The following is a 101,306-nucleotide window of genomic DNA, read 5'->3' as shown; positions in this document are numbered from 1 at the left end:
AAAACCTAAATAGTTTTAAGGCTTTTAACCCTTTTGAGTAAAAATAATGTAATCCCCTTAAGCAGGATTACCGTTCTGCAGTCAATCTTTGTTTGCTGCTAAGTGGTAATAGTTATTGTTTGGGCTTTGTTACCCTGCTTGAGTCAACACCTGTAAGGACTGGTTAGTTTAAGTCTGGTTTAGGAATCGAATCAAGTTAACTGAATTAAAGAGACCATTTACACTAAGTTTTTATCATATTTGATTTTTTGTGTGTCCATTTTTTTTCTTTGGGTCAACAAATTATTCCTCAACTAAATTAAAATTTTGGGCAACAATTTGTTGACACTTAAGCTGTCATCTTGCAATCCATGTTCTGATCATAAATCTTGGAATTATGATTTTGTTGTACCTTAATCTGTTTGCCTAATCTTCCTCTTCTTTTTTGAAGACAGACTGACATGACATGACATCTGGAGGAGTGGAAAGATGGTTTTAAGATTTATGTAAGATGGTTAAGAGCCAGCAGCGACTGACTGATGCACTTGAGAGTGAGAGGAGACGGTGCGCGGCTGCACAATCTAAACCCCTAAATCCAGCGAGGCCAAATCGAAAAGGACGTCCTCTCTCTGACGTGCAGCACGAGCAGGGGGTCGCGCAGGGGGCGCTACTTTAAAAAGCCCCTTCTGAAGATGCTCCATAAGCACAGGGCAGGACGGATGTATCGGGTGTTCTCCATCATCCCCCAGGCTGTAATTTGAAATCTACAACTTTATCAAACACGATAAAACCCCCGCACATTCATTTGGACAGAAGTTGTTGTGATTTTTTGATTTTTTTTTACCATCTTTTTATTCTTTCTTTTTTCTTTTTTTTTTTACTTCAACGACAAATGTGGCTTCTTGGATCAACCTCCCAAGTCATGATGATGGATGAGCGCCTGTCTGCTTCCGCAGGTTCGCTCCAGAGTCACGGGAACAACCCGTCCACGGTCCACAGCATCGAGGCTATACTGGGAGTTAAAGAGGACACCATCTTCCACAAGTCAGCCTCAGCCTACAGCATGAGCGGAAAAGTTCTGCAGCTCAAAGATGCGGAGCGCAACGGGAACGTGATCACGGCTTCAGTGAAGAAAAGTCTGTACTCGGACAGTTTTGACAGTAAGTGGATCCAGCGCGTTTCTCCAAATGGCACAATCGGGAGATCCAAGTGTGCGCGTAAAAGTTTGGATCTGTTGAATTAAAAAAAAAAACCAACAACTTTATTTTACGTCGCGCGTATTCTAATATTTGTTTCTTTTTTACTCTGGGGTTGTTTATTATCATTATTATTATTATTAATATTATTATTATTATTATTATTATTATTATAAACGTCATCATTATTAGTAGTAGTAGAATTCTTGAGCTACAAGATTTAGAATAGAAAAATAATTGATCAGCATCACTGATTAAATGTACAGTTGGTTTATACAGTTGATATAAGGCTGAGCAGTAATTCAATAACAATTTATATTGCGATATTTTTTTATATCAATATAAAAATGTTCAACAGTTTTTTTCTGGACTCAAACAATCTTAAATTATATGACATTTTATTGACATCAAGTTGATCAGTGATTTTATTTATTTATTTATTTATTAATCATGACAATGCTTTGGGGCCACTTGTTTCAACCCTATATAATAGCATACAAGTAAACGTATGTAATGTATATTGTTTCATATTATGAATATTTGACTTTCACTTTCTTTCCCTCCACAGGTGAGTGTTGTGCCGGCGGCGCCGCTGACGCGTCAGTGTGCCCGGACTCGCCGGACAGAGACGACGGCAAACTGTCCGACGACGAAAACCCCAAAAAGAAACACCGACGGAACCGAACCACGTTTACCACCTTCCAACTGCACGAGCTGGAAAGAGCGTTCGAGAAGTCCCACTATCCGGACGTGTACAGCAGGGAGGAGCTGGCGATGAAAGTCAATCTACCGGAGGTCCGAGTGCAGGTAGAGTACCAGAAAATAAAAGCATAATATGTATATATTATTATAGTTATTTTCATCTCGTTTTTTGTCATTGTGCATTTTTTTTGTCTTGTTTTTGACTTTTAAAAAAATCTAATTAAGAAAATGTCATTAACTGGCATTAATTACACTTATTTTGGAGTCACAAATACATAAAGTTAATAAATTTCAGTGTGTCATCATTGATTGTATAACACAACTTAACTCATCTCTGGACTTATATTTTACTAGTTGTAAATTCTATATTATCATTTACATAATATATATTCTATTGGTTCAGGTTACATTGTTTTAAACTTGTTTTTGTGTGTTAATCTTTGATGAGCTGCAGCTTCCAGTTGCCTTTACTGGGATAAATGAAGTTGTTTTGATTTGAAGTATGTCTTACTCAATTATTCATCGATTGACAAAATTAATCATCAACTATTTTGATAATAGGTTTGAGGGTATTTTGATGATAAAACAGCTTTTCTGATTTTTCAGCTCCTTAAATGTGAATATTTTTCTGGTGTCTTTGCTCAAAAAATGAGAACATCATCACTTCCAGGTTTTTTTTTAAAAAAAGGGCATTTTATGCACCTAACAATTACTCAATTGAGAAAATAATCGTCAGACTAACCGATTTTGAAAATAATCATTAGTTGCAGCTCGAAGTTTGAAGTAAAATAAAACTGAACACCTGCCACTTTCTTCTCTTCTACCAGGTGTGGTTCCAAAACCGACGGGCCAAGTGGCGTCGGCAGGAGAAGCTGGAGGTGAGTTCCATCAAGCTCCAGGACACCTCATCCTCTCTGCTCTCGTTGAGCCGCTCTCCCACTAGCACGCTGAGCTCTGGTCTGCAGTTGGACCCCTGGCTCTCCACTCCCATCACCAGCTCCACTTCCCTGCAGTCCCTCCCGGGATTCATCAGCAGCTCTCAGGGTCTCCCGGGAGCCTACACCCCTTCCCCTCCGTCCTCCATGCCCTCATTGCCAGCCTCCTTTCTCAGCTGCCCAGCTCTGGGACAGAGTCCTCACCTGCCCCACATCAGCTCTATGTGCCCCACACCGCCTGCATACCAGTGCTCTGCTGATCCAAGGAACTCTAGTATTGCCTCACTGAGGATGAAGGCGAAGGAGCACATCCAGTCTATTGGGAAGACGTGGTGATGCTGCGGACGTCAGAAATGGACATTACTGCTTCTTTTGGAAAACTGACTTCCTCTTCCTGATGACAGGGTTTTTATGAAAAGTGAGGAGCACAGTTTCCATCTAGGATTACAGACATTGTTGACCCTCTGAAAAGTTTTGACACATAATGAAGTTACTGTACAACTTACAATTCCTAATGTGTTTTTCCTTCTCCTTTATCTTCTCTGCAACCGACACCACTGTTAACCTTTTGTGTTTATTCAGACCAGCTTTGTTCTCACCTGCTGTTTAGTTGCCAATATATGACAAATACAGAATTACAGATTCCATTTTTACCAGTGTGTATTTATTCCACTGTCGTAAAAATGGAGCACTTCTCAATCTCCACATGTTGTTTATAATCATTAACACTTTATCAGATGTGAACACTTTCTTTATATAATAAACACTTTTTATATAAAACCAAAAAAAGAGAGAGTACTATTTGAACCACGCAGATTTGTCAGTAAAGTCCTTTAATGATTAAGACTCACTAGTAAGTATATAAAAGAGTGGCACTTATGACCTGGAGTGATTTGTGGACATCATTAATTGCACTATATGTATAAGACGGAATATGTACAAACTCAACAGAGATGAATAAGGTAAATAACATTAAAAACAAATTGTAGGGAAAAAAGCCTTTTGACAAGAGTGAATATGTGGAGAAGTTTGTCGGGGGGGGTGGCTGCAGGCTTTCAAAGGCTTTTCTGCAGTTGTATGTATTTGAATTAAGGCAGCATTACTGAACACAAAGGGTGTGTTTTGAAGAAATGGCATCAACTCTCAGGCCACTAATTTCATATTCATTCACTCTTGGTATTAGGCAGATAATTATGGGGGGTGAAAGTGTATCACCGAATATGACAGAAGACTGTCATTTGGCCTAAAAGAAAGATGTCTGTCTTTAAAGAGTGTTTCTTTATTCTGGACAGAAAAATCCATTCAAATGTTGTAGTGATTTGTATTCCCTTGAATCGGTGGTAAACCCCCACCTCTTTCAAAAATGTATATTTTGTGCCATCTGGTGGTACAAGCCAGTTACTGCACTGGTAGAGTGACCAGAGCCACAGCTGCTGTGTAAAATTATCATGAAGCAATGCCAGTGCAGATATCACACACATTACATTTATACAGGCCAGTCAGCAATCCAACATGATCGTCATAATCAGAACGTTGAAATGAATGATTAAATAAACTTCATTTTCTTACAACAGAAAAAACATTTCAGTATGGATTACAGGGCAAGGGTTTAGTGGAGTAGATGTTTCTTCAAACATGATCCATCTTGCCTTCAAGTGGAGTCATTGCCTCGCAGTCTCAGAGCCAGAAGGAGCAGTTCTGACACCTATTACAGACATTGGGAAAGAGCACAATAATTTATACTGGTAAATGGATATAAGCAGGTAAGATCTAAAGACTGACCTCTTTGAGATATTTGTTCTCTTTTCTCCAGCTGCTGTCCAGGTGCAGCAGCCTGTCTGCAGGTTGTGGCTTCTGCTTTTGGTTCCTTTGTTGCATCAGAGCCTTCATCAGTGGCTCATATTGACCCAGCTCTGTGTCGGAGGGTGTGAGGTAGTCACTGTCACGGTTCATTTCCTGCAGCTCAGACAGGCTCTTCTTTCCCATTAAATGACCTGGAGCGTTGGACAGAGATGCATGAAGATTGATCAGTTACACTCTGATTAACTGCAGATAAGTTTACCACAACTATCAGTCAGAAAAACTGCAATAATAATAACAATAATAATTTCATTACGCATGTATGGATGTGCTGGGTTCAGTATATTGTTCTGAATCAAACATTATAGGGGTTAATTTGCTATTTAGCTTTAATTTGAGTATTTATGCATCTTTGTGTAATAAAACAACCATTAAAATACTTTAAATCAACAAATATTTTCGATCTGATGTGAAAGTTTCCCTTACCTACTGCCCAGTGATTGCCTCGTGGGTAGATTTTTCCAACGATAGCTGCAGCTGGACTTTGTGAACAGTTCAACACGCAGATACATGAAGCCAGCAGAATAAGAAGTGGCCACACTGGTCTGGAAGTTAATGGAAGGCGAAAGGACCCTTCGCCCATGTTATCAGGAGACGAATGTCGGATCTAAAACAGCAGGTTTATGAAATAGTCAAGTCCTAAAAGTTGCTCCAGTTGTAAACAAGCTCGATCTAACTTTAAATCTCCAACATAGTGAGCGAGTGTGAGTCGATGCTGCAGAGACGGAGAAAATAAGGACCAATCCCCGGAGCCTTTGATGCCAACGACAAAATGCTGAAAGTTAAAGTGGCCCCTCGTCCCTGACACAGCTGTGCGTCAGCGGCGCTTTTAAGTACCATGAGGAAAAAAGACGATGACAAATGATCATCTATAAAGCCTGTAATTATTAGGCCATTGCTTAATGTTTGCCCAAGGATTGTCACCGTCATTTCACGATGATGGACAGGGACTTATGAGTAATGGCTTCCGTCACAACGCGCGTGTGCGCAGAGGGGGAAACTGCAGCCACTGTGGGGGGAAAAAGTTTGAAGATGTCCACAGTAGTGGCATGCACAGTGCAAAACAGGCCTCCCCACATAATAATAAGAATAACAACAATAATGATAATAATAATAACAATAATGATAACAATAATAAGAAAAAGTTCAAATTCAAAAATTCAAATAATTTTTTTCCATTACTGTTATAAACATGTATATACAGATATATATAACATGTATATACATATATATATATATATATATATATATATATATATATATATATACATACATATACATATACATAATGTATAGAGTGTCTTCTCTCCTTTTTTTCAGCACAAGGTATAGGCACTCTGATGAAATTCACCAACTATATGAGCACACCTGAGCAAAACAGTACTCAAACTTTTAAAAATTGAAATTTGGAAATTTGGAAATGTCACAGTTCAAAGTCTGCCTGGCTACTCCTGGTTAAAAAAAATCAGCAACGCCTAAGAAGACGAAAAAAAAACACATTTGTAAAGCCTGAAGATGTGACCTGTACGCACGCCTCCAGGATGTCCATATAAGGAGTTGCATATAATTCCCACAGCAATTTACCAGCAATGACATAAAGGGCAATTTCCCTGCTTTTTTATAGAAACTGAAACTGTATTGTATTCAGCATCAGATCAGATGAGATCAGCGAGTATATACTTGTGATTGTGAGGTGTCTATGTAATGCATAGTCTATGGAGAAAACATTTCTGTGTCACTGAACACATTTGGCCAGAAATGTATGTATCAAGTTATGACATATTTATAGTTTGGTATAGCGACATTGTCACATTAACCAATGGCTCAGGAACTTATTTTTCGAAATTTTTTCAGCTAATTATTAGATATGAATTTAGAAATATGTTTCGCATGGAATGCCTATCCGTAATTCTTACACACTGGACCTTTAATAGGCCTACACGACATGTATAAAATAAAATTGGTCTCATGGAAATGACAATTCACACATTTAATTGAGAATTTATGCTATTTTATACAACAAATAAAATAAAATATAAAATTAGAGGGGAAAAAATGCCTTCAACTGATCCAAGGGCATTACATGCAGGTGCTTGAGAACCACCTGGGGTCTATCTATGTCTATCTATGTGTTGTGTAAGTTTTATTATATTGACAATTAAGCAGACATTTTAGTGTAATAGTTAATCATCTTAAACATTTTGTTTGTTTTTTGGCTGACCTCTTGCATTTAAAACCCCCTCTCTTCAGACACCGAGGGTAACTCGAGTGACATCACTGGCTCCCCTGGAGCCATAAACAACTTTTGTGGCAAGTAGTAAAACAAACTTTACACATGCAATGTAATAAAAATTGTAATGATGTAATAAAACAGTATAAATATTGTACTAAAATAAAATAAAACTCCACAAAACCTGTAACTACACTAACAGACATCTAAGAAATGTCAAAACTGCTAAATGTTAGTATGCGATTTTGGCAAAGTATATTCTCACAAAAGAAAAATCAGTGCTTGAGTGTGTGAATACATCATTACAACTAAAATAAAAATTTAAATGTTGTGTGAGTCATCATTTCAATAGATAATAACTAAGTATAGTTGACAAGTGAAGTTGACAGTGTTTCTGGTTCTTTCTAAAAAAAAAATGTTACTTTAGAAATGCACTTATATATAAATGAAAACGTGTTCACGATCACGTCAAACAGGATGATGAATATTTTCGCCGCATACAACACCTATTGTGCACTTTTTCCAAATATTTGACCACACAGCATGTGAGACCTCATGCACCATCTACATCATTTATCGGTACAGCTTATTACAGTGTACCGAACCCTCCGGAAAGGTCAACAGTATCCACCTGTGCAACTGTGTGAAATTCTCGTACTTGACTGATCCCTTTCATGACAGTATTGACATACAGATCGCCGCAGGGAAAGAATAGATGTGGACTGATTAGGTGTCTTTGTGCGTTTGCAGGTTAAGTAACATTTTGCATTGAATAGGTTGAGAGGTCCTCAGGGTATTGTCACGTCACAGCCTCACACACATCCCAGCAGGAAATTAAAGAGTATCTTTGGCTCATAATGTATCACATCCTCATACAAGATTAACCTTAACAAAACAGGATGAGTCCTATTTGATCAAACATGCATGTACATAGTGACCTGTCATAGGGCAAAAGGTGACCCTGGACAGGTCACTAGTTCAAACAACCATTCACTCTCACAATCATTTAGAGCAGAGGTCTTCAACAGGGGGTGTGTGACACCTAGGGGGTCCGCAGAGGTACTGCAGGGGGTCTGTCCTGTGTCAACAATTTGAATGGCTCCGAAGGATAACAGATATCTTTATGCACGGCAGTGGCACTCTTCGCTATCGTTCATTTTCAATTCCACATTCCTGTTTAAAATAAAAACGTCAATTTGAAAAGCTTGTATGCATGATTAACGAGGTATGTTTATAAATGGCAGTGGCACGGCCACCATACTCATTGTTCCTTCAAAAAATAAATATGAACCTGTATATTATTATTATTATTTCAATAGCTTAGTATTGAATGCACAATAATAGCGAGGTACATTTATACATGGCACTATAGGACAAGTTTAATATTAACCCTCTAACACGGAGCGCATCGCAGACGACACGTTTGCGCAAGCGCACTCTGCATTACCGCAATTACGCAACGGTTTGTGCTCTCAGAAAAAATCCAGCGGTTTCTGAACGCTGAGAAGTTGCACGTCAAAGTCAACATGTGGTTATTGTTATTTAAGTGTTTCAATATACTTTTCGTTTTTCTTAATTTTAAATTGTAAATACACCATTTTAACATGCAGTTAATTGTAACTGCCAGATATTGAAGGTTATACTGGAGAAATGGACAAAACCACTTACTCACAGGACATTTTTTGGCCCGAAATATCAGCAACAACAAATTAATAAATAAAGAAACAAACAAATAAATAAGTGTCTTATTGATCAGGCGGAGCAACATGGAATATTTACACAAGTTTCTCATCTCATCTCAATTTTATAAGAAGATTATGGGCAACGCGTCGGTACAAATCTTCAAAATCCTCTAAGTCATTTGTGGAGACTAAAGACACCAGGTGGCACTATAGGTGGACTTTAAGGAAGATGACCATGATAAACCATGAAACAATCACACGTATTACCATTAACAGATTGAATTAAGATTTTGTTAGTAAATATGGATTAGTGTAATTTATTTACCATGTGTCCTCAGGCTAAAACATCTTTCTATGAGTGAACTGTGACTGGACCTGTCGGTTTCCTGTGCACACATTTCTATTCATTCTCTCCAAATGAGAGTCTTATGATGGATACGCTGAGTGCCTTAAATGTGGTGTCATGACTCTGAAGACACGACATGAATAAATAAAAATGAGCCAATTACTTTCAGCAAGGCGATGTCAAAAAACTGTCATTTATGCTATTATAAGGTCTCTGCTTTTAGTCACATTGCTGATATCATCACCTGCTGTTCAGTCAGGCGCCTCGGATTCTCTATTTCCATGTTGTTTTATGAATAGACTTTGAGAAATCAACACAGAGCAAACACATTATAATGAAGGACAGGGTTAGCGCCTTCTTTGTCATCTCACATGCACGTGATGTCATTTTATGTTCTTGTTTAGAGGAAACTAAGTGGGCATCAGTGTGATTGACAGCTGGTATCGTCCAATGAGCCCATGAAGGGCTTTGTATACAAGGAGGAGGAGCTTAAAGTCAACTCTAAAGAGCCAGTGTAGGTGCAGCTAAGACTGGACTCATATGCTCTCTCTTCCTAGTCGTGGTTAATAAATGAGCAGCACAGTTTTGGTCTACTAAAAGACCAAGTAAATATTATGCTACAGCAGAGGCCAAAAGCATTTAATCAAGCTCTTATATTCCTGCAAATTTTCATTTCTTCATCTCTATTTCCTCCACCTCCCTCTGTCTGCGTCTCCATCTCTCCATCCCTCTCTCTCTCCTATGTCTCAGCTGCTGCTGCTGCTGCTGCTGCTGCTCCAGAGCCAGAGAGGAGAGTCCTTCCCTGCACAGACGGAGACAAAAGGCCCGATTTGCCTGCTGAACACTGCCCCCTTTCTCCAGCCATCCTTTCATGCACAGTCATGGTGGTGATGGTGGTGACGGGGGCTTCACGGCAAAGCAAGGCCCGGACTGGGACTAAAATCTAGGACTGACCTAGTGAAGGAGAGTGGGAGGAGGGGAGGAGGAGGAGGAGGAGGAGAGTGGGGGCTGGAATAATTGGGTTTGTTTGAAGGCAGGTGCTGAGGCCTCTACAGGAAGACCTTTTTTTTCCTTGAATATCCCTGAGTGGAAAAAAAAATCTACCAAGGGTATGCCATATTTACCTCTCTCTCTCTCTCTCTCTCTCTCCACATATATATATATGTATATATGTATATATATATATATATATATATATATATATATATATAAATATATATACATATATACATGTAATGTTTATGTGCGTCCCTTTGGTGGCATATATTGGAAAGCATGCATTTGAAGGAAAACCTGGGAGTGAGTGAGATGCACGAGAGGCTGGTGTGAACCCATGTGTATGTTGGGCTTTTAGATTCCTTGGGGGCAGTAGAGAACAGGCCAAGGTTGTGAACTGAGCTTCTACTCACAAAATGGTTGCCTATACTCTTTTTTTCCCCCATTCGCAGTTAATGAAGTTGCTGTCACCATTTGCCATCATTTTGCAATTAATTTAACTGCATTTTCTTTCCATTCTTACCCCGTGATTTTGTTTGTATGTGTATTTGCTCGTGTCCGAACGTACAAACATGTTTTAGGGATATATAATGAAGAAGCAGATGGAGATGCCAGCTACTACAGGGAATCTCTTCAAACCATGTATCCAATCTATGATTCACAAAATATTTCTAACAATATACAGGTAGTTTGGTAAAAAAAATTAATAATGGTGCAATCTTTCTTGGGAAATGGTAACAGTGCTTCTGCGTGTGTTTCTGAGGCCATATTGCAGCACGGCGCTTTTATATGCAGTGTGAGTGGGAAACCAGCCGAAACCAGTTTGAGGCTGAGGGTTGACAGAGGAACAATGCCATCTCTGTGCTCCACTGTGGGATAGCGATAGCCTGGGCTACTCCATGGTCGCCCTTCATATTTCAGCCACTGATGACCACGGCACAGGTACAGACCGGGCTGCTGCAGCTCACCACTGGCTCGATGTTGGCGTGCAGCACGGCTCACAGCAAGGGGAGCAGGGAGGGCCGCTTACAGCCTGCCTCTGTATGCACACGCTTGCACACACACACACACACACACACACACACACACACACAGGAGCATGATCCATCTGTTTTGTATATCTGTGTGCTGCTAGTGGTGCAGAGTGAGTGAGGAGGATCATTACCAGGACCACCACCACTCACCAGATCCATGGATATAGCATGACCCTCTGTGCTGGGCCTCATGCTAATTAGAAAGAAACAGGAACTGTGTTTTCCCTAAAGAGTGGATGGTGATTTAATTTGGGTTAGAATAGTTGTGACTGTGTATGTTGCAGGATGGAAGGAAGAAACAAAAGGTTTGGCTAGTGCCTGGAGAGCGACGGAGGCAAGAGGGTGAGGAGCGGCTGTTATTTTACATTCATTTATCTGAGTTTGTAAATTTGTAAATGTCTTTTACAGTGTTTGGAGCAGAGTGCATGTGTATTAAACTGTTGTTCTGTGTTGTGTTTTCATGTGTCTGTTTAATCCATCATGGCAGTTGCTCGCTGTTCTTTCCATGAGGCCTTTCTCTCACCCTGCTGCAGCTTCTCACAGCTCAGCAGCCATTTCGTCACCTCAATGCATTTCTCACCTCTCTGTCTCTACATAACATTTATCTCTCCTTTCCTTATTAGTGAACCTCCCTTATCATTTAGATCGAAAACCGTTGCATTTTGAAACAAAGGAAAATGCTGACCATGGAGCAGTGCAGCTCATTGATCATGCCATTTGTCCCCAACACCAAATTATTTTAAAAGCCAGGGCATTTTGCTGACTAATCCAAACACGTTCTACACTAGTTTTATTTACAAATGTATACACTGACAACATTCAATCTTTCATTACACAAAAGATTCAGTATCGTCTTATAAAAAGCCTCTTCTTCAGTCACTGCGTTCCTATTTACATTTCACACTGTCCTCCATATATCTTATGAAGAGAAACTCTCGTAATCAATTATATTTGAATTATAGCAACACATACGTGTAATGATTTAAGAGTGAATATCTTTTTCTCTTCAAGGACAAATGTGGTAGATCTGCATTAGATCTAAATGTAATATACTGTACTGCGACCACGAGCCTTGTTATTTTGTGATCTTTGGCATTTAGGTTGGAATGATGTGAGATATTCATTTTCAAAGTTTAAAAGTGTTAATCTGTACTGAGACAGTGATGTAATCCTATATCCATAACCACACAAAATAACCTCCTCACTATGACTTCTATTGCCTATTAGTAGTCTATTACAAAAATTGAATTCAGCACAGAGTTTAACTTAAAACCTGCAAGCCCAACTCTTTCATTTACAGCAGTTCTCTTCTGAAACAAAACCAGTTGCCTTTGAAAACAGTAAATAACGCAAACTAAACCCATAACCCAGTAAACCAGTTCATAGAAAGTTTGTTGGATTATTTTTCAACTGGCAACAGTGTCCTTTCCACTTGCCAAATGGTCCATGAAATACAGATTTGTTCCGTATTGAACGGATACGGAACGCACTTTGTTCCTTATTTTGAGATATTTGTGATCGAGTCAGTGCAAAACAAGAACCTCTGACGGTAATCCATCGTGGCGAGATGAGAAGGTAAACTGGCAAAAATACATGAGTGGGAAAAAATAACATTTGTGGGTGGAATGCTTGAGAGACAACAACTACAGGGCAAATTGCAGGCAGAGGGAGTCTTTTCAAAGTTGAATATAATATTAAACTTTCAAATTTCTTATGTCTTTTGTTTTTATTTTTTGTCTTGAAATTATTCCGTGTTTTGACATCATTCCTGTTTGCACTGTTATTTGTATTAAACATGTTTGCACTACTGAAAAATATGGTTTTCTTTATTTTCTTCTTGAAATGCAGTTTAAGTTACAGTAGCCAGTAGCTTAGAATAGACCTTTATTACAGCAGAGATTTTTTGATATGAATTAGGACAACCAGAGGTTTTGCCATTAACATCAGGGTCCTGCTCCTGTTCAAGTGTAAGAGTAGGCCACATTAAATACTTGAGACTTAAGTTTTTGGAACATGTTTTTGTCCTTAAGAAATGATTATTTTACGATCAAAAACATGTTCCATTATTTTCTGGATTCAGTTCAATTCAATTCAGTTGTATTTGTATAGCACCAAATAACATACTGTATATTATCTCAAGGCAGTGCACGTAGTAAGGCAGGAACCTTGCCTTAATATTGTAAAGAGAAGGAAACCCAACAGTAAACACAATAAGCAAGCACAAAAACCAAAACAAAACACCTTACAGGCTGTGTTGTATGGATTGTGTACACTGGCACACCATGTGGTGACAAATAAAACTGCAAAACACAAGATTTACCGTGTTATGTTTATGCTCTTTGTCCTGGAGCAAAAACACAACTCTTCCAGACACAGTGCAATTTCATTTGTAAATATGACAAAAAAATATCACTCACTCCTGCTCAGCATCACAGTTTATTAATTCATCAAGCAACACGTTGGTTCCTCTCGTGTGTTGCTGAAATAGAACAGAAATTGTATAATTATTAGTTTTTATTTCATAACATACAGTGCGATAACCCTGGTCAAAGCATTTTTGAAAACATGACATAAAACAGAAACAGAGACTGTGGAAAACCTGAATAGGATGCCGTTTACTGTTTGTTAGTGTTTGCTCACCTTAAGGCCCAGGGAAAGACACCATTACTGGATCTGGTGGTGCCGGTTTCAAAGGAACTGTAAGGCTTGACGTGTAGGGTTGGCGCAGTTTTCTGGAGAGCTGGCAGCAAGAGAGCACTTCCAGGGAGGGTGGAGGTAACATTTCCTGGTGTGTAGGCAAACTGATGTGGGCAAAAAAAATGAGGCTAAAAATGAAGTTGTCTTATGTCACAATTGTATTATTAAATATATAAATTGAAACAAAACCTCACAACTTAAAGTGTTCAATTAAAGACCACTTTCATGAAATCACATGAACACAATACACCATTTTTTAACGATAAAGTGAATACTGTCAGTCATAATAGAAAAATATGACTCCTCACATCATGACCATTGTTACCTTTCGCTCTTTTGCTTGTTGCATGGATAGATCATAATTACCATAATCATAGTCATCATCATTTATCGCCAATCATGTCAGTGCTGGCAGGAGAAGACCTTACATATTGAATATATTCTAGTAAGTATTGCTTGTAATGCTGCATGAATTGCACAGAAAATAGGTCTATTACTCTCTGACCAAGCTTTAAAAAAAACTGTCACAAGTACAATGACTACACATAGCATTTTGCTTCTAATATAATGTAAAAGTATACACGGCTGACTTTACAAAATATGTTGACATCGATAGCCAATAGTCTTCTGTCTATTACATTTTACCATTGATTAACACATTATTTAGCTTTAAATGATGATCTGCAGAGATGTTTGCCATGACATATAGTACATTCAACCTGACGAGAATTAATACATAGCATTTGATTATCTAATTATAAAATTGACAAGCGAAGGGGTAAAAAAAAGCTTCAACACCAAAACACAAGGAATCGTCTGTATTGTAAATTGTGTCAGTTTACTGTTACAGGAGTAATAGTACTTTACAGTGATTACATTAAATTATGTTTCCTTCTCTCTACATTATTCATTTGTATCACAATCCCTGTATGACTGAATGTATTCATTCCAAAATGTCACATTTTGGAATGATGTTACTAGTCGCTCTTTTACCCACATTCCCCAGGTGATCTCCACATCAGAACAGGAGCAGGACCATGGGAGATATGAAGACACCAGACTTTGATGACCTGCTGGCGGCCTTTGACATCCCTGACATGGTGGACCCAAAAGCTGCGATTGACTCTGAGCATCATGACATCCACGATGGACAGCTCAAGCAATCCAGTGGGGTCACTACAAATGAAGATAAGGGCCACAGCCCATCAACAGGGCATGACATTGGAATTAGTGTAATTGTCAAGAATACCAGAAACACAGACATCCCTGAGCATGGTGCAACCAAATCTGTGAGGGATGGATATATCCGATCCCATCCTCAACCCCTTTCTGTTGGAACTTGCAATGGACTTCATAATGGCCTCCTGAAAGGTACACCACCAAGTACTTCTTACAACAAGAAACGATGGAAGGCTTCCAGGGAGGAAGGACAGCCACATAACAACCAAGCATCTGCATGCAATCAGTTCAGCCTCATCTCCAGTACTGAAGAGTTTGAGAATGATAAAATTGAGATGGATGACCCTATGTATGGTCAGGTTGGTCACTCAGACTTAATGTCCACTACTAAAAGAGACCATCAGAGTCACAAATCTTCTGTATCAGTGGACAGTATGTCTAAGACCATGGAAAAAATAGACACAAATCCTGATCAAAACAATAGTAATGGAGGCACACTTGGGGGATCAAAGTCTAAAAAATCCTCTGATACAGGTTTATCCAAGGTGGAACATAAGGACTTAAAGCCTCACAGTGAGGAGTGCCACAAGGCAAAACCTTCATCTTGTATTACAGCAATTACAGCCCTCAGTGCTGAAAAGGCCAAAACTACAGCTGTGGATGTTTTGGATTCTCCTATAACACGGAAAGAATCCAACAAGGCCAATGAACATCACAAAGCTCCACAGAAACCACAGGAATGTGAGTCAGCCCTAGAATTTGCAACAAGACTGCTAACAAGACAACAACACAGCACCTTCAGTGTCACTAATGACAGCGGCAGCAAAGAGTCCCCTTCCTCAAGCACTGACACAGCTCCAGTCATCCCAAAGGTTCGGATCAAAACAATCAAGACCTCATCTGGACAGATCAAGCACACTGTCACCAGAGTCCTACCAGAGTTTGACCCTGAAGATCTGAAAAAAGGAGATAATAGTCCATCTCTCATCACAACAACCAAGGCCGTTTTCTCATCCCCCACAAGATCCTCTTTGCCTACCACAATGGTAACCACAACTGGAGGGCCTTCAATTGAAATAACCAAGCAAATGACTATTAAACCTATAGCAACAGCTTTCTTGCCTGTCTCTGCAGTGAAGACAGCAGGTTCACAAGTCATCAACCTTAAGCTGGCTAACAACACCACAGTCAAAGCAACAGTCATCCCTGCTGCATCAGTGCAAGGTGCCAGCAGTGTCATCTTGAAAGCTACTAATGTCATCCAGCAACAGACTGCCATGTTACCTGCCTCCAGCCTGACCAGTGCCAGTCTTGTGCCAAAAACAGTCCATCATCGTGAAGTCAACCTTCTGCCTCAGTCTGAATCTCCTGCTATGTGCGATCTCCAACCAGCCCTGTTTTCCTCCAAACACAGCAATCAACAACCACAATGTGTTAAGCGCCAGACAGGTCTCACTGGTCAGGGCTCAAAGAATGTCTCTAGGGTTCAAGTGTTCACTAGCTCTCAAAGTTCTGTAGTGGAAGCCTTTAATCAAGTCCTAAGTAGCTTAAACCCTGTTCCTGTGTACATCCCCAACCTCTCCCCACCAACTTCAGCCTGCATCTCTCTACCCTTGCATGGTTACAAGTGCCTGGAGTGTGGGGATTCATTCGCTCTTGAGAGGAGCCTAACGCAGCACTATGAACGTCGTAGTGTACAGATAGAAGTCACCTGCAACCACTGTGCCAAAAACCTAGTGTTTTATAACAAATGCAGACTCTTGTCTCATGCCAGGGGCCACAAGGACAAAGGGGTTGTCATGCAGTGCTCGCATCTAATTCTAAAACCCATCTCTGCAGCACAGATGAGCACATTGTCAACAAGCCCAGCCAGTGTCACTAGTACCACCTCAAATCCCCAAATGCAAGCAACCACAAGTCCAGTCATAGAGAAAGGTACCGTTAGTGTGTCCCCAACTGCAGTGATTTCAGCTTCATGTAAAGCTCCTCTTGTGGCAGCAATGCCCTTGGACAATGGCGCATCAAAGCTCTGCAAACAGAGTCTTAAGTGCTCGGAGTGTAATGAAATGTTTCATGATGACGGCTCATTGGCCATGCACTATCAACAGGTGTCCAAGAGTGGCCAGGTGTGTATATGTTTTCATGGTTTCAACTGTATCGTGAAATTGTTCAGTTCAGTTTTTAATGTCACTCGTGTTACCAGTTTTTTATTTTTGAAACGTCATATGGTTTTGAAACATTTGCTGCCACTGAACATTGTTTTATCGGGACCTTTTCTTGTGTAATGTAAAGATCTCTGGATTATTCAATATTGTGGGACACAACATGTATTTGCACAAGTAGACACAATCAGAAACACAATTGGTGCATTTACATGCATGTTGAAAGTCTGATTCTAGTCGGACTAGGACAATCATTTGGTTTTCTTAATGTCAAACGTTAAAATCGAGCTACTCTTAGTTGGACTAACATATCTGGATAAAGTGATTCACAGTCCGATTACTTGTGCATGTATACGCTTAGTCCAACTGGAGTCAGACTTGGAGTTCTGCGCATGCAGCAAAATTCGGTCTTTGACCTGGAAGTAGGAAATGAGGCACTAGCTTACAGCGCCAGGCCTTAGCTCAATTAAACTATGCATGTAAACGTAATGTTTGAGGTAAGGTAACCCTCCAGTCAATTCAAAGACATTTAAACTTTTTCTCTCTTCTGTACCTACAGAAAACATGCACCATATGCCAAATGCTTTTACCAAATCAGTGCAGTTTTCTGTCACACCAGCGAATCCATCAGCACAAATCTCCATACATCTGTCCTGAGTGTGGTGCCAGCTGCAGATCTGCCCACTTCCAGTCACATGTCACAAGGAACTGCCTACACTGCACTCGAAGAGTCGGCTACCGGTCAGTCTGACTTTAGTAAAATAATATTATGCATTTCAGTTTTGATAGTTTAAGTTTTTTGTTTTTTTAATTCCTTAACCATAATTTTCTAATCTTAAGATTAGGTTTTTAGGTTGGAGAAATTTTTAAATTCTACATATCACATATTCTATGTAAATTAGTATTTCCATAAATATATATATGTCAAGCTAAAGCAGACAACTGAAACTGCAATCGCCTTGCTTTCATGACACCATTTTTTTCTCAAGTGGGACATCATTTTTGTGGATAAATTGTGACTCAGACATTTGCATTTGTTTTGTATTACTAAAATGAGGGTAGTATTTTTGAAAAGTTGTACTTCCCAACCGCAGTTGCCCCTGAGTTGAGAAATATCTTCATTCTTTTCTTTGTTACTTGGTCCTGTAAGCGTAACTGTTAGCAAAGATGGCAGACACTGTTTACATTCTGGGAATAAGGTCCCGTCCGAGTGGGCCTAAAAAGTGCAGAATTAGCGTTGCAGTCTCAAGCCTCGGACCAAGTGTCACTGGTGGGCACTTAACAAAAAAAAGAATGAAGATATTTCTCGACTCAGGGGAAACTGAGGTTGGGAAGCACAATTTTTCAAAAATACTACCCCGATTCTAGTAACACAAAGCTAAATGCAAATCGGTGAAGTACTCCTTTAAAGTCTAATTTAGTTTGTATAAGTATTAAGTTTGTATAACCGGTCTAATTTCTCTCGCTCTGCCTCCACCATCCCCAACCCAGCTGTTTCCATTGTAGTGTGATCTTTGCCGATGATGCAACCCTCAAGTCCCACATCCAGAATACTCACTGTGAGATCTTCTACAAATGTCCTCTGTGCCCTATGGCCTTCAAGTCTGCACCTGGCACACATTCCCACGCATATACACAGCATCCAGGAGTGAAAGCAGGAGAGCCCAAGTAGGTCTGCATGCTGTATCTGCAATATGTACAGCACATACAGAACTATGCAAGTGTCAGTTTTGTTAGTGTGAACTTCGCTTACACTAAAACAACAGCACAAGCCTAATTAATGTTAGCGGTAAACCCTTTGTTTGTCCTTAATTTTTTAAAGTTTTTTTTCATGATTAAAACAAGATTTCTGGTTGTTTAAGCTTCTTAAACGTGAATATTTTCTTCATTTCTTTGCTCTGGGGAACAAAGAACATCGTCTCCAGGTTTGATTAACACCGATCAACATTTTTTAAGGTTTTCTGATATTTTATGGACCAAACGATTCATCAATTAATCGACAGATTAATCAATTATGGCAATAATCATTAGTTGCAGCTTTACGCAAAACCTTGCTTTGAAGTATTGTGATGATGGTGTTTGTTCATAAAAGAGACCTTGATGTTCTTCATAGAATGGTAATTATTTCTCCTCAAAAAATCTAAATGGCATTCAGTGCTACAGTGGTCAAAAACTGACATCCTAACATACAAGTTTACATTAAATACCTGAGAATTCCTTATTTCACAGTAACACACCACAGTACAGTTGGCTTAGCCCTGTATGCAAAGGTATCGAAAACACTAAGCTGAAGCACAGGTGAAAGTAATGAGGGCCGTATGTAATCACACTGGTGGGCGTGGAATCATGACAGGAAGTGAATTGATCTGTAATGAGAGAAGGTCAGATTTCAAAATAAAACATCTGCTGCGATATAAGAAGGAACACTTTTGGTAAATAAAAAACAAACTGAAATGCCTCACAATAGTAAGTAACTAGTGTCTTCAAAAAACAAATAAAATGAACTTGACAGTGTAAATGGTTTAACACACACAACAAACACAATTCACAATCTGCAATTTTACACTCACAAGTTTCTGATTGTGAAAATAAGAATTTAGAGGATAACAATACTAGAATATGGAGCTGTTGAGGAGTGCCAACAGTGGGCAGAGGACATTACACAGCATTGCAATGGTGAATCTGTTCCCCAAATGGCCTGAGTGAAATCTATTTACATTTACAGCTGAAACTATTGATGAATCAGTTTTAAGCTTTTTTTTCATGATTAAATTTTAAGCTTCTTAAATGTTAATATTTTCTTAATTTCTTGCTCTGGATATCAAAGAAATCATTAAAAGTTAATCATTTTGCTTTGTGGGCAAAACAAGACATTTTAGAACAACATCATCATCATCATCATTTCCAGGTTTTACAAACACCGATCCACTTTTAAGGTTTTCTTTGAGAAAACAATTGACAGATTAATCGATTATGAAAATAATCGTTAGTTGCAGCTCTATTTACATTGAAAAAGTACCAAAACATCAATCAAAAACGTCACAAATGTAGTTGGGATGAACTCAAAATGTCCAGCGCTTATTTACCTTCAAAAGTGCTGGCAATGTCCACCTGAGAACACTCCACGTGTGCAATCCCCATCGTCTCTCATGAAATCATTACCCAAAAGTCCTTGCGCCCTCAGGGGATTAACATAGCGCAAAAGTGCCCTCTAGTGGTATTAATAAAAAATGTTTTCCCACCGGCCACACAGGAATAAATAAACATTTTAGTCAAAACAATAAACATTAAGGCAAACTCATAGCTGAATGTAGATTCACATTAAAACTGAGTTATCAGTAACTCCACTACTCATTTCACTCACTTTGTTCAGTGACTGTCAGTCAACTTCTTGCAGTGCAAAGAAATGAATGATTTTGTTGTGTCGTTTTCCTTTAGGGTGATATATAAGTGTTCCATGTGTGAAACCGTGTTCACGCTGCAGTCCCTGCTCTACACACACTTCGACCAGCATGTCATCAATCACAAAGTTTCAGTCTTCAGGTGCCCTGATTGCTCCATGCACTACACACAGAAGCAACTGATGTTGGACCATATCAAGGTAGGCATTAAAAAAAAAGTGATTATCATTACCCTTCTGAAAGTATTCTCTTAGTATGAAATTTAACTTCATGCTGTATCAGACAATAATATAAATGACATACATACATACAGTATACATACAACATTTGTGTTTCATCCAGACTATTCATGGAACCCTGAAGACCACTGAGGATCCACCAAACTTGGGCATTAATCTTCCTCTCAGTGTCAAGCCAACTAATTCCAACAGTACCAACTGCCCCAGTAATAATAACAAGGATGACGTAGAAAATGTCAACAGTAAGAAGAAAGGAGAAAAAAAGGGTTTACCTTCACCACAGAAAAATAACAACAGTAGGGGATCAGCAGACCTGAAGAACTCAGGATACACATGTGGAGACTGCAGTGCTCCCTTCACTGCCCGTGAGGTCTTTGTGGCTCATGTGAGACGTGAACATGGCAAGGTGAATATCTGACCGTTTAAGTTCAGGTTCAAGATACCATATGATTGGATACACAAATGAAAGAATCCACCTCATTAATGATGTTTCATTTCTCATTCTCATGCTCACGTTGCAGATCTTGAAGAAGCATCCATGTCGACAGTGTGACAAGTCCTTCAGCTCCTCCCACAGTCTTTGCCGACATAACCGTCTTAAGCATGAAGGGTTGCAGAAGGTCAACGATTGCCTGTGAGTGCAGCGACAGTACTCATTGTTGATGTCAGAGGCACATGAGATGGACGAGTAGAAAAGGAGGACATGAGACATTCAGTATATTTCCATGCTGTTTAATTTGGCAAGCATCCAAGCACGAGAGCATAATATACAAAAGCATGAAAGCATGCAATATACAAAAAATAGACCGTTTTGAAACTTTGAACGGTGACATACTTCTAAATTTCACAAATTCAACCCAATTTGAAATATTTTAAGTACTTTTTGCTCAGGTGTGTTTATATATTTGATGTTTTTATTTTATTTATTATCAGATTGTCTAGGTTGTGCTGAAAAAAAGGATATAAGACACTCTACGTCTTATAGCCTCTGTATATGCTGCACGTTTAAACATAGTAATGGCAAAAAGCAGCCTAAATTCTCTGAGTTCTAGGGTTAAAAGTCCAGTTTTGAACGACTAGCACAATCATTTAGTTTATAGTTATTTCCAACATCACGTACAACAACAACATACTGAATTGATTTTGTTGTGCTTTGACAGGCACTGTCCAACTCTCAGTCAGCCATTCACTAAAAGAGTTCTGCTAGAGCAGCACGTTCAGCCGATGCATGGCGTCAAAGAACCAGAGGGGAAGAACGTGGAAGTTTTACATCACAAGAAAACGGTACTCTGTTTGCAGACATACTGCACAGCCATTTGGGGGAGTCCTCCTTTTGAATTCAGTTTACCTCGCAAGATTATGATTTTCCTGTCAATCCTAATCTACTCTCTCAATCACCTCTACAGTCCCCCAGCCCCAAAAGGAAGCCAGAGGAGGATGAAGGGTCTCCCAGTATAAACTCCAGGGCTTCAGACTCACAGCCACTGAAGAGACTCAAGGTAAATATCCTCAAAGTTCACAAGTGTGCACTCTGCGGTTTCACCACTGAGGATATTAGCACTTTCCAAAAACACATCCCCCTGCACAAGTCCAATGGTTCATCCGACCAGTGTCAGGAGTGTGGCCTGTGCTACACATCCCATTGCTCACTGGCCCGGCACCTCTTCATCGTCCATCGGCTGAAGGAGCCTCACGGCCTTGCCAGATACAATGGACGGGGCAAGGAGGAGGAGGAGGAGGAGTATGGTGATGAGAGTCAGAGAGAGAACCAGCTGGGCGTCATGGATGAGAAATGCAAATGCAAAGTGTGTGGAAAGACGTTTGAAACAGAGGCAAACTTGAATACTCACATGAGGACACATGGGATGGCATTCATCAAATCCAAGAGACTGATCACAGCTGAGAAGTGAAAACTCACAGCACTGGTGTTATAAATGTATATACTGTACATTATACACCTTGTATAGACATTAAAAAAGAAAGAAAGAAAGAACTATGGAATGTATTCATGCAATATGGGATTAATCCTCATACAGTAGCAGCGTTGCAAATGCTGCTAATGTCTAATGAATGTCTGGTTAAAAATAATTTTTAAATTAGATAGATTCAGGCCTTCAGTTTCAACTTATAGGTTGACCATTCATGTATTCTTTATGTTTTTGTCTTGTTTGTTTTTTATTTCATAATTACAGAAATACTTTTATCTAAGGCTTTCTTGGCTTCTACAGCTAAACTGTGACCCTGGTCTCCTTCTCATACTCTCAAGCCTACCCTAAGATGCTTCACCGTATAACCCCATGGAGTTATCATACACTTACAACAAAAAACTATATTAAAAAGAATTCAAAATAATGCTTTTGGGTTTTAAAGACAAATACATGGGCCAAATATGACTTTGTTTTGAAACTGATCTTTCACACCTGTAACATACTGGCAGCTCATTTAGATTTAAAAAAATATATATATATTTATCTGGATATTTGTTTGATATATAAAAAGAAACTATTTCTTTACCGTATAACACATTTGTCACGGTGGAATAATGAAAATGAACTTCCAATAATCCTGATTTTCATACCTATCAATAGCAAGAGGTTTTGTCTTTTTGTTACTTTTTTCTAAATTTATTTAAAAAAACAAATAAGTCATAATGAATATTCTTGACAGTAATTCTTTTGACAAAAATATAAACACATCCTATAATGTCTGTGGTCTTTTTTAACCAGTGCATGTAAACAAAATTTACCAATAAAAAACATAGCAATTGTACTTTATTGCCAAACACCGCTACACATGTGCAGGACTTCATCTTAGATAGCTCAGTATTTATTTCTCCTCAAGGTAATAATTGGCACTGTTAATTCATTTACAAATTGAGAGATTCTCTCTTTAGTTTTCACTGACTCAATTTGAACCTAAAAACTGTGGGTTGAAAGGTCTCTGATCAAATAAAGAGCTCAACAATCTAATGCTAGTATTTGTGTTATTATTATGTTTTATTTTATAATTAGACTCATAATTAGGGAAAATGAGTCTCGTCATTCATTTGCGGCGTGTTCCCTTGACACACCTGCTGCAGACTTTGAATAAGCATTCCTCAGCTTACACAAACAACACGTGGTCGTGACGCACACTTCTTTCATGCGCAGCACTATTCTCCCCCCGGTTCTGTCCCAGGACTATAAGGAGGGAGGGTAGACTGCACAACGACATGGTGTAAAAATATATCTTGCTTTGGTAAGATGATACGTCTCTCCATGACTACATGGGTCCACGGGGGGCCTCTGCAAAGCCACAACACAAAACAACATGCTCAACATGATGTAACGAATCAGACTGTAAAACATTTAGCAATGAAGGTTTTTTTTCGATGCTGTTTGAGAAGGACAAGGCCTTTCTTTTCCACATTAAACACATGTTTTGTGTGTTCCATTTGCATGCTGATAATCGCTGCAAGCTTTGACATCGATACTATAATTTCAGTGGTGTGTGACCTCAAGCGCTGCTGTTCATGACAAATGAAACCCTGTGTAGTGTGTCAGTGGGCACGTGTGTACGTCAAATGTGAAGACAAGCGAACAAATATTACCTCACACGTTGTTCTGCCAGAGCACTTGTGGGACTGTCAGTGTTCCCAGAGAAGATGTCGTGAAAATAAAGATATTCAGTGTATTTCCGTTCTATAGCGCCTCATTGTTGTATTGGAGGGTCTCTCTTTAGCTGTAAAATGTCCTATTCCTCTCACCTGATAAAATAACAACTTTCTTACTGTCTTACTTTCTCAAGAAACAATCCGACTGATAATTATGATTTTGGATCGAGGTCCGGTGAGCACGGTGTCTCCGACGCCGGCAGTACACATACTGAGGCCCCCAGTGCCTTACAGCATATGGATTCATATCCCCTCCACAAAAGCAGCGATTTCCTCCAAGTCCACCTGGTTCTTTCTGTGGAAAAGATGCATTTTCTTGCATATACTTTCTGATCCTTATACTTATGGCAATGTGCTGTTGATGTGCCAAAAGATTATTAAGTCTATTATCTTCCTGTTTGTGAAACCTATTCTAAAGTACAATTCCACAAAATGCTCCACGGCCCTCATTTTAACAACTCTCCTCTTCTAAAACAACAGGTTAGAATATTAAAACTTTATTCTCATAAGTGTAGGACTTTAATCTTGTAAATTTACAACTTTATTCTCATAAATAAAGACTTTATTCTCGAAGTCTGTAAAAAAAATGAAACATTTCTCCATGTGGCCCTAATACACCATCATAGAACTGTGACGTATTTCCAAATTTCACAAATCAATCAGATCTTAAAGATTTGTTGTACTGTTTGGCCAGGTGTGTTTATATAGTTGAATAGTGAAAATGAAAAAAAAAAACGATAATTTCATCAGATAGCCTATGGGTTGTGCTGAAACGTAGTAATGAAAAAAAGCTGCCTAAATAAATACAGTCATCTAAGGGTTAAATAAGGGGAGGAGATGCCATTGTATTTTTATACAGTATTGATTTTAAACAACAACACTGCTGTCCTACACAGCTGTGGCATTCATGCGTTCAATTCAGTGTTTTTACCATATTTATTTATTTACTTACTTGGTAAAGACTGAACATTAAAAACATTAAACATAAAAAATGTCTAACTGAAAAGCCTTATTTGAGCCATAATTATTCCTCAGAATATTCTGGTCATTCTTAACAGCCACTGGATCATTTCTGTTCCACCAAAAACATTTTCACCAAACACATTCTGTGGAGCAGGCCATCACAGAAAGAGGCTGTAAATATAGATATTGGATGGTAAATACTCAAGATCGGCACATGCCCACAATATCAGGTAACGCACTTTATACTTGTGGGGAACAACAGTTAAAAATAGAATCACACCCCGAGACTGTCGGCTCTGCTTGAGCTCACGTTGAAGTTCTACATCCTAGGTTTACAACTACAACTACTCTGCTATGGAAAAGGTACGTAAATCAAAATGAAGAAGCAGCGAAGAAGCTTGTTTTACGATGTATTTATATCTTTCTCTGAGAACACTTCATGTTGCCAGTTATGCCGATAGATTGACATGCCAGCAACATTGTACACGTCATAAACGTAAAGCTTCAGAATTTATATGCCTTCCAAATATCATTTTTGTCTCCATGCTTATTTGTAAACCTGCCATTGTCATAGCAGTTATTAGTATTATTGCTATAGTGTTATTACTTTCAAAACGGTTCACTTTTACTCAGAAGGTCCTTGATCTTTCACGTACAGACGCTTTAAAGATGCAGCAGGAACCTTTGGGAGAATGTGTGACTAACGATGCATCTATTTTGGCACATACATTCCAGATGATTTCAAATTACACGTACTTGCTGTGGGACATACAGATGCTGACAGCTTTATTGTTTTGTTTTGTTTTTAACGTCGGTACAAATGAAGGTCTATTGAGTGCACTGACTGGACAGGAGACTGGTTTAAATCCAGCTTATGATATACACATACGTTTATTTTAAAAGTCTTTTTGGTAATGACTCCATTTTGTCCAGGGTCTAGTCTTTTGAAAGTGATGTTAATATTTAACCTGTTTGTCAATAGACCAAGTCTCTGTGCTCTATTGTAAACATCTCTGGCGTGTGGGCTCAGCTTGTCCTTCAGTGCAGCAGGAATGTCACAAATGCAGGTCATGGGTGAAGAAGTACTGGTATTTTTCCGGTGTCTGTGCCACCAGCTCCCCTCCTGCAATCTTCCAAATCAGGGTGCATGTTTTGGAGCCTCACTCTTCAACACATCATCTCAGGCATCGGTACGTACAGTACTGTATGTCAGTTTGTCCGGGGAGGACAAGACAAATAACAACAATAACAATAGCAAAAACTGTCACGCTATGTTGTTAAGTTCGCAGGTGTGTAGAATACACATCTCCACTGTTGTTGTAAATGTTTGGCTGATATTAAGCATTTAGGCTGCTTCTTTCCATTACTATGTTTAAGAAGAATGTGCAATAAAGAGTGTCTTATATCCTTTTTCTTAGCACAACAATCTGATTAAAAAATTATAATTTTCACCAATTATATAAACACTTCTGAGCAAAAAAGTACTCAAAATGTTTAAAATTGGATTGAATATGTGAAATTTGGAAATCTGCACAGTTATTGCTACTAAAAATTTGATATAAAATGAATAACTTTGACTTAACGACACACAAGAAGACAAAAACACACACACCCCCAGAATGTCGGTGTTGTGTATTATTTCCCATGGGTTAAAGTGTAAGTGGCGACTCTTTGATTTCAGGTTTGAAGGAATAACAGATTCTGAAGAACAATACAAAAAATATTTCTCAGGCTGGGTTACAGATTTGTTTACATTTTAATATATAGCTAAAAGTAGGCACCAGTGTATGGACAATGTAAACAATGCATATGTATTTGCCTTTCAGCTGTGAAGAGAGTTGAGAGTGGAGCCTGTTACTTGGATGATCACACACACCAGACTTTCTTTTATCAGTTAAGTAAAGTAAAAACAGAAGACATTGACACTTTCATGGGCGTCTCCGGAGGATAAGATAATAACGTCACCCAAAGTAACAGCTAGAAGGAGATAGTGGGTCTCACTTAGGAGTTAAATATACTTAGGTTGCTTGCTCAGGTTTGAGGCTGCTTGATTATTTGGCTTTGTTTGCGGTTTATTAGTCACATGTACATTATATGACTGTTTTTATTTTGCAGGTAAAAACACCAGCATTCAGCTGCACCTAAGCAAATGAAATGAAACCTGAAAAGCAAGATACACTGTGTCGCAATCTCCAGCACCCCTGTTGACTATTGGCTTAAGCAATTTCAGTCCCAATGGACCGGTCATTCTCTAGCACAGCTGACCAAAAACAGTCACCAGCATCTCTCACAGAGAGTCAGACAGAGAATCTAGACACTAAGAGTCCTGCAGAAACCATACCATCTGCACTCAATGCAGATGCAGGGACTGTGCCAGATTACTCAGACCCCATTGACAAATCCACTAATAGAAATGGTTCCACATGCCTCTCTGCTGAGAAAAGCACCAACTCGGACTGCTTAAAGCAGTCACCATCCAGTCATAGTGCGTCATATTATTTGTCACTTAGCTCAGATTCTGTGTCAGTGGATAATAATCTCAGTTGTTATTCCTGTTCTGGCACAGCAGAATCTGCATTGCCTCTTTTACCTCATCAGCCTCATGACCTTATCTTGCCACCAGCTGACACTTCGTCAGAGTTTTACATTAACAAAAAGCCCCCCCTGTCCTTTCCTCTCAATCAAGATAATACTTCACTTGAGCCTTTTGGGGCTGTGTCGTCTATTACTGCAGATTTAATGGCACGTCCAGCATCACCTCACTCAGATAGTTCAGAGAGTGATACAGCTCTAGCACCTGTGTCACACCTTTACATCTTTGAAAGTGAAACACAGGACTTCATCCCAAACGTCGATGAAGCCCCCCATGAGATTCAATGTCCAAATTTCCGGTCACAGACACGTCATGAGAGTGATGAACATGTCCCGATGCGTGATTCAGCAGACGTGCTGACAAAGAGTCATCACAGCTTTCCTGAGGAACAGGACTACGAGTCAGACATGAGACGACGTACAGAGCTGGGACTACCTGTTGCAAATGCCAGTGGTGAAAGCTCGATGTCAGTAAATGGTGAGAGAGGAGGGAAAACAGAGGTCAGAGCTGTCTCCCCCCAAGTACGACAAAGTGACAGCCCTGACGAGCTTTGGCTGGATGCGTGTCAGGATCTGGCAGGTGAGGATCCAGAAGATGTGGATGTTTTGGACAGGACAAGCCATTATGTGATGCAAGGAGAACTCTCAGTCCCCAGTGACTTGTCTTTTCTTTGTGGAGAGACACAAGAGTCAGGTTGCAAAGCTGAAGGTTGTGAGGGGATTGGCTGGTCCTGTGAAGACACTAGAGCCTGTGGGCCACTGGTTGAGAGGCAGCCGTCAGTGGACAGCTGGGCAAGTGCATTGTCAGACTGGACTGGAATCATTGTGGCTCCATCAGAAGACATCACACCTGCTTTTGCAGAGCTTGGCACTGAGATTGATGTGTTGACGCAGGCGCTAGCAGAGGTTATCACTGATACAGAGAAAGAGACATCTAAAGAAGGACAAAGTCAGAAAACAGCCAAGCGGTCGCTGTCACAGTCAACCATGGGCATTCTGGATCAGCCTCCAGACGCACAATATGTCACTGAGAGCTCCATCCTCGCAGAACAGGACTGTTTCGCTTCACTCCTCAAAGCTACGGGACCTGAGCTTCAAGACAGAGCGAGCTCCCACAGCACAGATGCTTTCTGTGACCACACACAAGAAGAAAAGAGGGCAGAAGAAATCCAACACAGCCAGTCTGGATCCTTGACATATCCCATTCACCCACTCTCTGCCTTGGGTTCATCTAGTGCTACCGTGGTCTCTCCTGGAGGATACAGTACACATGTGACTGCAGATAGTCTGGTCTCTGGATCTAAATTCTCCACTGACTTAGATCTCCTTCACTTTGATGGATACGTTGACTTGGACACAGACATGTTCATGAGTGAAGAAGAGCCAGTCATACTAAATATAATAGAGGATTCAGATTTGGAGGAACAAAGCACACCTGTATGGCTCATGATAGGAGAGGTAAGATCATCCATATGACCTCTTTGGCAGATGCTTGTGATCTGCTTGGTGAGGGAAAGCATGGGAATGGCAGGATATTGCACAACTAATCTTGGGAATGTTTTTTAAAGATTTTGAAAAAAACATTTGCATGTGCCTCCCCACACACAGTGGGAAGATTCACCCTTTATCAGTGATGCTGGTCAACAGATGAATGAGCCAAGCTCTTTGAAAACACAGCCAGGATGTTATGAGGCATTCCTACTCCTCCCCTTGCCAATGTTGTGATGCCTACAGCCAGTCAGGCGGTCCATGGAATACATTGCACATTGACGTACAAGGATGTCAGTTACAACACGACACTCACGAGCATTGTCGCCTTGCGTTGGATTGGAGCCAGTCAGTTTGCGCCCAAGGACTTCCACTCAGGCTTGATTCTGTATTACTGGATAAGTCCCTTGGCTCTCATCTCAAAGTCTGACAGCTGTGAGCTGGAGAAAACAGGGGTGCATGAGAGGAAAACTTTAGATGGACAGAAATGGCATCTAAGTATAGCTGAGAGTTCAATGATAATAGCATGCATCTGTGGCATGTCATGGGTGGTGGGGTGAGAGGACAGCACAGCTGAGGACTGAAACATGACCTCTCTCTCTCTCTCTTTTTTGTACACCCATTTAAAACACCCATCCCCACTGCATCTCCTTTAAAAACCCCACACCAGGATCCTGACAGGTCGACAGGCCAAGAGAGATGGCTTTTGATAGGCGTTGGTGCACGCAATAAAGCAGGAGATCCTGTCTATTACTGAGGCACTGTAAGGTCCATTTGCATGCAGGACATATGGACTGTGGGATTGGATACAGAGGCATGGTGTTTATTAGGCATCTGATTCGTGGCTGTATAGAAAGGTATGTGTTGACCAGACAGATTAAAAAGATCTGAAAGTGCATGGGATTGTAACTGTAAAGTATTATGTTTCTGTGTTGATTATATTAGTATTGTAAGTATGGTAGGCCAATGCCCAAGCATCCAAAGTTCTTGTTCGTGAATTGTCTCTGAAGTCTAATTATTATTATTATTATTATTATTATTAACTGTCTCTTTCATTATCAGACCTCTGCGGATGGACTGTGTGAAGTGACAAACAAACACGGTCCAGGTTCAGTGGACAAGCAGAAGGCTAAGAGGAGCTGTGGATCAAACAGGGTTGATGGTGAAACAACCATACCTTCAGCAGACCCTCGTTTCCTTAGCAAACACGCTCTGACACACGTGCAAGGTGCAGACACACAACCTGGCTTGCGTGTCGATGTCCACACACGCGTGTTGCCTGACACTTTACCAGACGTTGATGGAAGTTGCCAGGTGGAGTCACAGTGGGGGAGTCCTAAGTTTATTATGCCCCTAACTCCCCTTAGTACCAGCTCCTCCCTTGGATGTCGGAAAGGCAGCAGTTTGGAAAGAGATCAAATTTGTGCCAAAAGGTCTCTCAATGACAACAGAGGCCCAACTTGTGATCACATACAACCCTGCCTTCTCTGGCCAACCTCAGATGGAATTATTGATAAACCATCCTCGGAAGGTTACAAGGAGCCGATTCAAAACAAAGAAAATACAATAGACTCTACTGAGAAATACCAAGGGAACCTGGACTTGCACCGATGCAACAGCAGCAAGTGTCTCCTGACTGAGAAAAAAACAATAATTGAGGAGATTAATGCTCTCAGTAGAGGAATCTCAAACTTGGCTGTTGCTGCTGCTGATCATTCCATCATCTTGGAGAAAAGCCGTGTTGCAATTATCACATTAGACATAAATGATCCATTTGTATCCAGGCCTGCAAAGCCTGTTACAGCTGTGCCATTTAAGGAGCCTCAACCAAATCAGACAATAGCGGAAAAGATGCCTCACAAAAGTCACAAGCACAGCGTGGACAACAAGACACGCTCCAAGAAGGACAAATCAGCAGGTCATCACCATAATGCACAGGCATCCAAGAAACAGGAGAATGTATGTAATGTTTCGGGTAAGCAGACCTGCAAACAGCAAGAAGTTCTTCCTATTACTGGTGAAAATTGTGCCATTGAGAATGCACGTGCTGAATTTGAAGACAATTCAGCTATTCTTGGGATTGAGACCAGTAAGGCAGCAGAGAAAGCTCCAAGCAAAACTCATGGCAAAAAGAAAAAGAAGCATGTGCACGATGCAACAGCCCAAAAGAATGTAGGGGAGCCACTAGTTGATGAAGAGAATGGAGCAAAACCAAAGAATGCAAAAGGAAGAATTGATATGTTTGAGGCTAAACTGGGTGCTAAGGCTGAGAAAACTCAAAAAGACAGAAGTCTGTTAGATGTTGCTGGGGGGAAAAACAGGCAACTCGAAGCTAAAGCTCCCCAGGCAGAAAAACCCATGCATCACACCGATCATAAAGACCAACAGCCAAAAAACTCCACCAGTCCTCTTAAAGATGACATTATTAAAAGACGACGAATGTCAGAGGATAAGTTTGGGAAGATTCTTAATGTTTTGGAGTCTAAACTACCAAAGCCAGATGTTCCAATTAAGGGGAAGGCAGAGGAGTCCAAGGTGGATGAAGCAACTCGGAAAAAGGCATACAGTGAAGTAGTAAAGCAGAAAATACCACCTAAGGAAGGTAAGGGGCATGCCCTGAGCAAGTTATCTTCTCTATGCTTATTTGGCACCTAGTCAACACTATAGTATGAACGCACAAATACTTCAGTGCACATGATAATGTCTGCAGACCCTAAGGTGGTTCAGCTTATCCAGGCAGTGTCGGTGAATGGAGACCCCCAGAGTCTATGCCTGTGGTGTCAGTTTGCTGCTGTCTTCTCTGACTACACTGTCACCTGGAGCAGAGAGGGCACTGTCCTCGCTGAAATCAAGAGAAGGTATTGACTTTTGTGCTGTATGAAAGTGTGACTGAATGGGTGAATGGCAAAACAGTAGTGTAAAACAGCTTTGTGTGCTCACCTAGACCTTTTGCTATCTACATTAGTACATTTGTATAACATTTCCTCTGGCAAGAAGCGATGAAAATAGGACGTACCAAATTTTGGCATGCAGATTTATATGAATAATTGTATATCATTGTATATAATGATGTAAATAATTAAATGACATTGAAAAGACACATGTTGGTGCATTATTCATTTTGTGACACTGTCTTTTTATGAAGTGCAGGGGATGAGAGCAGAGTGTCACTCACCATTTCCAACGCTTCTCACAAAGACTTGGGCAAGTATCAGTGTTGCCTCAGCAGCTTACATGGATCAGTCACCCTAGACTACCTGCTAACATATGAAGGTAAAAAAAAAATAATGAGTGTTCAACTCAGTTTACTGAGTATCATCAAATAACAAACCTTCATCTTTTCACAGTGCTCAGTGAGATCGTCATTCCTCCATCTCCAAAGGCAATCCCATGTGAGTCGTAATCTTAGACTAAAGTTTATCACCTTTGTTTTTTTGGATTTATTCTGCCAGCCACGCACTTGGTATAGTGGTTTGAGACCCATGTTCTCGTGGGTTTTCTCCGGGTTTTCCGGTTTCCTCCCACAGTCCAAAATAAATGTGCAGATTTAGGGATCAGAGAGTGAACGGTTGTTTGTCTCCATTCACTTAGCCCTGTGATGTGTCCCTACTAGTGTCACTACTCCCCCAGACTCACACCATAATTAAATATTGTCTATTTCCCAGCTGCCCCTGTGGAGATGGGATGTGAGGAAGAGGATGCCCTCTGTTCCAGGCTGATGTTCAAAGAGGATTTCCTATCTGACCAGTACTTTGGAGATAACCATCCTGTCAGCATCCTCACTGAAAAGGTCCACTTTGGGGAAGGAATGCACCGACGGGCTTTCCGGACAAAGCTGCAGGCGGGTCAGACACCTCTTTTACTGGGAGGACACTCCGGTGTACTCAAAGTTCACACTGCTATCAGCTATGGGACCAAGAACAACGAGGAGCTTGTTGAAAAGAACTTCTCCTTAGCGGTGGAGGTAAGAACGTTACATTAGATTTATGCATTTAGCAGACGCTTTCATCCAAAGCAACTTACAAGAGAGGAATAAGCTACTCAGAAGAAGTCTTGGAAAGAACTACACTCGATAAGAACAGGAACTCTTACAGACTCTGGAACTATAGGCTTGCGTTTTGAGAGCAAAGTGATCTGTAGGGATGATAAGATACAACGTGCTCAAGTTATGATGCGGCCTGATCGCTTTGTATGAGTAGAGGAGGATTTAAATGGAATTCTAACCTGTACTGGGAGCCAGTGTAGAGAAGCTAACACTAAAGTGATCTATCACTCCTGGAGTGATTCTAGATCCTGTCAGAACTCATGCTGCAGCATTATGGCTCAACAGGAAGGTTTTAACAGATTATTGGAACGTCCTGATAGTAAAGATAGAACAAATGGAAGAACTTGTTTTTTTGGCATCTTTTAGGGACAGAGTGTTTCTAATTTTCAACAACAAACTTGCAGGTTCCTTGCAGTGGAACTGGAATGCCATCCAAAATAACACTATGTTCAGTTTTGTCTGAGTTTAAAAGTAAAATGTGTCAGGTCATACAGATCTCGAAGTCTTCGAGACATTACTAGAGTGGTATTGTCTTGGTTTCATTCATCTAAATTGATCAATACAGCTGTTTGTCATCTACATAACAATGGAAGCCTCTGTTGTGCTTTCTAATAATGTTGCCTAAAGGAAGCATGTATAGGGGGAAGAGTATAGGGCCAAGCATTGAGCCTTGTGGAACTCTTTAATTTACTATGCAAATTAAAATATGTGAGAAATCTCCTTAATCCCAATAGTCTGTTCCAGACACTGCAATTATCAGTAGTGTCAAATGCAGCACTGGGGGCAACAGTGGATGAGTGGGGGGAGGTGTCATGTTACAACTGGCAGTTCAAGTATTTGATTTACAACTATGAGAGTGGGTGTAAAGTCATAACAGCTAACTTCAGTTGTATTGACATATAACACTGAGTTATTATTAAAATAACATCTTATAGCATTTTTTATCTACAGTATTATCATACTGTAACAACCCCTGGATAATTATTTTTGGACTTTCTCTCTTTCATTCTGTTTTCTTTGGCCTTGGGTTTTTAGATTTGTGTATCTGTTTCCGTTCTTGTTTCTGGTTTTATTTTATAGTTGGGTTTTTTTATTGTGTACCCTGTCAAGTTTTACTTTCCATGTCATGTCTTCCTTTTTTGATTTTCTGGCCTCACTTGTGTCTTATCCCTGCCTCCCTAGTTTTTATGTCTATTTCTATGTTATTTAATTTACTATTTCATATACTCGTATATACACAGAAAACATCATGAGAAAAATGTTTCATCAAAGCTTTATTAGAGAAAAAAAAACACATTTTGATGCACAGAATAATTGTAATTTTTCTGTACTTTTTGCTTTCAAGGAGTGTCAAGTCCAGAATACAGCAAGAGAATACATCAAGGTGTACACTGCTGCAGCTCAGTCTGTTGAAGCCTTTGGAGAAGTGCCAGAGTGAGTGATATTTAATAAACTGTGCGCTTAATGCAAAACACAGCTTCCCAAAAACATGACGCTGTTATCGTGCCTCTACCAGGATCATTCCCATCTACTTGGTTCACCGTCCATCCAATGACATCCCCTATGCTACACTGGAGGAGGAGCTGATTGGTAACTTTGTCAAGTATTCTGTGAAGGATGGCAAAGAGATCAACCTGCTGAGAAAGGACTCTGTAGCCGGACAGAAATGTTGTGCCTTCCAGCACTGGGTCTATCAAAACACAGAGGGCAACCTGCTGGTTACAGACATGCAAGGTTTGGGAAATTAAAATCAAAATTAATATTTGAATATAAATGCAAACGTGCAAGTTTGAAAAACAATCTATCTGCAAATTGTCTGAACTTTATTATCATTTACGATCCTAAATATTAACCCAATTTTTGTGTTCTCAGGAGTGGGAATGAGGCTCACTGATGTGGGAATAGCCACCTGTAAGAAAGGGTGAGTGTTTTGTTTGAGAAACCAACAGCACTGATGGATAAGGTTGTTGGATCATGGAAATTGATGATTTTTTTTTCTTTATGTGTAGATATAAGGGCTTCAAGGGAAATTGTTCCACCTCCTTCATTGATCAGTTCAAAGCGTTGCATCAGTGCAACATGTACTGTGAGATTCTGGGCCTTGCTTCCCTTCAGCCTAAAGCCAAAAAGTCCATGTCTGCTCCTAAAAACAAAACCCAACCTCCTGCTGCACCCAAGAAGAAGACCTTTGGGCCAACAGTGAAGGGCAAGTCATAACTGGAAGGGGTTGGTTAGGAATTCAAATTGTGAGGTTACGCTGTTTCAGTTTTCTTCTCTGACTCCAGAAACAGCAAAGACACCAAGCTGCTGCAGGGCAGACGACGGTGCTGCTTTATACGGAAGGTTGCTTCATCTCGTGTTGAACATTTGAAAGACACGTTTAAATTTTTTTGTGGAACATTTCACCCAGTGATTGTGTCTGTATGTGAGTTTGTGTGCTGAATTCATAATCTATAGCGAAGGAAACCTTACTGTATTTCTCGAGTTGTGGGGGGAAACTGTGACAAATTTAAAAAGGGATGTAAGACGATTGGAAGAGATGTAAGATGTTGCTTGTCAGCAGCAATGAACTGTGATGTCTTAGATTGCTATATATATATATATATATATATATATATATATATATATATATATATATACATATATATATATAGTGATGATGTTTCTTTACAGATTGATGCTTGTTTTTCTACTTTGTTTGATTTTTTTCTAACTCTCCGTTCATTAAATTAATGAGCATATGAATTCACCACTTTGAAGAAATGTCTTTGAAGTGGGCCGACAGACACAAACATATAGTGTGTTAATGCGGTGTTACAGTGTGCGTAGGTCATTGCGTTTGATTTTTGGAAAATGACAAAGGTTGATGAACACACTGTATCTTTGCCTCATGTTACATTATTACAACATTTATTCATCAGGTAATGCCGTTGGTTATGTATTATGTCATATTTGTCTCATGGAAAAAGGCTTTTTGAAGACAAAGCTCGTGTTTCATTGAATGTATTCATTGAAAGTGATTTGTTCATCTGTTTGCCAGATAGGTTTCTGACTTCAGGGATCTACACTGCACTGGTTTTGCACAAACAGTAGAGGCACGTTACACTGACACCAAGAGTCACATCACACTAACGTGACAATCGCAGCCAAATCTGCACAGTCCATTTCATCTCAATAGCATGCCAGATATTTTCCAGCTCGATATAATAAGCCTCTCTGCCCTTATGTCACTGTTTTAACCCTCTGACCCAAATTGGTGACATGACTCTCAGGTTGGGGCTAAGGCCACTGTGGAAACAAAGAATAAAGCTTTGTTATTAAAGAAATGATACTGGTGTAAAAAATCATGTCTGAAAATGTTGTCATTTCACTTTTTTTTTTTTAATGACACCCTACAGCAGGACTATTCATTCTCAAACCAAGCAATTTAGCTGGGACAGTGCAATAAAAAATATAATAAAAGAACTAGCAATAAAAGTATTTTGGTCATACTTCGTCCTTCAAACGCCTGAAAGTGCATGAAAAATGTGCACAGTATTAGCTGTAACTATTTTAATTAAAACAAACTAAATGTGTTTGTCATCTCAGGTGCATGTAATCAAAAAGGTGCACAATATTAGCATTTCTTTCTCTTTGGAATCTCACAGTGCCTTTAACAGAATACAAAAAAGAGAAAAACAGCAAACTATCGATGCTATCAAACCTGTCAGACTACTGCAGGAATGTATGTCGGAATCTTTGACGGTGAAAAGTGTCTCTGTAGTTTTTTCTCAGTGTCTCTGCTGGAACCTCAGGCTGGGCCACTATGAAGTTGGCTACAGGCCTCATGTGGCCCACGGGCCGCCATTTGAATAGGCTGGCCCCACTACAGCCTACAGTAGGGCCAGGTATTGCAACATGACTATTGACTGTGTGTCTGCATGGGGATGCCAACATCTGCTTGTCTGTTTGCACTGGGCTGGATTTCATGGAATATAATTCCATGTCATCTGTTTGGGAGAGGCTCACGTGCAAAACATCTTTTTCCTATAACCAAAGCAAGCAAACAAACAAAAAGTTTATTTGCACCTGTACAATCGTGAAATACAGCATTGTATCCGTTTACAATTTGATTTACACCTTCACATTTAATGAAAATGTGATCGTCGCAGGAGCGTGAAACACAAACGGGCAATCTATTCTTAACTGTACATATAAGTGAAGGTGTCCAGTAGCAAATTAGCTACGAAAACGTGAAGAAAGTAGGTCATGAAAAAGTGGTCTCTCATGTCCTGCTTGAGTTTTATGGAGCTCCAGAGGGAGGGAGGAAGGGAGGGAGGGGGGCATCATCGCCGCCAGATCCTTTTAATATAAAATTTTTATTAATTACTGTCCTTCTTTTTTCTATTTTCCTTTAGTTTTTACTATACCTGTACTGTTTTTAGACTGATGTAAAAAAAACGATAGTAGGTCACGGGCAGGTGCAGGAGATCACGTACAGCGTATCAACGCTCTATTTCTATTTCCATCTCAGAGCATTCTGCGTGGTGGAATGTGTCCCACACTATGGCCGCCATATCGATATGTGGGCACATTTAAAGAGGGATTACATTAGAAGCCACAAGGCAAACAAATGAAAACAAAAAAAAAAGGAACACGGAACACATTGAGGTATTCTGCCACACCGTAGCTATTTAGTGTGATAATGGCGTTTGATACACAGTACACAAACACCATTGTCACACTCCACAGCTCTAGAGGACGAGGTTTAGTGAAGATATGCAGACGAGGTGGGGTTACTAATACAGACTGGAGCCTGGGTGACCTGCTGAAATCAGACAAAGAAAAAAGAAGCATTTTGTTGATGTGAAGAAACATTAATTGGCAATAAAATAGATAGACAGATAGATAGAGTGTGAGTTACAAACAGTAAAGAATTCAGAGATGTTGCAGGGAAGCAAACTCACCTCACGTTTTTTGATCCTTTCCATATTCATTCCTGTTTTGCACCAAAAAATCAAGTCGAGTCTCTTACGCTCTCTGTGCCAAATTGTTTCTTTTTCTTTCTTTCTTTTTTTTAAAAAAAAAAAGTCCAGTAGTCCTTCCATTGCCGCAGGTTCATGAGGTGATTCATGGCGCATTTAAGTTTGATACCATCCTGTCCATGTCTTATGTAGACTGAGCAGAGTTTGGACAAACAGCCAGTTCCACATTAGTGATAAGCTAGAGGGGAAATATTGATCGACCCTGACCAGAGGTAGAGATAGAGGGTGAGGGGTGGAAGAAGGGGTAACTGAACAACTGGTTAGGCAACAGGTTCACCTGAAAAGCCACTGTGAGCTGGAGATGTTGGATCCTGGCAGAAGAATTGACTGAAAACGCAACTAGTGGGCACAGTAGAAAGTAAAATCACATGCACGGCACTGCAGTGCACACGGGAAGTGATTTGTTTTATATCAAGACAGACAGGCAACTGCAACCTTTGTATTAGTTGCTTCATTGGCATTTTATTGGCAGATTTGTACGCTGTTTGCCTTGTTATTGGAGTTTCTTTTAATCTCATTGTAAGACCAGAGGTGGAAAGAGTACTGAAATATTCATATATAAGTAAAAGTACCACTATTTTGATCAATTTTTTAAAAGTACCTTGTTTAAAATTTATGCAAAGTTGGGGTTCTTTTTTGTGTCGTGCGAAAAGGACAAGGAGACACAAATCTCACATGGATTGTTTTCAATTAAAGGTAAACCTTGGCCAATGAAAGTGTCGACAAAATAAAATATGTAAAAACATAATGTATCTGACAAAATGGGTCAAAGGTCACAAACGCTTTAACTTTCTCACTCACTCAGGGACCACAACTCCAATCCACCTGTCCTCATCATTCATCATTTTTTTTATTTTAAATTCAGGCCAACACTTTGTTTTTTTACTCAGTAACAGATGTGATTTAAAATGTAGCAAAGTACTGCGCATCCAAAAAAAACATACTTAAGTAAAAGTAAAATTACAAATTTTAAAAATGACTGAAATACAAGTACACAAAAAACCCTACTCCATTAGAGTAACGCAAGTAAATGTAATTCATTACTTTCCACGTCTGTGTGAGACATTCTACTCAGATATTGCAGTCCTCGTTTTGTTTACTTCTAAAACTCAATTAGATACAGACAGTATATTTTCGAAAATACCATTAGAACATTTTGATATTAAGATACCTTTTTCACTACCAGGGTAGTGGCTTGGTGGCTTGGTAATGTCTTGTCAATATGCAATGACACTTTTTTTTTCACTAGGAACTGATAGTGAAAATCACCCAATGCCAGAGAGATATCAATTAATCTCATTTTTATATTGAATAATAATAAGAACTCACATAAATACAGTAGAAACAGATGAAGCCTCAACTTTACTAGAAAGCTCTCGTCTTTTACAGGAAACCAAAGGGATCTGTTTGAAGTTATTAACAGTTTTTTTAGTCCACTAACATGTCGATAGAACAACATCTGCTCTATGTGATTTTTTTATCACGCAGGTGGTTCTAAAGAGGAGTTGGCTGTGGGCTTGTTTGTGACCAGATAAAGGAGAGGAGGTCTTGATAAAATGTCCCTGGACTGGCAGGGTGGCGTTTATTTGCTTGTCCTTGGGGGCTGATAACTCCGAGATTGTCTGTGTGAATGAACTGAAGTCCCTTCACCACAATATGTGCAGATACACAGAGAGACACACTCACACACGTACAAGCACATGCGAAAATAAAGACTGAAATGACTTTGCGAGCATGCGTTTTCACGTGTGCTGCTGGTTTCTATTTTTCTTATTAGCGTTTTCACGATGTGGTTGTAGTGTTGTCTTGTCTTGTGGTTTAAATGTATGTTTTTAGTACTTGTTCATGTAATATACTGTAAGGTGTCCTGTTGTCACGGTGAAGCTGAATATTTCATGTCCAAGTGTGTTGGGGAACCTATGTAGCCTTCAGTTAACATCAAAACTGAAACTTTTCTGGCTGACTCATGATATAACAATATATAAAAGGCTCATTCATAACAGCCAAGTGATTGTTCACAGACGCAAGCAATTACTCTCTAAACGGTGATGTTATATCAGCAGGTATACGGTTGAAGCTGTGCTGTGATTGGCTGGACAAGTGCAGTATCTTAAAAAAAGAATTTGTTGCGCTGAGAAAACATGATAAATCATGCAGATTTTGATCCTGGTGTTTAAAATCCCTCGTGGACTAACCGCTGATCCACTACAGGAGTTCATAAAAACAAACTGGACTGTGGGAGGAAACCGGAGAACACCCACTCACACACGGGGAGAACATGCAAACTCCATGCAGAAATGATCACTAATGCACTTTAATATCTTGGCCACTGTTGGAAATGGTCTCCTAGTACTCTGCACTTTAATCTCCTTAAACAATGTCACTTTTGATTCTACACTTTCATTTTACTGTTATTGTTACATTGTGTTATGTTGTGTTCTTGCCTGCCCAGGGACTAAAGATGGAAATTAGCTTTATTCTTGCATCTTTACATTCATATGTTCATTAATATATTAACTATGGAAGAGGATTAGTGCCAAAAGGGAAAAAAAAAATTGCTAAGCAAGGGTTAAAAAAGGGTTAAATTCAAATCTACGGAGCACCAGACATGACGTGGGGTTGAACATTTTATGCTCACATTTGTTGTTGTTTTTTGGTGTGGAGCTCTGTATAAATCAACCCAAATGAATTCACTGTGCTGATTAAATCGATCATATGATTATCAGTGAATCAGTGCATGTCCATGTGGGAGTAGCCTTTTCTTTTTAACTGTAACTGTAGTATTTTATATAAAACTATGAATGTGATAGCTTGTTTTCAGGGCTCATCGGTCAGAGTAATTTTTCCACAGCTGCAAAATAAAGTACATCCATGTACATGTTTGTAAAAGTAGTGAGAAAACAGTAAAGTAAAAGTACCATGAGGAAAATGCGCAAACCAAACATTTATCAAAATCGATTTTAATGTTGGGGCTGAGTCCTTAAATCCACATCCACAGTGACAAGATGTTCTCAGATTAAATTTCAACGTTCAGAGTGAAAACATTGAATTTACTTTCCACCACAGATGAAAATATTAAAAGCATAAGTTGCACTAACAATCAATTTGGTTTAAAATATTACAAGATTCATTAAAATTTCAAAGTGTTTTAAATTATTAGTCAAAAAAATGGGCTTGCATATCTTCTATAACACAACTGCTTACAAACATTACCATTACTCTTCTTTTATTAATTATGCTTCAACTTCTAATTGGGTCTCTAATTCTAACGGGTAAACATACAAGTCCAGTGTTAATCAAGTCAAAGGAAAATCTATGAAGTTTCATTTTATTTGATTTTTAAGTGAACCACAGACTTGCTGATAGAGGGATGTGTTCCCCCTTTCTTTAAAAAGAAATAATAATTGTTATCTTGTGTCATTTATTTAAAAAAACAAACATTTCTTTCTTATAAAGAAGACAGAAAGAAAAGAAAAACTTTGCAGTCAGATTTAGAGGTGAGATCACAGGAGAGAAGGAATACAAGCAGGGGTAAGTAGAGAAAAAGTGATAGAAGAAGAGATAAAATAGACAATACTAAAGGATGTCAAGTCTCTGCTTCACTCCTGACAACTTTTTTTCCACCTCAGCGGCAACCCAGATTTACAGACTATATTGCACCAGATACATGCTCTGAATGAAAGAAAAACAAAACAAGAATCACATTCAAGTTAATGACAAGACATATAATAGTTGACATGATCTCAGAGTGATCTATAAAGTGCCCTTTAGGTTCAATGGTGTTAGAAATGGAGAGAAACGGAAACGTAAGAAAAGAAAAAAAAAAAAAGTCTTCGTAAGAAACATGCTGCTTTATATTCGTTAGCAATCACAGCTTTCACGCCCACGTACACACAGCTTCATTTTAAAGTTGTTTATCAGTAATACTTCTGTTAAATGTAATACATACATATATTTATATATGACGAAAGAACTTAAAATGGGGGGGGGGTTTCCCCCCAAGGATGATTTACAGCATTATGAACAGCAACAAGCATAAGAGTATTAATATAATCATGTCTCACTGAAACTATATCCCCAGTTTGTTTTTCCCTTCCCCCGACATATTACTCGAGAGCAAACACAAGGTACATTTTCATGCTGCTTTCATAGCACTACAATAAAAACCAGTTTAGTCAACACATTTGCTATCACCATAACAAATGATATGGATTGATCAATTCCCAGACTAGCCGGCGTTGCACTTCACACAATGTCATAGAGAATTTCCAAGATAGTAAACAACGTTGTTTCTCGTGGTACAAATACATTGCATCTTCCTGCAAGAATTATAGCAATAATTAAAAAAAGGTGATGACAAAAACTATAAAAACTATTTTCAGGGGTCCTGTCACCCTCGACTCTTGAATCTTTACCAGTGGTTAGAAAACGAAAAAACAAAAACATTTACTCTACAAAAAGGCTTCACCGGCAAGATTTGATCACACAACATATACATGGCTCTACAGAGGGGTGGGTGTGTGGGTGTGTATGCGTGGCCAATTTCCTGAACTGTGATTAGCAAGCATTCCTAAGGTAATCTGGTGTTGGTCTAAGGATTAGAGAGAGTTGTGATCGTAGTGCTATAACAGTTTCTTAGAGAAATAGTGCATGTAGGAGCCAGATTAAGGCCATGCTAAGACCCTTCTGCTGAAGAGTGTTTGAATACTGTGCTAATGTGCACGTAAAGGAGCTTTTGAAATGCAATAATGTTTTCCAGCACTGTAGATTTTCATAGGAGAAGGGTAAAGGGGAAAAGAAATGGCAGATCAGAGGGCAGGTCTCTCGTCATCATCATTCATCACTCATGCCCATCGATGACAGATTCCAGGAGTCAGTTCTTTCCCCGAGCACCTTTAAGGAGTGACCTACCCACACTGAAAAGATATAAAGACGTAGGCATATTGGCTCGACAAGTTGCTGTGCAGTCTCAAACCACTGTGCCGCGTTGGTGGATCAGCACATCATCGGATGTAACAGCACAACATGCGTGTACAGAACTGCTGAAGCAGCTGGTTTGAAATCCCTGTAGCTTTTGTCTCTTTTTTTTTTTTTTTTGAATAAATGGTTGCTTGAGTTCAGTCCATTTTAGTCGACTCCTTCAAAGCCCTGCGCATTTTCCACAGCCATCAGGAGCTTCTCTCTCAGGTCCTCAAATGATTCGTAGGTTGGCAGATCTAAACGGTTGAAACTGAGAGGGAAAAACATTTCATTGGTACGTTTAAGAAAAAGGAAACGCTTATTCAATGTTTTCAAGCAATATTCTTTCTGGTTTGTGAAGGCCACCTAATGGCGTGTTTTCACACAGTGGAACGGTTTGGTTTGGTTTTGTACATGTGTTTTTGTGTTTCCATCAGGAATAGTACCAAAATAAGCCACTTCATGTTTCGATGAAAAGTGTTGAGAAACAGCCACAAACCGAGCAGAAAAAAAACAGGCGGCTCCGTTGTGTCGCTGTTGTTGCGTCACGTTCAATGTCGCTGTTGGCGCACTGGTACAACGTCACGCTATTTATCTTGGGGGCACAGTGCAAACCGCTCACCCCGCCAACCAAGTAAAAGTACTGTTTTCAGTCGAAATGCGAGCCTGACTGAGAGCTTGACGGCCACTCCAAACCACACCGTACTGTACCAAACCAAACTGTACCATGATGGAAACATGGCTATAGTTCTGTGATACCCTTGGGAAAGGAGTCTTTGGTTTGTTAATATCTACATTCTAACCATTAGATGTCATTGGACCTTCAAGGTGATGTTTTGACAAATATTTGTTTGTCACAATTTGGCAGAACAGACTTTGTCACTTAGGTTACGTCTTTCTCATCTTCTCAATTACAAATGGATGAAAGATTTCATTTGTGCAACTTATGAACATGTACCAAGAATAATATTATTATAGGCCTCTGTTGTACTCTATAGCAGTGTTGATTGGCAAAAAATGTGCAAGTTAAATTAAGATGGCAACAAAGATAAACATTCAAACTGTATAAAAGTATATTGGCAGTTTATTATAGCTTATGGCACTCATAAGCTATAATACGTGTGCATGTGTTCTTACCATGTGTGAGCTCTTGGCAACTTTTCTGGTGTTCCCCACTGCTCAATTGTGAACAGCTGAGGACCATTAGAACCTGGCACAAAATAAGAAATTACAATTATGATGGCAATGTTGACATGATCCAGAAAGAGCTTCAGAATCGTCTACTACTACTATCAGAGACAATGTCATCTGATTTTAACCACATTCATGCTCCTTGGCACCAGCATCTACGATATCTAAGTGTGAAGTTATGAAAAAGTACTAATTATGTTCACCTACCATAAAGCTCTGCAAAGCCATTCATTGGTACTCGCGAAGTTCCCGTTACAAACTGGAGAAGTCGGATTCTTTTTTCAGCATCCATCAATAGGACAACCTGATAGGAAACATACAAAATCTCTCAGTAAAGAAAATTATAGAATATCTCCTTGTTGAACAGGAAAAACTACTTTGCAGTGAAACCTGTGTATGCATATGGAGGTGGTAAACAGTACATTTGGTTTTTTTTAATTTGTACGTATAAACTAACTAATGACTAACTAATGACTCGGCACAAATGTGTTGTTAACAGTTTCATAAAAAGTGGTATTGTTATGGAATTAAATTTGGGTCAATATTTTCAAATATCACTTTTTTAAGAGGCAAGCAACTCTTTATGAACTAAAATGAACCACACAATCAAAATACATAACTCGCAAATAAAATATCATTCATTTAAATCATTCAAAAATACTGTATTTTGTTTGTTTGTAAATTTAAATAAATAAACTGAATTATTTTAATATTTGTATTCATGTTCAATGTTTAATAGTGACAATTCAGTCAAAAAAGAAATGTCTTGTAAAATCATGTACTGCACAATAAATGCTTATAAATGCAAGGGACATCTGTCTGTTAATGGCACTGTCCAACAGGTCACTTAACAGACTTCAAACGTTTGTGTCTGTGTGTGTTGTTTGCATGTTAAAACAGATGATAATCAGACCAGTTACCACAACCTCAGGCTCTTTCATCACAGCAAACAAGCTTCTTTGTGATAATAGAGAGTACATGTTTGCTGTGAAGCAATGTGTTTGAGGATATCTGAAAACACACGCCTTGGAAGGGGAGACTTGGAAGGGACTTCTTGCCATAACAGTACTATTTCATTTGACATGTATTATTTTTTCTTTAATCATTTGTTCATTAGCATTTGGAAACATGCTGGTGTTTACCCTAGACTATGAAGAGTGACTCAATGTAGTGCCCTGTCATAGAACTGTATTGGAAGATGTTTTGCTGCTACCATGCACCTTACCTGTTCTCTTTATGTTTGATGCTGTCATTGTAAATAATGAAGACATTTCAATCAAAACATTTAATTAAAAAAAAACCACACACCTTCCAGAACCACTGTATAACCGGGTGGTTGGGACAGTAGCCGTTCTTGTAAACACTGTGTTGTCTCCAGTCGTTGACGTCGACATCGCCAAGACCACACATGAGCAGCTTTGCAGAGAGAAAGAAAGACAAAAATGCATTTGTGTACATTTCTTTTACTAATTTCCCGAGATAAATGTGTTATTTGATCATCAGACAGTGGATCTGAAAACAAAATTGACAAAAAGTCGACATCAAAGTCACTTCCTTCAAAGAAAATGAAAGCACTACTCTGCTCTTTACTGTGTTTCTGTCAAGTTTTAGGTGTAAAAGATCTGGGAAAAAATCAAATAAATAAAGATTATTATTCTTCCCTTTACCAAGTTGGGGAAGAAAATGGGGGAATTTTATGATTAAGTTGAAATTGCTGTAAAATATGTACGATAGACTTATGAGGAATAAAACAAGGCCATGGCGTTTAAATGTGTTATTATTTTTTGTATAGCAGGTATGCAAAGGCCTGCTTAATGCCTGAAATATTATAGTGAGTCCAAGCTGTGATTACTTTTATGTTAAAATAATTTGGATGGATATGCAAGTGAATAGCATGATTCAACATTCGAGTGATATGTTTCTGCCTGTTAAAGACTTCCTCGTGTTTGTTGGGTTTAATATTGTAATATTTTATGTGTTAATATGATCATTTTAATTCGTAAATTGTTTTACATTTATGACGATGGATAATTACGCACTTTGAGCGTGCACTTTGTTGTGACACTAAACCTTTCAAATATGACACGGAGCCCAGCTGTAATGATTACATGTCTGGGTTGAAAGATATGCAAATTCAGAAATAAAGTGACGTGGGACGATTATTAATCAGCACGTAATTTTTGTATCGCCATGTTCATATGAAAACAGTAATACATATGAGAATTATTGATCCTAGTCTCATGTGTCAAGAGTCGTGATTTAAGGTTTGGGAAGGCTTCAAGGTTTTCAGATTTCAAAGTGGGCTCTGGCACTCGGAGGTTTGGGAATGACGTTGAATTTTAAGCAATGAACTATCAGCCTCCAGTAATGAAGGCTCTGTGTCAGAGGTGACATCTTGAGAAGTTTTTTGTTTGACAAATATGTATAGCATGAAATTCAGTTTAAAAACTAACTAGCAAATATTACACAACAGAAACACACAAATATACACATGGAGCTGCTGGATGTTTACTTATTAACAACATGTAACTGACACAACAAACCTATTTCCATATTGCTGTTGAATAATTTTCTGTCAGTTGATAGAAAGATTGATTGTCAAATAATTCAGAGGGTACTAGCAAAGTATCCATACCTCCAGTTCGTTTTCGTCAAAGATCTTGATCAGATCTATGAGAATGAGCTCAGTGAATCCCTAAAAAAAAATAAAAAAGAATGCATTATGTAATGATGATTGTTTCAATGTACAATTCAAGGAAAAATAAATGCAGAGGAATTGACTTAATGTTAACATTAGTTGTTGATAAGCACCAGAAGCATCAAGGGTCAAGGTTTACATGCAGAGGCTCAATTTAATTCACACATACAAGCTTTTCGTGTGGTCACACTGCCCCCACATGGTGACAGTATTATTGCACATAAATACCTCCAAGAAGGCATTCATCTGCTTCTGAACCCGATTAACAAACCTCCACTGAATGACCAGGCTGTTGGGGGGGAAAAAAAAAGATAATCGACAGGTGAATTATTAACTAATTAAATTTATATTTGAATATGTTGTCTCATAATAACAAACGGTTTACATCTGTTCACATAAAGAGAGAGACATCTGAAGAAAAACATTTAATCTGTTGTAGTTACTCTATGTATTCCTTTTTGTTGTTGTTAGTGACGACCATGTCGGAGCCACTGGGCTTCAGGTCAACCTGGTAGGTCTAAGAAAGAAAAAAAAGTGCAAGACACAGTGAAAATAAAGAATGGGATACTCCTCGTAACAAATATATAACTTAAGAATGTTTATAGTTTTGAGATTTAAACATATTTTAGAGAGTCTTATTTTAGGTTTGCCAACCTGTCCAAAGTTGTCCTCATCAATACAAAACCTCAGGTCCAGCTCAGTGGGATCATTCTCCAGAATCCACTTAAGAGAGTTGTAGTATTCACTGTCCTACAGGGCAGATAATAATAATTATCAACAAAAGGAAAATAACAGTATGAGTGTCCTACATGCAAATATAGTAATGAAAAATGACACATTCCAACTCACATCAAACACCAAAGACAAAGAACACAAAGAAGAAGAGGTTACTGTTCACTGCAGTTGTAACCTCCACAAAAGGGGGTTCTGCCTGTCTGTGTGACTGTCTAACTGCCAGCCTTGTTTTTCTGTCTGTCTGTGAACTCAAAACCTACTTTTTTACCAATATCCATGACATTTTGTGAAGAGGCTGGGCATAACACAAGAAAGAACACGTTCTTGGAGCAGGTCCACATAAGCAGTTAAATATAAAAGTTGATAGTCTTTCTTTCTTTCTAATTTCAAGATAGGACTCAAGTATGGTAGAGCTATGTGCTCCATTTTAAAAAAACAAAACAATGTCAAGTGATTTATGAATCAGAAAACTCAAGACATGCTCCCTGGATACATATTTCAGCATATTTCACAATATTTAGTAAAATATAAACTGCAGGGATTTAGACAATTCATCAGTTCAGGGTCTGGCAGTAACAAGCTCTTACCACAGACTCCATGTCTTTAAGAGAGATCTGTTTCCCCAGCATCATCTTATAAAATGGTCGGATGAAAAACCCTAAGAGAGCAGAAGGCGATTCAGTGCTGCAATAATATGTGCATGGAGAAATAAATCATATATAAAAAACATAAAAAGCTACACTTGTGTCCTCATACATGTGAAGACTAAACATTCACTAACATAATTACAGGACCAAACATCAAGCAGTGTACCATCTAGTAGTTTTCCATGAAACACAGCCATTCCTGCCACACGCCCAATGAATTTGAAATAGGAGAGGTGATCTTCATTGCACAAGCCGGAGTTGGGATTAATTTGGAGAGTGTAGTTGTCCCTGGACAAATAAAGAAGGCAGAAATATCCAGGATTCAATTACCATGTTGTAATAAACTACCAGGTTTATTATTCACTATGCCCGTAATTATACATCTATTATTCATCAACTCTGGAAAATTGATTAATCAAGTCAGATTTGCTTATGTTAAGTTTTCTGTCATTTTCAAAAATCAAAATAACAGTGCTTGAGACAATAATCTGTTGGAGCTGAACTGAGCTACAATACTTTCATGATATTGAAGTGTACTGCATGTGGGAAACCTTTGCTTCAGGATGGCTTTTTGAATGACAGGAAAAGTTAATCAAAGTGGAAGGAAACTTTAAGTCTTTTAGGGGAACAATACCACTTACTCCACCTATGTGGTAAAAGAAGAAAAGAATTTCAGCTTGGCACAGTGCGAGGTCCTATCGTCATATCCTCTTAAACGCCTCAAAGGTTTGTTCAGTCAGAAGCGGATGTAAATCTAAAAATGTAGATCTGTAAATCTAAAGCAGACACCAGCTGACACTTACGTGGCAGAGTATTCAAACAGGCCGTAGTAAGGGTTGAACATCTCCTTAGATAACAGGAAGAACCACTCTCTGGCCACACCCCCGTAGTCCAACCCTTTCTCTGATTCAAACTCAATCCACAGCCGTGCCTTCAGAACGTCAGGCCTCTTTAGTGACATGATGCGACGGTATGACTCTTCAAATATGTTGTTCCTGTGCAGTTTCATTTCAAATCGGTTGGGGATGTCCGCCTGAATACAAAATAAAGGGGAAAAATTAAGAAAGTGGGAAAATGAAGCCAATAGAATGAAGACACAAAAGAATTAAGGCCTTTTAGCTCATTTTGTAAAATCTTGTTGAAAATGCTGAAATTATCATACCCTAGCATACCACTGAAGACAATTAATGTGAGTTTTTGATCAAATGAGTTTCAAAAGCAACAATTCACACACAAACAGATCTGCATTTTAAGAAATAAATTCTTACAGGTTTCTTTAATTTCTTCCTGAAGTAGTCGTATTTCTGCTTGAACTCTCTGGAGTAGGGAACAGCCTGCACAGTCAAAAGAGAACACACACGAGTCAAGGAATGTTGAGGTCAAAAGGAATCCTCATTAGGGATCAGCTTATACTTTTAATTTGAAGTTTCAATTGGGTAGGGAGGCTGGCAGCAAAGGAGGGAGAACAATAATATTGTCCCTTGTCATTATGTCTTGCGGTACACCGAATAACAAGGTGTTGGTATGTTAAGTGACAACCACAGAGATAAACAGTTTTTTCTTTTTGTAAAGACACACTGAGGCTGATGAATGTGTGACAGATACAATCAAAATTGAATCCATGAAGCTACATTGTTTTAGCAGAGGAGGAAACTACTCACAGGTCCTGTGATAGCTGGACTCTGCAGTCGAGGGTCCTCCCACTGAGTGTTCTTTGTATCTGGATGATCCAAACAAATAAAATGTTAAGACAAAAACAAGACTACAGTGAAATTGTTAATTCAGTCATGCGAATAATATTAATCAACGTGTAAAAGAATCTGACAGCTTTCATCTTCTTAAGGTGAACATTTGAAGGTGTTTCTCTGCTTTCACATGATTATAATTGTATTTATTTACATTTAGGACTCAAAAACAAGTCTGAAGATCTTGGGATCTGACAAAAAAACAGTAGTAAAGAGCACATACTCAAAGAAGTCAACAAAAATAAAGAGAAATAAGTTGTGGGCATAATGGAATGAATACATTAACATTTAAATTAACTTGCCTCCACAATACCATACAGAAAAACAGTCAATGATTGTGATAACACAAAGAGAGGGAGTAGATAAAGGCTTTACACATGACTAATTTATGCTTGGAAGATACATCATCTTACTGTGGTCAATGTAGAAAGTGCGTCCGTCTGTGTGAACTCTTTCCTCCCATCCAGGCTGAAAAAAGGGGACCATGGGGAAGAAGAGTGAGGAAAAAGCCCACCATCACCATTGCACAACACTTTTTAATAGGCCATGCTCAAATAGTAACTTAAATCCATCCACATGTTTTTCCCCCTTTCTTTTAATTTATTTAGTTTGATTGAACTTGATGACTGGTCAATGAACACTGCCGCAAGGCAAGCTCAAGCAACCAAAACAAGAGGACTGAAAGGATTTTCTCTCCTATTTGAGTCAGGTCTGAGACAGCAGCAAGGCAAGGATTACGATGACAACATTAAGCTTAACCACCACTACCAGTTCAAACCAGCACACCACTACTGACACATTGACCACTCAATACAGTGTCACAGGCCACACACTCGTACGGCAACAGCAATCAGGCAATTAATGGAGTTACAGTAGACTGAATGTCAGAGGGTGGGGAAAGAGGTCTGACAATTTATCAAACTGTGTCCCTACAATATGTGTGTTTCAAACTCTATGTGGGAGCACCAGATCAAATAACTGATAAAACATGCAGAAAAAACAGCAAGTTCCTTCTGTCGAACAGCTTCTTTTGTTTCCTCCAATTCTCCATCTACTTGATTAAACCATGTTTCCTTCCTTAGGTCCCTCCTAAATAATTTTCCTCTCCTAACAAATATCCACTGCATTTCAATTTGTTCCACATCCCCAACTTGTCTATCTGTGTCTCAGACACTGATAAAAGTACACAGGGATGGAGCAGTCAGTAGGATCCAAGGAATGGTGGGGGACTCCTGGTGTTAAACATCAACAGACAAAGGGTGATGATGGTTGTGCAGGGAGGGAGCACAGAAAAGGGGGGTAGTGGGGTAATTTATTGTAAATCGATGAAAAGGAAGAGAGAGGTACAGTCCACCCATGCTGGTCATGAGAGAGAGAGGGAGAGAGAAAGAGAGAGAAAGAGGAGGGGAAAATATTGTGCAAGGCTGTCTGCAGGCATTTGACCGGATCGGACCAGACCGGGGAGGTAAGACAGCAGGCAGAGGGAGGGAGGCACCAACCAACCTCCTCTGGTAGGTTCTGCCAAACAACATGGCCAGGTGTAGAAGTAGCATAAAGATCCACCAGAATGGAGTGAAAGGAGAAAAGAGGGGGAGAGAAAGAGATAGAGAACACACACATGCACACACCACACAAGGCTGTGAGATGTACAAAACCCATAAAGCTATTATTTGACATCTAGCTATGGCAATGTTTTGTTTGACACTTGGAGTGTGTCTTTGTCACATAGATAATAGTGCAGGTAACAGACAGTTTTCACCAGCTAATTAGGAATTATCACAGCCCCCAGAATCTGCTTTCTTACCCATGCTGGTTGCTTTCTCCTAGTCTACAAAGGAAATGTCACAATACAATGTGATCATATGTCTCATATTCTACAGCAAAACCACAATCTCATACTTCACATCAAATATATACACTGACTAAAATGTCATCAGACACCACTAAGTCACTGATGGGGCAAAATAAACCCGGCTTTGTCGCATTTTTGTAAAGGAAGGAAACCGCTTACACTGTGTATACAATATAGAACACACTGGTAATGGCGGTTGTGAATGAGAAACCAAAGTTAAACGTGTTAGTGGTGTGCAGGTTAAATAAGTAGTTGGTGTAATTGTGAATGTACTTACAGGAAGAGGACCAAGGTCACCAGGCTCCATCGAGCTCTTACTCCTCATATGGACTGGATATTTCAACCTGGGATCCTCCTGATTGTTGAGCAGAGAATTAGATGAAATTACACCAAATGGCGACAAAGAAATACAATATTATACAGTTTTTATGGTAATTAAAGAATAAAACGAACTGTGAAGCATTATTCTGCTCTGAAAGGTTATATTTTCTGAGGTAATGAATCCTAAAAAAAAGATGTGAAAAAACTTGAAATTGCCTATCACCCCACCAGGTGTCACTAAAAGACCCAGTAAAATTAATAGATTTTGATAATCGATTTCAAGGCAAGGTGAAATTCAGTTCTTTTAGTGAGTTATGTCTCTTTTGTTTTGTTTTTGTCTTTCACATTCAGTCAAATCATCTTTAATCTATTTAAATTCCAATACTATGATCGGAAGCTTTATATATATTACATGTACAGTATATGTATATATATATATATACATATATACATATATATATAAATATATTAGTGTACATGTAATATATATAAAGCTTCTGATCATAGTATTGGAATTTAAATTTCAAGATTTATATATATATATACACATACATATATATACATACATATATATACACACACATATATATATATAAAACATTGCCCATTATTCGTACAAAATAAACAAAACTAAATAAGAAACTAATCTAATTAGAAGTAACATCATTCAAACTAAAATGACAGGTTAGCTCACCCAGGTGGTTACTCTGCTGTTATGGTCGATGAAGAAAGGCCGTCCATTGGGGGCTATCCTCATCTCCCAGCCTGGAGGCAGAAAGCTCTGCTGTGCCTTGTGTTGAGACTTGGGGGAGCTGTAGGGGGATGGCTGGGGAGACTGGGGATTTGAGAATGTGTCCTTCACAGCCCTCCGTACCTGAATATTGTTGGCTCCCTAGAATAATGAAAAAAATGTAAGTACAATATAAGCAGTCCAACTAAAATACAAGGAGGTGAATGAGCTGTGATCGCAAGGATGGAGACCAATCCTCTAAAAGCCTCCATATTCTGTTAGAAAGCTGAAAAAGATAAGAACAGAAAACTATCTTCACCACAGTACCATGACTAAGAAAGCTGGAAATAAACTTGCTTAAACAATGGGGAGAAAGGTGCACCATTGCAACATTTTCTTTTTACCAGTTCTCAGGATGTTGCTTCTGATATTTCATGGTACAAATTTTCACACTGCCATCTGTTCCCCAAATGGTGTCAAAGACCAAGACAAAGTAAAGGTCATGCAATGTAACAGAAACATAGTGAAGATCATGCACAATCAAGATGATTCATTTTGAAGTTTGGAAAAAACACTTTTGGCACATTATGGACCAAACAACTAATAGATATATCTCGAAAATAAGTGCATTATCATAGTCACAATGAAAATAATTGTTAACTGCAGCCCTACATCTGACTAACGTTGCAGAGTGTTCCCACCACATCACATTACTATTTTAGTAGTAATTATCACTTACTGATAAGATTGTTAACACCAGAACACAACTTAATGAAGCCACAGACCTTCCACCTCTTTTGTAAGTGGTAATTACACCTTTCTGCTTTAATTTAGTTGTTAAGACACATACACACCTTAATTAAACAACCTTCATGATCACATAAAATCTGATCCAGATTACCCTCAATTCTTTCTTCACTAAAAGCCTTGTACAAAAAAAAAGATTGCTCAAGTCAAAACAAATCGTTGACATTTCTGTGAAATTGGTTATGTATAACTATTACTTTATGCATACATCATCTGACCTGTCTGTATGTTAAACCCCTAAATTGAGTAACCGACCGGCTTTATGATAATGCAGTGAACAGTGAATAAATAAGACGAGGAAAAATGCACAGTACAGTTAAAAGATTAGAATTTACTCCAGGAGTCATTAATTATCATTGACAATGTCATGATTAAAGAAATTTATAAAGTGCTCACAAATTATTCAATGATTGTTTTCAATCATAAATAAAATGCCATGATGTACAAATTAAATCTTGAAAATCTCTCTGAAAAATGTTGCATTTGCTTTTGTAGCCACTTTAGTGTTATAAAAAAGCCCCTGAGTTTGAGAACATTTAGTTCCCAAGGTCAGTATGACGATTTAGATGTCCTCAGGTTTGTTTTTGCAAATTATACAATCTTTTGGGACCTGTGATTGGTTTAAATTATTCATTCAGTGGTAACTGGATAAATCTGCCATCCTGGATTTTCCACATTAGCTTTGGCATGTTATTTGCTTCAAAACACTGCACTGCATGAAACAAAGCTTGAGAAAAGCTTGGACAATTTCAAGTGACTGATGATAGTTCAACAAAGAGCTGCTTTAGTGCTCTGTCATCAGCTCATGTGTTGAAGAGGAAAGAAATAGCAGGAAGTTGTCACCAATAGAGAGATTAAAATAAAGGATGAGAAAAGACAAATGAGTAAGAAATGGTGAGATTAAAATTTCCTTAATACATTAATATTTCCTTAGTTTAAGTAAGGATAAAGAAGGCCACACACTAATGAAAAGTGTAATATTAAAGGAGAAAAGTAAGTATTTCCTGATGTATAAATATAATTATTTAACAAGAAGAAAATGAGGTAGAGAAAAGATTGGAGAAAAAAGACAGAAATAATAAAATAAAGGAAAGAGATATGGGCATGGTGGAGTGGAACCATACAGGTGGATCAATCTCACCTCAAAGGGAGTGGAAAGGGTGACAGTAGGGGAGCTGAGGCTACGGGGTCGTCGGATTTGGGGCTCATGGAGGTGGTTGTTGGAGGCATTGGAAGAGGAGGAGGGGGTGGATGTGGGTGTCAGGGCCGAGGCTCCTCCTGATGCTGCTGCTGCTGCTGCTGCTGCTGATGTGCTGGCTCCATCTTCAGTCAACTGTCAGTAAGAAAGCACTTTTGAGGTTAAAGAGGGTTTGGAATGGGGAAAATGAAGCCGTTTGGTGAAAGAAAATAAACTGTCCCCATCATACTACAATCATTTGTCAGTGTTCTCTGCCATGTAATAACAGAAATAGATGAGGTCAGACAGACAAATGAACAGGTATAATATGATCAGCAGTTCTCTGATTACAGCAGAAAAGAGAGAGGGATTTGGAAGAGGACAGACATAAGCATTAACCATAACTACAATCACAAGAAGCCAATATCAAAGAAAAGTGGAAACAGGTTGAAATGAGAAAAGGGAGAGAAAAGTGATGATTTCAGTTAGAAGACATAACCTTTGCAGAGTTGTACTTCATCAAGAGTGTAAAACAAAATGCTAGACAGGAGAAGGAAGGTGTGCAACAAAGTTGGACAGAACAGGAAACTGGTCATTTGGAAAGACAGAACAAGACATGTTGATTTTACACAGTTAGGTCTCTTTCCATCATTCTTTATGGTTACACAGAAGAGAAACGTGGGGAAAACTTGTGGAGGAGGTACAGTGCATAGGCCTAGGCCTAGGCCATGAATGGGGCCAAGGAGAAGTCCAGTCCCATCATGCATAGCAAGAGAGTCCAGCCTGACAGTCAGGCACCCTTCACACCTGCTGTACCTGCAAAATTGGCCTAGTCCAGGTTGTGGTGCGGTTGTTATGGTTGACGTAATAAGTTCTTCCTTTGGTGTCCTTCCTCTCCTCCCATCCAGGGGGCAGCCCAGGGGTGGTCAAGGTGTAAGCAGTCGACGAGGGAGACTGGCCAAGTGTAGAGAGAGAGCAAAGCAAAGACAACTAATCAGTACAGACTAATTTAATGGACATGTAGAGGGAATCTTTGTGATATTTTAAAAAGATAAGCAAATTACAACCTGTGTGAGGGGACAGACACTGGTGTTTTCAGTAACATTTTTTACAATTTCAGTTAAACAGTGGAAGAAATTGGTCAGGAAGAGGAAATGTGAAACAAAGCTAAAACACTGGAGGAAATAGGTAAACTTTCGTACACAAAACACAGTAAAAAAAATAAAACACTACTATTAAAATGAGCATCACGGGGGAAAAGAGTGGATCATTACTGCTCTGGGTGAAACATTAACAGTTTTTGCATCAAGATAAGTCAACCAAATGTTTACAACATCCACTGTAACATTTAAAAGCACAGCACCATAGAACATTGGACACATTTTATAATACTGCTTTATATCATCATTACTTAATACTATATTGATTACCAGGTTGCAGGACCAAATACAACAGACATACACACACGTACCACACCACTGGATACCACTAACTTTGGGACAGTTGCTAGTTTATCAAGGAATTTTACAATTCAATGACATGACTAAAGAAATCGTTGCACTAATCAACAGCTTCATCATCAGTTCATTCTAAACACCTGCCTGAATGGATGTGCAGTTTTATGCATCACTCCATTTGTTAGACATTACAGAAATGTGTTTAGTAAGATTTTTGTCCTATTGAGCAGTGATCTGTTCAAAAATGTTGATAACTGACGGCAAAGAAAGGGAGAAAGGGAGAAAATGTGTACACCATATATAATATAAATACCTGTGAGGCTTTCTATCACAGTGATGAACTAGGACTGAGTTTGTACTGTATATAAACTGAAATATTACCATAGACTCTTCACCACCTGAGACTGTTTGAGCTCTTGTCCTTCTGGATTGGGAATTCTGCTGGTGGTAGACAACAGGTGAAGATTTAGTTCACATTATGTTTATTGCCAAGGTAGAATTAAGGAGCAGGAGAGAGTGTTCGGGCAGCCGTGAGGACTGAGTAAAGAAACAGTGAATGGACAAAGGGGGGGAATTTCATTTCAAAGAAGGTGAGTAGTGACAAATGAGAGGAGTCTTGTGATTTTGGACTTTGGTGAGAAAGTGACAGGGAATACTGAAAAATAAAAAGAGGACATAGACTGAAGTTTGCAGCAGGAAGGAGTCATTGTGGCAAAAAAAACTACTGCTGTTGTACAGTTGCTTCAATTACATAACACATGGGTTAAAAAAAGGTTTTAGGACTGAAAAAAAAAATCTTGAGTTTGAGCAGTAGAAATTCCTGTCTTGAATTGTCCTGTAATATAAAACGCACATATTCTTTTCACAGTTTTGAACAGTTAATTAATCCCAAGCGAATGCAGTATCTTTACGATCCACCCAAATCGATAAGCTACACACACGACAAAGCATGGATAACAATCAGAAAAAAAACTATCCCATCATCTGAAAATGACATTCATGAAAGAGAATTAGAATTAGAAGAGAGTGTAAGAAAAATGACAGAATGCAAAGAAAAAGAAAAACAGAAGTGTTAATTTCACCCAAACACTGTATAAGACACAGTAAACTGTGATTTACTACAACAGAAAATTGTTCTGTTTATTCTAAACTACATTACTTTAAAGACATTTTGAAATTGAATGTAATCTTCAGTTTAGCAAATCCAAGTCGATCTTTAACATATTGTAAAAACATTGCAATTGCATCAGTACAAGCACAAGATTCATCCACCAGTCCACTTTCCCATGTCTCCCTTTCAGTACGTTCGTTTTCTCTGTAATGCTGATTGGAACAAATGGAAAAGTGAGCAGGCATTACTTGGTGAATGAATGTTAAGAGAGGAACATCTCAAAGCAGCACAGTAGTACCCAAATATGATGTGAATCTGTTGTTATGATGGAAGTGATATGCCTTTAATATATTAATTCATACCAGCACGGACAGCCGGTCTCAAACATAATCTAGTTTTAAGTCATCCCTGGTACGTCAGTGCATTGGTCAGGATGAAGAACACCAAGTGTGCACAAAATGCTTTCAGCCTTTATATAACTAACACACATCAAGAGGAGAGAGTCTGTATTGACAGCAATTTTTTTCTCTGGCCTCAGAATGCCAAGCTCTATGCTGTGACTCAGATGCATGACAAACATCTGATTCAGATTTTGTGACACATTCATTGAGCTGATTCTTTACTGATGAGATTCAGACTCAGGACTCACTGAGAGATCATCTGAGCAACTGTGATCCTGTTCTTATTATTATTTCCCTGCCACTGGTTTCAACTGATGATCAAGCTGTTGGAGCCACTGTTTAAAACCAACACGAGCAAGTGACTCACAAAGAGCATAAAGCAGCAGAGGGAGGGAAGAAAGAGGTGTGGAATTCTGACAAAAGCACAAAGAAAGGGATGAACAACAAAACTGAAGTGCAAGCAGGAGAGAAAGGTTTGGAGTCAGTGCAATGCATATTACGAGTAAGTGGAAATTTTAAGAGGAGAAACAAAGGTGATGATTTCATTGTGCAGTACACCAACAGCACTGAGACATGCCAACAGAGATGAGGTAAGTGTCACACCAACACAAACCTGCTGCAGAAATCAGAGCACAAAGAAAAGGATGTTCACCAAACAGAAAATAAAGTGACAAGGAAAGCCAGGAAGTCAAAGAAGAAAGAGGGAAGGAGAAGGGAAAGTGTGGCAGTTCAGAAATATGTACCGTAAGAGGAGGAGCTTGGGCCTGATCACTGACACCATCTGTCATACTAGAGGAACGGAGTCTGTTTGACAGTTGGCTCTGTTGAAAACAAGAGAGCAAATAAAGATTAAAAAAGAAAAAAAAAAACAGAACAATATGCATTGCATGTTAATAGTTTCAGTGAGGCAAAACACAGTGTTTAAGTCTCACCAGAGCAGAGCTCGGCCCTGCCACTTCACCATTCGTATCAGAAGTGAGCGACAGCCTAAGATTCAAATCTTCCGCAAACTCTTGGGCGACAGGTGTCAATGGGGGCAGTGGTGTCAAGATGGAGGAGGGGCCGGGAAGAGACGGGGATGAGCTGTCATTCGGCTCTTCTTCTGTGATGAGCTCCCAGGACTACGTGTGTAACAAGCAGATGCAGCCATGAAACAACATTTAAGTAGCCTCGTTACTGGAGACAACTGTGGCTCAGAGTGTGTTTGTGGGTGTACTACATGCATGTGCATGTTCCTCTCTCACATTGTCCATGTCCCTGGGTTCCAGGTGCTCATTCTCTAGGTCTTCGCTGATATGGCGTCTCGATCGGAAAACACGGTGTGCTTCCTGATTGATCTGCCGCTGCTGATTGTCACTCTCTGTCTCGGAAATCACATCCCTGAGAAAAAAGAAGGGACTTCATGTAGTTACCAAGTCACAAAAATGGATAACATACAATGAAGCCAAAGGGCAGTAGATCACATCAGTTCTACATACAAAAAGTTAAAACCCAGTCAATAGATAATGCGGTATTTTCAAAGGTATTTGTTAGTATTTAACAATATTGGCTAAAAATTGGTCTGTCTCCGAAAAAACTGGAAAATTTCACTTTAAAGTAATGTTCAGGTGTATACTATAGAGTTTGATTTCGTAATGACTTATCATTAAACTAATGCTAATTAGGGAGAAGGACATTGGATGTACATGTTGGAGGGCCGTTTCCACTGTGTACTGCGTTTGTTGTGGTTGACATAGTAGGTACGTCCCAGGTTGTCCACCTTCTCTTCCCAGCCCGGAGGCAATGGGGGCAATAGCTGCTGTGGTCTCTGGGAGCCTGAGTCTGCAGACTCATCCCAACCCTGAAAGAGAAAATGTGTTTTTCTTGGTATTCCAGTAGGCTGGTCTGACATAGAAGCATTAGAAAAAGTGTCTGTACAAAACGGGACTAAAGCATGGAAATGCATTAAGAGGTTAAATTCATTTGTGGCTGGTTAATGATTTTTCTGAGTGCTGTGTTGTGGTTTGAAATGTTTTTTGTTAGAATTTACTAGCGTTTTATTTTTGTCCGGCCGGATGGGATATCACTCACCACAAGATCTATGACTAAGGCTATATGAGCTAGAGTTGGTATACAAGTGCTACCAACAAAATAGACCAATTCAAACAATCTTTCAGGACAGATATACAGGGATAGTAACTGTAAAAACAGTGCATTTGCAAAGCTAGCATCAGCTTTGTCCTTTTCAAAACAGACAGAAATCCAGAGGGTGAAACTAGGATATTTAACAGTGAAGGTAGGTGAGCAGGGTAGCATTTTTAGTTTCCATATTCAGCTTGTTCAAAGTCATGCTATGAAGCTTTTCACCATGTGAAAATGTACTAAAGACTGTTATGCACTCTAGGACTTAAATAATCCTTATTAAAGCCACACTTGAATACACATATACACGGATGAACATAGAGAGAGTAAAAGAGCTCCTATTTCTCCAAATAGCAGACTGAACAGTAAATGTTTTTTCCAGACCCTGACCTGGAAAAGCCTTTCACCAGATTTCTGGCAGCATCTTGGTGCCAGGATTGTTGAGAAAAGAACAAAAAGAAGAAATGTTCTTTCTCTTCTCACTCTATTTATTTCTATCTTTTAGGACACTGACTTTCTTTTGAGCTCTTTTAAACTTTATTTTCTTTTTTTTTGCAACAACTAGAATCTGGTTTGACTTCAGGTTGTTCTAAACAGGGGTGACTTAAACATCTTACCTCAGCCTCCTCCCTTATTTCTCCACCCTCCTCCTCATGTCCTCCTTGTTTGGGGAGATAGGCCATCTTCAGACGCAGGTAACCCTTCACCCTGGACTTGTGACTGGATGATAAACAAAAGTTATAACTTTAGTCCAACTTGAAAACTGTACATTAAAACCAAATGGACTACACCCTCTCAATCCGTAAGAAGCTAATGCAAAGACATATACAGTACTGTGCAAAAGTCTTAGGGCACCACTAGCTTTGTTGTCTATCAAAAATCTGTGATCATTGCCATTTGGACAGTTTAACTCATTTGCATAAGTAAAACTGTCAAAGAATTTAACTCATTCTACATGTGTATGCAATACTCAGGCAAGTCTTGAATTAACCTGGTGTAATAGACCTTTTTCACAGTAGATATTTGTCGACAATAACAGTAATTGGGGTTCCACTCCAGTGAAAGAGCCAGGATTGTGCTATCCAAAATGTGCTAACCAAAATGTGTTATGCGTTCCACTAAAGTGATTGCGAAATTATACTGTATGGTCATTATACCATCGTTAAAACAACAAATGTAATGGTGGCCTAAGACTTTTGCACAGCACTGTATGTGGGGAACTTTCCAAACTAAGTCTACATACCATACTAAACATTGACTAAATGAGAGTGAGATTATTACTTTTTCAGCCTACCACGCTCACTGATGGGGGCAAAGAAGGTGCAATTACGATTGAGCATTTTCACTTTTTGACATTTATTTTTTAAAAATACTTGCCAAATACTGTTAGAGTAGAAGAAAGAAAGAAGAAACTGACCTTCTTGGCCGCAAGAGGAAGTCTTTGAATGTGTAAGGACGTTCCATAGCCGGGTCCTCTGTCTGCAATTCAAGAGCAGGCTTATGGTGACACCAATCAATAAAACATACAAGAAAACACACATGTTGGGCAGTATCAAAATATCAGACTCGTGAGTATAGAGCACAGCTGCAACCCTCAGTGCAGCCATTGTAGGATCGTTACGCAATGCTAAGCTTCTCTTTTTACACACTGAAGAGCAGAAATGTCTTAAGTCACTGACAGCTATCTCCCACTGCTGTCTGACTGGGCCAAACCAAATCACACAAGCTACCCACAACCATTCTGCTATGTAATGTAACTACATCAGGCCATTTGTTTCCATATCCCAAGCAAAATCTTCAATCTTTGTTTTTAATGCAGTAATCAATCAGTAAATTAAAATATGATGAAAGTGTTTTGAGTTGCTGTAAAAACTGAACAACCCCTATGGGAATCAATAAAGATTCATCATTCATTAATGTTGGAACAAAAGTGTCCAATGATTGTTTGACAAGACAGCTCTTAAAAGCCTCACACGAGACATAAAATATCATGTGTGACAAATGCAAACCAGGACTTGAGTGCGGAGGCAAGTTGGTTTCACATTGTACGATCCATTAGACAGCGTTTGGAATCACTTGAATGAGCTTAAGCTTCTAGACAAATGGAGCTATTAGATTCTGAATGAGTCAGCATGGCTAGCCTGATTCATGAAAAATAGAAAAAACTGGTTTCTAGGAGAAGCGAGTACAAAAAAAGCAGGTGATGACTAAAAAAAATTCCAGTAACTATGAATAAGATGGCAATTCCTTCAACATGAAGTCATGCTAACCTGATGTGCCAGACTCAATTGTTTGACTGGACAGAATCTCATTTGCAAGCCCTTCACTTGCCTCACTTGGTTACTTAAAAAATAATTAATTGACTAACTAACTCATCCACAGGCAATTTAATGTTCAGTAAGATTTTCAGAACTTTTCAGAAGCAGCATTCGGTACATCATTAGGTGCCTTAGAACCAAATAATCTCAATCCTGTCCAACAACCTCACCACTCAACATGGCTCAGCTGCTGCTTTATCTGCTTCTAATTTCCATGCCCAGTGGGAGCCAACCAGAACATTAATAATTAACCCCAAACACCTTTTACAACTATCTTTCTAAGCTTTGAAACTTGGCTTCTTGGAAGTTTAGAGAGCAGTTCTCAACAGCACAATGTGATTCAGCATTTTTGTTATAAGTAGTCCACAGTTTCCAAGTGAGAGCCAGTGTGTGTGTGTGTGTGAATATGACAAGCATAAGTTTCTTTTCCAATGACTCTGACATTAGCCCATCCTCAGGACAGTCAGCGTGTTTACACTTTAGACAACCAAATGTCCATCTCTAACAAGGAGTGTGGGAACACAACAAACTATTGCTTGTGTGACCAGCACTTCCTCACACCAAATACAGGTATGCATAAGTAGACATAAGTAGACATAAGTAGTCTTTATCTGAACTTCACAGAGGTTAAACAGGCATAGCAAAATTCAAGATAAGAAATAGCTGAGTATTCAAAACAGTAGCATAACAACAGTCAGCCTGGCCAAACACAAGAACACACATACATGGTATACGTGAATACACTTACCGGCAGATGACTGAGTGGAACATCAACCTGACCCAGGAAATCATCTCTGGTCTAGAAAGAAAAGAAAAATAGAAGTCACCTTGAGCAGCTTAAATTTAAAAAGGGCAGCTTGTTTGTTTGGGGAACACTAACACTTGAGCAAGGAAAGCGTAGGGGGGAAAAACAGTGATGAAGTGAATTAATTTGAGCACCATATGGTTCTCCGTCCACCACCGTTATTACTTTGTCACCAACAAAGTGAAAGAGACAAAAAAAGACCCACATCCAAGAATAACCTCCAGTTTTATGAATGAACATTTTTAAAATATGAAAATGATAAATGGTCACAAAACAGTAAATGAGTAAAAGTGCAACATTTTAGCATTAAAGCCATTTAAAAAGCAAACTACATTTTACTGAAAATATCACAAAATATTTGTTGGTTTGATACGTTTTCAAGTGACAAGCCCAGTCGAGTGTTTCATCTATGGACACACTTAAGGTGTTAATTCAGACGAGAAGAGCCTGTAAACCATCAAGAAAAAAACCCAGCAGTTACTTCCACCAGAGAGAAGCCAAATCAGCCAGACAGAGGGAGAGACAGGAAGAATGTGACAACAGGGAAGAATCTGGGCAGGTTTGCATTAAGGAAACCAGTAGATTTGTCCATCGTTTTGCCACTATGGATGCAGACTCAGAGGAAAGGGGGGTTTAAGGATGACTGAGGTGAAGGTCTGCAGTCCCCAGGAGGAGCAATGATTACCTGTCCGATATGGAAAAGCCCATTCTTTGAAGACGCCTGTGTGGGACACAACTTTTTTAGACAACAGGAATTACTAATCACCAGTAACTCATAACAATGCTGTCCATTTGTAGACACTAGTTTGAAAGGAACAGCTGGTTCATGTGAATGGTACTTCTCTTAGTCAAGTGTTTCTCATTATCAGCTATGATAAACCTGTGGATTGTAGGAGATTTTATTTAAGACCAGCAGCAAAATAATATCCACAACTACAGTCAACTCAAGGTTTTTTTTTGTAAAAAGTGCAACCCTGCTGTCTGTTGCCCTGTGGTTATTAATTAGCCTTTAAAAAAAAAAATCAGTAAAAACGAATATTTAATTTTATATATATATCTTTTTCTTTAATTAGACCAAACACTAAAACCTAGAGCATTGCTTCATTTAGCCTAATAAATACAGCAAAAGATTGTTCTTAGTGCACTTGGAATCAATGGTGAAAGGTTACAAATGAGTAATATTGAAACATTTAATTATGATTATGAATGGACAGGCATGTAAACAGATACTTGTGAATGCCTGCGTGTTCACTCTGACGCACACATTCACCAACAGACGTGCGCACACACGCACACACACACACACACACAACAGTCTTAAGTATTCTTTCTTGGAAAAGCCAGAGCAACTACTTTGTAAATCACAGCAGGGTTTACTTTCATGCCCCAAACCAACCAGATAATTAATTCACGGCTTGCTTGTATAAATCAAAAGACATTGAACAAACAGTGAGGAATAATATTTATAGGCAACAAAACAAAAGAACCCTGGACCATGCGAGAATATTCTTTCACAGTAGTTCCCATGTGTTGATCTGTGACCTTCAATGTGGATCTGTGAGGCATTTTGCGTCTTTTATGGCAAAGAATCTGCCAACCAGCTTACAGCACTGATGATATACTATAAGCTTTGACTAGCTAGCAACAAATGAAACAGCCTATACTAATGGCAGTTTCCTATGGGAAATGTGTAATCCTATGAGACATGGCTGTTGTTTTCTCATCTTAACTATAACAAGAATTTTAAGCTATGAGTATGTTTATGCAGAGGGATATAATTGCAGAGTCATCACAGGGTCACAGTTGAGTCTGCAGCTGCCTCCCAAGGCCAGGTTACACTCAGAGGGGGAGAGGGAGAGTGCCACATGGAGACATGAGGAGTTGCCTTGAAGCCTTGACACGGTTAAAGGACAGTTTTATAGCCATCTATCCTACAAAATTAAAGCATAAAATAAATAGTAAATGGTCAGTATGTATATAGTGCTTTTCTAGTCCACTCAAAGCTGCTTTTCACTACACTTTTTCCATTCATCCATTCACACAGTGCCAAATGAAGCGTGTTTTCTATCACACATTTTTCATAACCATTAACACGCAGCCAGCACAACCATCCGGAGCAAGGACACATCTGCATGTAGACTAGTGGAGCGGGGAATCAAACCCACAACCTTCCAGATGAAAGAGAAACAGATCCACCATCATAATGTGGAAACGTTCCCACCACGTCACTTCTAATATCAATAATCTATTATCAAAATAGCCTATGGCGGGGCCCATAGGCGGTATGTGCATACACTCATTGTAACACCAGTAGCAATGACTAACGTGGCAACCCTAGTGAACTTTGACAGCTAGCAAACCTGAGCACTCACTCACTCGATTTATTTCCACATAATGGTCGCAGGGGTCAGTTCCAAATGGCATCGGGCAGAGACGAACAACCATTCAATCTCACACTCACACCTACGTGTACCCAGAGAGAGTTCAGGTGAACATGGTGAGAACATGCAAACTTCACACAGAGAGGCCCTCAATCGAACCAGGATTCGAACTGGTGACCTTCATCCTGTGAGGCAACAATGTTAGCCACTGTACCTCCAAACCTGAAAACCACCAAATGAGAATGAGGAAAAAGTGCATGTATATAGATTATGTTTTACAACTTCAAAAAAACAGACGAAAAGATACAAACTGGTGATACAAACTATCACTCTACATAAAGAAACAATGACAGACTGATTTATTCGTGGCTACAGCCACAGAGGAATCACTCATCAACACACACACAAAAACATGTGACTAGTTGGACTGGCAACGTATGAGAAATTTCTTTTTTTTTTTCCATATAGAACAGGAAAGTTGTCATCATTTGATTGGATCGCTCGAGACCCATATATTAACCTGTCTACACATGGTCTGACAGTCCATGATATAGAGGAAGCTGGAGCACATCCAGGGTGTCAAAAGGGTGTGAAAAGGCTGCATCAGCTCCTCAGAAGTAACTATGCCAACACAACTAAATTAGAATGCCAGGGCTGACAGAGAACACAAAAGAAGCAACATGAATCCTTCTCACAAGTACTGGACAGTAAAAAAAGAAATAAAATAAGAAAAAGAGAGAGAGCTCACCCCATTCCACCAACAAATAAATAATAATAAATAATGAATATAGCCAACACTTACAAGAGCTCTGTCTGAATAGTAACTGTGAGGCACTGAGGCAGGGCCGTAACAAGGGCATAGCCCATGGGCATAGCTGTCTGCAGCAAGTCAAGCTGGCACACATAGTATACCACGCACAGATTTAAAAGGGGCCAGTCCCACTCCAGGCCATCAGTTAGGGAAGACCCATCATTACATTCTAAATGTGGATTCCCTTGTTGCATGGTATTTCCTAAGATAATGTAACACCATGGGTTTTAAAATTAGGGATAGAGGGGTGTATAACACATTCAAGTATATTGTAGGTACTGTCAATCATTTCATCATGGTAAACAATTTAATCAAGGAGCAATGTCTTAAACATGTTTACAAATGTGCATCTTCTGAATGAATATATATGTGTTGTATTGTTAACATCTATGTTTTCTTGCTACCAGTCTTCTTTAATGCTTTGCCTGGTGCATTGCTGTGTATCTTGGCATTTTACCAGTTGCGCACTGCAATAACATAGCATAATCATGTCATCTGTGTGGATTTTTCACATCTGTTCAACATATAATGCAGGATATAGGATAGGGATGGAGAGATGGACATATCCAAAGTGCTGCTTGATGTTAAAAACTCAACAGGTTCTCTGATAATTGTTTGGGCTGTAATGTGATCTTAGATCTCAATCGGTCACAGAGCATGTGCGAAGAGGATACTGACCCATACCGCCTCACAGCGATATGTCTCCTAACCACTCTCAAAATCAACAACCACACTCAAAACATACTAAAGATAGAAACAGCCACCTCTCAAAGAACACTGGCTACAGTTGAGGGTATTACCAAACTTATATGTCGCATTTCTTTCAAGCAGGTGGCAGCAAGTAGCTGGGGGAAATCATCATCCTTAAGATCTTGCTTGTTTACTTTTCACGACTGAATGGACGATGTGTGTAAAATTTCAAATGCCTTGGGTTGGCAAGAGAAAGAAAGCCATCCTGTGTATACTTAAACTCAGAAACCAAGTCTATGCTTTTCACTTCCCCGAGCGTCACTAGGCTGGATCCGGGGAAAGAAAGAAAGAAAACCAAAATACTAGAAATTTAAACAAGTAAGATGTGAAAAGTCCAGACAGAAGTTTGCAAAAGTTACAATTCCTAAATTTCACACTTTTTCCATTTCATTTATGTCCATCACCCTACTACCTTCTGTATTGAACTAAATAGAAATATGGCTACTTGATGTCATAAATGAGATGACAGTTCCAATATTCTTTGTATTTATTTACTCTTCATTCTACAATCCATAAACCATAATAAAAAAATATTTAATATTTAAAAACCTTTCTAATAATATTTACCTTGGGATTATTCCCTGTTGAATCATTGCCATGGTTCACATCCTGATCACCACCTCCACCTGAAGTAAAATATATCTTGAAATGAGGCTGCCTTCTAGGAGTTTCCCCACTGATTTCGAAAGTACAACCATCGGAATGGTTTCTTGCTTCCAATTTATGTGTCTCAATGTCTGTTTGGGTCTCCTCTCTATCTGGGCTCTCTGGGACACTTTTTTGACGTAGATTATCCAGCAGCAGCCTCTGATGAGATGAGCTACTCTCCAGTCGAATCCTGGGGTAACGCACAATGCAGTTGCCTCTTGAGCTGGCAAAGCCAACATTTGTGCATTTTTCCTGTGATGAAACAGCGTGTTGCCTGCCTTGGCTCTGATCCTGGTCCTGATTTTGCTGGAGCTGAAGCACAAGTCTCTGAGTTCCACCCTTTACCCCTGAGCAATTGTCCAAGCTCTGTTGCTGGACAGCCCAGCCAGAATAAGGAAGGATTCTAAAATGCTTGATATCAGAACCATCAGAAGAGTTCCTCTGAATGCAAATTCCACCAACATTGGTACCTGGTTGTCCTTTACTATACATTGTACTGCCATTTGTACCAATACTGAAGACTCTGCGTTTGGGTACGTTTAAAGGATCTGTACTGCAGTAAGGTGGTGGCGGCTGTTGTGGAACATCTGTATGGCTCTGTGGTTCTGTGTAGGCAGGCGCAGGTCCAGGGGGGCTATAACAAGGTGGTAGGACATCATCAGCATAGCCAATGGAATCTCCATTACTTGATCCATTAGAACGCTGAAGCGAGATGTGCATGGAGGAGCTCTTAGTGGGACGTGGGTCTTGGTAGGCAGCAAGCTGAGGTATAAACATGGAGGAGCTGCGTTTAAGCAAAGGCTCCCGGTGCAAATGAAAAGCCCTTGGTGGGATGCGCTGTGCAGTTTGCTCCTGGGAAGGCCTCAAAGCCGTAGGTGGCTGCAAGCTGAACGCTGTGACCACGTCATTGTCTCCCTGCTGCTCCTCAGAGTCTCCTTCCAATATCTCCGGGGCTGTGTTACTGCGACCTGAGCCAAAGTACAAACGCAGACGTTGTGCCATTTTCACCTCACGTCCCAGAGCTCCTATTCCCTTTTCTTTACTCACTGACTGGCTCTTTGGTTCCTCTTCTTTCCTCTGGCTTCAGTCTCTGTCTCTTAGTGTCGCCTACTTCTCTCCTTTGGCTGATGACTGAACCCCTTTTTTCTTCCACTCTCTCTCTCTTGCCCACCCCCTCCCACCCTGTCCGAGTCCTTTCCACAACGTTCCTTCCCACAGTAAAATCTATGGAGGAAAGAAGTCACAAAAACTAAACAGCCACCACAAATTTAGAGCTGTCAAATTTACACTGTGAAGGCAGAGTGAAGGTAAAAGAGAGGAAGGAAAAACAAAAAAGGATCCATGTATGTCAGACCCTTAGCACTACCAAGCACTAGCGACAGACAGCAGAAATAGCCTGAGCCGAGTGACAGCCAGCATTCCAGACATGATTGGTTTAGAGAGGCTGGCGCTCCTGGTTTCCGGGGTTACGGTGGGTTGCCTGTCAATCACGTGACTACAAATGGCCCCACCACCTCCTGTTACAACTTCATGCTACCCTTAAGTGCCAAATAGCCCCCCCAAGCACATCCTACTAACCAGTATCTAACCCTCCCTCTTTTCACATTAACTTTTTTAAATCTTTAGATCTTTATCATCCTCCCCACCTCCAATCAATATCTTCATTCCTATTGACAAGCGGTCATATTTAATCCCAATCATTTAACTTTTGTTTTGTTTTTAAACAATAATGATAACTATGTCCTTCTTATATAGATAGAACATTAAGTCAATACTTCCAAATTACAGAATAAATACCACTCAGTCTCACAAAAATTCAACAACAAATCTATTTGACAAATTGAGCCCTTTACTTCTAGAAGCTAGACAAAGAAGCAGGTTGTTGCTAAAAATGGTCCAGAGAAAAAAGGGCGGCATCAGAGTGGGGAGAAGATTACCTGACAGATTGCAGCTTTAATAAGACAAACATAACAGCACTCTCTGGGGAACGATATCCAAGCCGTCTTCAAACAGAAAAGACATTGGCCGTCTTCCGTATAAAGCCAAACACTTTTGACTGTCTGGTGGTTTTATAGGCCACCATATTTGCATCCGAAACTGCCCAAGGTACGACTCCGTAATCATCCTAGTCTGTGATACTGACATGCTGATTATTAAGCAAATGTACAGTTAAAGACAAACCAGAGAAAGACATTTCAATTCCAAAGTGCATATTAATGAGTAAGTGCTTCATTCTCTGAGACAGTAAAGTGATTAAACCATGTAATCATGTGAAAATGGGGGATTTGCCATTTGCCTCGAGGCGAGGGATGGTGGGGGAATTCTCTGCCTCCATGCACATCCCAGACAAAGACCATAGTATATTGTTCAAAAGGTAGATGCCTTGTTCTTGCTGAACTTCTGTAACAGGTTTGACTTATCGATTAACCTATAAATGTCAACATATCTGTGTAAAGAAGCAAGATACAGTGGAAACACCAGAGAAAAGGTTAAAAAGTTGTTTGTTTTTTTAAAAAAAGAAAGTGCACTATGGACAAGAGATTATCAAAGAAACTAAAACATTTACTGGATATGTAGCAAAATACCTATGCATTGTCCATTGGTAGCGGGGCCCAGTGGGCCAAAATGACATAACACCACTGCTACACAAGTATTTCACTGTAAGCTATATCAAACTCTTAATTTACATTCTTATACCATATTTTTAAGGCTTACATTTAATGCATCTGAAGCATTAGCACCACTAAATCACAACCAATCATGTACAAGTCAAATCATTTGACAAACACCCAAAATTAATGGATGTATGAGAACAAACAGCCCCTTCTGAAGAAAATACTGGCAAGTGGCTGAGGAGCTGCCTTGGTATGCACCTAGCGACAGACAGAAAAGCACCTCCTGGCAGACATATAAGGCAAAGACGAGGCTTGAGGCTGTCTGTACTGTGTTTTCTTGTGTCATCCTCTTCTACACTGAGGGGAAATATTAGAGCTGCCCTTTTCTTCACAGGCTGAGGAGTAGCAGTTACCCTCTGCTGACATGTGGAATATGCACACACACATAACACTACACACTGGTATAGTATGCTCAGATTTTAGCACTTCTGAGAATTGATTATAAAACCTATACGTTTTCACCTGATTTAATTGTCTGGAAAACCACAGCATGTTATTTTACAAAGACACTCCCCATACTGAAACTTTGCAAACTCCCATAAAGGTCCCCCTGAAGCTGTGAAGAACAGAATGTGCCTTTCCTAGCTAAGAGGATCAATTCTACGTTGGGCTACAAATTGTTTCATTGTTCTTTATCAAACACCAAAGTCCAGATTGAGACCCCCAGAGTCACTGAGAAACTAAACGAGAAACAGCTGTCCTAACATCTAAGCCACTTGATTCTTACACAATTAATAACGTCAACAACTTCATACAACTCTTATCAGTTCTGATAATGGTTCACCAAGTAAACCAATAAGCAATTTTTGACCTTGTCATGCTGGCATCTGGGAGCCTGCAACAGGTGTAATTTTACATGCCAAACAAACAAATGCTCTCCTCAATGGGGGAAATCTGAGGAACTTGACATAGGAGGAATGTATAAGCTGGTAATGGACAACTGTCTTAAAGAAAAGAGAGAGGAAACATACAGACAAACACGACCTCTGTCAGCTGTTTCACAGAGCTCTGTATTTTTCTTGCCTGCTATTTTGCCTAACGCTGAAATCATGTAGCATCAACTCTCACAGTGCGACAGAGAGTTAATGAGGAAAACCATAAAGACATGGGGATCAATATAAAAACAATTCAGGTTGATGGTGATCCTAGGAAAATTGCAAAGTATAACATTGGCATTTATTTCTGAGTTTTACAATTGTCACCTAATCTAATCTCCTCTTGTCAAAAATTTTGACAAAAACATGAAACAATGAACAAACTACATGAAGTCTATTAAAAGAGGCCAAGGGGATCACAGTGGGTGTAACTCGATTAATTATCTTCTGTTAAGAGCTCTTAAAACATGACACACTGGAAGTAAAAACACACTGTAATGGTAAAAAAAAAAAAAGTAAGAGGTTATGAAGTCTTACCAATCTGTTTTCATCAAACACCTCAAAGAGTAGCCTGTGGTTCTGTGGACACACCTGTGTTGGCAACAAAGTTACAAGGGAGATGAGAAACAACAGCTTATGCATATATTTGTTTTCAGTAGAGTAATAACAAAAAGACAGTTCTAAGTTAAAGCCAAGAGTGCCAAATGTCACACAGACACTTTGTTTACAGACTGTTGCACAGTATTAACAGTTCCAAGAGAAAGGTGTGCAGAAATAAACCCTCTTTTAAGTAAACATTTTCATTTAATTTAATAAAATAAAATAAAATAAAACTAATCATGTTATTATCCTGTTTAACAAAATATACATACAAATATTTCTCATACAAGGGAAAAGGACTCATATATATGTGGCTAAGCTTGTAAAGTCTAATATGGACTGTCTGATTACAGTGGTGGAGGAGGTGTGACTCTACCCAGTTAATATATACAATCAAAGCTCTCAAACACCTCACCCATACTGCCGCTCTATAGTAAACAATATCAGGCTGTCACATTTAAGTACATAAAGAGATGAACTCACTCTGAAGAAGAATTCCTCATTCCATTTGGGATTGAGGGTCTGGAACAAAAAGTATGCTTTATTACAAAGCTGTATGTTTTTATCAAATCACCACAGTGAAAAGTATTAGATTACACACATAACAGAGCAGGTGTATGAAATCCATCCAACACAAGAGTGAGAGAATAGAGCCCATGTGAGAAATTAGGCTCAGACTTGTGCGTCAATGATCTTGCATTAGTACAGGAAGTTTGTAGCCAACATGTCCCAGTGATTGGCATTAGTTCCTAGATTAACAGCTCACAGCCATGAGGATTTTTACCCACTTCCTGTATGGATCAGCTCAGTATGTGGATGCACTTCTGCCTTCCAATTTTGAGGTTTTACTGGACTGAGATACTGTATATGTGACAATTCCTCACTAGAATCCCTTCATTGATTGAAATTCTTTAAACACTAGAATGTCAATGAAGTCTTGATTTCACAAGTCACTCTGATTAATAAACTCTTCACAACATTTTATAGGCACAATAAAATCACTTTACTGCCAAATCTGATCTTAGATGTCAGAATTACAAATGAACACTCTGCCCTTCGACGTGGAGGCAACTTAACAATAGAATCTCTCAAATTCAGTTTGAAGAAATGGTGAACATATCTATGAAATGATGGTGACTGTAAACGTTTGGTAAAGGCTCAGGGTGACATCTAGTTACTGATGTTTATTTCAAGTTGGCTTTTAAGTCTTTTGTCTTTTGAATACCATTAGATTGAGCAACAAAGATTCCATCAAATGTGTCCCACTTCCAGACATGGAAGAGCCCACAGAAGAGGCAAGTAGTGATGCATCTTTTTCTGCCTCACATAGCAGTCCATTGTCAGCTATTTATATCCTATAAGGCAAGCATGGCCACTGGCAGCATATGTCTGCATGCATGGAGGCCTGAGCTGCATGGAGGCAGCAACAGAAAGTTGGCTACCAGCTACATGTTGCTATCAGCAACAATCAGGAAAGGAGGGGTTTAAAAAGAAATATTGAGCTGCTTGCAGAGTCAGGCTATGGGATAGTGGTAGAAATATCACACTGTTATCAACGTTTTAGTCTGAAAAGAAATTATCTTAATTAGTGCATATCACATATACCCAAATATTCTCCTATGTTGGTGGAGAATGTACACATTTTGAGTTACAGTGTGCTTTGAAATTGAGATATCATCTTAATGGAGTTCAAAATAATGGCAAGTAACAGCTCCCCCTGCTGTGAACTCATGTCCACCCTAAAACAGGCCAATGGGGGAATAGAGCCTGCCCAATGTCTCCCTCTGGATTTTCTTCATCAGGAAAAGGAAGCACTGACTTCTGATGTCATCCTGTGGTTTCCCTCTCTCATCATGACATAATAGCTTTCATTTAAAGGAAAGTTGGTGGTTAGGGTGTAATTGGGATCTAGTGATCGCAATCCTGCTACTAAAAGGGAGACCAAAGTCACATTTAATTGCCACAACATTAGGCATGCAGTGCAGGTGTGGCAAGAATGGCTAATCTGATATGGCGAAAACACATTAGAGCTCATTAGGTGGTGAACATCAGGCCAAAGGTCTGTGCAAAACACAAAGGGAGTAGAAATGTGCAGTTTAGATCAAAGCTACTTTTTTATATCAGGACTTACCTTTTTAATGGTTTTTGTTTGGACTAAGGCAAGCTCTCTGTTTTCATCCGCAACATAGAGGGATAGTTTGACATACGGATCACTGTAAAAATAAAAAATAAAAGAAACTGTGAAAAAAGGAAAATACAGTTCAAGTAGCCTTTTTTTATATTTACTTGGATGTCTAGAAGAATGCCCATTTTATAAATCAACAAAAACTCAGTGACATAGGGCAAAAAGTGATGTACACCCTGGACATGGAGTTTGCCAGTCCATCACAGGGCCACATATAGAGACGAACAACCATTCACTCTCACACCTACGGTAAACTGTCCAATTTACCAAATCCCAATATTGCATGTTTTTGGACTGTGGGAGGAAACTGGAGAAAACCCATGCACACACAGGAAGAAGATGCAAACTCCATGCAGAAACAGGTCACAAACAAAAACTATACAGCCTAAATAAACTCCAGAGTACATATTGCTATCAGCTTCACTCTAGTAAACTGCCAGTTTCTACATTTGAAATCTGAGTCTTATAACAGCCAAGCAAATGAAATGTTTATATTTAGGTGCTGTTAGATAAAGCTATAATGACATATTGACAAAACACAGTGCTAAAATAGAAATTAAAAATATTTTTATAGTGGCACAAGTAGTAAGTAGAGTGTTTGTAACTGCCATTTTAAAATAGCCAACTGGTTAATTTGAGGTTGCAGACAGGGTAGAAATGTCCAGTGAGTTCTGTATAGAGAGGCAGAGCTGCACTATTCAACTGACAGGGAAACTAATCTTCTGATCTTAGTCTCAAGGGGCCACACCAGGACCAGGGACAGCATCAGATTACTTCAGTTCCAAAATCTCCCTTTGATGTAAAACTTCTCACATTTCCGTCCTCAATGATGATGAAGCAACTTGCCAAACTGTGTACACAATATTTTTGTTTTGTTTTTTTCAATAAAACAGGACGACTTTATAACGTGTTCTGTGTATACAGAATAGACTGTATATAGCAGGTGGTGTGTATGTGTAAACGTAGTGAAGTTTTCATTATCTTACTCTGAAAGATAATTATTTTATAACCTGTACACAGATATGTCTGTCAGATATGACCCATAATGTTTTGCTTCTCTGTCCTTTTCTGTCTTTTCTTCAACACTGTGACCTAAGATTACATTTATCACCGCATAACTGCGAAAGCATAATGTAACACAAGGTGTGTTTCTCCCATGAGGCTGTAAAACAGCAAGCTGCAGGCTACAGGAAGAATAGAGACGCATTGTCAAATTCTTCACACCAAGACGTTTTTTTTAGTCCTCACAGATAACAGGAAAGTGGGAAAAAAAATGTCCCCATGCTCTTGGTGTTTTGTGTTTCATAAACCACAAGTTGATTACAGTTGTTAGATTAACACATTTAAAAAATTGATTTGACTTGCATTTCTAACTAAATAACTAGGGAAAGTATTACATTTGATTTGCCATGGTCAATTTACATTGGATTCTATTTTTCTGGTCATTCACATATACACTGTAACTTAATTTCAGGATAGATATATAGATATATATATTTAATTACAGTTGGTTGAAGCCCAGTCACACATTCATTTGATCAAGCCAGCTCAGAGGGAGCAATGGAAAAGATCACTAAATAACTGAGGAACATTTAAAAAACATTAGCCAACACCTCCCCAAGCAAATGAGGAGTTCCTTTATTGCTAATTAACTTCTCAAAGAACCTCAAAGCCTCTAACTGTGTTTGTGCAGTTCTGTGATGAGACTAAACAACAACGGGCCTACTGTATCTGCTGCGATACGATTTATGTATGTCTCCTTCCCTTTATCAACAAAAAGACCTACTGAGTTAGACTACTTTAGGTCAGATGAGATGAAAGACGAAAGCTAGCATGTGGCGCTGAATTCAAAAGGTGCCTCGGCCCACTTGTTTGCTTGCATGAGAGTTCCTTAAGTTTCTATCAACACCTCACTAAAACAACAAAAAACAAAACTGTGGGGTGTTTCATTCGGCCAAAAAACAACAGACCAGAATACAATAGAACAAAGCAGCTGTATTTAAGACCAAGCGGCAGGAATGGAGTTGGAGCAAGAAGCAAAAAGAACAAGCCAGGTTTGAGCATCTTATGAGGGGACAGACAGACAGCCATGTCAGCATTATCTCCAGTACCAACAATTCGAGACATTAAACCATCCAGTGCTCCTTCATTACTATTCTGTTTTCTTCCGACTTAGGCTGAGCTTTCCTGACAGCAACATATCTAGACTAAGACAACGAAAAAAAAACAAAAAAAGCACTTACTTGTACATCGCACTTATGATTAGCACTTTATAGTTTGGCTTACTTGAACCACTTACTTCTAGCTCTTGTTTGCACCCAAATGTTGAAATGCATTTACTGTAAGTCTGCTAAATGACATGTAACGTAATGTAATATCAGGATGCTAACCCATGCACTCTGGCATTGAGAGTAGCTCAGACAGCACTAAATTTACATACTTACAAAACTACACTTGAAGTGACACAATGTAGTGTGTGTAGTGTGTAGTGTAGTGTAGTGTATTTCAACCTTCAAATAATGTAATTATTGTTATTTTGATGGTGCGTCAATTTACAACAGGGTTAATGACACCACTGTCAAAGCCTGAGCAGGTCTGCATTGCCTGCATTGGCACTATGTAACTTCTGGTTTCGGGTCCATACCACAAAAAGCTTACTTAAGAAGCAAACAAAGTGACAAAGGTGGAACTAATCATTGAGTAGACGTCATAGCAAAAGCATCACAAAAACAAAAAACAGGTTAAGGTGAGAGATAGAATAATAGGACCAAGGGCGACCTATTCCTGTTGGACTAGTAGGTGTAAATAGTCATCTTGTCATCTAGAGCTTTTGAGCTTAGTGTGTGTCTGAGGCTGTGATAGGCCTAGTTTAGAAAGGTGAGCAACATTAATAGTAGCCTGGTATAAAGTGCAGATGATTCTCTTGCCATTTTCATCAGAGCCAAGAAAACATGGTTAAGAAAAGGGCATAATTTTTTTGTCATGTATGCCAGAGGGGCATCACCATAATCAAGCCCTTGATAAACACCCAGCTCTGCCACAACAACTCTACCAGTGCTCAGTGCTTGGGTCACTCTATGCTTCAAGCTTATTTGTGTCTATAAGATGCCATTCTGCTCCAGCCTCTTACATATCTGTGAAGGCTCTCATTCATCCAGGTCATAGTCATCTCGAGGAGTTAGCTGTAGGAAACTGGACTTGCTAGAGTTAGGTTTGAAAGAGTGCCTTCAGTACTTGAAACAGTGCCTTCAGCTAACTCCTAAAGATCCAGCCTCTTACCTGTTGTCTCTACTCTAACTTTCTTCCCTATGCTCTGTCTGTAATATTTGATTTAATAGAGACAGGTGTCACTTAAAAGGTAAAAAAAAAGAAGAAAAACTAAACAAAGACTTTAAACATATCTCTAAAGACGGACATTATGCAAAGTCACATGAATGTTAATCTCAGAATTACAGACAGGCAGAGGCGGTTGGCCAGCTTGACACAAAAACCCCAGTGCCTCAAAGACCCACAAAGCTTTAAGTGTAACATTTGTATCACGTGTGGAAAAAGTATGAGGAATGTATAATTATTAGTCAAACACTTTACCTGAAAAAACTAACTTGTAGAAGTTGGTTATGAGTAGAAGAGGTGAGGCAGGTAGATAATCATTGATTAACATTTTTTCCAAGGTTAAGGTTCAAGGTAGAAGGAATGCAGTGAAACCGAGTAAGGCACAAGTGGGATGACCTTTGTTGGCTGAAATGTTACACAAAATGTAATCTTTAGTGTGTTTAAACACTAGCCAAAATATTAAGTCATTAACTAGTTTAGCCAAAAGATGTTGCAGGCAAGGCAGAGTACCTGAACTAGAGCAATACCCATAGAAAGTGACAAAAGTCATGCTTTTCACAATTACATAAAATTGGTATAACAGTGTAATTGCTAGGGAACCCACGGATGAAAACTACATTAAATGTTTGCTCTAATGCTCACCTGGCTCCTATGATGTCTTTCTTTGCCAGATCAATTCCTGCAATGACCTTAACCCGCAGCACTCTTGTTTCATTCTGCAGAAGAAAGAAATTATGGGTCAAAACATGTAACCAAACTTAGGCTACTCTTATTTTTGAAGACGTGACCTAGAAATAAAAATAAGTTATTGGATCAAAAGTTTTCATTGAACTAAAACAACAATATAAAAAAAATCAAAATAGAGGAAGAATCATTACAAGGGACAAAACATTACACAGGCAATGTTTTGATCTCCAGGGGCCCTTCGTCATATTGTGACCTCATTGAAGACCTTTGATGAGGATCTCTTTGAGAGGGAAAGTAGAAATGGTGCTCAAATAAATTTGTTAGGAGTAAAGTGTCTGATAACGCAGAGGAAAAACAGGATTATCAGAATTTACTCATCAGTATTTTTTTTTCCAACTACTCTTGTGATTCTTGTGAAGGCTATGTGCAACTTTAATAAAGAACATATTCACATTTATTTTAATTATTGGTGGTCAAGTCCCTTTCCTTTTATTATTTTTAATTACAGTCAAACTAGTCTAATTATCCAAATAGTTGGCAATTAATTTAGTAACTGATTAATTAGCTTTGTCGTCCTCATGCATTCTAATTCATACAAACTGCAGCTTCATTTACTATTTCTGACTGCACTAGGAATGGCTAGTAGGTAGGTGGTTGGTATGACAGCTGCTGGTGAGCGGCAAATGATTTTATTTGTCACTCAGTGACGCTGTTTGGGTCGTGACACAACGCTTACATTATGATAATGTGACATAATACCACATGACTGATGCATGTAGAGATGTCAAAAAGCAACTGTGTTCACCACACAGGTGGATATCGACCTGGATTGATAGAGGAAGATGAACATGACTCACTCAGCTGCAGTCCTCAAATTTGTTTAGTGGTCAGCCAAGAATCAGACCGCAGAGATTACTGACAAGAGGCTGTTTGTCTGACAGAGTGGTTCGCTTGAAATAACATCAGCCTGCTATTCACAAGACAAATGCATACATTAATTGCAAGAGAGCATGGTGAGGGGTTGTCATGCTTCTTGGAGGAACTGTTGCAGTCCCTAAAGAGATCATTTAAGGAAAATGTCTCTGTCTGCTTCTGTATCCTCACAGCTGTCTTAGTATCCTTGGAAATAATGTGTGCTTCAGAATTCGCGTTTAAAAACTGCTGAAACTTGTATTTTTGCTGCTTACACACTGTGCATAAGCAGAGAGACATCGTATTCCATATAGCTGCAGTTTCCAAATCACTTACTTTCCAAATCACTTCTTACGGTCTTAAGCATGAGACACACACCGTTTTGCTTGTGGAAACATCATCCAACTCGTTTAGAGGCGAACTCTGCATCCGACAGCAGAGATTACTGACAAGAGGCTGTTTGTTTGAATGAGTGGTTAGCTTGTTATTACATCAACCTGCTATTCACTGGACTCGATTCATTCAAAGATAGCATGGTGCGGGGTAAACTGTTGCAGTGGTTTCTTGTGCTAAGGTAGGTAAAGTACTGGACTGGGATATTGGCATCTGTCTCAACATCACTATGGAATGCTGCCGTTGGGAAGAGGGGTTTAGAGCTTTGGCTAACATTTCTGCTAGCTATCGCCTGCTGAACCGAGAGACACCTATTAATGACAACACTCTACAGAGAAAGGCTTAACGGGTGTAAAGGCGTACCTCGTCTTCTGAAAGTCCGTATATTGGCTCGTAATTCGCAGCCATATAGCCTGTGGTCCAAGCTGCACACACAAAAACAAGCCGCTTAGCAAAGCTAGCTAGCTAGCCTTGAACAATAAAGTCCCACTTTCCACTCTCTGTCGCACGGTGGTTGAGTCCACGGTGAGACCAAATCCTCGAGGGTGGGTTTACCAACCAGATACCGCAAAATCCCGCCAGCGTGGTCTTTCCAGGACAAAACTGAGGAATTTAAAAGAACTGTATCCCAATTGTTTCGTCTGAGACGGATCGCTTTTGTCAACTCCGAGCTTATCCCCCCCGAAATGTTGTGACATTTGACTTCCTCCTTACAGCTCAGCCAATCAGAGGCCGCTTGTACGGGATTGATGTCCTCATCAGCCAATTGCGTGCGTCACGTCTCCTCACCGGACTCTAGGATATGCAGAGGGCGTGGAGCTGAAAAATGTGTGTCTGTGTGTGTCTGTGTGCGCGTGTGTGTGTGTGTGTGCGTGTGTGTAAACATTGACCTTGTCAGGACCAGTAGTTTTCATGGAAACCAAAACCTGAACTTAATTTCCGAGGAACTGGTTAAGTTTAGGGCAAACATTTGAATTGTAGGGAGAGTTTAAGGTTAGGTATTGACTGGTTTGGTTAAACTGAATACTTAATTATCTAATATCATCACTTCCAGGGATCACACGGTGGCGTAGTGGTTAGCACTCTCGCCTTGCAGGGAGAAGACCCGGGTTTGAGCCCTGGTTGGAACAAGGGCCTTTCTGCATGGAGTTTGCATGTTCTGTGTGTGGGTTCTCTCCGGGTTCTCCGGCTTCCTCCCACAGTCCAAAAACATGCAATGTGGGTGAGAGTGAATGTTTGTTTGTCTCTAGCTGTGTGCTAGCTGTCCAGGGTGTACCCCGCCTATCGCCCGATGTAGCTGAGATTGGCACAGCACACCCCGCGACCCTCTGGTGGAGGATAAAGTGGTAGATGATGACTGACATCATTTCCAGTCTGATGAAGTCTCTTCCAGTCTCGGTTTGTGGTCAAGTCCCTTTCCTCTATGACCTATTTAATTAGCTGTGTGTGTTTCTATCCACACATAGTATCAATGTTTTGCATTTTGTAATAAAATACCAAGGTCGCAGTTATTCATATTATAAAGAAGATTCTGTAAATATAAATAAATTGTGTCTTACATAAAAAGTGTCTTACAGGAAGAGTACTCTCAACAACATGGCAACCAAAAAGTAGGGCTGCAGTGATAAGTTGCTTGAAATGAGACAAGATCCACAGTTAAAATTAAATCAGAGTTGTTTTTTAAGTCTCTATAAACCATTGCAGCCCAATACAATGAGGTGAATTATTTGGCACCTTGTTCTTTTTTCTTTCTAATACACAGCTTCAACAATCGATCCCTGTCTGCAGCAACTATCATCAATAAACAAAGTCAGTGCATCCTTAATAATACACCTGTAGCTCTACTGTGTCCTGTATCCTGTACCCTTTTATATCTGTGTTGGCAATAGTTCAGTGCCCAAATCATAATTTTATACTTTATTTATATTAATTAATAACTATTTCTCATATCCTTTTTAAACGAAGCTGAAGAGTACGATCCTTTCACAAGTTTCTAGCTGTATAATAACAATAACAAATCTTGAATAGTGACTGATTCCTCGTCCAAGCACTTCCCAAAACCGCCGCTAGGTGTCAGGCTTGTCCTGATTTGTCCATGCACATATTTCACATGAGCAAATCTCACATGGACACATGACACATGCTGTATCAAGGGTTTTATTGAAAATAAACTTCACCAAAACCATCCTTCTCTACCAACTACTGGTCAGACCTCAGCTCTCAGCAGCAGCAGCAGCAACATCTCCAAGAGTTGCTGATTTCAAAACCCAGTCATACATGCAAGTCCCCTGACACAAAAAGATTGATCATAAACAGAAAAAATGATTGCACATGATTAATTAAAAAGTCAACAAATTTCACTGAGCATCATCGAGGGCAACCATCAAGCCATGTCCTTGTTCAAACGTTCACTGGCATTCATCAAGTCGCACAATGGGACTTTTAAATCACAGCGTAGAGCAGATGGCCATATTATATAACATTATTGCTTGGAGCTGGGGGGGAGGGGAGGGCCAAAGCCATCATTCAGCCCGCCCAAAAGCATCCTTAACATAATATTTCAATGCTTCCTTATCTGTTCCTTAAATACATTAATGGTATAATGCACATCAAGGCCATAGACAGTACATATATATATAAAAAAAAACACTGTCCTGAAACAAATATATTGAATAGCCACCAGGGGGTGACTCCACTGACTCCATTTGAATGTTAAATACAAATACAAGTGCCTACTTGAGTATTCACCCATAGTTGAATTGGCCACATAACAATTGCATTGGATTGAAATGCTGCATACAAAAAGGCTCACTCACAATAAGAAAGAGTGTTCAAGCATGCTTTTGTTACTGCCGTGACAATATGAACAAGAATTTTTTGTGTTTTCAAAATTTAATCTGAATGTGGTGTACATTTTCATATCTAGCATCACCAATTGCTCAATGCAGGAATTGTCCACTCTTTTCTGATCCTTGTCTTTGACAAATTTGGAGGAAGGCCAGGGGAGGGAGAGAGGGCATGTCACTGGGAGACATTAGTATGTTTACAGCCAGAGTAAGAGGAATCAGTGAAAGTACAGATAGTGTTTAAGCAGGGCACGGTGTTCTGGTTCTGGTCACATCGTGTTTTACAATATTTGTTCATAAGTAGAGGGAGGAAAAGTCACTCAGGTAGCAGCAAATATGCGCCATGTGCTGTCCTATATTGAGACATGAATTTCATTGTTTTGCATCAAAGTCAGGATCTATTGCATGTTGTCGGATCACTGCAGATTTAAAAGATATTCCAGCCCTGTAATCTGATGTAATTTTAGTCTCATTGGTTATACATTTTTTTGGGTAATTTAATTGATCCAATTTCATCAAGGCTTTTAATGGCTTTTTAATAGATATTTGGGGTGGTTGAGGAAACAGAGTGAAGAATGGTTTAAAACCCTGAGCACCATAATCTGAGCAGCCTTTGTATACACTGATGGAATTAGGTAATGTGCTCCTTAGAGAAAATGACTGCGATTTACTGTGTCAGACAAAGTCAATATCAATGGTCTCAGACCAATCAGTCTGTAGTTCAGCCCCCAGAGGGTCTTTACAATCATGCCTTGAAAATCTTGGGTAGAGAACAAGTAAGGTACAATCATTGTCACATTTGAACTACAAACAAGATCTTTAGCTTTGATAATGTTATTGATTTTCACTACATTAAGCTTGATTTATAAAATTATTAAATGCCCTCGCTCTTCCACCTCTTCGTAAACACACCCAGAGACTACACAGCTACAGCAGAATCGGGAAAACTGCAAAATCTGACATCTTTTTCTGTAGGAGAAGCAAAATCTTGGAATTTGCTTGAACTCAGCTGCACATTTTACAAAAATCCTGGTTAATTCAGTAACAAAATTGCAAAAAAAAGCCCAAAATGGATTTGGACGGATGGTTTTGATGCTAACTGAAGGCTACATAGGTTCTCCGACACACTTGGATGGGAAGGATGTAGTGAAGGATATTCAGCTGCAACAAGTAACAATAAGGTCATAGCCACAGGGACACAGAGCCAAACATAAACAATCTTTTTCTTTGCCGTTTTAAAAATCATGCCTGTGAACATGGCATGGTTTCAGGAAATTCCTCCATCCACATGGAACCCCCCAAAATGACTCAAAACTTATTCACCTACACCCCTTTCTGTGTGGACGGCCCCTCAGTGTTGCAAAATTTGACAAACAGTCTCACCTGCCAGATGGATTATTAGAGTAATAAAGGTGTAGTGCTCATTACAGCAGGAGGTTAATGACAGAATTCGAACACAGTGTGCAATAAGCATTTTGTTTGTATAAAGGTATTCGGAAAATGGGAGCAAAAACCAATGTGTTGCATTTATATTTTTGTTTTGAACAAATCGCTTACTCAAAAGTGATGTAAAAATATTTTTTTTATCATTGTTATTATTATTATTATGATACTCATAAAAATGTACCTAGTATATTCAATTCGTGCAAGTAAACGCAGCATAATGTTAAACACTGGTCACGACCTGGTTGCAACGCTCTCCTCCGACGTCAGGTGGGCGTGTTCTAGCGGAGGCTGGGCTCCTCTGCCCCGCCCTGTCTGGGATGGTTAGAGCGGAGGACCAGGGGATGTTCGGTTACTACGCTGGTGAAGAGCTCAGCTGATTAACCGGGTGGCTGATAATTCGTCGGGGAGCAGTCAGCGAGTCTGAAGCACGGAGGCAGAGATTGAAGAGTCAGATAGATGGTAGTAAGTACAGACACTGCTCACAGAGAGAGTTTTTCGGACCGGACCATACCGGACTGTTAACTGACCACTAGTGGTGTTAATGTTGTCATATTGACATTATATTTGTGTGTGTGTACATTTGGTTTTTGGCAACACTTTGTGACTCTGGCATTAATACTGAACTCGTCGGGAGCAGTAGTCCTCATGGAGACCAAAACCTGGTCTTAATTAGCCTAATTTCTGAGGCTACTGGTTAAATTTGAACTGTGGTTATGGTTAAGGTTAGGGATAACACTTTTAGGCTGTCCAAATGAACAATGGACGTCAATGCAGTGTCATAAGACGAAAAACCCAAGTAAAATGCAGATACGATAAAATACTGTGTTCCTGGTATTCCTGGTATTCCTTATGTTGTAGGGACTTTTTAAAAAATTTTAAAGTTAGGCTAAGGTTAAGGCCAGGGTTATGATTAGGCCAGTGGTAAGTAGTTAAGGTTAGAGTGAGTCACCAGGAAATTAAAGTCAGTCAATTTAATGTCATCTGAAGTCACGGAAACCTGTGTGCGTGTGTGTATTAAAAATATTTTGCCTCTCTCCACAACTTAAGAGGGCCTGATGGTGGTTTAGACTTGGTTTAAGTATTCGGTTCGGTCATCAGTTTGCTTTTAATCTTTTAGTTTTGAAGGTTACAGATAGGACAAGGGTGGCTAGAGAATTTATTTTGTTAACAGGAATGTCCTACAATCTCATACACATGCGTAGTAAAGTAGTGGATAACGAATGCCAACAAAGTCAGCAACAAAATTATAACTCAAACAATATGTGATGCCTGTCATGGTCAGTAATATGGAAGGTGTTCTGTATATAAGTGAATCAAGAAAGTGTGGTAATTGTCTTTTTGTTTACCTTGTGATGAAGATATATTCCCTGGCTGACAGCTGACAGATTGGTGGGTTGTGTACTTTGGCGTGGGGGGGGTGGGGGGTGATTAGGCTACAGCGAGGAAGAGGTGAAAGAGGTTACTGACCATTAGAGCAACAAGCTGATCAAGTCAATACTGGATTAAACTGTTAGGTGCCTGCAGTTTACTGACTCTGTCCACTGTTAGCCGTACCGTGGGACTTTGCATATTCAGGATTCAGACATTACATAACTAACTACAGCTGTAATTATTATTTTAAGATTCCACTAAATCAGTACATCGCACATGCCCACATTCTGAAATGCTCATTGAATTACTCACAGTTAAAGGCTACAGCTCTGAGAAGTGCAAATCAGTCTGTACAGGTTTACTTATAATCTGTGTTAGCTTTGGCTAGAAATAAACCTGTCCACTTTTATAGTTTGGTGGTTGGTACATGGGTGGCAATTTTCGTTTTGCGACACACTTTATGTGTCACAACCAATAACCATAAGTGATGACAAGTTACTGCTGCTGTAAAGCAATCATTCACTGTTGTGTGTGTAATAAGAGCACAACATTGAGGTGATTTAAAACACTATTACACCTACTATCAGAAAAGCATGTGATTGCTGTGATTGATCTAAACACAGGAACAACAATAACCATTGCTAACCTACTCAAACAAGTAAAAATACTAAGTTTTTTCCCATATGGAACTAGCCTATTTCTTGAAGGGTATCTGGTGTTCCTTAACACTGCTGGAGGGCTTCAAAAACACAGAAGGCCACCGAGGAATAAAGTGTAGCTTGAACAGTGGTGCAACAGAAACATGATATGTTGTGGACAAAGATTAGAATTTGTATGTCTTCTTTTATTAGTATTTATATTAGTATTTTATCTATGTCAGCTGAGATTGGCACAGCACCTCCCCTGACCCTCATGTGGAGGATAAAGTGGAAGAAAATGGATGTATGGATGATTTACTTCCCGTTGTTGATGGCTATACATTGTATAAAAGTTGTAAAAACATTGTAATTGTTGTCATAAATACTCTCATCGTACCTGCTGATTGTATGTGCACTCATATTACAACCTCACACAAATGGATGTCAGTGTGTAAGTGCTTGCTACTAAATGTGTGCCTGTGTATGCAGACTCAGATTGTTGTTCTTTCAGATTGTCTAGTGACTGATTTATCCTGAGGGGGAATTTAGAAACTAACGCTAGAATTTCACTTGAACAACTTTCAAGGGTACAAATTAGTGCTAAAAAATTAGTCAAATTTGATTAATATCGCAATATTTGTTAAAGCCAAAATGTGCTTCAAATGACCATTTTAGATGAGATATTGTCCTGACGTATATACATCATATTCTACAGACTGAAGAAAACCTCTTTGTTTGTTTCCTGCACTAATATTAAACAGTAATTGTAAAAATAAATATGTAAATCAAATTTATTTATATAAGATCATTATATAAAGGGCTTTACATATATAGCCATTAGTACAAATATTAGTCTTACAGATTATTGACAGTCTAAATCCACTCTAGAAGCTATTAGAATCAGTGCAGTGGATTACACTTTACGATATGAATGTGTCAATTCATTGAAATGAAATTTACTCAGTGACTTGATCTTCTCTAACCTTGACCTCATAGAAAGGTTCTTAGAAAGGTGCTGGTGATCAAACCAGTTTTTCCTGTGTAATGTTTGGTCCCTTCCAGTCTATGCAGGCATCAACTGTATCAGTCTTACACCTTCCATTATCCAAAGAGTTCATGGCCAAATTTACCAATGTCAATGGCCTGTTTAATTAGAGGCAATATTTGTATCTGTCACTTCAAGAACTAGAACAATAAATCCCATTTCTGTCATGCTATATGTCAGCCTGCTGTTCTACATAATGTCTAATATCCAACCATCCATCTTCTACCACTTTATCCTGCTGGTCCCAATCCCAGCTGACATAGGGCAAAAAGCGGGGTACACACTGGGCAGGTTACCAGTCCATCACAGAGCACTGTATTTTATGAATATTACCATGAAGTATTAAAATAAAGTGCATTCAATATGCAAAAAGTACCATTAGCTTGCACTGCACATAAAAAAGTAAGTTAATACAAAACTGAAAAACGACAATTAAAAATGTCATCGTAATCATCTTGGACAAAGAGGTGCAACTGCCTCCATATGTGTGTAAAATTCTATGATCCTGCATGAGAAAGAAGATTGTCTTACTCATCATGTTTGTAAAGACGGATGTTATTGGACAAATGAATCCACGCCTCTTGAACTTTAAAGACTTTGTAGACTTCAGTTCCTAACCCCATGATGATCTGACTGACACATTTCCATTTAGTTTGTTTGTTTTACATTTACATATGTTTTATATGTGTTGCATATAAAAGTGATAGTTCAGGTTTTTGTGTGGTCGTTAAGAGGAGTTGCTATAATAACAACTATGACTATTTGTTGAACAGACACCCACTCTGACTGATGCTGTCAACAGGGAAAGAAGAAAAACCTAATTTACTTACTGAAAGCCTCGCCTAATTAAATCAGTGCTTGCTTAAGTCTACGCTTTCTTGGTAATATGTCTGCCACTTCCTAAACTGCTCACTGTCCCAAAATCCATAGAGAAACACCTGTGTTTTTAGTTCACAGAGACACAGAGCTACTGGTCCTCTGCTGGCAAGTTGTAATACTTAGATAAATCCAAACACATATTCATAGGGTATCATTGACTTAAGCAGGTGTAGGTTTTATGAGGCGGGCCTTTTGTTTAGTGGTAAATATCTGTTTTTCCTTTTGTCCTTGACAACAGTTATCTTATCACTGGGAGTGAGTATACAGCTAATAGGCGGGTCCATTGGAATTTTAGTGTTGATATTATGTTAATACCTCAAACAACCAGACCAAAAAAAAACAAAATTATCCCTTTAAAATCACTGGTTCACTTCACAGCAGAACAGACACTTTTAAGTTTTCTATGCCCAGAGATATTGAGTCTGAAGTCATTCAGGAATCTTTTGGGATATATCATTTTCTCAATTACAGTATATAAATTCACCTTATTGTTAATGTGAAGCAGTGGGCCAGCAAATAAGCCGCCAAAAATACGTATATGATTTGCCTAATGCACACTGGTAAAACAATGTTTTTAATGTTTTTTATGGAAATCTATATAGTTTAACTATAATATGCAATTTTACTATTGTCCTTCGTGGGAGTAGCTTTGTACTGTTGGCCCGCACTTTCCCAGCTTAGCAGCTTACTCAGTTTGGGCTACTGGCTACGTAAGAATGCTATATACAGCAGGAGGCTAATCCAGTGCCTTGGCCTTAATGCCAATTATCAGATCATGGTGATGGCATTGAAATTAAGGCAACAAAATAAATAATTGAGAACCGTCACTTGGCCAAAATCATTATGATATTATGGAACATTAAAGGAAAAAGCTGTCAAAAGTAAAAAAACAACAAAAAACAATTGCTTTTTTACTGATCCTCTGACACAAAACTGTCAATTATCATTGTAACAGGTCAATGTTCATCTTTGTAAAGAGATGTCTGTTTTGCACCTGATTTGTTTTGGATGAATAATGTTCGAGAGTCCAGTTGGTTTTTGGGTTGGTTACGGGCAGATGTTTCAGATGAACATTTACTCTGCTGGATTTCCATTTGCTCATACTTTAGCTTTTTTTGTCCTGGATCCTTAATGGCTTGATATGTTGATTCCTCAGCTGGCAGCTTCAATTCATCCTCAAAGGACAGAGAGAGAGAGAGAGAGAGAGAGAGAGAGAGGGAGAGAGAGCCCTATGTGTCTCTGATGTTGATCACAGGTTATGCAATCAGCCATGCCACATGAGCCAGCTGGTAGAGCGACTCAGAGATGGAGAGGATGTTTTTTAATCCTTAATGACACAGCATACATTCTCTGTAGATTTTATGACCTTTACTGTGATGCATTCAGACTTTGTGTCATGTTATAACATGCTTTATTCCGTAATGTGTAGTGAGTAATGCCAGTTCATTTATTAATCGTTTGATAAAATCAGTCAGCATGAGCCTTTCATAGACATTTTGGTATGAAATTTGTATTATTTATTTTTTTTACAATTTATGTTTTAAAAAGTTTTGTGCATTTTGGTACTATTTGTTTTTTTTATTTATAGTTCTAATTTTAGTTATGTTCTAATGGTGACCTTTAGAGGGTGAAAGACTGCTGTTGTGACTGAAAACACCGCATGCAGTTCTACTGTTGTGGGAGACCAAGTCAAACCAGTTACTTGTCACGAGCATCAGGTCACTTTTCTTTTGTTCCGTTATGGGTCCTGTCCAACAGCCAAAGGTTCGTCGGTGGTGCCATGATGACGAACGTTTGGGAAGCTGTCGTGCTGTTGTTGCTGCCATTCCTCGCGCCGAATGCTGAAGGAACGCGTAAGTGTTCAAATGCAGCCAGGGTTCAACCTCACTCTCAGTATCCTCTTTAAAGGTCCAGTGTGTAAGAATTAGTGACATCTTATGGTGAGGCAGTAGACTGTAATATAAGGAGGACTCCATCACTCTTTCCTTCCTTTCCTGAGCATGACAGGGAACTAAAGCGACCTTCACACAAGAAAGGATGTCATTCTTTGTTTTCGTAGTGAGCTTCCATTTCTATACCCAAAAGGCATGATTCTGTGTTTGTTATATAACACATCTTGTATACTGTCAATATTATATTTTGATTTTATCTTATTCTGTAGAATACAGCCCTCCAGGGAAACCTGCGCTGACCAGATGTAGATCTCCTGAAAAAGAGACTTTCACCTGCTGGTGGGAGCCCGGTTCAGATGGAGGACTGTCCACCACATATGCCCTGTACTATCGCAAAGAAAAGTGAGATCCTCTCGTGTGTCACGCAGAAGCACCTGTTTGTTCTTTTCTTGAAACATCGATGTTCCCATTTCCTTTAAAAATAAACTCTGCATTCATTAAAGCATCTGCTGAGATTTAAATCCAAGTGTTTGCAGATAGTGACAGTACATAATACGTCAGCAGAGTTATTGTCCGTGTGTTAGAGAAACGGCACACCTGCAATAGAAAGGACAGTTGTTTTGGAACATCTGACAATTACTTTAAAGACTGAAAGAGACAAGTCAAACCCAGGGTAACACAAGACACTGGCATAGCAGGAGAGTGATAAAGAAGTACAGTTAAAAAAGGCTAAATCACAGGAGAAACTGGAAACACACACAGGTACTTTAACAGTAGCAGACATCCACTTTTGTTTTTGTTGGAACTGATAACTCCATTCTTCTATTTTGGCTGCAAGGACATACTGTAATCCCATGTATGTCTTCCTGTATGTGTCACGTTGTCTCCACACATACGAGGATCACGAGGAACACATGCTGTTCTTTGCGGTCAAGTACAAATGTACACACATGTGATTACGTTACGCGTCATGCCCCTGCCTCTCTTGCAGCTCTGAGACAGTGTACGAGTGTCCTGACTATCACACAGCCGGGGAGAATTCCTGCTTCTTTAACAAGAATGACACATCCATCTGGGTTAACTACAACATCACAGTAGTGGCCACCAATGCACTCGGCAGCTCCTTCTCTGACCCAGTGGATATCGATGTGGTCTACATTGGTGAGCTACATTTTCTGTTGTGGCTGTAGAGAAACAATGTTTTTTTAAGTAATGATTTAAGAGGTAATAATATTGTAAAACAATACAGATCATTCCTCTGCGAGTCTTTATTTATAAAATAATGATAATTATTGCACTTTTTCCTCCTCTTTGTGTCCCAAGGTATGCAACTACAGTTTAAATAGGTACTGCTATCCAAATTAAAAATATTGGAGAGCGCTGTCCACCCCTCCTCCCCTCCTCCCCAGAGATGTATGGTTGCCAGGTAGTTTGAGGAACTAATCCCACATGAACAGAAAGATTGATCTATGAGGAGCTACACTTCTACACCTTTGCCACAACATAAATATACTCAAAGAGAATTTGCAGCCTGGAAAATGTCATTTTAAATTGTGAATAATAATGACTGCATCATTGTTATCAGTGAAGCCAGCATCCCAATTTATCATGTTTCCTTAATCTCTGATGACACACATGGTCATTTAAGACATGTGTAAGAAACACCCAGTGTACATACAGTAAGAAATGAAGAAGGACTTACAGCCACAGAGACAGACACAGTGTAGAAAGAGACAGACAAAACACAAGAGTTTATTTACTGAAAACATGAAGTAATTAAATATAAATACTGGGTGAATCTTCTCCACAGTACACAGCACTATATAAATATTGCATCAGGTATTGAATTTGTCAACAAAAGGCTTGAAGTGACTTATCTGCATGTGCTCCTCTTCCCGTTGTCTCTTATGGTTGCACTGACCTGATAATACACACATCAGTCACAAGCAATGTCTATTTTGTTGTCCTCACACTGCTGAACTACTTGACTCCAAGAAGATAACGCAATGCCCAGATACTGTTCTTGCATTAATCTCAGCATTGTCGTCATGTGTCAGTAAATAGTTGGAAAGTTCCTCGCGCAGTGACAATTGTTTAAAGGAGGAAACGAGAACAAACAAATGACTTCTGTTGCATTTCTGTTGCTATTTTCCTCTGATCATCTCTCTCACTTCACATCCTCTCTCCAGTCAAGCCTAATCCTCCTGAGGAGCTGAACGTGACCATAATGGAGGACAAGGGCTGGCCCTACCTCCGTGTGTCATGGAAACCACCACAGAAGGCTGACACCCGCTCCGGTTGGATCACACTAATCTACGAGCTCCGTGTGAAATTGGAGGGAGAAGATGACTGGGAGGTATGAAGCTCGTTAACTGACAGACACGTCACATTTACACATTTACATTGAACAGAAGTTCAATATGGTCTCAATGTGTCTCCAACCACCTGGTCAGGCGCCATCCGATTGCAATCCGATCACAGTCAAACACATTTTAATGAAAAAGGGGCCCATTATATACCTTAACTATCCATCTACAACATATATGAGAGAGAGGGAGACAGAGTAAGATTGCTTGCTAATCTTGGTTGAAGTTTTCTGTTTTACAATTTAAAATATCCACATTCTCTCCTTTAAATTGTCTAAATCTGAACTTTGACTATCATTTTACTTCTTGTATTTCCAGATGCACCTTGCAGGCCAGCAGAAGATGTTTAACATTTTCAGTCTGCGGTCAGGTGGTTCATACCATGTCCAGGTGCGCTGTAAGCCCGATCATGGCTTTTGGAGTGAATGGAGTTCCGCGGACTACATCAAAGTTCCGGACTGTAAGATATCATCCAACATTTATGCATAGTACAATACAGGTATTAAAGGAGCAGTAAAACATTTTTGGTGTTTTGTCACTTTCGGTCAGAAATTAGATTCATAGATTTACAAATTAACGGACGTCGATTTGTCTCCTCCTGGTGGTCATTCAAGAGACGACAGGTTTCATGCACCTCTGCACTGACTTCATTATTATCCAGTCTACTGAAGCTCCAGCTGCACAACTCAGCACACAGATACCAGAGCATCCATATCAAGCTAACCATAAAGCATAGTTCACAAAATGTGTGCTATTCCTTTAAGCACAATGATGCAATCAAACACCTTTATTTCAGTAATCACCATAGGACAAATAAAAATCAAAGGTCATATGTTGCATTGCAGCATCAATGTTGATATGTTGCTTTACAGATTTCCACCGAGAGAAGTCAATGTGGATCCTTATTACTGTCTTCTCCACTTTCATCTTTCTCATCTTCATGTGCTTTTTACACATGAACAGCAACAGGTAAAAGACGGACCCCCATGATGCCATCTGCAACTAGTTCTGTCCCACGTTTAGGTTACTATTGTTTATATGTTAATATATGTGTTTCTATTCTACAGAAGTTCAGAGAAGACATATGCTCTTCATTTTCAGTTTTGGATTGTCTTCTTTGGCAAGGATATAATGTTAATGTTTGATAATGAGTATTATTTTCACATTAGTAATTAGTAATTGTATGACTATCTGCATGTATTTATTTTTAATGCCAATTATATTATTATTACAAGCTTAATATACATCACACAAAAACTGCAACTTGAGATAATCTGAGTTAAAAAAAAAGTCAAATGGCTTACATAGTGGTCAGTGAAGTAATGAGTTGATTCAGATATTCATCAGTGCTCTCAGGAACTGAATTTAATATCTTTTTTTTCATGTGAGAAGTCTGAAGTATTATATTCTGCCACCAATCCCTGGTCCTAAAATTAAGGGATTTGATAAGCAGCTTCTCAAGGTAAAGCAGCATCACACTAAATAATATTTCATGATGAATTAAGAAAAAAAAAAAATATTGTGTCACTTTATTTTTAACTGAGCGATTGTCCTCTTTGTGTGTAGAATGGCAAATCCGATGAAATCTTCTGTGCTCTGGTGGTGCCTGATTTCCCACCAACCACATCATCCAAGTGTGAGAACTTGATGGTGGAGTACTTAGAGGTATACGTCTCCGAGGAACAGGAGCTGATACTGGAGGAAAGCAAGGAGCTGCATAACAGTCTGAAATGTGAGGGCTCCACATCTGACAATGACTCAGGCCGGGGCAGCTGCGACAGCCACACTCTCCTGATGGATAAGTGTGGAGAGGCAAAAGGAGACGAGAGGCAAACTGATGGCGAAGGACATCCAATGGAGATGGAGGCACAGATGCACCAGAGAGACTGGAAAGAGGGCACATTGTCCAGTGCTTATCAAGACATTGTGAGCCCCGACATGTCCAGTGGTAGGGTAAAGACGTGGCCATCTGTCTTTTCTCCGCTGCATCAGTGCGGCTCCACATCACTGAATCAAATGAATTCACTTGCAATGGCCAAACAGCACTGCCTCTCTGACAACCTGTCCCCCCCAGGCTCTGCTTCCTCCTTCCTCCCCCAGTCTGGCCGTAGCACCACAGAGACTCACAGACCAAATTATTGTGAGTTCTACTCGAGCGACAAGCAACTTTCTTCCCCCAAACCCCAAGCGCAGACTCACCGAAAACTACAGGCGCACAGTGACATCAACATCAGCCACAAACAAGCAGGTCTACAGTCGCCTGCTCTCCGGCCCACGGAGTATGTTGAAGTCCAGAGGGTCAATAAGGAGGATATGGTCCTTCTCCAACCTGTAGAGTCAGGCTGTGTCTGTGGTGATGGCTGCCCGCAGGTGTGCCAGGACTACAGCAAAGTGAAGGGGCTGAACAGTGACAACATGCTGCTCCTCCACAGAGATGTAATGGAAGGAGAGGAGGTGAGGTCTCACTGTGAGAAGCAGGAGACTAATGGATGCATCACATCACACATCACTCCTGCTACACAGAAGCCTACTGATTGTATTCCTACAGTGACTCCTATAGTCCAGAAGGAAATGGGCCTGGCAGTGAGTGGTTATGTTGATACGGCCGCCATGCTTACACTGCCCACTCACTAGCTGGACTAAAAGCCCACTAAAAGGCCGGTCTGGGATATCGCAAGATCTGTTTTAAGATGGGACAAAGACACTAACACTGGATTACTCCTGTGAAAAATGGTTGCGCAAAATAGTAATAATTCAATCAAAAAATTCTACTTTCATAACTATACAATTGATTATATAAATGATGTGTTGTTCTCCATGCTGTCATTGTGGCTCAGTTCTTTTTGTATTCTACAGTTCATGTCTAGCACCTTTTTTTTGGTGTAAAATCAGCTGGAATCTTGAAGATCAACTGTTTTATTTTCTGTTTTTCTATGTGCAACATTTAATCTGTCAAACACTGCATCTGTAAAAAAAAAAAAGAAAATTGACAGGAGGGATTGTATGGCTCTATTTTTCAATACTTGTGTATATTTTTTTTTTTGTTTTAGTTTTTTTGGGAATGGGGAACTAGTGTGTGGCTTGGCAAGGTACAACATTAACCAAAAGTGACATCATCTCTGTTGTTTAACAGGGATAAAATGCTTTTGCACGTGTAAGTACTGTATGCAACTACTGTATATAAGCTGTTAGCCAACTATACACAAAATGCAACTTGAAAACAATTTGTCAGAAAGATGAAGAAAGGATTCAGAAAAGGAAAGCAGAAAGCTCAGAACTGTGTAGTAAAGCTACTTGTTAGTGTTACCATTTTGTAATAATCGCTCACTCAGGCACAGATGTGATTGATCAATGATTGTAAACAGACAACTACATGTGAATGAATTCAGGATAAAGGGACTGTTACTGCATAGCTTAAACGTTATGACACCAGCTGTGTGTTATTATTTTAGTAAATAAAGTACGAAAATATCAATATAAAAAATATCTTCTTCTTCTTTTTTTCTTTCTGTTGGTTCTGCATACTTTTTGAGACACGTAAACGCGTACAACCCTCCTCCGGATAAAGGAGGAGGTTTGACATTAAAAAAAAAACAACAACAGAAGGAAGTTCATTTAAAGTCCTCAACACAATTGAGTATTTTATTACTCACTTTTTTTGTCTCTACCACGACGTTATTCCTCTCTCTCCGACAGCAAACGCATGGCAAATTATGCAAATTAGACAGTGACGTCATTCATACTATTGATTGACTTTTAGGACAGCCAGTGGCTGCTTTCCTGAGGAGCCTGTCGGACTGTGGCGGACAGAGAGAAGGAAGCTCAAGTGTCAGTCTACGTGATTCACTCTGAGCCTCAACAACAAGTCGAAAATGTTGTCCTGCGTCCGTGGCCGCTGTGCACTTTCACCACGACTCTCCCGCTGTCGCCTCAGTTCGGCCAAATTCCACTTGGCAGTCGGTGAGTTACCGTGGAGACTCACCGAATTCAGAACTAAGTCGTAGAAGTTGTAACTGTTAAAAGTACACAGGCAGTCAAGTATGATGAAAACAGAAATGACTGCAGCATGTCTTTAGATGTACAATACTTTTTTAAAGTCGATTCGTGTGTGTGTGTGTGTGTGTGTGTGTGCTGCTGCCAAAAAAAATAGTGCACGAGGCTGAAACTAGTCCATTTCATGTCTATAGTTAACAAATCAGTTTTAGGAATGTTTTAAAAGGTATTACAGTTATGTATATACTACGAAAAAAAATCAACTTCTTAGAGTAAACTCAGAATTCTTAAGAAAAAAAAGTCCTAATTCTGATATTAAAGAAAATGACTTGATCAGAATGGTAGATGCCACTTAATGCAGAGCAAAGCAGGTACACAACTGTCCACTCCTTGTATAACATGGCAGAAACACCTCCCTGTATAAACAGCAACACATTCTACAAAATAATCAATTATCTGAATATTTGTCATAAAGGCAGGTTTGTTATTTTTTGTGAAATGAAAAACTACTATAGTGGATAAAGCCTAAATCCTGCCATCTAAACTTTCATAAGCAACTGTTTCAATTGTATCCCAGGTGCATCATGTCAGAAATCATCCTTCAAATACTCTGCCACAGAAATCCCAGCGATGCCTCCATGCAACTTCAAACCAGAGGAATACAAGGTAAAAAAAAACAAACAAACAAACAAAACACATCACTGTCGCTCGCAGCATCATTATCTCTGTGACAGTTTCAGCACACTGTTTGACTGCTCAGGGAATGTCCAAAGAGCGGATGATGGAGATTCGCAGACGAAACTGTAACCCTATGACCATGAAGGTGACTTCCTATAAGAAACCGCTGTTTGTCCACCAAGGCCACATGCAGTGGATGTGGGACGTGGATGGGAAGAGATATCTGGATTTGTTTGCCGGTGTGGCAACTGTCAGTGTGGGCCACTGCCACCCGTAAGGCTTGTGATATCCTTTACTGAAAAATAATGATATAAAATAATGATAAAATAATGGCATATTTGTTTATAATCTACAGGAAAGTAACAGCAGCTGCAGAGCAGCAGCTGAACAGACTGTGGCATGCAACCAACCTCTACGTCTATCCTTCTCTCCACGAGTACTGTGAGAAACTAGCTTCCTACCTCCCAGATCCTCTAAAGGTTCGGTGGTGGATTTTCATTTTGAAGTATTCCGAGTATTTGCAAGACTCTGGATGGATGACATTAAAGTGTTTTCCTCTCTGCGTTTCCCTATTAAGGTGATATATCTGACCAACAGTGGCTCAGAAGCCAATGACCTGGCTATGCTCATGGCTCGACTTTACACGGGCAACTATGACGTCATCACTTTCAGGTACACAATGTTTTACGAGTTGTCAGTAGACGGAAACATCCTTGTGTGAAAAATGTACATTTAAATTGTTGTGTCTGATGTAACACAAGACTGCAATGACGACTTTTCTGTGCGGCTAAATATTAAATTTCACAGGCAGTGTTTTTCTCACTTGATAATGTTTTTAAAATCATTTTAGGACACAACATCTTATTTGTGTAAATTCTATTCCTATATGTTGTTAGAGCCAGACTGTTAAGAGAAGCTTATTTTATATTTTTGTGTCTTTCAGAGGCTCATACCACGGAGGCAGCCCACAGGCAATGGGTCTCACTTCCAACGCTGCATATAGATATCCTGGTGCCACTGCTTCAGGCTGCACAAATGTATGTATATAATAGCATATCATCAGGAAATATTGGAAGAAAAGCCTTCAGGTGACACTGTAATGTTTTGATTTTAATATAAGTGAATTTATAACATGGTCATGTACATTCACAAGCCACTTTATTAGGTACACAGGATGCCTCAGGCATGGCTCAACACTAGCATATTATTCCTGAGGTTGAAAGGCACTGGTGTGCATTAGCAGTTACTTTATGACATTTTCATTCAGTTTTTTTTTCCTCTTTTAGATGAACAGAATTGAATGATTTCTTTGTACTGTTTCATGGCTGCATGACTGATGCTGAACGCTTCACTGCCCTGTCAACAGACCATGTGTCCTGATGTGTTCAGAGGTCTTTGGGGAGGAAGCCACTGCAGGGACTCTCCTGTTCAGACCATCAGAGACTGTAGCTGTGCCCAAGGTACACAAACACACACACACAGAAACAGCACACCAAAGTTGTCACTGAAATTGGCTTCTTCCATTTGTTTTTTGTGTTGTGCTCATGAATGGTGAAGAAAACAATAAGAAGAACTGACCCGAAGAGAGACCCGCATAAACACTTTCATATGAAAGTGGATTATATACATGTATATATATATATATATATATATGTATGTATGTATGTATATATAAAGTCATGGTTAGTGTAACCCTGCAGCTGAGACGCAAGTTGCCAGTATAAAGTTCAGTGTCTCCCACTGTTGATCATTTACCTCTTTTACCTTTAACCTTTCACGATTTACAGGAATTTTAGTTACCCTGCGTCAGTTAATGGAACATATCTGTATCTGTACGTTTACACAACATTAACACAAACAACTGTTAAGCTGAAAAATGTCAGTACAACAAACAACAAACAGGTTGGTCAATTAAAGCATATCTCTTGGCATTCATTAAACCATATACCACATTATACCACTCATAAGTGCGTCTCACATGTATTAACAAAATGCTGATGATTTAATCTTAGTATGAATGATTTGTCTGTGTTTATCCCACAGGTCACTGCATGGCAAATGAACAATACATTGGTCAACTCAAAGAGACGTTTGCTACTAGTGTCTCAAGTCGAATTGCTGCGTTCTTTGCGGAACCCATTCAGGTGCCAAATCCTGCTGTGACGTAGAAATATTTGTCACTGTTACTTCAAAACACTGACTATAACTGTTTTCTACTGTGTGTCGTAGATGTACTGTAACTGTAAGAAGTAACTATTGAGTGTGGATGTGTTTGGATTACACAGGGAGTCGGGGGAGCAGTGCAGTACCCGAAAAACTACCTCAGGGAGGCTTATAAACTCGTGAGAGAGAGGGGAGGGGTCTGCATTGCTGACGAGGTTTGACACTGATGTTTTATTTTGTTCAAGATTTTAGTGTCTGGACTTAATGACGACTTGTAAGATTAGATTTCACGCGTGTATCCATGAATGAACGAACACATTATATGTGGATTAAACTTCATATAAATTGTCCCCATTCATCAAACCCTACTTTGAAGTATTTCAGCGTGTTTGTTGTTAAAAGAATGTGTATATATATACTTTTTCATCTACTTTGTGCTTATTAACAGGTGCAGACGGGATTTGGGCGAACAGGAAGCCACTTCTGGGGTTTCCAAGGACACGATGTCATTCCTGATATGGTTACAATGGCCAAAGGCATTGGCAATGGCTTCCCGATGGGAGCTGTTGTTACAACACCAGGTGTGATTTTTGTCACCTGTTTTAGGACATTTTCTGGCATGAACACAAGAGTTAAAGATTTGTGGAATTAGAAAATAACTCTGGGGTTATGATGGTCTGTACACGTCATTTTTATTTATGAATACCTGTGGCCATGAGGGTTGAGGCGGAACAATAAATCATTTCCAAATTGATGTCACAGTTCTAAGACAATGCAATTAGCAAATCAATCGGCAAAAGTCATCGGGGTTATATTTACAGTTATTTGCAGTTTTTTTTTGAGTAGAATACAAATGATTTCATTATATTGTGATTTTATTTATTTATTTATTTATTTATTATTTTAAAGTCACAGTTATATGATAAAATAATACCATAGTACATGCAGAAGGAGGTGGTTGGTGTTGCTGGTTGCTTTGGCTTTTACTGTCTTTTTAGTATTTTAAAGCTGATCTACAGGATGTGTTCTATGTCCTGCTGTGGATGCATGGCAGAGGTCTCAAACTGGTGGCCCATGGGCTGCATGTGGCAAGTTATTAGTTGTAATGAGTTATTGCTGTATGGTTTTTTTATCCATAGATTCATAATGTGTCATTAATACTTTTATTTTGTCAACTATTTATCATTCCATATCAAAACAAAAGCTTTTATTTTGAAATGATGTGAACGATCATCATATATATTATTATTTTGAGGTCTGTCTTTCATTTGACTGGCCCCCTACTGACCAAGCTGGACACTCGGTGTCCCCCAGGTTGAGAACCCTGATGTTTTGTAATGTGAATGTAACCATGTGTGTTTAATGTTTGGATGAACACTACTGTAAAGATGAATCGACACTTCCGGGAAGTGTTTTGTTGTGCGTGTAGTTAAAGACTTACACTTATGGATGAGGTTTTGATTTGGCGCAGCAGTGGGTGAAGGTGTGAACTTGTTTGCTTTCCAGAAATTGCAGCGTCATTTGGCAAGGGACTTCACTTCAACACGTTTGGTGGGAACCCGGTAGCTTGTGCCGTTGCTTCATCAGTGCTCGATGTAAGAATTCATCCTCTCTTCTCCCAGCAGCCCTGTATATCAGCGCAGGAGAGCTCTGACTGATCCCATTTCCTGTTTTATCACTACTGCAACTCCATTTGAAAACTTGAAAACCATCTGATGCACCCTGAATATGAACTATTATTCAACAGACTATCAAAGAGGAAGGCATGCAGCAGAACAGTCTTGTTGTGGGCACCCATCTGATGACAGAGTTGGCAAAACTCAGAGAGACGTACGAGATTATCGGCGATGTCCGTGGGAAAGGGCTGCAGATCGGCGTTGAAATGGTGAAAGACAAGGTGCTGAGCAGGTCTCGCCACAAGCTTGTGCAATATGTATGTGTGTGTGTTTGTACTTCTTTAAACTCTGACCTTGTCAGGACCATTAGCCCTCATGGTCCTATTGAGGCGAAACCTAAATTACGAGGAACTGGTTAAGTTTAGGGCTAGGACAATTTGAATTGTTAGGCATTAAGTGGTTTAGGTTAGAGATAATGCTTTGGTTAGGTTGACCTAATGAAGAAGTGCTGCACAAACCAGTGTGTGTGTGTGTGTGTGTGCCTCCTGAGAACACAGTCCAGCATAAACCCAGTTAACTGTTAATCATTACCCAGAGCAGCGCTGAGCATCTCTAATTGTGAGCGGACCAATCAAAGCTGTACTGG

General features: G+C 39.3%; 7 protein-coding genes across 24 annotated transcripts in view; 5 read left to right on the top strand and 2 right to left on the bottom strand.

Annotated features, from left to right (window-relative positions):
* Positions 1–265: 265 nt before the first annotated feature.
* rx3 (retinal homeobox gene 3) lies at positions 266–3,459 on the top strand. Its single transcript, XM_044012615.1, has 3 exons — positions 266–1,139; positions 1,744–1,982; positions 2,705–3,459. The coding sequence occupies exons 1-3, from the start codon at positions 872–874 to the stop codon at positions 3,146–3,148; spliced, it is 951 nt and encodes a 316-aa protein (XP_043868550.1). The 5' UTR covers positions 266–871; the 3' UTR covers positions 3,149–3,459.
* A 710-nt stretch (positions 3,460–4,169) lies between these two features.
* LOC122758430 (gastrin-releasing peptide) lies at positions 4,170–18,620 on the bottom strand. 2 transcript variants are annotated; one of them, XM_044012616.1, is made up of 6 exons: positions 18,557–18,620; positions 13,601–13,761; positions 13,378–13,439; positions 5,099–5,279; positions 4,595–4,806; positions 4,170–4,517 (listed from the first exon to the last, which is right to left on the bottom strand). In XM_044012616.1, exons 4-6 carry the CDS (start codon positions 5,253–5,255, stop codon positions 4,464–4,466), a joined length of 423 nt encoding a protein of 140 aa, XP_043868551.1. In that variant the 5' UTR covers positions 5,256–5,279; positions 13,378–13,439; positions 13,601–13,761; positions 18,557–18,620; the 3' UTR covers positions 4,170–4,463. The 2 variants fall into 2 exon arrangements, with proteins under 2 accessions (XP_043868551.1, XP_043868552.1); XM_044012617.1 differs by lacking the exon at positions 18,557–18,620 and adding an exon at positions 14,655–14,907.
* On the top strand, positions 10,159–23,607 carry znf532 (zinc finger protein 532). 2 transcript variants are annotated; one of them, XM_044012613.1, is made up of 9 exons: positions 10,159–11,302; positions 14,664–16,962; positions 17,558–17,739; positions 18,490–18,666; positions 20,437–20,599; positions 20,742–21,044; positions 21,160–21,272; positions 21,799–21,922; positions 22,045–23,607. In XM_044012613.1, the coding sequence occupies exons 2-9, from the start codon at positions 14,695–14,697 to the stop codon at positions 22,546–22,548; spliced, it is 3,834 nt and encodes a 1,277-aa protein (XP_043868548.1). In that variant the 5' UTR covers positions 10,159–11,302; positions 14,664–14,694; the 3' UTR covers positions 22,549–23,607. The 2 variants fall into 2 exon arrangements, with proteins under 2 accessions (XP_043868548.1, XP_043868549.1); XM_044012614.1 differs by lacking the exon at positions 10,159–11,302 and having other exon boundaries at positions 14,003–16,962.
* Positions 23,608–25,742: 2,135 nt separating this feature from the next.
* Positions 25,743–36,722, top strand: alpk2 (alpha-kinase 2). 2 transcript variants are annotated; one of them, XM_044012962.1, is made up of 11 exons: positions 25,743–26,443; positions 27,369–29,303; positions 30,396–31,935; positions 32,044–32,191; positions 32,479–32,606; positions 32,681–32,725; positions 32,999–33,297; positions 34,724–34,812; positions 34,895–35,112; positions 35,251–35,299; positions 35,388–36,722. In XM_044012962.1, exons 2-11 carry the CDS (start codon positions 27,489–27,491, stop codon positions 35,593–35,595), a joined length of 4,539 nt encoding a protein of 1,512 aa, XP_043868897.1. In that variant the 5' UTR covers positions 25,743–26,443; positions 27,369–27,488; the 3' UTR covers positions 35,596–36,722. The 2 variants fall into 2 exon arrangements, with proteins under 2 accessions (XP_043868897.1, XP_043868896.1); XM_044012961.1 differs by lacking the exon at positions 25,743–26,443 and having other exon boundaries at positions 26,907–29,303.
* Positions 36,723–41,714: 4,992 nt separating this feature from the next.
* nedd4l (NEDD4 like E3 ubiquitin protein ligase) lies at positions 41,715–80,413 on the bottom strand. 13 transcript variants are annotated; one of them, XM_044053705.1, is made up of 34 exons: positions 80,091–80,413; positions 78,378–78,451; positions 74,349–74,430; positions 72,701–72,739; positions 72,155–72,208; positions 64,163–64,198; positions 63,421–63,471; positions 61,772–61,833; positions 61,636–61,656; positions 60,972–61,074; positions 59,919–60,073; positions 59,478–59,613; positions 59,166–59,354; positions 58,977–59,054; positions 57,103–57,162; positions 56,081–56,218; positions 55,229–55,420; positions 53,245–53,442; positions 52,507–52,584; positions 51,881–51,895; positions 50,791–50,845; positions 50,294–50,352; positions 49,901–49,966; positions 49,436–49,665; positions 48,799–48,920; positions 48,573–48,643; positions 47,905–48,000; positions 47,694–47,767; positions 47,479–47,539; positions 47,188–47,247; positions 45,861–45,968; positions 44,760–44,856; positions 44,499–44,571; positions 41,715–43,632 (listed from the first exon to the last, which is right to left on the bottom strand). In XM_044053705.1, exons 1-34 carry the CDS (start codon positions 80,133–80,135, stop codon positions 43,530–43,532), a joined length of 3,081 nt encoding a protein of 1,026 aa, XP_043909640.1. In that variant the 5' UTR covers positions 80,136–80,413; the 3' UTR covers positions 41,715–43,529. The 13 variants fall into 13 exon arrangements, with proteins under 13 accessions (XP_043909640.1, XP_043909641.1, XP_043909642.1 ...); XM_044053706.1 differs by having other exon boundaries at positions 57,103–57,159; XM_044053707.1 differs by lacking the exon at positions 51,881–51,895.
* A 3,949-nt stretch (positions 80,414–84,362) lies between these two features.
* Positions 84,363–95,694, top strand: prlra (prolactin receptor a). 3 transcript variants are annotated; one of them, XM_044012062.1, is made up of 9 exons: positions 84,363–84,481; positions 89,711–89,805; positions 90,114–90,246; positions 90,836–91,005; positions 92,034–92,200; positions 92,529–92,670; positions 93,083–93,179; positions 93,603–93,672; positions 93,777–95,694. In XM_044012062.1, exons 2-9 carry the CDS (start codon positions 89,733–89,735, stop codon positions 94,842–94,844), a joined length of 1,920 nt encoding a protein of 639 aa, XP_043867997.1. In that variant the 5' UTR covers positions 84,363–84,481; positions 89,711–89,732; the 3' UTR covers positions 94,845–95,694. The 3 variants fall into 3 exon arrangements, with proteins under 3 accessions (XP_043867997.1, XP_043867996.1, XP_043867995.1); XM_044012061.1 differs by having other exon boundaries at positions 89,697–89,805; XM_044012060.1 differs by lacking the exon at positions 84,363–84,481 and having other exon boundaries at positions 86,822–89,805.
* A 273-nt stretch (positions 95,695–95,967) lies between these two features.
* The window catches only part of agxt2 (alanine--glyoxylate aminotransferase 2), a 6,267-nt gene continuing 928 nt past the window's right edge, over positions 95,968–101,306 (top strand). Inside the window, exons 1-12 of the mRNA XM_044012063.1 lie at positions 95,968–96,170; positions 96,781–96,869; positions 96,964–97,154; positions 97,237–97,360; positions 97,459–97,553; positions 97,825–97,918; positions 98,248–98,341; positions 98,925–99,025; positions 99,167–99,259; positions 99,493–99,625; positions 100,551–100,639; positions 100,792–100,941. Coding sequence (XP_043867998.1) covers positions 96,083–96,170; positions 96,781–96,869; positions 96,964–97,154; positions 97,237–97,360; positions 97,459–97,553; positions 97,825–97,918; positions 98,248–98,341; positions 98,925–99,025; positions 99,167–99,259; positions 99,493–99,625; positions 100,551–100,639; positions 100,792–100,941 — 1,341 coding nt within the window. The 5' untranslated portion in view covers positions 95,968–96,082. The remainder of the gene's footprint in view (positions 96,171–96,780; positions 96,870–96,963; positions 97,155–97,236; positions 97,361–97,458; positions 97,554–97,824; positions 97,919–98,247; positions 98,342–98,924; positions 99,026–99,166; positions 99,260–99,492; positions 99,626–100,550; positions 100,640–100,791; positions 100,942–101,306) is intronic.

The sequence above is a fragment of the Solea senegalensis genome, linkage group LG21, assembly GCF_019176455.1.
Source record: "Solea senegalensis isolate Sse05_10M linkage group LG21, IFAPA_SoseM_1, whole genome shotgun sequence".
Classification (NCBI taxonomy): Eukaryota; Metazoa; Chordata; class Actinopteri; order Pleuronectiformes; family Soleidae; genus Solea; species Solea senegalensis.
The sequence above is the reverse complement of the archived record's forward strand: the minus strand, read 5'-3'. Positions and strand labels throughout refer to the sequence as shown.

What these genes read in the sequence shown, in the direction of transcription:
- znf532 (XM_044012613.1), top strand. Translation starts at nt 14,695, where the DNA reads ATGGGAGATATGAAGACACCAGACTTTGATGACCTGCTGGCGGCCTTT. An exon ending in CAGAAGGTCAACGATTGCCT is followed by an intron (nt 21,273 to 21,798) that starts GTGAGTGCAGCG and finishes GTGCTTTGACAG; the next exon opens with GCACTGTCCAACTCTCAGTC. An exon ending in TTTTACATCACAAGAAAACG is followed by an intron (nt 21,923 to 22,044) that starts GTACTCTGTTTG and finishes TCACCTCTACAG; the next exon opens with TCCCCCAGCCCCAAAAGGAA.
- alpk2 (XM_044012962.1), top strand. Translation starts at nt 27,489, where the DNA reads ATGGACCGGTCATTCTCTAGCACAGCTGACCAAAAACAGTCACCAGCA. An exon ending in CTCGCTGAAATCAAGAGAAG is followed by an intron (nt 32,192 to 32,478) that starts GTATTGACTTTT and finishes CTTTTTATGAAG; the next exon opens with TGCAGGGGATGAGAGCAGAG. An exon ending in GCTGGTTACAGACATGCAAG is followed by an intron (nt 35,113 to 35,250) that starts GTTTGGGAAATT and finishes TTGTGTTCTCAG; the next exon opens with GAGTGGGAATGAGGCTCACT.
- rx3 (XM_044012615.1), top strand. Translation starts at nt 872, where the DNA reads ATGTGGCTTCTTGGATCAACCTCCCAAGTCATGATGATGGATGAGCGC. An exon ending in GTACTCGGACAGTTTTGACA is followed by an intron (nt 1,140 to 1,743) that starts GTAAGTGGATCC and finishes TTCCCTCCACAG; the next exon opens with GTGAGTGTTGTGCCGGCGGC. An exon ending in TACCGGAGGTCCGAGTGCAG is followed by an intron (nt 1,983 to 2,704) that starts GTAGAGTACCAG and finishes CTCTTCTACCAG; the next exon opens with GTGTGGTTCCAAAACCGACG.
- prlra (XM_044012060.1), top strand. Translation starts at nt 89,613, where the DNA reads ATGCAGTTCTACTGTTGTGGGAGACCAAGTCAAACCAGTTACTTGTCA. An exon ending in GCCGAATGCTGAAGGAACGC is followed by an intron (nt 89,806 to 90,113) that starts GTAAGTGTTCAA and finishes CTTATTCTGTAG; the next exon opens with AATACAGCCCTCCAGGGAAA. An exon ending in AGGGAGAAGATGACTGGGAG is followed by an intron (nt 92,201 to 92,528) that starts GTATGAAGCTCG and finishes TTGTATTTCCAG; the next exon opens with ATGCACCTTGCAGGCCAGCA.
- nedd4l (XM_044053704.1), bottom strand. Translation starts at nt 69,069, where the DNA reads ATGGCACAACGTCTGCGTTTGTACTTTGGCTCAGGTCGCAGTAACACA. An exon ending in CCCTTTCCACTCCCTTTGAG is followed by an intron (nt 53,443 to 55,228) that starts GTGAGATTGATC and finishes TCATTATTCTAG; the next exon opens with GGAGCCAACAATATTCAGGT. An exon ending in CTGTTTGAATACTCTGCCAC is followed by an intron (nt 48,921 to 49,435) that starts GTAAGTGTCAGC and finishes TTATTTGTCCAG; the next exon opens with GGACAACTACACTCTCCAAA.
- LOC122758430 (XM_044012616.1), bottom strand. Translation starts at nt 5,255, where the DNA reads ATGGGCGAAGGGTCCTTTCGCCTTCCATTAACTTCCAGACCAGTGTGG. An exon ending in AGGCAATCACTGGGCAGTAG is followed by an intron (nt 4,807 to 5,098) that starts GTAAGGGAAACT and finishes CCAACGCTCCAG; the next exon opens with GTCATTTAATGGGAAAGAAG. An exon ending in AGAACAAATATCTCAAAGAG is followed by an intron (nt 4,518 to 4,594) that starts GTCAGTCTTTAG and finishes TGTCTGTAATAG; the next exon opens with GTGTCAGAACTGCTCCTTCT.